Here is a 144,179-nt window from a genome sequence, read left to right on the forward strand (position 1 = left end):
CCATATCTAGTTGAAATTTATACATCAGGGTCATAGAGACTTTCACCCACACAGTAAGAAATTACGATGACATAAAAATAGTGAAGTATAAACAAAATATAATAGGGATGAAATTATTCCTCTAGCTCTTAAAAAAAAAAATTTAAGTTTATCATGTATGTGTTAAAGTGGTGAGCATTTCATACCATAATTTAACTCCTTTGAACTAAAATGGGATTAAACATTGTAAAGAGATTAGTGTGCATTCAAATTTTCACGTTAGATTTAACCACTCAGCATTTTAGGGGGTTGTAGCAAAAAGAAAGACCTTCTTTTCTTTAGGATAAGACTGTATAAAATTATACCGTTCAAATATTTCTTTAATCCATTTCATATGACCTACTAAAAATAAATCCCAAAGGAATACTGCAATAAATGATGTTGCATCCAACTTTTGCAAACCACAAACTGTCACTGTAATGTCACATTTCATTTTAACCCAATTTCAAGAATATAACCCTCCAATTCTTCAAGGTAATTTAAGCTGTATTCAACCCTAAAAGGTTTCAACTTTAGTTAATGCCATCTTCTTTGTTGCTTGAACATCACATACCTAAAATATTAGAAACAAATTAATGCAGTAAAGCAATGAGAGGTATTGTTATAAATGAAAGAGACATTTTCTCGTGCGACTCCTGGAAAACAAGGTTTTTGACTTTATAGAGATACCATTATGTATTGTTTTAATGAGCATCAAGAAATTACCAACTTAATGCCTGTAAAAACAAGTTAAAGCCTCTTTATAACAAATATTGAACGAGACTGTACATAGTACACATACAAATTTTCAAAACACTCATACTACCTACCATTTAAACAGCTCATGTGATTGAGTATTGTGAGCAAAGGAATTTTATCCATTGTTTCTAATACAATTTCAAATGGAATCATTTGAAACCTTGATTAAAAATGTATACTCGTATGGCAGGTAAAGTATTACGGAACAGAAATATGCTTTTTAAGACCCATTATACAAGTTTTGTTATTTGAGGAACAGAAAGGAACAAAATAACACATAGGTTTTAAAATAACATAAAGGTTTCTACAACGCCCATTCTTAATTTTCTCCTACCAAAAGGTTATATAAAGAAATAAAATTATCAAATGGAAGAACACACAGAGGCATCCATCAGCATTGTAAAAATCAGTTTAAGAAGTGCAACTGCAGTTGTCTTTCCTGGGTTTTTAATTATGTGTTTGTTTGCCATGGTGGCCTAATTTAGTCAAGAAGATGAGCCAACATTAAAAGCTGGTAGGAGAGGTAAGTAATCCCCAGGGTGGGCTGCTTGTGCTCAAGAGTTTAAAAGCTACATGTACAGAGGCAGAAGCCAAGGCACATTTGAGAAGGGGGTCCACATGACAAACAGTGAAAGGCAAGCAAATCAAATTTTTCACAATTAGTTGAACAACAACTGTGACAGGTTTAGCGCTTAGCATTTTCATTTGTGTGCTCAAATTTGGTTATCTGTCCTCTTTTATGCAAATGCGATGTGACAGGAGAAGCTGGGAGCGCTGGAGCAGGCCAATCACTCACAACAGGGGCTAGGGCAGCTCGGCTGAGAGGCCGGGATTAAATGGACTGGATGCTGATGGATGAATGACAGGAAGCGCGCTGAAAGCCTCATGAACTGATTTAAAACTTCTAAGGGAGGATGCCAAGAATATAATAATGCTTTATGCCCCAGCCTAAACTGTCAAAAATAAAAAGATAAAAGAAGAATATAAATTGTACCAAATGAATATTATCAGCATTCATAATTTAACTAAACCCAACATGTTTATCCTACATTGGAAAATAGATAAGATTGGAAAGTTGTGTTCTTGTACCACAGGCTTTAGGACTGAAGCAAAGTTTAAAATTTTTAAAGCGAAGCACAATGGAAAGAAATCCGAGACATCACAGCTTTTCTCTTAACAGGCTTCCATCTCCAAGGCAGAGGTCCTTTCTGTAGTTAATATAGTCAGTTCATCTTCAAGTGTGTCTCTGCAAAGAGGTTCAGGTTCAGGGTGGCACCTCCTTTGTGCTCAGAACCTTGGAGAACAATCACCAGCAACCAGGAGATTCTGAGGGACAATTTCCATGAATGTGAGGGTGTTTGACCTCTGTCCCAACCAGCACAAACAGTCTATGATTCTATGAAGCCAGAAGGGTTAAAAAACACTAGAGCTTGTTACCTAGTTTGCTTCGCTGAGGCTTTATAATTCTGTAGTCTCTAAAAGTTCTCAATAAAATGCTTTACAACACCAAATTTCTCAGAGGGTAGTGTCTGCTATCTGAAAACAGGAATATGAACTATTATCCTCAGCTCCTTTTAATATCTGATTTTACAATTTCTCTAATTATCACTACACACACACACACACACACACACACACACACACCTTTCTGGGAAGACATCACTGATTTTAGACAAAAAGACAGAAAACGGAGGACCTCCCTGGTGCCACAGTGGTTAAGAATCCGCCTGCAGGGGACATGGGTTCGATCCCTGGTCTGGGAAGATCCCACATGCCGCAGAGCAACTAAGCCTGTGCACCACAACTACTGAGCCTGCACTCTAGAGCCCACGTGCTGCAACTACTGAGCCAGCATGCCGCAACTACTGAAGCCCAGGTGCCTAGAGCCCATCCTCCGCAACAAGAGAAGCCATCGCAATGAGAAGCCTGCACACCACAATGAAGAGTAGCCCCCGCTCGCCACAACTAGAGAAAGCCCGCGCACAGCAACGAAGACCCAATGCAGCCAAAAAAAAAAAAAAAAGACAGAAAACACCCACACATATGTACTTTATGGCTAAATATATATATATATATTTATTAAAATATATATATAAAGGGGCAATGTAATCTTAAATCTTTTTATAAAAAGGGAGGATACCAAACAATACTTTATGAAGAGATGCAGAAAGTAAAGATAGTAACAAAGGCAAACCATGTTTAAATGAATTACATAGCATGTGTTACATAGACAAAGGATTAATCTCCAAAATTTACAAGCAGCTCATGCAGCTCAGTATCATAAAAACAAGCAACCCAATCCAAAAATGGGCAGAAGACCTAAGTAGACATTTATCCAAAGAAGATACACAGATTGCCAACAAACAAATGAAAGGATGCTCAACATCACTAATCATTAGAAAATTGCAAATCAAAACTACAATGAGATATTGCCTCACACCAGTCAGAATGGCCATCATCAAAAAATCTACAAACAATAAATGCTGGAGTGAGCATTTATTTGCCCTGTTGGTGAGAATGTAAATTGATACAGCCACTATGGAGAGCAGTATGGAGGTTCCTTAAAAAACTCAAAATAGAACTACCATATGATCCAGCAATCCCTCTACTGGACATATACCCTGAGAAAACCATAATTCAAAAGGAGACATGAACCACAATGTTCACTGCAGCTCTCTTTGCAATAGCCAGGACATGGAAGCAACCTAAGTGTCCATCAGATGAATGGATAATGAAGATGTGGCACATATATAAAATGGGATATTACTCAGCCATAAAAACAAACAAAATTGAGTTATTTGTAGTGAGGTGGATGGACCTAGAGACTGTCATACGGAGTGAAGTAAGTCAGAAAGAGAAAAACAAATACCGTATGCTAACACATAAATAGGGAACCTAAAAAAAAAGTGGTTCTGAAGAACCTAGGGGCAGGACAGGAATAAAGACGCAGCCTTGAGGACATGGGGACAGGGAAGGGGAAGCTGGGACGAAGTGAGAGACTGGCATGGACATATATACATGACCAAATGTAAAATAGATAGCTAGTGGGAAGCAGCCGCATAGCACAGGGAGATCAGCTTGGTGCTTTGTGACCACCTAGAGGGGTGGGATAGGGAGGGTGGGAAGGAGACACAAGAGGGAGGGGATATGGGGATATATGTATATGTATAGCTGATTCACTTTGTTACAAAGCAGAAACACACCACTGTAAAGCAATTATACTCCAATAAAGATGTTAAAAAAAAAAGAAAACGCCCACATGTATGTACTTTATGGATATATATATATATAGGGGCTATATATATATATATATATATATATAAAGGGGCAATGTAATCTTAAATTCTTTTTATAAAAAGGGAGGATACCAAACAATACAATACTTTATGAAGAGATGCAGAAAGTAAAGATAGTAACAAAGGCAAACCATGTTTAAATGAGTTACATAGTACTCATATTCAAGTAAATAAATACACAAATGTTAAAATATACTTTGTTACAGGCAACTGATACTATTAGCTAATAGATATCTTTGGCTCTGCAAGAAACTTTGACATAATTTGCTACCTTAGTCCATCTCTTAAAATCATCATTGCTTACCGCAGGATTAACTACTACAGAGAATGTCATAAAATTCAGAAAATACTAACTGGTACACACATGTATTTAATGAAAAATCAAAATAAAAATACTGATTCCTGTGCAAAATACTTGAGCCTACTATGCTAATGAGAAAGAAATCTTTAAACCTAACTTTACAAGGCTAGAATATTACAAATGTAAATGCTTGTTACTAAAGCCCGTTTAAATTTTTTATAGAAGTAAAAATACATATACAGAAAAGTGCACAAATCATAAGTGTATATATCAATGACATTTAACAAAGTAAACACACCTGTGTAACCACCATTCAGATTAAAAAAAAATGCAGCATTAACAATGCCGCATAAGCCCCCGATATGCCTCTTCTCAGTGATTAACCCCTTCAAATATAACCACTCTTCCGAATGTCGTCAGCATAGCTCGGTTTTGCCTGTTTTTGAAACTCATATAAATTGAATCTTACAAAGTCTACTTTTTGTGGTCTGGCTTCTTTTTTGGGGAGGTGGGAGTGCCTGACTACTTTACTCAATATTGTTTGTGGCATTTATCTGTGTTGTGTAACAGTAGTTTATACTTTCTCATTGCATAGTATTCTGTTGTATGCACAGCATATTCTTACCGTTGGATTGCTGCTGGGAACATTCTTGTACATTTGCTTTGGTGCACATGTATTTTAATTTCTATGGAGTCTAATACCTAGAAGCAGGATTCCTGGGTCACTGGGTGTACACATATATTTGAATACGACTCTTCAGCTTTAGTAGATCCTGCCTAACAGTCTTCTAAAGCAGAACAAAGCCCTTTTTATATAGTAAGGAAATTTCACTATGTCCTATGAAATTTTCTTTTAGGTTACCAAAAAAAAAAAAAAAACCCAAGAAAAAGAAATTGACTAAAATTAAATACACATGCCACACATGTAATTCTCAGCCAGAAAATAACGTGCCTGAGTTGAAATCTGAATGTTAATATTTGCTAACCCTGCCAATATCGTATATGACTTGCTGTGAAAAGAAAGAGTGGCAGTCCAAGCTGCAACTCTGATGCCGTCTGCTTAAGGAGTTCATTAAATGGACTGGAAGCTGATCAGTTTGTTGAGTGACTTCCCAAAAGTGTGCTACGCAACTAAAGTTAGATATAGCTGCCCACAAATCCCAATTCTATGCTGCAGACACAGGACCCACTTTATTTCATTCAGAACATGAGCTACATTTTTTTGTTTTTATTTTTGGCTGCACTGGGTCTTAGGTGCTGCGTGCGGGCTTTCTCTAGTTGCAGCGAGTGGGGGCGACTCTTCGTTGCTGTGGGTGGGCTTCTCATTGCAGTGGCTTCTCTTGTTGCGGAACACGGGCTCCAGGTGCACAGGCTCAGTAGTTGTAGCTCGAGGGATCTAGAGTGCAGGCTCAGTAGTTGTGGCGCACGGGCTTAGTTGCTCTGCGGCATGTGGGATCTTCCCGGACCAGGGATCGAACCCGTGTCCCTTGCACTGGCAGGTGGATTCTTAACCACTGCGCCACCAGGGAAGTCCATGAGCCACGTTTTTATTCATCTAACACATCTGATTTTATCCTTTTAAAACAACAAAAGACCTGTTGCACTTTCAATCTATAAACGTGCTTTTTCAGTGGGTAAATGGACAGAGTCCTCACAGTTCAGTGTCACAGCTCGTCTTGCACAGGAGAGGGCCTGGATAGTACTATTAGCCAATCATTGCACGAGTAAGGCTCATCTGCTGCCCAAATGCGTACATGCAGCTTAAAAAGCAAATCCAATTGCTAACTCTACTTACCAGGCGTGCCAACACATAGTCACAACTCAGAGCATCAGCAACCAAACCCTCTGAGCAACATTTAAGTCTATTTCGGGGAAATTTACAGTCTGGTCCACTCTCACTTCTCCCCAACAGTTTTCAATAGCTCCAAGGGAGAGGGAGCTGAGATCTCGAACTACTCCCTCTAAGGAAGCACCTGGTCTGAGAATTTCCCCACTTTACCCTGGAAACCATCACAGTCTACAGAGTAAATTTTTTCTATCGTTTTTTGCAAGTATTAAAAATGAAGGCTTTGGGCTTCCCTGGTGGCGCAGTGGTTGAGAGTACGCCTGCCAGTGGACAGGGGACATGGGTTCGTGCCCCGGTCCGGGAAGATCCAAAATGCCGCGGAGCGGCTGTACCCGTAAGCCATGGCCGCTGAGCCTGTGCGTCCGGAGCCTGTGCTCTGCAACGGGAGAGGCCACAGCAGTGAGGGGCCCGCGTACCGCAAAAAAAATAAAATAAAATAAAAAATGAAGGCTTCACCAACTAATACACAGTCAGCATGTCCCTCCATGGGTTCTACATAACCTTTCTTCTGGTGACTGAGTTCTCTTGTTCACCTGACTTTTGATGGTCATTCTCATAACTTAATACTTTATTTCACTGTCATATTCCAGCATGAGATACTGCTTCCATCTCTGTATTCCTGGAGATGCTAAGTCCTTTCCTGGGAGGCCCTTGGTTTAGGACAACCCCTTTCCAAATCCTTACACAAATTCCCTGATGAACTCCTCCAACCCCCAAGCCCCTTCTCATCGAGTGTGCCCTCTACCCTTCTCTCTGAGTCTCCAGTTTTGATCAGAATGGTTCTGTCATCTCTCCTTCCAAATTGTTCCCTGCGGTTGTCATCCAGAGATATTTAAACTTCCACCTAAATGCTTCATCCCTATTCTCCCAGGCAGCCCAAATTGCATTTCCAGGCCTACATGATTTGACAATATTTTCTTAAACAAGCAAGAATAATCACTAACAATTACAGTTCAATTTTCTAGACTCTAACTTAACCAAAAAAAAACCCCCAAAATACAAATAATTTGTGGGAAGGAATTCTTTTTCAACAGTGCCAAAATACCTAAGCTACCCTGCTCCACCAGACAGATTTTTATTCGCCCTTTAACATTCAGCTCAGATGTCATCTTCTGTGTGGAACCTGCAGGAACTCCTTCAGAAAAAGTTGGTCATTTCATTTTTTAAGCTTCACAAAACCATTATAGCATTTAACATATTGTATTGGAATTACCTGCTAGGATGTCTGCCTTCCCCACTGGGCCATGAACTCTACAAGAGCAAAGGCTGTGTCTATTCATCTTTCTATCCCCCAATTCAATTCAATTCAGCAAATATTCAACACCCACACTGTGACAATTTCAAAGTTGGTACTTAATATTTCATGCGATAATGAAAGCGTGAAGGGAGATAAGTTTACATTATTTTAAAACGCTTTCAAAAAAGTTCTGGCAGAAACTTCCTTTTTTATTTCTACTTCCAAAAGGAAAAATTGTGTTTTTCCAAAATCCATGTTTAGGTCAGGAAACCTCAAGATTTGTTTTTCCAGTTTGCTTTATGTTTGTAAATTAAATTTAAATGATGAATAACTTGAATTATATGGCATAGCACAAGTGGCCTTGGAGGTAAGCTAGTCTAGGGAGACAGCTAGTATCTGGCACTTACATTGCCGCTCTCCATATCCTGCACTCACAGCAGACAGCACTAATCGATCGTGGCACTCCTCATTAAGCCCAGACTCAGCCTTAGAATTTTCAACTCAGCTCTTAACAGGCTACTTTCTGGAGTTGGTGGTCAGGATGTATCCTGCTTATTCCTAGTCTGATTCATTTTCTTTTATCACAGATAAGCAAAGTCAGGTCCAGAGAGGTTAAATGACTGCCTAGGTCACAGAGTTAATTAGTAGTAGAGCCTGAACTGGAATGGAACCCTGGTCACCAAAGGCTCTTTCCACTAGAATACACGTTTTATTGTTATAGTCAGTTAATAAAAATGAACACTTCATAGAACATGTTAGTTTTGCTCATTTTATGCACATGTGCATGTTATGTATGATACGTACTAGTTTAGAACCTTCACTTATTACTTCTTAGCCGATGGTGTTATTAGTAAACCAATGTATCATAAAGACTTCCTTGGGATGTTATATCAAGACAGTCTTCCCTTAAAGCCATAGAGGCATAATTTTTCAAAAACTGACTGCAGCTAGGTCTAGCTCTCTGAGACAAATATTCCATTTTTTAAGTCAAAAAGTGAGGTACCTCTAAAAGTTTCCATAAAAAGTTATAAAGCACAAAATGATGCAATGAAAAAGAAGCACTCATCAGTTTAACTGTTTGGTATCCTTCTTATAGCTTCTTAGCATATCAAAGATGTATTTGAAAAAAATAGCTATGAAAATTAGAATATAAGCAAGACTTGTCATCTATAGTTCATTTAGTAATTTTCATTAACTTTCTCTGTATATTCACATTATCCTCTTCCATCCTGGTGTCACTGCCACCAGTACAAGCAGGTATCAGGTAGGATCCCAGAACTGTCTTAACAGTATTTTTAAACCGCTCAAATGCTGTGGTTATCCATCTTTATCACACACAAATGCTTATGTGTAAATGAATGTATGTAAAAGAAAACAAGAAATATATTAAGAAGTATGTGCAAGTCTCTGTTTTCGTTTCCAGAGCATAAGCTCAAAATTCTCCAAAGGCATAGATTTGTTTCTTCCCAGTGGGTCAGGAGGGGTATAACAAAGAAACAAAGAAAGTTGAAATGAATTAAAATCTCAGATTCCTTAGCCTCTTTTTCTTTGAGTACCATACTGAAAAATCCTCTCAAAGAATGAACACCCAGGATACCTCATTACCAGAAATAGAGAGGCAAATGAGAAAGGGTGTAAAGAAAAAGCAAACCCACAGCCTGAGAATAGATAAAAGGCGGCCAGCAAAGTTCTTGGACATGGAATCACACAAAGGTTAGCCATTTGAGGATCAGAAATGAAAGGAACTATTACCAAAAACAATGATAGCCTTTGGGAAAAAGTGTCTGATTTTTGTAGACCAGGAAAAAGTAGTTGTAACTGACCTCTGGTTGATATTTGGGCAAAAAGTGTCCATTTATTTCAATGCATGACTTACAAGTGCTGCAAACATGTGACAGTGGCCCTGTGGACATGCCTCTTCAAAGATCTGAGGTGTCAAAGCAAGGCATTAGCAATCCTATTTTTCCAACAATCCCTGGGAGAAATGGTGATGGCAGCTATGCTGTTATTTACCTACTGCCTCTCAGACTCAATCCAACCCCTCTATACTTGGCTTTGTAACGCTGGGTGTCTGCGAGCTACATTTCCCAGACTAACTGCCAATGGGAGGCACTACTGGGAGACTACCAGGGAAAGAAAGGAAGAAAAGAAGCTCCCACTTCCAGCTCTTGTGTGTATCCTTCCAGCATCTTTTATCACTTTCAGAATCAGCCGTGTATGAACTCCTCAGAAGTCCAAGCAGCCCCTGTGAGCCAGCCCCTCTTCCATGACAGTTAACTGTCCCCTTCTATTCTTCACTCTTGAGAGAGCAACGACCCTCTCCGCCACTTTAAAACTGCTGTAACTAGCACTTCATTACCCATTTTTGTAAACTGTTTCATGAGTCTATCACTGGGAGACAAGAAGGCAACACAACTACATGCTAATATACTGTGATAACTGATTTTTGAATCATGGCATTTGGGGACTGGCACTATTTAAGTAAACTGTGATAACGGAAATTTGTCCACATCTTTTAACCTTGAATAATTTTGGAATTCCTCACCAAACTCTCAAGCCAGTTTCCCCCAAGACACAGAGCTCATAGGGAGTACCTGAAGCAGCCTTAATTCCTTGCAATACGAAAAGCTCAGCTATCACTATTCCACAGGCTCCATGCCCCTTTAATTTAGGGCTCCAGAGTATTTAGAAGCAGCTGGAGTAAAGAAGGGGAAATACCGAGACTTTTCCCAGGATTCCCTACAACTAAACCAGAGCAGATGAGAAGGTAAATCCAATTCACCTTCCCAGATGAGGCACTGGGAGTGGATGATGGAACTATCCTGCATCCATTTTCATTGACCTTCCTCTGGGCCTTCCTTTCCCCCAGACAGGGAGCTCATAGGCGGTGTTTTCCAACCCCCAAGTCTTTATAAACAATTACTAATCCATTGAGTCATTGCTATGCCCCAAATAAATCCTTACTTTTTGCGGTTTCATCAGATTTTCTCAATAGTTCAGTGAGAAAGGTGCTGTTTTTAGCTCCACTTTCCATATGAGGAGACAGATCTTTACTCCAATCATTTGCTGGAGGTCACACAATTACTAAACCCAGGTGCTTCCTCTCTCTACTTACCTTACGTTACTCATTTCTAGGAAGCAGTAGCAGGAGCCAAAGTTAACAACTCTTGCCCTGGGAAGATTTTCATTACTCCAGGCACCAAGACACAGCTTGAAAGAAATAAACAGTTCAGAGTTAAAAAAAAAAAAAAGAAAGAAAGAAAAGAAAAGAAAAATCCAAAATTTTCTTTTATTCCTGGAAAGCATAGACAAACACATTTTTCTTACACAGGGTCTTTTTTAATTCTGGCGCCAGGCTTTGTTATTTCATCTTTCTTCCCTTGGTATTTTCCCTCTCCTCACTACCCCTTCCTACACGTTTATTATTAATAATTTCCCTTCTCTCTTTTCCAGAAAAGTCCAGAGCAGCCTAATCCATTTGGATGCTTATTATGAGCAAAGTACTTACATTTTGTAATGGACAATTACAATATTCCAGTTGTGTTTAGATTTGTGGGGATTGGTTGCAAATGACAACCAGCATCCCCCAGCACCTGACACCTGCCTCAGTAATGACCAAAAGCACTATCAAAACTGATTTAAAATACAGAATTTGGCTAGTTCCATGCATTTCTCTCTGCCACATTCCACTTGGGCCTTGGCGACCACATTCTAGCATACTCTCGTCACTCTTCTCACAACTGCTCTGTCATCCCTTTCCACGGTGTACCCTGAAACACCTTATCAATTATAAACAAATTCCCTTACATTCTTAATCTCTTCCTTCCATTGACTCTTTTCCTTCAGTCTATAAAATGAGCTCATGTTTCTGCCATTCTAAAAAGAATCAACCACCACCTTTCCTTTACCCAGCAAGCTACCACACTGAATTTTGCCTTCCACTTTGAGTTTCCTACATTGTCTCCACCTAGCATCCCAGTTACTCTTCGTTCCACATCAGCATGTCTTTTCCTTCCATTAAGCTACGTACAGACTTATGAATTGTCAATCCATCTTGACCTTATTTGACTTATTTGATTAAGCCCCCATTTGTGAAGTTCTCTCCTTCACTGGCTTTTGTGACATCACTTCAGTTTGGTCTTCTTCTAGCAACTTTTTTCATCTACTTCATGGTTACCTCCTCCTCCAGTCCTTGCAAATAATGGAGTTCACCATCCTGTCTTCCCTCTTTGAATGCTATGTGTCCTTCACTGGGAAATCTCATTCTTATATATGGTTCCCAGCCCTGTATCTGCATCCCAGACTTCTCTCCTGGGCTTCAGATAGCAGACATCTGCCCACAGGTTATTTCCATTTTGATATGCTACAGGCCCTGAAGCTCAACATGTCAGAAATGAATTCAACTTCTTTCCTTTTTTACAAGCCAGTTCCCAATCCCACAACCAGGCAGCTTTACTGCTCAGCCCAGAAACCTGGGGTTTCTCTGCCCTTGTTATGCTCACTGTCCTCCCTGCCTCCAATTCACCCTCCTTACCACTGCAAAAATGATCTTTCAAAACTGCAAATATAATCATTTAACACTACCCTGCCCTCATCCCTGTCTTCCTTTCATTCCATCACCTTCTTTCTTATAAACTTTCAAACCTTTCAGTGGCAACACCACAGTATGAAGTTCAAAGTTCTTACCATGCTCTAAACCTTGTTTCTTTTCAGACTCCTTCTATCCTTCTATTTTCCTTAAAACCCTTTACATTCTAATTACTTCATGCTTTTGCCACTCCTCTGACCGCTTATTTTCATTAATTGATATTTATGAAAACTACTTTTTCGCCTAAATATAAAAAAAGAGAGTAGAAAGGGCAAAAAAAGGATTCTGAGATAGCAAGATGTTTGTTTACCCACTGGCATGAGAGGTTTAGGGCAGGAAATAGAAGAGCTGTGTTCAAGAGAGACAGGCTCTGAGCAGATGCTATACACTGGATCCCAGGAACAAAGACTGACAGAGTTGGAGAAGGGTCATTGACTTTCTCACAGCTCAGTGCAGCTCTGGTGTCCTGGGTAGGGGAGAAGGACACTATGAGGGTTACCAGTAAAGCAGTGTTTTAACAGAGGCCACATAGTGATAGAGGCCTTCGTGAAGAGTCCAGATGATTCTGGTAAGGAAGAATGTGAGGGGACTAGTTAAGACTAGATATTTAGGAGATTCTCAGGTATAACTGAGAAAGATGGTAAAAGGGGGATGCTATACAGCAGTTACACAGGTGAGGGCTATGTAGCAAATGATATTCCTACTTGTAAAGAAAACTGAAGTCATTTGATGGGAACTCCTTTAATTCCATTACCAAACCTAAAATCATAATGAAATTTTCTTTCTCTCCTTGTCTCCAGTTAGTCCTCCAGTGGACGACTTGTGTGTATTACTACCTAGGAGCAGTCCTTCTAATTGTGCTTTGGATCTTTTCTCATCCCATCTTTTGGGCACCGTAAACTATCATTATTGTCTACTCTGTCTTCTAATTGGGACTCCTTTCTGCAGTGATTTAAACATGATTAGGCCTCTGGCCTCCCTTTATCTCATCTGCCTTGCAAACTACTAATCTCTCTTCTACCCTTAAAAATCTTCTCAAAAAACTTGTCTATACTCTGTCTCCATATCCTTACCCTCATTTCACTCCTTAGCCTATACATTTTGTCTCCGATATCCATCATTAAAAAGCAAATAAGCAAAACAAAAAAAGACAAAAACACATTCCAGGGTTATCAATGACTTCCTTATCCTAAAATCCAATGGACATTTTCACATTTCATCTTACTTTACCTTGCAACATTTAAAACTGTTGATCATTTCCTTATAAAGCAAAGTGGGCTTTTTTTATTTTGGCCTCTATAACTCTCATTCCTGGGTTTTTTTCTACCTCTGTCATTGCCCCTTCTAATTTTCCTTTGCAGAATCTGTCCACATTATCTGGATTAAATGTAGAGTTCCTCACTCTATACTTGACCTCTAGGAATTTCATGCTGACAGATTAAGATTTCTGTAATAAGTAATTCTCAAATTGTGTATCTCTGCCTTGTAGCCACACTGGGTTTCTCTCATTCTTCAAATGCACATCTGGTCCCTCTATAGTACTTCTGTACAAAACTGTTCACTCCCTCAAGAATATGCTCCCCCATAGTAGACTGCTTAGCTCTCATCTCAAATGAAAGATCACTTGTTACGGGAAGCCTTTCCTAAGTCAGATCCATTTGCTTTATACTTTCATGAAACTCTGTTCCTTCAGAGCATTTAAAATTTTGCTTTTGTTCTGTTTCCTTCCCCTTTTGGATGATTTCAACCCTCCTGAACTATGGTAAAGGGCAGGAAGAGTGAGATAAGAATCAATTGTTTTACTCCTCACCCACCTTTTCATAGGTAGGTGAGCTGTGCCATTTCTCAGTCTGAAGTCCCTTTCAGGCAGCAATGCTGATGGGAAGAATTAACACGCAACATATATATAGAACTACTTCATTTACTGGCACTGGCTGTGGTGTAACCAGTGAGAGAAATAAGTCTGCAGTAATTCCAAAAGTTCTCAAGTGTGCAAACTCAATTCATTGCTTTTGTACACCTCAAATACTTGTTCTCAAGACCTTTTTCTTTTCTTTTGGCTGCGCCACACGGCATGCGGGATCTTAGTTCCCCGACCAGGGGACCTGTGCCCCCTGCAATGGAAGTGCGGAGTCCTAACCATTGGACCACCAGGGAATTCCCAAAACCTCATTCTTTATGGGGGGCACACATCCAAGGCATTTCCCTAGATTGCACCCTAAAATGGGACTAGTTAGATGTTATTCTGCCTTTACTGTTTTTAAAATTAAACTTTTGATTTCGAGATAATTAAAATTCACATGCAGCTGTAAGAAATAACACAGAGGTCCCATTACCCTTTACCAAATTTCTGCTAATCCAATGGTAGTATCTTGCAAAACTATAGTACAATTATCACAACCAGTATGCTTACATTGATAGATGAGAACAGTTTCCATCACCATAAGGATCCCTCGTTTCCCTTTCACAGCCACATCTGCTTTCCTCCTACCGCCACCACCTCCATAATCCCTGGCAACCACTAGTCTGTTCATCTCTATAATTTTGTCATTTCAAGAATACTATATAAATGGAATTCACACAGTAGCTTTTTGGGGCTGGCTTATTTCATTCAGTGTAATCTCTGGAGATTCATCCCGGAGTGGCATGTATCAATAGTTTTTTTTTTTTTTTTTACTGCTGAGTAGTATTTTCATGGAATGGATGTTATCAGTAACCATTCACCCATTGAATGCTGTGGATTATTTCCAGTTTTTTACTATTATGAATAAAGCTTCTATGAGAATGTGTACAGGTATTTGCGTGAAAATAAGTTAAATGCCCAGGAGTATAACTGCTAGTTCATATGATAGTTGTATGTTGGGCTATTTAAGAAACTGCCACACTGTTTTCCAGAGTTGCTATCCAATTCTCACCAGCAATGTACTGAGTATTTGTGATCCAGTTTCTCTGCATCCTTGACAGCATTTAGTGTTGTCACTGTTTTACTTTGGCCATTCTGATAGGTATGTAGTGATGTCACATTGTGGTTTTAATTTTCTCATTTCCCTAATGGCAAAGAATGTTGAATATCTTTTCACAAGCTTATTTGTCATCTGAATGTCATCTTTGAGGAAATGTCTCTATGTCTTTTGCCTATATTCTAATTGGATTGCTGGCTTTTTCATTGTTTTGCTTTGAGTTAATGATACAATCTAGATACCAATCCTGACACATACTAGAAATGTGGTTTGCAAGTACTTTCTTCCACTTTGTAGCTTATCTCTTTGTCCTTTTAACAGATTCTTTCACAGAGCAGAAGTTTTAAATTTTGATGAAGTTCAATCTATCATACTTCTATGGATTAAGCTTTTGGTATCTAGTCTTAAGAACTTTTTTGCCTAGCCCTAGGTTCCAAAGATTTTTCCGGATGCTTTGTTCTTACTAAAAGTTATAGCTTTATATTTAAGTCCATGATCCATTTTGAGTTGAGTAAGGTGTGAGATTTAGGTCAGGGTTCATTTTGTTTTTGCCGAGGGATGACCAATCGTTCCAGGATTGTTTGTTGAAAAGGCAATTATTTCCTCCATTCAACTGTTTTTGCACCTTGCTAAAAATCAGTTGGGCACACTCATGTGGGTCTACTTCTGTGATCTCTATATGTCTATCCCTCCCATCAAGAACACAGTCCTGATTACTATAGTTATAAGTCTTGAAATTGGATAATTTCACCCACTTGATTCTTCTTTTAAAAAAATCATTTTAGTTATTCTAGTTCTTTTTGGCCTTTCCATATAAATTCTTGTATGATCTTGTATCTACCAAAAAGAAAATTACTTATGTCAAACCTGTGTATCAGTCTGGGGAGAAGTGACACACTTACTACATTGGGTTCTCCGACCCATGAGTCTCTCCATTTACTTAGGTCTCCTTTTCTTTTTTCTTTAATCAGCATTTTGTAGTTTTCAGCATACAAGTCCTGTACACAGTTTTTTAGATTTACACACAAGTATGTCACTTTTTCGCTTATTATAATTGGCACTGTATTTTTAATTTCAGCCTCCAGGTGTTCAGAGCTAGTATATAGAAATGCAATTGATTTTTCTAAGTTTATAGTTTGCAGTATGCCATAGTTGGGACTGCACACAGGAAGGCCCTAATTGTTCACATTTGGAATGTTCCCAGGTCCAAGTGGGTAAGGGCAGTCACAGGTAGGTTACATACATAGCAGTAAAAATCTTGGGACATTGAGTCTGGACATTAGGTCTGAGTGGCGTGGCTTACGGCTTTATGTGATAAGTTGTGCTGAGGTGCTCTTGTGGCAGATAAGAGGGAGTTATTGGGGTGGGGGGCAATGTAACTCGCTCAGGTTGCTATCATCATCCCTTCCTTAAGTGGATCCCCATGAGAAACACAAGCAGGACCTTGAATAGATGTGCCCTGGATACATGTTTTTCTATGAAATTTTCATGTCTTTTGATGCTCCATAAAGCTTATCAGTCGAGGAGAAAAATAAAAATAAAAAAGTACTACTTGCTTCCAGGCTGCTTCAGTCAGAATTTTCACAAATGCAGGACTAAATCTATAATCCATCCTCCTCTTCCCATCCTTGGCACCTTATATGGCTCTATTCTTTTGTGAGCACTCCCAATCTGGGGATTCTCTCTTTTTTCACTGGAAACCTTGACAAAACAAAATTTTAACGACCTACTCCTTTTAGGTTGACCAAAAAATGGTTGGTTAGGATTATATTACATTAGTATATGCAGTTTTCATCCATTTAATATTATAAATATGATGTATGTGAGGGCTGTCATGACTAATAATCAGCTCAGTATTCAATATTTTTGTCAGAGTTACCTGTTTGGTTTCTATGTAAATTCTTACCTCATTCAGACATGACAATTGTTAAATGCCAGAGATCTTCCTTTTTATCATCATTCTTTAATTTCTGTTAACTCTGAATATCAACTTGATAAGAAAAAAAATATGAAGTTGGCATATTATCCAGTTATTTATCCCCCAAAAAACCCTAAACAACAACAAATACTGCATTAAACTTAGTACAAATTTGAAAGCTATCCAACTCCAAACTTGCAGACGGCTATAACTTCTAAGTATTTCTTCCTAACACTGACTTCTAATAAAAAAATACAGGATTGTCTATGAAGTTTTAAATCACAGATGTTATTTTTTTTAAATAATGGGTTGGTAATGTCCCTGAAAATTCTGATTTAAATGAGATCTTAGGGACAAATGTCATTTTAAGATTAAAACACGGTTCAAAATGTGAAAGACTTTAAAGGTTTACATTTTTGTGTGTAATTTGTACTATATATAGGTATATATCTCTATATATAATTCTTTTTAATAATTTTACCAAGTATCATTATTTATTAACCAAAGTCCTCTATTTTAAGCCAGAGACTTCTACTATTTCATAACCAGATCTCTTTAACTAGATTTTTATCAAAACTTATATACTGAGATGATAATGTATTTTCTTGTAGAAGCAGTGGAAGACAGGTTATTACCAAACTTATTTAACCCAAGTTATAGATGATGGAAGGGATATCTGCAATGAAAAACAAACACAAAAAACAAATATTGCAATATTTATCATTCAATAAAAATAAATATGAAATGAACATGCTGAATGCTGGAAAAGTATATCAAATTAGATCAGGAGAAGAAATGTTCAGATGAAAACTGAAAATTATGGAGGGAAGTTCCAAAAACTTTCATTGGCCTTGGAAGTTGACAGTATAAGCACTTTATGTTTCTACTTGTGCAGTGCCCAAGGGCTGCAAGTTTTCCTTTCTATTCTATGTTACTATAATTGATGCAAAATGCAAGACAATTTTAAAAAGTTAACAACTGCTTTTAGTAAGACTATTTTATTTTAAAATTTTTCAAAATATAAAAATAATAAACATTATGGATATTTAACAAACAAAACATAATTCAACTATAAATAATAAAAATGTTGACAACCTCACATAAACACGTAATACTATAAACATTCTAAGCATACAAGAGTAGTTTTCTAGTTCAAGTTTTACCATTTTCAGTTCAAGTTTTATTATCACTTTAAAAAATAAACAAAAAAGCTGCTACAGCTTAACCAATTACTTTCGCTCCACTCAAAGAGCAGGGAATTTTTCCCCCATGCCAACACACATTCGTGAAATGGGATACTTATGGGCACAGGTATTAAAAACTGGAACAATCCAGTCTCCAGACAAGAAAGAACTCCTTTGGTGTTTTTCGGTTCAACAATCCACAGAAATTGAGTTAGACTAAACCACTATTAAAGGAAATCTTGTGCCAGACATGTTGTGAAGTAACATCATACCCAAAACAGGTTCAGGATTCTGAGAATCAAAAGTAAACATCTATGAATGCTTTGCTGATACTTAAAAATTGTATCTTAAGAACATTCACTAAGGTGCTGGAATGAAGTCTTGCAGATGTAGAAAACAATCTGCACATCAACACAAAACTTGTACAATGTAAATAATACATCTCTTTAGAACTTATCAAATGTTCTATAAATATTTAAGAATTACCCTGCCTCCTGTTGAGTAAAAGACAGATGGGAATTTAAAGCAGAACAGGATTACACCATATTTTAGGACTAGAAAAGTTTTCCATTTGAAATGTGGGAAAACTGAGCCATGCTGAATGTATCATTTTCTTTATTCTAGTCATATTAACACACCACTCCTTTTATCAAAAGAGTTAATGAAAAACTGAAGAAACTATTTTCTTTTGGGGAAGCTGGACACAAATTAGTATAATGTCATTCTCCATCTTATCTTTAAATTATGGGATGTTTCTAATTGGCTGGGCTCTTTACCCGACTCACCGCAGACCACTTTTATAATTATGCTGCTAGATTAGATTAAGTTATAAGCAATCATAGATTTAAGCCTAGCAAAGTCTAGATAACAGGTTGAAAATGATATTGAAAGGTTTTGTAGCACCAATGACTTTTTCCTAAGACACTTGAGGGGCTGCATCACTTTAAAGTATTATTTATCTTGTAAACAAGACCAAAAATATTCAATTGATCTGTATTTTGAGCACAAATATTTATAAACTCTATTAAAAAAAAACAAATATAGCATGACTAGGGCAGCTGATAGTGTAAAATCTAAGTATATTGAAAAATATAAAGATATATAAAAGGCTTCCATAATGCAATCATGCAGAGGTAAACTGCTTCACTCAATTACACAAAAGTGATTCTGTACAGTTATCTACACATAGCTCCGTAAGAATCCTCTTCAGGAAAATGAAATAATGAAAATCCCTATTTTTAATTAATAAACATATGGGAACTCAAATATGTACCTGACCTACCAGATCTCACAGCAATTTTCAGAAAGTACAATGATCTCAATGAGAATTAAATCATCTCGACTTCTGATTCCCAATGGCATGTTCAATTTAGTTTGTTTTTAATTTAAAAGCAAGGGGGGGGGAGGAAGATGACAAAATAAAATTGAGAGAGGTGGGATATGATCCACATCTATTAACCAACCAAAACTGTTAACAGCAAGTATGGTCCCTTCAGAGAATGTTTTTTGGGTTTTTAGCCCAGCAGGTTAGAACTATTCTATTACACAGGCAGAGAATCTTTCCTTAAAAAGAAAAAACTACTGAACTAATCTGGGAAAATATTTGTGAACTCCCAGCAACTATATGTTTGTTCATAAATGTGAACTAAAAGAGAAGTCCAATTTTTAAAATGCCCTGTAGGCTATAAGGTCATAATTATGTTAACAAGACCTTCCTTTAAACCAAGCCTACATTAACCATGCTGTCTCCAACTAACGTGGATCAAAATAGATAACTTACATTATGTCTGACGGGTTCATTCTTTTTTTCATGAAGACAAATGCAATGCATACTCAAGAAAAAGTGCTTGCAGAATAGTTAACTTTGCACAAAAAGGTGAAAATATGAGCATGGCTGAATGAAACTAAAAAAAAAACACAAAAAACAAGGGAGAAAAGAATCAAGTAAAATTTGGACTTTTCTAAAGGAGTTGCTATCAAGTGTAACTTCCGACTTCTCAAATGCTAATGAGAATCTATGAAGGAATACTAAGAAATTAGTTTTCTGAAAACTTTATGGTGCCCATTATAAAGAGGGTATTTTGGGTGAATATTTAGAATAAAATATAATCACACTCTTTATAAATAATTCCAAGCCATATTGCTTATAAATAAATGATACGGACATACACCTTTTAAGGCAGGGAAACTATAGTTTTAACAATGCTAGACACACAACACTATTTCCCCTTGCTTTTAAAATTGTCTTTGATATCTTGGTTGCAACTGAGGAAAATAAGGAAAAACTGTGTAAATTAGACATTTAATAGATATTTCTCAATATCTACAATCCACAGATCATTTTATACTACTTTAAAAGAAAGAAAGTTATTTTCCTTGTTTACTTTGAAGAGTTAAGAGTTTTTTAAAAATTATTTGGGTAAGTGGCCTTGGCAGTGACTTCAATAAGTATATTTAGAAGAAACAGGCAAGTTATCACCATGTGAAAAAAGTATTTTACTAATTGTTCAAAATTGTTTTAAGTGACTATCCTAACTCCAGAAATGTATCCTAAAAACCCAGGAAAATTAAAGCCAAACCAAGGTTTAACTTTTTAATCATTTTCATCATTCTAAGTTGTTCATGCTAATGAACATAGTATCATGGCTTTACAGACTTCCTAGACACAATTTCAATTTGGCTGAGACTGAAAACTTATCTCAGGTTAGGAAAACCAAGAGGATTTTCTTTTTTTTCCTTCTTAGACTGTTTAAAAATAAATGGCTATAAAGGGGAGAAAACATTTAAGAATAAGGTCAGACAAAGCACACAATCAGATTTACTTCTGGACTCAGATGTACCCTCAAAGAACTGTAAAGATAAAATGCTAATTATGGTACATGTAAACATCTATTCAAAATGATAAAGGGCAAACATAAAACGATAGTATCATATTATTATAACAGTCGTCTCCAGACAGGAACAGGTCTTGCTGTTGTAGTCACAAAGCTAAATTCAGGCAATGATGATCTCTCTCTGCTGGAAAAAGAGAAGACTATTAAAAAAAACTGTGAAAACAGTAAATAAATCTAAAAACTGAATCATACCATACACTGAACTCTAATTTTTTTTAACATTAAATAAAATCTGAGAAAGGAATCAAAATGAAAGTTCCAGACAAATTTCACAAAGATCAGCCTTGGGTTAAAATGATTTAACAAAACTTCTCTGCATCATGCTTCACTGAAACATTAAGCTGCAAAGATCACAGCTCTGCAACATGGTTACGATCTAAGATTTTTGATTAGGAAATGTCATAACTGACCACATAGTAAATTTTTATCAGTGTGGGTTGGCAAAGTAGTAATTTTAAGAAATCACGAACAAATTCCAAAATATTGATATAAAATAAAAGCAAGAACAATTGTCTTAAGTTTCCCAAGGACTTCATTTCCTTAAACTCCATGTGATAACCATTTCATTCTTCAATCACACTATATGACATAAAATACTATACTAAGCATAATGATTAACAACAAAAGTAAATAAAAAGGAACATATCAAAATGAGACACTGCTTCGTATACAAAGGAAGACTAACTTGGATGATTGGGAAGATGAGAGGATGGATGAAGTAAAGTGACAGGGAGGGAGGGATGAGGAAGAAGCAAATATAATAAATTGATACAAAAAAGTAAAATAAAAATGCTTTTAATTATACTAAGTAATGAGTACATAATACTGATAAACTGTAAGAAAGTTATTAACCAAATTAGGAATTTTTCTACTGAACAAGTATGAAATTTTTCTTTGAACAAGTTTTCATTAGAAATTACTGAGTATGTCAGTCATGTTCACCAAGGTTTCTTCCTTTCTTAGGTCTTTTAGATAGCTATTTTGGAAGATAATCTGCTGTCATCTGATAGGTATACAATGATCAGAGAGAAAAAATCTACTCTTCTCTAAAAGCCTGTATGCTGTATACATACCTCGGAGCAACTAGCCAGTTCAAGAAGTTAACAAGAACAAGGTAGTTCCTGAGATCTGGGAAAAGGAAATTTTCTTTCTGCCTTACAGATACTGTATGCTGACAATTTATTCCTAGATTACATTTCTGCTTTAATTATATGGTTTTGGAAGAATGAGAAAAGCCCTGCAAAAGACCAAAAGGTGAACTAACCTAATAAGCCAGAATTTTATGCAGGACATTTTTGTTTTAAAAGGCTAAAAGACTTCTTGTAAGGGAAGAAAAAAGAAAATCTTACAAATATTTACATAAATTCTGGAAGGACTAAAACTGATTTTCTATAATTAGTTCACACTATAGGTAAGGGGAAAAAAGAAAGAAAATATAGACTGATAAAGTTTGTATAATATTCTACAATAGCCATTGATATTTCAACATACCAAACAAGCAACTGTTTGCCTTCTTTTTGTAACCCTTAGAGCCAGTGATTAGTGTTCCAAGTAAGACTGAAAATACAGTCCCCATAAAACAGTTCTAGTAACAAGAAATTTCCTTCAATTAAGCTCAGCCATACTTTCTACAGGCAATCAGCTAAAACAGTGAAGTCTTATCTTTATAGTAAACTACTGTTTGATACATTTGATTATATTACAAAATAAAACAAGAGCTATGGAATACTCTCCCATTCATGCAACATGATTTCATTAAATGCTTGAGTACTGGTTAAATACTAAAATTAATTTTTAAATGTTACAATTATCCAATAACAGTTAAAGCAACACTGCTTACGTAGAGACATAAAATATTGAGTGAAGTATGTAAAATGACAACTCAACCATCCCTTGAGGTAATCCTAATCAATCTTTTAAACCAATGATACATAATTTCCTTCAATTTTTTCCTGGAAAAAGTAGCTACCTACGTCTCAATCCCTTTTTCACTCCCACCTCAGCCCAGATCTATACTACAGCAAAGAACTTGTTAGAACTGCAAAATTTAAAAGCGTGTATCAAGTTTTAGGTAGCATACTGTAATAAGAAAGAGTTTTAAACTTTAAGTTTGGAAGTGAAAGCAAAGTTACAAGCAAGAAGAAAAAGTGTGAATACAGAAGTTAATCTACACTTCCCAGGTTAAAAGGAATTTGGGTAGCAAAGGCAAACATTTGGGAACACTATATACAAAACTGTACCAAGACACACTGTATGAATTATCATAACCAAATCTAAGTTGTTTCCACTGATAAGATGATAGAAACAGCAACAGCAACAACAGGTAGGGAGAATTGATATAGATATGTTAAATTGTTTTAGATCAAACACTAATATACTACCAGGGAAACTAAAGACGTGGAACGGACCTCAGAGATCATCTAGTCCAACCCCTTTCATTTTACAGACAAGGAAACAACCCTGGATAAGTTAAGAGACTTGTCTAAGGCCAGAGAGTCAAATCACAGAGCTAGGGACCAAAAGCTAAATCTCTTAACCCTTGTCCAGTACTCTACACTAGCTCATCTTTGGATATAAAAAATTAACCGGGATGGACTAGATTAGTGGCTCTTGACATTTCTATTCTTACACACTGATAGAAACCAAAAGGCGATTTTACTCCTGAATGGACAACATTTAAAACTCCAAAATTTTAATAGCCTACTAATTGTTATGGAAATTCCACTAAGACTACTTGTATATTCCTCCATCAGTATTTGTAACCCCCACTGGTGCAATACTTAACAGTATCAATTGTTTACTAAGACGGTCCCAATGACTGAGAAGACCTTCAAGAGAGATTTTTAGAAAATTGATAAGAATTAACAAGGGAGGTAATTGTCACTCCATTGTTGGAGATTTAAATATGCATTCATCCATTAATTCATCCAACAAACAACTGAATGCCCACTATGAGCCAGGCTTTATGATAATAACTAGAGATAAAAAGATGAATAAGACATGGTCCCCTTCCTAGAGGAGCTTGTAATCTAGTGGGGAAGACAGACATATAAACCAGATAAATTATATTACAACATAAGTACTGTAACAGAGATATGAACAAAGTGCTGTGTTAAAAGGGATGGTTAAGGTATGAACTGGCTAATGACCAAGAAGTCTACTAATTTTGTGTAACAACTACCACATTTATTGTGAACACAATCTCATGCCCAATCAATAATTAGGAAGGAGGTAGCAACGTAGAGGTTTAAAAAAAAGTTGGCACTGAAATCAGAATGCCTGCAATTCAAATTTAGTCCTTCTACTTACTAGCTGTCACTTTGGGCAAGTCATTTCATCTTTATTAGCCTAAGTTTCCTTATCTGTAAAATGGGAATTAACAACTACTTCAAAGGGATATTTTAAGTTTTAAATGAGAACACATGAAAGTACATGTAGAGTACTAGTATTTATAAACATATGCATTAATTTGAAAAAATCCAATAGCAATTTCATACTACGTAATATTTATAATTAAAATCATATTAATGATAATAAAAATATAATTATGGACCTAATGATTGTTGCTAATATTTAATCCCCATACTGCAGGACCCTATCAAAACATACTTGTCTTCTGATTCATTCAAAGCAACATGGTGTAAAACCTTTTAATTTTAGGTTACTACAGAATTTAAGATTAGGGAAAGTGATTAGCTATTTATGGGTTTAAGTAAATAGTATGTGATTTCAGTTACATTATAAGGGAATTTTACAATAATTGCAAAACATCATGCTAAAATTTACTAATCATATTATAAAGCCAAAAATCAGCATGGAGATTTAACTGGCCTTTGCAAGATTTTCTTTCTTTATAATACCTGTTTGGTGTAAAGAGAAGAAACGTGAGCCTCTGCCAATTTGGCATCTTTCACGACTACTAAAAAGAAAAGAAAACAAACTTACCTAATGAATCAGAATAGCACATAGTCAACATACAAGAGACTACATCAAAATATATCACAGCTCTAAGTAGAGTAAAGAAGTTTCAAGTAAAGTCACTATTTTGACAAAAGAAATCTGATAGTGAAATTTTAAATATAAACATGTGCATCAACTGCAAGCCAAAACATTCCTATGAAATATAATACCATCAAGAATATATATACAACTTTAACCCTAAGTGTGGGAAGAAAAGGAAAAGAGGAATAGCACCCACTAGCTATCCACTGGCAAAAGACCATGGTGGTGAAATTACAGTCTGTGATTGTGAGGACCCCAGTATGGGAAGAAAGTAATTTTTTTTATGTGACTTTTAATATAATCACTATATTCTCAGGAGGGGTAGAAACACTTGCAACCAAAAGGATAAACTGTAAAAGATAAATATGTAATCTTCCACCCTCCATTCTACAAAGAATGCATTTATTTCCTGGAAACTGCTGTATCAACTTTCAATGATCATGTTCACTTGTCAGAGAAAGCCACTTAAAAATCACAATATTGTTGCAAATGTCAAAGATTTTTTATACAAGTATAGGAAATGCACACTTAAAATATCAGACTGGAACACTTACCAAACAGTGTTTTCCTAAAGTAGTATCTATAGTACATTTCTTTATTCATACATCTTCAAATGGTCAAGTTTTCTTTCATACATCCAAAATGTAATGTGATGTTTTCTTATTCACCAAATGTTAGCTCTACTTGAAGTCTGGTTCCAAACTAATCAGCCTGCTTTTAATTTAAGACATCTGTTGAAAGTTTATAGGATCAAACCAAACTGAAGTGGTATAAATTTTAAACAATGGATTGAACATTATTGTAAAGGTACTGGTAACCATTATTATTATTATTAAGAATAAGTTAGTGATTATAGCTCCTTTTGTGATAATTGGGGGGAAGGGTAGATCACCATCTGGAATGGTCTATTTATTTTAACTTTTTTTTCTTTTTTTTTTTTTTCTTTTTTTAAATCAAGGAACATTGTCTTTTTTTTTGTCATTGCTTTTTTCTTTTCTTTTCTTTTCAAGAGACCATTCCACTTTATTTTTAACATCTGAATGCATAAGGACTCAAATGCAAAGCAGTCATACACCGTTATCATTAAAACCCATATTGTAAAATACATACACAAGTCCAACAAAAGGCTAATACATAGTAAAGCCTAAGCATACTACTATGTAATATTATGAATACATAACTTGGAGACTTTAGTTAGAGTACTATGTTACCTACTCATTTTTGAAAACATTCATTAAGATCTTAAATGCAAATGCATTCCTTATTTGGAATAAAACAAAATCCTCTAAGTTATAACAAGTATTGGTCATTAAGTCTTCAGACCTATTCATTAAATTACAAAGAACCCAAAGAATTCTGTAATGTTCAGTAGAAGTATGTAATAAAAACATTGCATATGTTTCTAGTGTGATGTCTTTACCAATTGTTTACTGAAATAAAACTCAAACATCAATCTTTCAAAATACAGGATTCAGAAGGTAGTTTTCTTCTCTTTTGTCTATTTGTGAAATCCATCTTCATCACATTTTACCAAAAATTGTTTTTACAAATATGTAAAAGTACATTAGATAATACTAATGAAACACAGGTAGAGTTCTATCATATGCAGATCAATGATCAGTCAAATCATCTTCTCCAAGAGCGAGATTCATTGTCCTCTTCTTCTTCATCATCATCTTGAAGTAATGAGTCATCCACCAAAGACTCTTCCTGAAACTTTAGGTTAAAATGCATTTAGGAATTTACCCAAAAAAAAAAAAAGAAAAGAAAAAAGGTGACACTTTTAAACACTGATTACTCTCAACAGAGTTGAATACAAAAGGTATTTCTATAGCTAGAACATTCAAGAAACAAAGAAAAGCAATCTTTACTCAATGGTTTCTCAATACTATCTATTCTATTGCTTGCATCGAATAGACACTAAAAAAATATCAAAGTAAGCCTTTGTACATGCCGTTTCTCCTGCCTCTCTTTATCAAATTATGCCATCTTCTATACCTACAAAACATTGCTCCACACCTTTTTTTTGTTTTAAAGAAAACATCAATAAGTCTTCTCTGACACTAAATCAACCAACAACTTGAATAAAGTTTATCAATATTTATATTTCTTTTCTGCTATATGTAACAAACATTTTCTTTTATAGCATTCTTTTCTTTTCCCCATTCCCTTCATAAAAGCTTCTCAGTCTACTTTTCAAACTTTTCAAAATACCTAATACCAGGAGCTCTCCTGCTTTTCTCCCCATTCAATTCAAACTCATGGAAGGACAAAGGTATAATCTAAAATATAAAATGACAAATCATGTATATGAGTTTCAAAACACACATTTTATTCTTGCATTTGACTATGGATATGTATAACAGCCTTGAATGCTCTTCAAACAAAATGAAGTGCCATTATGAAAATCTAACCAATGTAAAACATGGAACCATTTAGTTTCCCCACCTTACCTTTCATTCCTTAACTTCCTCAACTTTTTCCTACAGCTTATTTCATGATTAAACAAAACAGAGTTGCTTATCTTTAGGTTTTTGGTTTCAAAGGGCTCTCCACTTCACTGTTCTTCATGCTCTCACCTCTCAGCCATCAGACTACCTGCTGTTACCCAAGAAAAAATATACTCTTCCACACCTATACTTCTGCCATTTAAAATGCCTCTCTCAACTATACTCCCAGTCCCAGCTCTTGGTTATGAAAAGTTTTTTTTATCACTCAGGGTTCAGCTCCACTGCCACCACCTCCTTCAAGATTCTTCTGGAAAGAAACAATCACTCCTTCCTCTGGGTTCCCACAGCATATTGTTCAAATCTTTATTTACCATATCAGTCTGCCTTTTATTATAATTAGTTTCTTATGTGTCTGTCACCACCCCCTCTTCCATATTATAAGCTCCTTGATAACAGGGACCGTGTCTTATTCATTTTTGTGCCTATCACAGTATCTACCATATAGCAGGCATTCATTCTAATGAACTAAAATGGTATGAATTAAAATGAAACCTGAAATGTTAATAAAGCAACTGAATAGAGTATATACTCTAAAACTTAAAATATCACAAGATTTCCTGTGGATAAAAATCTAATGAATAATTAATGTTTTCTAAGAGTAAATGAAAACTGAGTATATATATGATTTTCATATATTCTTTTTGGATTAGCAATCCACAGTTCTCATTAATACATAAAATTTAAAGTTGTCTGCATTTATCTGATATCCCCTGCCTGGAAGATGGCTCAGGAATAAAAGTTTTATGTTAAAATCACAGCCATAAAATCACATTTTATATAAAAACGTAAACACTTAAGGGTAAAAACAAGTGGAAAAAAAACATACTTCCTCTTCATCAGGTTCAACTTCTTCTGTTTCAACAGCTGAAATATTAGTTATTGGTTTATTCCAAGCCAGTTTTAGATCCTGCCCTTTGAAACGAGCTCCATGAACTGCAGCCTAAAACAATTAAGAACATTGGAATATAGAATATTAATAATTTGTGAAGAAAAAAATGAAATGTTATAGTACCTAATATTTAAACTAAATTAGCTAAACACAAGTGAAAGACAGTTGTGTATTTTTGCTTTGTGGTTTACTTCTTTATTTACTATTTATTATTGCAATTTATAATGTACTTTATACTGTTATTTACTTCTAAAATCAGCTTAGTGATTGTAAATTCCTTTATAAAAAGAAAACAGGAACAATTTCTCATAATCCAGTAGAGCTATTTCACTACTGGCCAATATCTGACTAGAAGAACTATGTCTCCATGTCTACAGTAAAAGGATAACTGCTACTTAAGGCAACAATCTCAAAGCACTTCAAGATTCTGGCTGTAGATCTTAATTCTTGTTAATTCACAAATGGCTCATATAATAACTATAAACTAGAAACCTTTAACAAATATAAGAATAATTTTGCATGTGTATTTATTTTTAAATTACATCAAAAAAATCAAAAAATACCATAAAATGTCTGACGTATCACTATTACAAAATATAAATATCTCAATGAAGAAGAAAAAAACAAACAAAAACCCTGAACTTTTCTATTGAAAACTAAAGCACTTCCCTACAAAGCTTTCAGACCTGCATATGGTAAAACTGAGTAAACAGTCAAGTCTAAGTACTTGTTACATTAAATGGCTGGTTTAGAAAGAATGCTTTCAAATTAAAGTAATGTGAACTAACATAAATCAATGTTAGCAACATACCAAAATAACTCATAGTCACAAAAGATTTATAGCACAATCTCAAAGTACAGCATAATGTGATATGTAGAAACAATTACATGTTCAATGACATCTGACTATGAATTGTGTGATATTAAAGTCCCCAGGTATAAATTTTAAACCTGCACATATAAATTTATGATAAATTTAAAATATTTCATGCCTATTAAAATGCAGCTCAGGAGTTTTTAGTCCATGACCCCATCATGTCATATAACTAAAAAATTTTAAGTACTTATATATAATATTTAAGGCCAGAAACAAACTGTAATCTTTTTGAAGCTATAACTATTACATAAAAATATATTCCTGTAAGGAATTCCAATTGTCTCATGCAAAATGGCTACTCATAAAACTCATGTTTTCATCCAGCTAAAAAAGGCAAAAAATGTTAAGTGATGTTTTTTTATAGTAAGTTCTTCAAAAATTTCTTATGGGAACTTCCCTGGTGGTGCAGTGGTTAAGAATCCGCCTGACAATGCAGGGGACACGGGTTCGAGCCCTGGTCCGGGAAGAACCGACATGCCGCGGAGCAACGAACCCCATGCGCCACAACTACTGAGCCTGTGCTCTAGAGCCCCCGAGCCACAGCTACTGAAGCCTGCGCACCTAGAGCCATGCTCTGCAACAAGAGAAGCCACCATAATGATAAGCCTGTGCACCACAACAAAGAGTAGCCCCTGCTCGCCGCAACTAGAGAAAGCCCGCGTACAGAAACAAAGACCCAACACAGCCATACATATATAAATTTATTTAATTTATTAAAAATTTCTTATGACCTAATTTTGTAAATCTCTATATTTAGCACATACTTCAAATTTGTAAGGTGAATCTACAACTCTCTAAAGTTTTAATTTTAAAATTATTTACTGGATGCTATCATCCAGGCTCTGTTGTTCCGTTTACAGAGCACAGGCAGAGTAGATTTAGCATAAATCTAAGGGTCCTAGGATTTTCAGAATGCTAAATGAGCTCTGGTTTCAACTTCAAGTCATCTGCTACATTAGCTCCTCACAAGAGAGTCAGCCTGACCTTTGAAGCTTTGAAACCAGGCATTGACTTCTCCTCTCTAGCTATGAATGTCCTAGATGGCACCTTCTTCCAATATAAGGCTGTTTCATCTACACTGAAAATCTGTTGTTTACAGTAGCCACCTTCATTATCTTAGCAAGATCTTCTGGATAACGCACTGCAGCTTCTATATCGGCACTTCCATTTTTATATTATGGTGACAGCTTCTTTCCTTAAACCTCATGAACCAACCTCTGCTAGCTTCAAACTTTTCCTCTGAAGCTTCCTCATCTCTCTCAGCCTTCACAAAATTGAAGAGAGTTAAGGCTCTGCTCTGGATTAGACTTTGGCTTAAGGGGATGTTGTGGTTGGTTTGATATTCTATCCAGACCACTAAAATTTTCTCCATATCAGCAATAAGGCTATTTCATATTCTTATCATTCATGTGTTCACTGGAGTAGCACTTTCAATTTCCTGCAAGAACTTTTCCTTTGCTTTCACAACTTGAATAACTGGTGCAAGAGGCCTAGCTTTCATCCTATCTTGGCTTTTGACATGCCTTCCTCACTAAGCTTAATCATTTCTAACTTTTGATTTAAAGTGAGAGATGTGTGACTCTTCCTTTCACTTGAACGCTTAGAGGCCACTGCAGGGTTATCAACTGGCCTCATTTCAATGTTGTTTTGTCTCAGGGAATAAGGAGGCCTGAGGAGAGGGAGAGAGATGGGGAATGACTGGTCAGTGGGAGCAGTTAGAACACACATTTATTGATTAAATTTGCTGTCTTACATGGGCATGGTTTGATGGTGCCCCTAAATAACCACAGATCACCAGAACAAATATAATGAAGAAGCAAGTTTGGAATACTGCAAAAATTACCAAAATGTGATACATACAGTGAGCAAATGCTATTGGAAAAATGGCGCTGACAGACTTGCATAATGCAGGGCTGCCACAAACCTTCAATTTGTTAAAACAAACAAACAATATCTGCAAATTGCAGTAAAGCAAAGCACAATAAAACAAGGTATACCTGTATACGTGTGTGTATAAAAACCATATAGTACAGAATTAAATGGGAAATATCAGTAGGATATGTATGTATATGTACACGTGTCTATATGAACATATGCATTTTTTTCCCCACTCCCAGCTCTTACCACTGAAAAAGATTAGTTATAGTAACAAACTCAGTAGTAATGAGCATCCCTAGTACTCAGATTGTGGTCTTTAAATACCTTTCCCAGTAAAAAGAATCAGAGCTCCTTAGAGAAATGGCCAGTTCCTAGTCTGGAAGAGAAAATTTATAAGATGAACCTAGAACACCTTTTCATACCAGAAAGCAGAGAAAGTATCATAACCCACTAGAGTCCTGTCAAAAGAACTCAGGAACAAACCTATATACTAGCCACTAGCCAAAGATGGGACATCAATAACTGAGGACAATGGATCAATGCCCATGAAATGTTTAAATCTATGAATTTATAATTCCACAATACCAATCAAGTTAAATCAAAATATGAATCTTATTCTGAATCCTTAAAGGAAGTAAGTAAAATATTTATAAGCAAACCAGAGAAATGTAAACGCTGGTATTTGGTAATACTTAAGAAATATTAATCATTTTTAGGTACGATAATAGTATTGTTTTATTTTTTTAAGGCTCTAATATCGAGAGAACAGGTTCAGTATAAACACTGAAAGGTTTACAGCTGAAATGATATGATGACTGGGAATGGTTCCAAAATAAGGAGGCAGAGGGTTGTTAGTGGGTGGAATACAGACAAAATAAGATTGGCCATAAGTAGATAATTGCTAAAGCTTGATGATGAGTGTGTAGAAGTTCATTTTACAATTTTCTCTCATTTCTATGCTTTGAAGTGTAAATAAAAAGTATGTTTAAAAGCTGAAGCATTTTATTCATAGGCTTGCTTTAGACATTTGCCTATTTAGTCTTGCATAGTCATTCAAAGTTTGCACCATATTAGGACGTAAGGAAAGCAGGCACACCCAGTGACAGAAGAAAAAATTTTAAAAAAGGCTTTGAAGACCTGACAAATGAAGGAAGAAAAAAAAGTATGAAAAGTAGTTATGAGGTAGGTTCCATATCTTACATGGAAAATGATTCTGGAAACAATTAACATCTGGAAAAGGCTGGATTAAGCAAAATTAAACAGGTGTGTTTGCCTTTTCAAGTCATTGAGATTATAATTCTAAATTGAATATACAAAATGCAGCTCTTCACAAATTTACTGACAAGAGAATCCTTTGCTAGAGGAGCTCCTATAGAACCAGTGTTCTGTAAAAACAATGTGGGGAAATCTGACCTAAGGCCAGAAGAGCTAAAGCTGCAAGCCTAGTGTACCTAACTTTTTTTTAGTAACCATATCGATAAAGCTATCTATAAAAGAAGGTTAAAACCAAGCTTATTAATGTTTGTAATAACCACAGTATACAATGTTTAGGCAGAAGTTACATTAAAGGACCACAAAAACATGTAAATTCTGATTTTTAGAATTTATAGGGAAAGACTACATGGCCACTGTCTCACAAGCTTCCGACTTAGATTTACTAATTCTCATAGCACAGTGCCCATCACATAGCAACACTTAATAACTATTGAGTAAATCAGCAAGAACACACACACAAAGACTGTGAGATACATGATTTGATTTCTCTTGAATGAATCCACTTATACATTTACTTCTTGCTATAAATTTACTATTTACTCAGTCAGCCCCATCAACTTCTACTCTTCATGCTGCACTATCCTCTATGAATCCAATTTTGTGCTTCTATCTTCAGGTCTAAAGAATGAGAGTTTTGAAATCACTCTATCTTGTTTGTATTCAGTTTCACTGATTTACCAATCAATTCTCATTCTTAAACATACACACACACACAAATATTAAAAATAGCTAACATTAAGAGGGTTTACTATGTTCCAGGCACTGTTCTAAGTATACCTTACAAGTTCTGAGTCAGTGAATCCACACAACTACTGGGAATTGAGGCATGGGTGTCAAAAACGCACCAGTAGAACAAGATTCTCTTTCTTTGTGATATAAAAAGCTATATATCTTCTTTGAGTTTGGGACTGTAGAGTTTCATCTTTGGGACTGATTCTTATAAAACAGGAACTTAACTATTCCTATTCTAAAACTGGATCCTGGCTTCTTACAAAAGTATAGGAACAATTCAGAGTAGGAAAACTAACATTCTAACCAGTCATGGGAAGAGGTTACTTTTTTCTGTCCTGTTTGGGTACTTATGCACCTTTAGTACATTAGGGGTGGTGACAGACAAATTGGGAAACAGAAAATAAAGCAGTAGGATCCATCTTCTAACTAACCAGAATCAAACCTTAGCCATCTTAACCTAAAGCTAAAATGGTTCTGTTTATATTATTACTCCTTAAAATACTTCAATCTCTTTTCTGAGGAAAATTTCTTACTTTTCAGTCATATTTGAATGTCTTGATTATCTTATTCCTGTACTTTCCTTTGAAATATTATGCATCTATTGACTTAAGGAAATAGACATACATTCAGCCATCTAATACAATGATTCAGAAATTATGAACAATGAAATATTTGGAAATAAACATTAGCAAAGGTTTACAATTTTCTTTTCTTGGGAAGTACTATCCTTTACCTTGAGTTTATATCCACCTACATTTGGTATTAAATTTTTCTTTATTTTATATAATGATGGTACAATTTTTTTTGTACTTTTTAAGCATTCTTCCTTGACAAAATTAAACACTGGAAACCTAATGTCAAACACACTAGTTTTTAAATTCCTAAACCTCACTGTTCCCTAAAATCCAGAAGTTTGAAAAACACTATTTTAGCCTATATTCTGCTTGTATAAGATTAGCTTCAACTTAATTTTCTATCCTCTTCTAAAATAGAATGTTACAAAATTTTAAGAAATTTTTTTGGCTTAAGGAAATGTTTAACAACTTCTATAACCTAATTCCAAATGTTTATCATAGCAATGGTAGTTGTTCCTTTTAGTCTGTTACGTAAATCCAACTAAAATGGTATTTACCCTGAAAAGCTAACTCTCATCAGATCTAACTTAAGCTAAGTTATTCTGCCACTTATTCAACCTTCATATAATTCACTGTTAAAATCCTTCTTTATACATTAATCCCAGGTCTTTGAAATAACTGCTATTCATTTGGAAGATATACACATAGTATAAAAATATATATTAGAATTTATATCTGAGATAGAAAAAAGCAAAACCCAAGAAGATATATGTCAACAGGTCCTACTTACCAAAAGCAAAACATCCAAAAATTATTTAAGAGGCAGGAGCGTTTTTGTTTTTTTTTTCTCAGCCACATAAGTAAACAGGGACAAGTAGTAATATATATTTTTAAAGTAGTTACTAAATTCACAAACTTGGTAATACTGTAACCATTTGAACATAACAATTACCATTGTTTTATAATAAGACTACTTCCTAGAAAGTAAATAGAACATAAAAAGATGGTACTCAAGCAACGTATCCAACATTACACTGAAAACTGTCACTGAAGCTGTCATTTAAAGGAGGCTCATTCTTAACTTATATTTAATAATACCTCTCAGAGAAAACTTGATCAAAAATCTACTTTTTCAATATAACACATATACATATAAGCTTATAAGAAAGTTTTAAACTCTCATCAATTATAAATTACCTTTTATTTTCACAAAAGACCTTTAAATAGAAGATTTCTTAAAACTTAATAAAACTCTAGGATGAGGAATTCCTGTTCTATAAAACTATCCACTACCCACCCGCCTAACCCTGAAACTATGTTATTCTAGGGCCCAGTTAAACACTTTTCTGAGACTTATCAGACCAACAGTCTTTTTTATAGGCTGCAATGTGCCAAGAGCAACTCCTACCAGGTAAGTTCCCAGCAATGTACCAGCAGGGAGTATCACTACAAAGAGAATAAATCAATTTAGAAGATTTTCAAAACTTATTTAGACCACAATCATCTTAAAACTTCTGAAAACCATCCTACTCTTTCATTCACATTAGGTTAACTGTTTGGAACGCTTACCACGTTTTTCCAAGGTCAAAATGGTACATCTATTTCTCTACAACCTTGAAGAATACTAAAAATGTTCCGATGAACCCGTTACACCTCGCACTCATTTTCCTTTTTTAAATCTTTTAAACCCAGAAGAAAGACAAGGCTGCATATACTTCTGGTCATTCTTTACAAAGATAATTCAAGATACACATTTTAAGACAACTATACTAAAAGGACCCTAAAAGCTAGCGCTATATATTCCTGTCTTGGGCAAAAAGTTGTAGAGGCCTAGTTGTGGCTATGCTGAGCTACGGACACTGTAGGGTTCAGCCAACTGGGACTAGGAAGTAGCAGATGAGGGATGGTTAAGAAGAGCAGCCATCAGGATTCTATCTCCGCTTGTATCTTACCCCTCACCACTCATTCTGCCAAAGCAGACTTGTTCTGGGCCAGCTGAGAAAGGGATAATGGAAAGTGGAGTGGCCCTATCTCCTGTGAAAGAGAATGGAAGAATTCCTGATGTCTCAAGAGAGTACAACTTGACATTCAACTTGGTGATTAACTATATATTCTAAATATTCATGTTATATATAAAACTGCCTAACTGCTTTAGGACATTCTTTGTAGCCATGAATTCCACTTCCTATGGTCTATCTACTGTCACAGTGTAGTTCTTTAGTAAGTCAAAAAAAATTCATTTACATTAAAACTTAGAGGCAATATTTATAGAACATTTAAATCTGAATTTTAATAAATTAGAATATTTATAATACTTACTGCTTCAGCTTCTGCTCGTGTCTTGAATGTAATTACTGCATGAAGTGAAGAGTCATCAATCTGACAATCTTCAATTTCACCATATTGCTTTAAATTAAAAAAAAGTATTTCCTCCAAATAAATATTTTGAAACATCCAAAATCCTAATGGTTTTTAAAATATTAAGACACCAATAAATATAACCCAGAATGCATAACAATTCAGGGTGATTAGCAGAAAGAAATTATGAATAATTCATTTTAGGACGTAATATTGTATGATAAAGGGTGTTCCTATTTTCCAATATTATTTACAATTCTATACTTTCTAGAACCAGGGTAACTTACACTTGATTGAACTACTCTTTAAATAGGGAAACAATGGTGAAAGATTGAGCTTCCTTATTGCCATTCCTTCTATACTCGTTATTCCAATTCCAGAGTATGTTAAATTCTTTCTAAAGCAGAATATTTAATCCTCAGAATATTGTGTGAGCTTTTTGTATCATTCCCAATTTAAAGATGGGGGGGGAGGTTCAGAGAATTTAAGTAATTTTTCCAAAGTAACTAACTTAATTACCAGGATGAGAGTCCAGTTTTTCATTCAAAAGTTTTCTATTCAAAACTTTAATTGACCCTGCTTTTACTCTTACTTTACCCTCCTCTAGAACACACTCTTTTAGGACATTTAAAAGCTAAACATATTAAATTATGCTTGTTTTGGGTGTGCTGGATTTTATTTTTCCCTGTGTAGGAAGATTTTTCTGCAAACAGCAGAAAACAGCACCTTTATCACATAAAACTTTAGTCCTTTATATATCATTACTAATACCTCCTTATTTCTTACCCCCAAATAAAATTATAACCACAATCTCATTAAATACACACACTCCACACAGAAAAATTCTGTAGGGCGTAGTAAAGAAAACGACCACAGAATCAGTCAGATCCCAGCTCTGTTAGTACTAGCTGTGTAAACTTGAACAAGTTACTTAATCTCTTCATGCTTCATTTTCCCGATCTCTAAAATAAGAATAAAGGTACCTACCTCATAGAGTTGTCAAAATAACTCATAATATGGTGAGTTATATAAAAAGCATTCAGAAAAATACCTGCCACAAAATAAGTGCTCTGTAAGTTTTAGCTGTAATGTTTATTACTGCTACTGGTTCCAATGGATAAATTAAAGAAAGCATTTTGTTAATCACAATTTGTAACCGTCAATGATCCTTTAGTAATGTAGATTTTTTTTCTCTGATACCTGTCATATGTTCAAATCACGGGTTGAGATAGAGAAGCTATCTTATTTAAAGACTGGCAATTTTTTAAATGTGCATTACCACTACTAACTTTGAGAAGAGTTCGAATCTCCAAATACATCCAAGAATATCCATTTAGAGGCTCTGACTGTTTCTAAAACCAAAACCATTTCAGTCTCATCAAAACACATTCCTAAACTCACCTTGTTTGTCTGGATTATTTGAGCATATCCTCTGATAATTTCCTGATTAGCTGTATAACGATATGTAGTACACCTAAGTTATCTGGATCTTCTTCCCCTTGGGAAGGTGCAGAAACAGGGTGTGTAGTAGGGAAGAATCGAGCTACAGTTATTTCCAAGCTAGAAAGCTGATTCCTTATTTTCTCCCTTTGAAGCCATAAAGCAGACTTTCCAGACTCACCATCCTTAAATAGTAATCATTTTAGTTATTTCTTAAACATATACTATTTCTTTCAATACCTCTCTATGTCCTGAAAAAGTACAGTTTTACATTTGTAACTGCAGTTAACAGTCTGGAATATAACTGTCAAATATTTAAATCTGAATATTCAAAACGTTAAATTATTTGTGTACCTATCTATAAGCTTACCTATCCCTCAAGACCCAAGCTCCAGCTTTACTACCTCTTGAAACTTTCCTCTACTGTTCTTTCACCATCATATGTCTGTGTGAAAAATACTTCTCTAAGTTACTGAAGTATTTATAGTTTTTAATAAATTTAACTTGATTTTAAATTATTTGTAGTTTAACTGGTTTGTGTTAAACCATTATATGTAAAATCCTTGAGGGTAAAGAACTGGTTATTTACTTTTTATCTCCAGAGCAATTACTCTAATGCTGCAGGCAAGACCAATGGTTAGTAACTAACCTTTGGGATAGCACTAAGAATCATAACATTTAAGTTTTAAGGGCTTTAGGCAGATATGATCTCCATTCTGCACATGAACCCAACAGATCCCAGGAAATCCAAGTAAAATAATGGATTAGCAGGGACTAGAATCTTATTCTCCTTCCTCATAGAAGGAAGTCCATTGCAATTAGACTGACTCCCTTTAATTATACCCTGGCACCAAATAAGGCAATGTCAAGATCGTATTCCAAAATTGTGTCTTGTGTCATTTCTAGGTTGGCTAGGTCAAGAATACAGTATTAACAAATAAAATTCCATCTTAATTTTTAAAAATCTGGATGGCCCATGCAATATGCTAAATTTTTCCTAAAAGTAAATATCAAATGAAACTAAACGATAGGACTTCCCTCTCTGAAACAATAAGGTCTAAATCATTCCTTTCATAAGCTGAAGGCCTACTAAGTGTAAGAATAGTAACATTTCTTCCAGACAATGATTAAACAAAAAACCACTAGAGCTTGTTTTTTAAGTAATTAACAAAGGATTATTATAGATTAATCAAAACCTTTGGTGAGATTAATGGGCTTATTCATTTCATTTTCATACTTTCCCTTTAATATCCATTATCCCCAACAATGATTATCAGTATTTGTTTTGTTGGACAGTAAGAAAGTACCGCAAAATGAGGAAGAAGATCTTCTCTATCACTCTCTGTAAATGCAGAAATCTCCAATGCCCTGGGACGGTGATCCACCACAGCATGACCAGGCACACCTCGACCTCGACCTCGACCCCTGCCTCGGCCGTGAGCTGCCCCTCGACCTCTTGAATGAATTCCTCTACCACGACCAGATGAGAGAATCCCCCGTTTCGCAGCCTAGAAGAGATTAGACAAATAGGTTAAACATCACAATTACTAACACGAGCCAAGTGTTATACTCAGTCAGATGAGTCATACAATCTGACATGAGTTATACAATTTGATACATATTTACATATTCAAATAATGCCCTACAAAAGGATTTCATAATTTAAGTTAGGGTTTTAGTTTCTAAAGTGAAAAAAAATTTAGACAGCTAATGAATTTAGAAAACAAAGTAACATTAATTTAAGCAATGTTTTGAAATTAATAAATGTGCCTTATCTACTAAGACATCAAACTATATCACAAAAAGACCAGCAATTCTTGAGTTCCAAATAAGGCCCAGAGCTGAATGTTACTTCAAAAGTTAGTATAGGGACTTCCCTGGTGGTGCAGTGGTTAAGAAACCTCCTGCTAATGCAGGGGACACAGGTGCGAGCCCTGGTCCGGGAAGATCCTACATGCCACGGAGCAACTAAGCCCGTGCACCACAACTACTGAGCCTGCGCTCTAGAGCCCACGAGCAACAACTACTGAGCCCGTGTGCCAAAACTACTGAAGCCCACATGCCTACAGCCTGTGCTCCACAACAAGAGAAGCCACCGCAATGAGAAGCCCGTGCACCACAACAAAGAGTAGCCCCTGCTCGCCGCAACTAGAGAAAGCCCGGGCGCAGCAACAAAGACCCAACGCAGCCAAAAATAAACAAATAAATAAATCTATTTAAAAAAAAAGAAAAGAAGTTAACATAATGTAGACATACAAGATACCTATATATATAAGTGTATTTTTTCTAGTTATGGCTTTCAAATACAGTGTTTCCATTTGTTTGCCCGTTGACTTCAATATGTACAGTTATTTCAAATTCATCATTTTGATCATTTACACTAACACCATCATACAACCAAAGCAGCACAGTAACACATTCCACTTTATCGCTCTATATGAATAGCACACCATTCCTTCATTCCACAAATATTTAATGAGCACTTCCTGTGGTCTAGTCTTTACCCTCATGAAGCTCAAATCCTAGAAGGGTAGAGACATTAAGCAATCTAGTTATTTGATTATATTAATGAGAAGTGATTCAAAAAATGAGGAAATGCTCTACTTAAAGATTTGAATAGAATATTAAAGATCTGCAATGAATAAACTACTAGAATAAAAGTTCCATGAGGAATATTTTTCCTTGTTTTACTCTCTACTTTATCCCCAGCACCTAAAATAGCAGCTAGCAGATTGTAGAAACTTAATTATTTGTTCAATGCATCAAAGAAGGTACAAAGAACAAGCAAGGCAAGGGTGAGGGGTGGGGATTAGAGCATGAACAAAGGAACCAAGGCTGAAAGGAACTTGGTACTTCTAAGAAGGAATAAAATCCAGTACAGCTGGACCACATGTGATGAAGAGATGAGGCTAGAGAGACAGGCAGAGCCAGATAATGAACAACTTTAAGAACCACGTTAAAGATTTTGATTTTATCCCAAGAGCCATGAAAATCAATTAAAACATCTAAAGTTCAGATGTAGGGTGATGTAATCAAATCAGTGTTTAAAATATTATTCTGGTAAAAGGAAAAGAGAACAAGCTGGGAAACCAGTCAGGCTACTACAATAGTGCCAACAACTGAAGATAGAAGCTTAGTCTACAATGGTGGCCATGGAGATAGAGAGAAGTAAAATAAACACTTTTAAGACATACTGAGGAGGCTTCCCTGGTGGCACAGTGGTTAAGAATCCACCTGCCAGTGCAGGGGACATGGGTTCAAGCCCTGGTCTGGGAAGAATCCACATGCCGCGGAGCAACTAAGCCCGTGTACCACAGCTACTGAGCCTGTGCTCTAGAGCCTGTGAGGCACAACTAATCAGCCTACGAGCCACAACTACTGAAGCCCGCGTGCCTAGAGCCCGTGCTCTGCAACAAGAGAAGCCACTGAAATGAGAAGCCCGCACACTGCAATGAAGAGTAGCCCCTGGTCACCGCAATTAGAGAAAGCCCGCGCATAGCAACGAAGACCCAATGCAGCCAAAAATTAATTAATTGATTAACTAAGGAAAAAAAGATACACTGGGGAGTAATATGTATAAAACTTGGTAATTAAATGTGTATGAATACTGAAGGAAAGGGAGAAATCAATGATGACTCCCAGATTTCTGGTTTGGGTAATTGTGTAGATGAGTTTAGGGACAAAATAAGCACAATTTTGAACATGTTGAGCCTGAGGATGTGAGACATCCAAGTGAAAATGTCAAGCAGGCACCACTGCCAAAATCTCTGCAAGTATAAATATTTTAGTTTATTCATCTCAAGACAGTTAATTTTAACATTAGCTAAAGTAATCATCTAAAATCCAAATAACAAACTTCAAAGGTCAAGGATTAATGTCAATAACAGCACAGCATATACAAAAGTATACTCTTAGGAACTTCAAAATGCTCCTTAAAAAAGGGGTCCCTGGACAAGTAAGTTTGAGCAATACTGAGTATTTAAACATGTGTTTCTGGAGATTCACAGATTACAAGCCTCTAGAAAACCATATACAAAACACATGTTTATAGATACACTGCCAAATGTAAAATAGATAGCTAGTGGGAAGCAGCTGCATAGCACAGGGAGATCAGCTCGGTGCTTTGTGTCCACCTAGAGGGGTGGGATAGGGAGGGTAGAAGGGAGACGCAAGAGGGAGGAGATATGGGGATGTATGTATACGTATAGCTGATTCACTTCGTTATACAGCAGAAACTAACACACCACTGTAAAGCAATTATACTCCAATAAAGATGTTAAAAAAAATAAAAAATAGAATGTGGGGAAAAAAAAAAACACACGTTTACTATAACCTCTTCCAAACTTATTTGGCCTCAAAAGCTTTTTTCACTAATACCTATTAACAAAATATGGAATTGATGTGGTGAATGAACACACTCTGGCAAACACTGCATTACTGCATATACTAATATTAATTGCAAACTAAAGTTTGGCCATCATAAAAGAAAAACAGAAGATGTCATTCAGTGTTTAGCTATATCATGATAAGAATGAAAACATGGACCAATAATATAAAGGATATTAGTAATACTATTATTTATTTGCTAAAATTATGGGCCAAAATTTTAAAAATGATAATGTATTTTTTTAAAGTCGCATGAACACAGGCACGAAATCTCCAGAATGGTGAAAACACAATTTCTATATTAACATAAAAGGAACCTATCTTTTCCAAAACTTGTTATCTTAGGCAGGACACACAGACAACCATATCAGTTTTCCAGAGAACGCAAAATATATGCAGGTTTAATATACCATCCTATGGCTTCCTATGACAGACAAGACAAGAGCCTTAAGACAAGAACAATGGCTGCTAAATGTTAAAGTCTTTAATAGCTGGATACCAGTACTCAATACAGATTTCTACTATGTTAGAAAAAGAAAATCAAGTTGCTAACGAATTTGGAAAAAAAGCATTATTTTCAGATTAAGCAAAAGGAATAAGCTAAAATACAAAAAATTAAATTGTGGCAACGATAAATATAGGCAAGTACCAACTACACTAATGACATAAATGTCCCTGTACTTCAAAATGTAATTCTGATTCTTAAACATCTTTTTGCTAAATGTTAAAAATTCTCATGTATAGAGATCAATTTTACTAGATTTTTCTTATATAATCATATAACTAAATTATAAGAAGTTAGTTTTTTTCTCTTTAACATCCACAGCACCATCTATAGGCAAAACTTAAGTAAGCATGTTCTTCAATATAATTCTACCACTAAAAGTCTGATCCTTATAGGAACTCAATGTAACATGCCTATACATGCACAGAATATCTCCCTAAGAATAAATGAAAAGCCTTTAATAGATTTTGGTCCTAAGAAGAAAAACAAACCGAAAATAGAAAAGGAACAAAATTCACTAGAAGTAGAGGGACTTGTGTATAAAAGTAGAATGGCTATCACCCCTCATTAAATACTAAGAGATTTTCTATTAGCTCTGAAAGATTTGCTAACCTCTTCCCTCTTTTCTACATCAACTCCCAACATGCCAACGACTGCTGACCAGAATGAGAGGAATGTATTTTCAAATAAACCATCAAGACTGTAACTACTCCTCTTTAGCGTACTGTGTGGCTATCATGAAACATACCTCCAGCTGTAATTCGGTATACTTTCTCCTAAGTTCAGTGACTTCTTCTCCAGCTTGCATCTTCTTATATAAATCCAGTTCTGTGTCAAGTAATTCTTTCTGCATCTAGAAAATAGTAATAAATATTTTAGGTGATGACAATCAATATCCTGCATTTATACCAAACTTCTTACAAAGAATTTTTTACACATTCTCATTTAATCCGTACATTTCTTCTCTATCTCCAGTCCTACCATCCTAGTTCAAGCCACCAGTCACCTCTGGTCTACACTACTGCAACAGCTTTCTAACTTGTTCCTACTTCCACTGATTTCCCTATAATTCATTTTCCAGACAGAAGCCAGAGTGAGATTTCTACGGACTGATATGGAGTAATTTTCAGGAAATAACTGAAAAGAAAAGCAAAACACCAAGGTGTTAATGAGGAATATACAGTACGCTTTTATGTAAGAAAGAATACATACACACACACCAAGAGGGAGGGAAGAGTGGGGAACAGAGTGTCAGGGCTCAAAGGGGAATGGTTGTTTATATAAACCTTTTTATATAGTATAACTTTTGAATCATGTTAATGTTTTACTTATTCAAAAAATAAAATTAAATCAGCAAGAATGACAGGGAGAGCGATCCAAAACTGAATACAGACAGAAATAAACCTAACTTTATCAAATTAATAACATAACCACACGAACGGAAAAACACATGATCCTACACCACGGGTCTGACTCTATACTCTTAGTGGAGTATATTATGAGGTTGTAAAGAATGCAAACAAATTCTTAATTTTATATTTAGTTAGTTGTTGGAAGTGGTATTGTTTTAGCAATTCTGGAACTATTCGAATGGATTACAGGACTGTGCAAACGCATACTGTATTGATGTTAGTGGGAACCAAGTTGTCATCATGGGAACAGGGAGATAGGGCATAAGAGAAAGAAAAGAAGAACGCTGTGGTATTAGATTAGAATGAGAAATATCAATATAAACTCATAATTTTATATATATACATATATATATACACACACACGTATATACATACACACACACACAACAAATACACACATACACACACACTAAGTATAAGTATTGTACAACTCCACGGGTTTTTTTTAAATCACTTATTGTCATCTGAAATTAACTTGCTCACTTTTTTGTATCTAATCAGTTAATCTACCTGAATTTTCTCCCTTTCAATCATTCATTCTGGAGACTTCACTGGTGGCACAGTGGTTAAAGAATCTGCCTGCCAATGCAGGGGACATGGGTTCGGGACATGGTCCGGGAAGATCCCACATGCCGCATAGCAATGAAGCCCATGTGCCACAACTACTGAGCCTGTGCTCTAGAGCCCGCGAGCCACAACTACTGAGCCCGTGTGCCACAACTACTGAAGCCTGTGCACCTAGAGCCCGTGCTCTGCAACAAGAGAAGCCACTGCAACGAGAAGCCCGCGCACCACAACGAAGAGTATCTCCCGCTCGCTGCAACTAGAGAAAGCCCGTGTGCAGCAATGAAGACCCAATGCAGCCAAAAAATAAAAATAAATAAATAAATTTATTAAAAGAAAATACCATTCATTCTGTACAGTGACATCAGATTGGTACTTCTCTGTTCATTAATATTTTATACCACCAATTACTTACAAAATAAATCTCAAACTCCTCAGTCAAGCATTCCAGTACCTATATTGTTTTGTCCTCTAGCTACCTTTTTAAGATTATCCATAACTATTTGTCTAATTACTGACTTTCTAACTAAAATTGACTTTCTAACTACAATGTGCAGGGTTCAAAAGATGAGTAGAGTTTGCTTGTTTGTGTTTATTTACTTATTAATTACTAGAGAAGGAGAAGAATGGTAGTATATAATGATCAAATTTTGAGCAAAGAATATTAGCTAAAGGAAAACTGAATCTTAAATAATGTAGTGTTTTAATGTTCTTTTAACAAGTAGTAATATGAATAACAATACAAATTGAAATACCTGAGTCTTGGTTTTTATACTTTTTGGAAGACAGCGTCCAGGAGAAGCAGCTTTGACCTCATCTTTCAACTTGGTAATATTTTTTGTCAAAATCTCTAAAGTTTTCATTATTTCTGCTTTATCTTCAGACTTCATTGCTTTGTTTTTCTCCAGTTTCGAAATTAACATCTGGCAAATTTTTAAAAACAAATATATGATACATTCCTACTATTATTTAAAAAGCAAACATGGCAAAGTAAATATAAATAACTGCTACTTTTAGTTTATGTATTCACGACAAGGCTTACAATCACTGAGATAGCAGAAGAGCAGATTGGTGATGCTAACTATCTCAATTCAAGTCTTAATCTTGGTTTACGTTGTGAAGAACTATATTACTACTTAAGTCTCTTAGAACATAAGTTCAAAGCATACAACCACAAGAAATTTAATTCAATCCCTGAAAAGTTGTCATTTTGAAATAGCAACAATCTTACTTTCTAATCCACTTGCTGATATTACTGATCCTAAGTATTCCCACTCCAAACATAGTCCGTAACCCAGAAAGAATCAGAGGAAAAGTTTTACGGTTTCCCTCCATATGAGATATTAGAAAAATGGCATATTTAGTTACCTACTTTCTTTGTCAGAGGGAACAGTAACTGGCTAGGCTAAGAACAATATGCCCAACATAGATAGGAAGTAAGAAGATAAACATGGTAATATGGAGAAGACATCACAAAGTATTATAGGTTCTCTGAGTCAAGATGGTTTCAGTTTTGAGTGTAAAGCATTGTGATGTCTCTTTATCAAGTACATACAAATTTAAATTAGAAAAGACATACATTTTAAACCAAAAGGTAAAAAGTTTGTGTATTTTCAATATTTTCAAGTGTCATAACTTTTATTACCAGACATAATCAAGAACTGACACTAATTAAATGCCATAACTAGAGCAACACTGTACAAAAGAAATACTGCAAGCCACATAATTTTTAATTTTCTAGCAGCCACCTTACAAAGATAAAAGAGATACATTAAAGTTAATTAAATACATATTCTATTTAACTCATTTTATCAAAAGTAACATTTCAACAAAAACTACTGGTATGTTTTACCATTTTTCTTCATACTACGTGCTTGAAATCTGGTATGTATTTTACACTTACAGCACATCTCAATTTGGATTAGACACATTTCAAGTACCTGATAGTCAGATGTGGCTCTTAGCTGCTGTACCAGACAACATAGGACTAGAGGATCACAAGCCAATTAAAGAAAGGTACATATGTCAACAATGAGAAAAAGGTTCCATTTACTATCTATTGAACTACTGTGCAGCAACATACCTGGATAAATATTCCTTATTTTCATTTCAAGTTGATAGTCATAGCTCCATTTAAACTAATCCATTTCCCAGTCCACTGTGCAATGTATATTACACAATGTAATACACTTCATCACCAACATTTTATCAATTAATATATACATTACTATTGATAAATATTTCAGTTTTACCATTATCAATTACAGTAAATATGTTTCTCAGGACTATCTATAGAGTGTAAGATTAAATTCACTAAAAATTATGACACTTATAAATATATTTTGCCAAATCTAACTTTAATATTTTACCTTCTGTGTTTCAATGTGCTTTTCTAAAATTTCTTGTTTTCTTTTCCTTACATCCTGCTGAAGTTTCAGTGCCTCCTAGAGAAGGGATCAAAAATATTATTAGAATATTTACCATGTACCTTTCCAATAAATGAAATTACCCAAGAAGACAGAACTGGTTGTAATTGAAGAAGCTTGGCAACAAAAATGAAATGCAAAGTTTTCCTATGTAAAGCTTAAATAAGTACACAAGTTTCAAAAATCAATCAGGAGAGCCTTTCATTCCAAGATGAAAATTAATATTTACTAATATACTAGGGAAAATAAAAGTTCAGTGGCAGCCAACATATACCTTTCTTTTAGCTCTATTTTATGATAAGCACTGAAAAAACACATACATGCAGAAAAGCTTCCCGACCTGCAAATTCTGTACACTACTATACTTACCTGTTTTTTTTTCTGTGCTTCATTATTATCAACTGCAGAGGTGGAAACAAGTAAGGTTTTTTGTGCAGCCTTCAAAGCAGCTGGATTATACACCGTTTTTGTTAGGCCAGTAGATGTAGACAACACCTACCAATACAAATTCAATTTCTCAAAAAATGTATCAAGCATTCATGATTTCCTGAGTACTATTTCCTTCAAAACTCTAAAGCACTCCTGTCAAAATCTACCACACTGAACTAAAAGTATTATATATTTGCAATAACTAAGTCACATTAGTGATTTGAAAGAAAGGGTATGAGTGAGGGATAAACTATGAAGTAAAAAAATTTTTAATTAACACCATATACCTTTAGAAGAAAAGCAAAAAGCAAACATACAGAAACTTCAAATCAATAAAAAACACTGCCATTACTGTATCACTGAGAAAATATTAGTTGTTGAATACATTACTAGTATTCCTAGTGACTAAAGCAAAAACTGTACACAAGAACACAGCACAGGAGGAAATCAGACACTGTCCTGCAAACAATTTAAAATGACCATTTGTAATATACATTTCTGAAATTAACCTTATTGCTTTCTATCTCCATTCCTTTGCTAGCACTGCTCCTACTTTAAGTGACCTTATTCCCTTAAACTCAGCTCAGGTTCAGCACAACCACTCCAGACCTCCACAAAGCCCTAATCATTTATTTCTTCTACCTAGGTCCTTTGATGAAATATTATTCCTATTAAAATATTTAGTAAAAATGACCTGATGACATATTAATTTATTTTATATCTCTCTCCCTATCTTCACTGTAAGAGCCCTGAAACAAAAATAACATGTCTTTCTCCTCTTTGTGCTTCTTCTAGTACCTAAACCTTACTACCAACTAATTATGAGACAATGGGTAAATTCAGGTACCTTCTTGGGCCTCAGTTTGCTCATTAAATAAGAAGTTCAACCTGATGGTGCCTAATGTCCTCACAAACCCAAAAATTCATTCCATGAGGGTAGGGATTTTTTTGCTTGGTTCACTGCTTTACCTTCAGGGCCTAGAACAGCACCGGGGCACACAGCAAATACTCAATAAACACTTTTGCACCAAGTTAAAATGAAATGATGGTAGATCAGAGTGGATAATATTTTCCACACAAAGGTCAATTTAAGAAAATTAAAGTGTATAGGCTGCCTTTTTTATCCTCCGAAAGCAGAAAGTTGTAGGTTCCAAAGAGTGGTTGGTTACTGGTTCTTGGAAAGGAGTTTAGAGATCCCTTCAAAGAGAGCTATGAATGCTATAAAATCTAAACATGAAACCATGTGTGTGAAGAGTGTAACTTCCCAGAGGAAAAAACATAGTTTCCAAAGTCTTAAAGGAGTTCATGACCTAAAAGAGGTTAGAAGAACTACATAAATAGAAGAGTATCAATGAGAAAAAGAGCCCTACTTTCTCGGTACTAAAATGTAAATAACTGGGTATATCAGAGAAGTAGCAATCTGGACAATACTTTCTAATCTTTTATCATGAAATTAGATTAGGGAACATCACAAAGCTTAGGCAACTCATCACTATTCTAAGTATCCAAGAATGTCTTAGCCTCTAAATGAAATAAAAACCTAGAATACTGTAATTACACTAGTTCCATATAGCACAGCTGACGTTTAAAAATAAAGGTTCTTTACAACAGTTGATGTGTATCAAACTTTGATAATTTTCTTCAATAATGAAAATACTTAAGATATCACTAACAAGTATGAAATGGTTGCATTCAGTAAAATATAAAGTAGACACAGATTTAGTTCATAGTCTAACTTGTCACATTCTCTGTAACTCTAGAGGAAAAGTTATTCCATGCTACCTTACCACACCATACAATGTCAAACTGTATGATTATATAGGGTGAGATAATAACTTTATAAAGGGAGAAACGTAAGATAATCTGCATAAGAAAGTGACTGAGTGTTTATAAACTGTTTTCGTCATGATGGTTCCATAACAAGTTGAATAGTTGTGACCAAAACAGGATTTCTATACTCAAATAAAGTTGGAAACAATATCATAACCCTACTTTCTAGTTTCAAAATGTATATTATCGTAAGAGCTGTGAGAAAGCCAGAAGTAAAGAAACCTATATAATTTGTTTAATTCAGCATTTCTCCAATTTCAGTGAGTAGGGAACACTCCCTTTCCAAGTACTGTTATTAACACCAGATATCACACTAAGGATTGCTGTTGCAAGGTGAATAAAAGTATATGATAGGGCTTCCCTGGTGGCGCAGTGGTTGAGAGTCCGCCTGCCGATGCAGGGGACACGGGTTCGTGCCCCAGTCCAGGAAGATCCCACGTGCCGCGGGGTGGCTAGGCCCGTGAGCCATGGCCGCTGGGCCGGCGCGTCCGGAGCCTGTGCTCCGCAATGGGAAGGGCCACGGCGGTGAGAGGCCCACATACCGCAAAAAAAAAAAAAAAAAAAAAAGTATATGATAACAGTAAGAAGACTCCTTTATTGCTACAAGCATCTTACTTCCTTGTTTTTTCCAGGAACTTCCTTCTGTAAAAACATCAGCTAATATATTTCACTGAGCTTAAGATATCACTGCCTAGGAGACACACTGTCATTTAATATAACCCTACTAAAGGAAAAGGCTGCCAATTATAATCATAAATACCAACAACTATAAGATGTAGCCCAATTTCAGAGGTGTAAAAATGTGAAAATAAAATGTCTTAGAAACAGTGAACTATATGATTACAAATATTGCTCACTATCTGAATCTATTAGGTTCCAGAGTTTAGACAGTAAGAGTTTGAATAACAAGAAATATCTGTATTTTTCGAAAGATGAGGATAGAGTTGTCACAAAAGAGAAGAATGTAATGAACCCAAAAGAAAAGATGATGCTACGATTCTAAGAATATAATAAAAACATAGTGGTCTTTCTAAACAACCACACCTCTGTTTTCCAAAATGGCTTCTGCATGTGCTGTATTTTTACATATTGACCTTATTTCCAGTGACCTTACTGTATTCACTTATTAATTCCAATCGCCTGTGAATTCTTTTGGATTTTCTACATATACAATCATATATCATCTGTGAGTAAACACAGTTCTGTTTCTCCCTTTCCAATGTTTATGCCATTTATTTTATTTTATTTCCTTATTGTAGTGGTTAGGCCCTATACTACTGGAAAAAAGTGACAAGAGTGGACATCGTTTGCTGTTCCTGATCTCAGGGGGAAAGTATTCAATATTTCACCACTGAATATGTTAACTGTAGGGGTTTGTTATTTTGCAAATATACTTTGTCAAAATTAAGGAAGTTTTTTTCTATTCCTAGTTTGCAGAATGCTTAATGTGACTAAATAATTTTACCACATTTCTTTTCTACTGAGATAATCACATGGGGTCCTTCTCCCTCCCTCCAACATCTACCACATACCTCCTCCCAACCCTTTATTTTGTTAATATGGTGAAATAAATGATTTTCAAATGTTAAATCAACCTTGCATTTCTGGAATAAACTCTACCTGGTCAGGATGTATTATCTTTCTCATATCACTGTACATTTGCTAACATTTTACTTAGGATTTTTGCGTTTATGTTCATGAGATACTGGCTTGTAATTTTCATTTCTTGTAGTACACTTGTCAGGTCGGGTATCAAAGCTCTCTTCAATTCGTAAGATGAGCTGAAAAGTATCACACGCTTTGTTGTTAAAATATGCATCACTAATACCTCTTACTTCCCAAGATAAAAGCCAATTCTCCAATAAAATAGAGGTTATAATCCATTAACACCTCCTTATCTTACTTCCTATATAAAATATTACAAGCCATGACTATTATTAGTACTTGTAAAAAAAAAAGAAAAATAGATGTTTCTCACGGATAAAAATGGAATAAAAGAAGTATTTTGTAAAAATTACCTACTGCAAAAGAAGGTTATTACAAATTAAGTCATCCAAGTATCATTTTTTAATAACCAGTGCCCAAGTTAAAATCAAATACAAAAGAAACATAGTTAGGATGCCCCAAAGCAACACTCCCAATAAGCTAGTTCTCACAGGTGTCTAAAGCAGAAGTGCCTTGCTTAAATGCAATAAAAAGACAGTATTCTGGCTTCCCTGGTGGCGCAGTGGTTGAGAGTCCGCCTGCCGATGCAGGGGACGCAGGTTCGTGCCCTGGTCCGGGAAGATTCCACATGCCGCGGAGTGGCTAGGCCCGTGAGCCGTGGCCACTGAGCCTGCGCGTCCGGAGCCTGTGCTCCGCAACGGGAGAGGCCACAACAGTGAGAGGCCCACGTACCACAAAAAAAAAGACAGTATTCTGAGGAGTTATGTGTAGGAAACTTATTAATATATAATTACCATATAGTCAACTTTTATATTAAGTAAATAATCAGCCTTTCAATAAATCTCAATGTTCACTTATGACATTCCCTTAAAGCAGCATACAGATGTGTTTTCTGTAGCAAAACTTAACTGGGAATTCCAGTGAGGACGACAGGAGTTTACTTTAAAATTAAGTTTATCAATTTTCAGGAATTAACGATTTTATTTCTTACAAGAATACCAAGTAGCTTAAAAGAGACAAAGGGATTGAAGATCTTGCAGAGAAATATCTTAACATCAAAGAAAAACATGTTTAAGTCAGTAATCAATTTTTGCTACAACAGCTCGGTTCCCAGAAAATTCAGCATAGCAAATAATTTTATATAAATCATATTTCTCTGTAAGAAAAATAATCCTGGTAATAATACTGACTGAGTAATCCACAGAATAATCCTGACAGAGGCCAATCCATTTTTTAAAATTAAAATTAGTCAATAACAGTTATGAAAAGAAATGATCATACATTTCCTTAATCTTTATAATAACATAGCAAAATTACACAACAAATACAAATTTTAAAAATCAAAGGGTTACTTAAATGACTGTATTTTATCGTTAAGGAAACAGAGAAAGTAAGACTTATCCAGGATCATCCAGAATGTCAGCTGCTAAAACCTAACAGCCAAATTCTCTATATGACATGCAATGTTCCTTCAATTATGCCACACAATTTCCCTTTTAAAAGTTCCATGGTACAGATGTCAGCTTATCATCATGCAAGGGGACCAGGATATATTTTTAGATTACCAAAAAAAAACCCTGCTAAGGAACAATAACATCCTGTACCATAAGTATGATATACCTAAAACTGATATAAGAACATTAAATATTCAACTGATTAGTCAGTTTACCTTCTTAGAATTTAGAAGAGCTTTACAGGGATAATTTGGACAGTCTAAACCTTTTTTAAAAAACTAACCAGGATGGACTTCCCTGGTGGTGCAGTGGTTAAGAATCTGCCTGCCAATGCAGGGGACACGGGTTCGATCCCTGGTCTGGGAAGATCCCACATGCTGCAGAGCAACTAAGCCCGTGCGCCGCAATACTCTGAGCCTGTGCTCTAGAGCCTGCAAGTCACAACTATTGAGCTTGCATGCCACAACTACTGAAGCCTGTGCGCCTAAAGCCCATGCTCCACAACAAGAGAAGCCACCGCAATGAGAAGCCCGTGCACCACAATGAGAGTAGCCCCCGCTGGCCACAACTAGAGAAAGCCCGCGTGCAGCAAGAAAGACCCAATGCAGCCAAAAATAAATAAATAAATAAATTTATTTTTTTAAAAAAACAAAACTAACCAGGATGGTATATGCAGGTGCCACCTTTATTCTTCATAAATCTCTCTAGAGTAAGCTGAGGCACTCAAACATCATTTTACTGATCACTCTACTCAAACAATACCTATTTAATAGCTATTACAGTATCTTAATATTTAGCAGTAAAAATTAGGTTTTAAGTTTCCTCTTTCTTAGCCCTCTCACATGCAATCTTAGAATAACAAAGAATCACTAGAGAGTTTAGTGGGTGCTATTTACAGGAAGGGGATAAAATTTTACATTTGTGTACTTGTTTGCTTTAACAATGACAAAAGGGCTTCCCCGGTGGCACAGTGGTTGAGAGTCCCCCTGCCGATGCAGGGGACACGGGTTCGCGCCCCAGTCCAGGAAGATCCCACATGCCACGGAGCGGCTGCGCCCGTAAGCCATGGCCGCTGAGCCTGCGCGTCCGGAGCCTGTGCTCCGCAACGGGAGAGGCCACAACAGTGAGAGGCCCGCGTACCGCAAAAACAATGACAAAAGGTATTGTTTGGATGCAAGGTTTGAGTTTTTCCCAGCCTTCAATTTAAAAAAAAATTGAAATAGCATTTGATGATGGGGAACATTCTCCTACTCTTCCTAAGACTTCTCTGAATCACTGAGCTCTAAGGATTATGCAGTAAAAACCCCTATGGACTAGGGGAACAGAAATAACCAAGAATAAGCAAAAACAAAATGCTATTCTGTAAACACGTTCACTGAAGATGACAGGAAGTTACATACTTGTAAATAATTGCTTTCCTTAGAAGATTCTTTACAATATTTACTGAGTAGGTTTTTTTTCATAAATAGCCCACTACCATTAGTGATTTTTCACAAATATACTTAATGCTAACTATATTAGCAAATTTATACTATCAATTCCAAATTTGGACACCTTTCATCTAAAGCTATATAAAACACGTTAAAAAATAATAATAAGAACAAGTAGCAAAACACGCTAGAAAAGTTTTGTAAAAGCTATAATTAGTACACTTCAATTTCAGAATCCAAATCTTGACATAAACAGATCCTACACATAATCAGGGTTGTAGACCTCACCAGAATTGCTCAGCACTATACTAAGTAACAGCCCTTATATTGTTATTTTATTCCTTAGTTATTTATTATCAAGGAGGATAAAAATAATCAAAGTAAATATTTAGATGCTGCTAAATTTAGTGGCATAGACTAAGCCACACAAATTCGGGAGGGGGGCATATATGGAAAACTCTGGAGGTTTCATAGTAGAGGTTAGAGAGATTTTCAATCTTTAAAAGAATGACTAGAAATCCGTTAGGCAGAAGGAAATTACTCCAGAAAAACCACCATCAAAAAAAAAAAAAAAAAAAGAGGCAGGAAATAGCAAGAGACAATGAACAGAAAAGGGCTCATTAGGGTAGAAAGGAACAACTAAAGCAGAGGTAACAGAACCACAATAATTGAGGTATGATGAGTTATGAATCAAGCAAATTCAGCTGAGGAAATGAAAGTTTCTGTACGAAGTTAACATTAAAATAAGTCTGGGGCTTCCCTGGTGGCGCAGTGGTTGAGAGTCCGCCTGCTGATGCAGGGGACGTGGGTTCTGTGCCCCGGTGTGGGAAGATCCCACATGCCGCGGAGCGGCTGGGCCTGTGAGCCATGGCCGCGAAGCCTGCGTGTCCAGAGCCTGTGCTCCGCAGCGGTAGAGGCCACAACAGTGAGGGGCCCACGTACCACAAAAAAAAAAAAGTCTGAGAGTAGAATGGTGGCAGTGTAAACTAGAGGAGGGGGATGCCAGTCCAGAGGCCAGGGAACTGAAGGAGACAAATGGACTACAAACACAAGTGAATGACTCTAAGGCTTCTAGACTGCACAAGGAAAATGGTGGCATCACTTCCAGAGGTGGGTGGCTAGGAGGAGAAATTACTTTATAGGGGAAATAATGAATCATTTTAGGCATTTTATGCCTAAAGTAATGCTGAGGTACCCAAGAAGAAAATGTGATATACAAAATGAGATTCATACTCAAATTTCTAGAATTGCCAAAGTTTAACACAGTAAATAGGAAAATAATATACTGAAGAACCAGTGAAGAGAGCAGGTCAGCTATTTCATGGGATGCTCTAATTAACTATAATGTCAATTTCCCACGTAATCTTCATAATGGAAGGAGCCATGGACTAGAAAGAAATCAAAGACCCAGATTCCAGTCCTAGCTCAGTAACTCATAGTGTATAGGTCAATCATAAAACTATTTGGGGGTTACCTTCCTTAAGGTGAGGATAAAGAAATGAGAAAGATCATCTAATTCTAATATTCTGTGATTCGACATACCTCAAAAAAGACTAAAGATCAGGGCCATTCACTCATACCTAAACAGAAAAAAATAACACATCTACACAGAACTATAAGACAGGACCAAAAATGTTCTCAATTTAATCAGCATTTGCTCCCCTCATTTAAAAAAAGAAATAACTAACTACATTGTCAGGCTATACACAATAGCTGTTTGTAATAAATAAAAAACTTATTTATATCATTCTAATTTACAAAATACTCTTTAAATAATTGATTTTATTTAATCATCATAAAACCCCATAAGACGAATATTACCATCACCATTTTACTGATGAGGAAAAGGGTTCAGAAAGGTTAAGAGCACTGCCCAAAGTCATGCAGTTAGTAAGTGAAGAGCCAGAGCTCAAACTCAGGTAAAATTCCTAATTCATGGCCCTCTCTATAAGGTTGTCAGAGTTTTCAAATTAAAATGTATGATATCTCTAAAGAAAAAATAGTAAATAAAAACAAAAAGAATGGAGCATAAGGAAATACAGTGAGCAGCAAGTATTAAAATGCTGATGCAAAAAGCAAAAAGAGGTAGGCAAATATTTTTCTTTTTCAGCAAATGGAAAGCAAAAAGGTAGGAATAAAAGATACAATTAAGAAGCAAGAGTTTGGAACTATGAAAAAAATTAAAAAATTAAGATGCCACCTGAAAACATTTATGAAGCCAAGACACACACATCATGCTATTCTTCTTACCTTTTCAGTTGCTGAAACAGATGGCTTTGATACAAAACCCAACCTGTCCTTCACAGATAACTTAGTTACATTCTAAAAAAATTAAAATGGACATATTCAGTGTTTCCCCAAACATATATAAGTCTGTAGGGATTTTGAACATTCTGATTTTACTAACATATACTGACTCTGTAAGTATACTGATGTTAATAACAAAACCTTGGGCCTTCTGCAAAGACAGAGACAGAAAGAAAATGTTTGGAAAAACGAACAGTATACAGTATTACTCAATCATGGAAAATTATGATGTAAAATAAGAGATTTGAACCAGGTGGTTGCTAAAGTCCCCTCCAGTGATACAGAACCATACATTCTTAGAATCCTATGTTGACAAGTAGAAAGTTTGTACATTCTAAATATTAGATCTGAGTAGTTAAAATACATGCCTGCTTTGTGAGCTTAAAACAAATGCCATTCTTTCCTAAATTACGTTTGTTTTATAGCCAAATACACTGTATTTGGTGATGATTTGGGATAGCAGGATTGGAGGAGTTTTTTTTTAGTACCTAATAATTTACTAATTTACATTCTGCATGTTTTTGTAAAATCTCAATATCTTACTCTTCAGGAATTATCTACAAAGACTTATTTTAACAAGGTGGCATCCATTAGCTAAGTAGGATACGACATCCTAACTATTTCACACAGCAAATATTGAAACATAAGAGACTGAGGGTGCAGAAACAAGAAAGTGCCACTCAAGTGTGGAAGGGAGGGAAGGGAATGGCATATGGAGAAGAGAATTTGAGAGTCAGGAATAAGTGATGCAAAGTTCTGAGAGAGCTGCATAAGTAACTTCAAGGTTTAAGCCTTCCCTTTCCAAAAGCTTTCAGTTTAGTCTACTGCATAATTATCTCTGGAACAACATTCTAGTTAAGTAAAAGATGATGGGAAAAATAAGATTTAATGTACTAAAACTTTACATTTTAGACAGTTTTGCTGGAAAATGTCTCCTCTACAAAGTGAAAAAGTATTTATTCTCATAAATAAGTATTAGCTATACGAAAGAATTTAAGATTCAAATACTATAGGAAAAGTAGACTGTGAAAACGTTATGGTAATGGTTAAAAAAAAATTTTACAAGTGGTGTTCAAATACGAATAGACAATCATATTTCTGCATAAAACGTATATATAATACATATATATATATATACAGACACACAATTAATTATAATTCAAATCACCAAGGGAAACTAATTGACTGAGAACCTATTACAGGACAGGCACAGTAAGACTTTTTATTTACCTGAGGAAGTTCTGAACTGGCACTCTGGGCTTCTGCTGGTTCAACAGTACTTGAAGGTACCGGACCCAACCGCTCTTTGACTGACTGCTTCACAACAGGCAAAATGGGCTGCTGGACTAAAGGCTGCATTACCTCAGAACAAGAAAAACATGTTAAACAAGTTGATTAGTTCATGAGCATGGAAGGTAACCTCTGTTATTTTGTTACTAAGTTGCCCATGCAGAGAAAGTTTTAAAAGTGCAGCTTATAATCAAAACCTAACCACCTCCCAAATTCCTTCATGCATGTATACAGATGCATAAAATATTTACAAAGTAGAGGAAAAAAATCAAAATCTGACCTTCACTATCTTGTCTCTTTTTTTAGTTAACAGAAGAAAGATAAACAGAAAAACAAACTGCTGTAGTACACATCTGCAAACAATTAAACTTTACATATTCATTGGCTCACTGATTGAAAGAGAGAAAAAGAGAGCGAAGGAAGGATTTCCAATATGAACCCACAGTCTGAGTTTCTAGAATACACACAGCTACCATGTACTGGAGTATCTCCCATGTAACAGGGACTGTTCTATAGGCTTTACACATATCATCTTATAATTATCTAAACTAGGGATTAATGTCATAATAAAATGAGAGAACAGGTTAGAGAAGTTGCTTTTAAAAAACACTGTGCCAAGGGCTTCCCTGGTGGCGCGGTGGTTGAGAGTCCGCCTGCCGATGCAGGGGACACGGGTTCATGCCCCGGTCCGGGAGGATCCCACATGCCGCAGAGCGGCTGGGCCCGTGAGACATGGCCGCTGAGCCTGCGCGTCTGGAGCCTGTGCTCCGCAGCGGGAGAGGCCACAACAGTGAGAGGCCTGCGTACCGCAAAAAAACAAAAACAAAAAACAAAAAAAAACACTGTGCCAAGAGCATTCCAAGAAAAGCATTTAATTTCACACAAATTTCTCTCTTACTTTTGGAGAAGTAGTTTGTAACTGCTGGGTGCTTCCTTCTCTGTGCCAATAAACCTTAATAAAGCGATTATTTAGCACTGCTTCTGTACTTGATATTGCTTTCTTTGCTTCTTCATATGTTGCAAATTGGATAAGGGCACCTTCAGGATCACCATTATAGGCAACCTAAAATTTAAAATATTAAGCACAGTGAATTTGTGAATGAATCTATTGCTTTATACAGTAAAATTCCCCAAGAAATGAAATATTGGTCCTCCAAGTAAGAGTCTACCTTTACACTTCCTTATATCTAGATTATTACCGTAGCCTACTTTCACTCCAGAAGAAATGGTAACTGAGGACCGTTCAGAGTGGAATCAGAGGCTCCTCTATATAACACTTAGTAGAGAATGCTCACTGCACAAATGTTAAATACAAGCATTAGAATGTTTCACTTTTTACCCCCAATATTAAGGCTATGAGAAATAATCCTTATGTCACTGAGTGACATGACTTAGATCCCCAGAGTCAGAAAAAGTCAGTAAACTACTTTGAAAGGAGTGATCTCTAATTGAAAATCACAGAAAAATCCATCTGTAAAATTTTCCAAATTGGTAACCCTCACAAAAATATTTCCAAGAGCGTAAGAAAATTTAAGGTGGGCAGGGGGAGTAAGATCTACAAAACAATAGCAACAATCACATTTTACACATAAGGAAACTAAGATTCAAAGAGTGCGTGATTCTGTAGATCCATACAATGAGTAAGTAGTAGATCCAGGGCTTTTTAGTGTTCAATTTCCTGTTCTTTCAATAATACCAGTACTTTCCGAAGTATGTTATATAAACTACTGGTGATGCAAAGCAATACAAAATAAGGATTAAGCACACAGACCCTGAATCAAGTAACCTCGCTCCAGATAACAATACCCACTCAGTAGTTGTTAAGAATTAAATAGTAATTCATGTAAAACGGGGGGGGGGCAGTTATATTAGGATAAAGCTGAAGGGTTTTTTTAAACTAACTTTCAAATATATGTATTTTATAAATAATAATGCAGGTAGTATACAGATACAGCAGTAGGACCTGTACAGAGATAAGATACCAATCTCACCAGTAACTGAGGAAATACAAGTTGAAACAATGGTGAGATACCATGTTTTAACCCTCAGCTTTAAACTTCTTTAAATTTAATATTACTAATGTAGTTAACTGTGTAAGGAAAAGAACTTTTTAAAGTCTAGATCTAAACGTGCTAGATAAATCGAATTGCCATAAAAAGATATTTAGAGATATTCAAGATGCAGTAAATAACTACAGGGTAATATGTATACTAGAGACCCACATACTTTTAAATATGTACATATTTTTAAGTTTGCATACTGATTTATAGGTAGATACATACTCACAGAAATACAAAACAAAAAATCCAAAATAACACATGGTAAATTGTTACCAATAAAGTAATAATATTATGGGTATATATGAGAAGAAGAATGGAAGAGACAGAGAGCTGAACACATTTTCTTTAAATTCTATGTAAATCTCTACTGCCCCACCCTTTTTTGTTGAACTTTCTTTTCATTTTAGGGATTGACTGACTGACTGATTTGGCTGCGTTGGGTTTTCGTTGCTGCCTGAGGGCTTTCTCTAGCTGCGGCGAGCGAGGGCTACTTTTCGTTGCAGTGCGCAGGCTTCTCATTGCGGTGGCTTCTCTTGTTGCGGAGCACGTGCTCTAGGCACGTGGGCTCAGTAGTTGTGGCTCGTGGGCTCTAGAGCGCAGGCTCAGTAGTTGTGGCACACGGGCTTAGTTGCTCCGCGGCATGTGGGATCTTCCTGGACCAGGGATCAAACCCGTGTCCTATGCATTGGCAGGTGGATTCTTAAACCACTGCACCACCAGAGAAGTCCCTCATCTATTACTTTTATAATATTATTTTTTAAATGGAAAGAAAACAAATTTTTCCAAATATCAACTTAAGCTGTACTCTCTAACATTTATTCTTATCCAATTATGGGAAATAATTTAGTTCAAAAGAATGCTGCACAAACTGGAGAAGAAGCCCAACATTATTTGAACTTTCAACATATTACATAATGTAAACTCAATACTAAATAACCTCACAAGTAACATATAGCTAAGCCAAGGTCTAATTTTAAGGGAAATCAAATACAAATTACACTGATATTTATCTTAAAAGATGTTCAAAAGTGGAAGAGTAAAAAGTAAATGTTTAAACTGATTATGGATTACCTGGTATCTGGGCCCCCAAAGTATCTATTAAATGTGTCCCACCATAGCGGCAGCAAAAATAAATCTGACTGAAGCATTCTGCTAATGTGAAACTAAGGAAATGAAAACTACTTTAAGATTAGATTTTACCACTGTGGTTATTTAACTTTGCTGTAATTTTATGATAATCTCTATTAGGTAAAAAGTGTATAATAAGATCAATCAAGTCTCCTGCCTTTTGAAAGTAAATAGTTATTCAAAATCACATTTTCCTAAAATAAAAAGTTTCACTTCATATCCAATTTTCTAAACTTAGAATATTACCAAAGTTTCCATAATATTTTCTTATAAAACTATTTTTCTTACTATATTAAGATTCCCTCTCTAGATAATTAAGCAGAGACAACAGAATCACTTCAAAGCTCTTACCTGTAAGTTAACCAAGGTTCCAAATCGACTAAAATGCTCATTAAGTTTGCTGATATTATTTAATTCTGGAGGAACTTTTCTAAGTTCAAGTTTGGTATTTTCATTTCCAAACTGAACCTTTTTCTGGAAGCCTGGGCTGTTTGTTCTATTAAAATTTGGCCTGTAACAAAAATCAAGTTAATTAATACATTCATTTATAAATCTTGATCCCTATCAAGTACAAAGGAATAAAGTTTTGCAACTTAAGTTCAATTTTTTTTTCAAAATTGAAATTGCTAGTTGATAAAGGGAATTTTTTTTTCCCTCAAAAAATGAAGTTTCCAAATGAGTAGTGTTCATTATCTTTCATGGAAGCCAAATGAGAAGGTTTCTTCCTCATCATTTGTTCCTTTTCACTTCTATTCCACTCCTACTTAAAATTCTTAGCAGAAAAGTTCTTAGCACCCTCTTTCAGTCAATTTGCCTATATAACCTTTGCCATTTCTGCAAAGGCTAACTTATTGAGATATTTCCTACTTCAAAACATTGATTAAAAGCAAGAAATGACTGTCTCGACCTCCTTCCAATTAAAAAAAAAAGTCAGAATTGTAGACCATACGTTTGACACTTGAAGAAAGGGGGTCAAAACTGTGGCCCAGGGAGGTTACATTGCTTGCCCTAAATCACAGAATTAAAGGCAGAAACAGAACTAGAAATTATCGATTATTAAACATATGTTAAAGCTCTAAAAGTGTGATCCCAGTCTTTCCTCAAACATGCAAATGAATCATCAAACACACAGCCTCCCCTACCCCCACAAAGGCTGCTTTCTAACTCCTAACAGGAACTGCCCACATGTAAAGTCTCCTCTCATACCTAACCCTTCCTTCCTTCCCTAAGAGTAGGCTCATGACTATCCTTTAAACAGCTAGTATTCAACAACATTGCTAAATTAAGGGGTGGGTTGTTGTTGTTTTTGTGAAGGTAGGGGGAGGTACAAATAGGAAAAATAATGTGCTCAACCACCACACCATTTCTATAAGAAAGTACCTTCCAAGTACCAGACTACTAACTTACATATTTTTAGAAAACAAATACTATACACTTTAGTTGGGGACTGCCTACAGAATAAATTTTATTTTGAAAGAGACCACTATACTGTCACAATAATACTGCAACGATCCTAAAGATCACTGCATAATAAAATTCCTCAATTTCCCCTGCCAGCTTACTTATCAAACCAAGTCTTCTTTGTAGGAACTCCAGGCTCCCCAGAACCAATGGTTCTTTTCCTTGACTCTGAATCCACTACTATCCTCATACTGCTTTTATTAGGAGGCTTTTCTGTTTGAAACAAAAGAAAAGAAAGCATAGATTAATATTTTCTGTTAATCGTAGCCACCTCCTTAAATCTGCATTAAAAACAAAGTTCTGGATTTTTGTCCAAATATACATTTTAGAAGAAATAGAAATATAAGTACATCTAAATACAGTCATCTAAGGGATTTTAACTTATTTTGAATTCCTTTCACGCTTAACTGAACAATAATCAGTAATTCTCATATGTCAAATTAATAATAAATAAATCATCTTGGGGCTGAGTTTATAGTTTTGAAATTAAATGCACAATCTACAAGATTTAAAATTTAACACTAGTCTAGTAATCCTAAGACTCAATAACTTGGAGTTGTGACTGAAATGAGTTGCTTATTTAAACATCAGCATATTAACAAAATAAAATCATGTTAAATTAAAAAAGGTAAATATTCAACATTGAAATGCAGTGCAAAAGAGCTGTAAGTATGTGCTACTTTCAACATTTTACATACACTTAGATGGAGTTTGACAAACACAAAACTACATTTAACCTGTTATTCCCAAATGACGCCAAAGCTTAAAACATGCTAACATTAGTCCACACGGAAAAAATATATTTTAAAACTCCTTTCTTAAAAGATGGATAAATTGGTTATATAACTCCTATTCTGAGTATTTCTAAACATATAACTAACCAAAAGAACTTAGGATCTGTTTCAGCACAATCTCTCTTATGGCTACCACTATAGTCTCCATGCAGGAGATCCTCCTACCAAATCTGTTCTTCCTCTCAATGAATGATATTATCATCTGCCCAATTATCCAAAACAGAAACCTGGTGTCTTTCATTTCACCTTCTCCATTACCCCCATTCTAAGTCCCCAAATTCAATAAATTAAAGGTGTTGTCAACTCTTTCCACTAAACTTAAATCTCTTACTTCCCACTGTTACTACCCTAGTCTAGCTACTTATCATCTCTTTTCTAGAATTTTTCAAACGCCTTTAATTGGCCTCCTACCTCCCCGTTCCCATATCCCTTACTCCCTCTGTTCCTAATCAAAAAGATCTTCCAGTTTCACAAAAGTAGCACAGGATATATGTGCTTTATTGACCCCCTTTTTCCGGCTAACTCTGACTTATCCCACATCTCTACAGCAGATCAGGTGGAAACATCCAGTATCTGGCATTGCTGGCATTCACAGTGCAAGTTGTAGTTTCTTTGCCGAGTGGTATCTTCACAGGACCAGTTCTGCAACAGAATTTCTGGCCTATTCCTGCCTCCCAAACATGTTCACTAGCCCTTTTAAAGAGTCTTTGAGCTATCCAATATCCTTTTGTACTTTAATATATTCTTTATCTGAAGGTTCACCAAGAAAGGCAGTGATGTGTTTGCTCCAACTCATCTGTATTCTCTCACTCATATTCTCTTTCACTGTTATTTATTTAAAAGGAGTGCTAAACACACAGAAGCAAGTTCCTCTTGATATACAATTAGTAAATGTGTCTATTAGTTTTATTTACTGTGTTTTCCCCTGATATCTTTTTAATAAATTGTTTTTCTGCTTAACGTTTTCAGCACTGGTTTTGTTGATGGCAAATGAAAAACCACTTAGCCCTTCTTCCTACCTATCTATATCCAGTCAAGGGAGTGTCTATCAAGTTCTCCACTGCCTTAGAAATCTAGAAAGTACAATTATCACTTTTTTGATTCCAAGGCATCAAAAGGCCTAAAGTTTTTTCATTTGTTTAATAACAATAATTTCCTATAAAGTTGAAAGTATGAAGCATAAAAATATAGTTATCACATAATAGTCTGTGACAAATGTAAATGAGGCCATCTATAGGCTATTAGAAATGTATAATAATTATATAATGAACAATATTATAAACTTTTAATTATGTATATGTCCCAATCCAGGCCAGTAAATTTCAAACCAAATGGGCAATAGATGAGAACATTTTGAGGGGAGGAGGACTGAAAAAAGATAAGGCAACCAGAAGTATAGGTAATCCTCAATTTAAATGGTTTGCTAAATCAGTTGTCTGGTACATAAAAACAATGTTATTAATGGAAAATATATTCCTAAACCAGCTTACAGAAATAGTACATGATGTACCTAAAGAAATTTAAAAAGTAATAAAATAATCATTATGTATAATGATTCTATAAGAAAAGGCATTCAAATTTCTAAGTAGGCATACCAGACATTTATATCTCAATAGAGCCATTTCCTATAACTTGTAACTACATGCATGTGGAGCTGAAATTACCACAATTCCAACTTCTATATGGTAAGATTTATGTGCAAGGGGTTTGATCCTTCTGTCTTCTCTCAATCACCAGCAAAAAACTGTCCTAGATTTGGGATGGATCTAATAAATGTTGATCTATAGTGGCATACATTTATGCCACTCCAAAGCAGCAAGGTAAGAATGAGATGATTTGATGGTTCCAGCAAGAGCAAGGAATACTGGTATAATGAAAAGAAAATGAGTGCTAAGTAGTGACCCAAAGAAGGAAGGGTTTTTCTCTGAACTAGTCAGGTAGGAGACACTCAAGGGATGAGTAAATACCATGAACAGCCATAATCTTAAGTGGCTACTTTTCAATTACAAACAATCTTATTTCCCTTACATAAAAATTGTTAAGAAACCTTTTTTCTATTGCTGTTATTAATGAAAGTCATTAGAATGCCTCAAAGAGACTTTAAAAGGTGTGGGGGGAAAGGGACACCCACATGAAATGTTGTCCTGTGATCTCACAGGATAGAAATTAAAATGTTCCTCAGTCCTCCACCACAGAAAGTTCTCTGAACACTCAAAGTAGATGCTCAGAATCTGACAGTTTCTAATGAACAAACAAAAAAAGTGCAAAGTGTAAGTAAACACAAGTTTACTAAACCACATTAGGTACAGACTGTTACTTATTTAAACAAGTTGGACTTTTATTCACAACTGACAATGCATGACTTTTTTTTTTTTTTTTACTAGAAATAAAAGATGGCAAGGAAAGATTGGAAAGAAAATGGGATTTAAAAGTTAGTTGAAGTAGTTAGGAAAAAAGATATATTTTTATTGGCCTGTATAATATTTTCTATAATGTCTGACAACATTGCTCCATCTTTCAAATTAATGTGAACTCTCCCTCCTCTGAACCTTTGTATCAGTTTGCACCTCTGTATAGCACTTTTCCTGCCCTGGCTTGTGGACCAGTCTAAATTCTATATTCTTCTCCCATTTAGAAATTATACCAAAAAGTCTGTCTCCTCTAAGAAAATTTTAAAAGCTAACAAGTCACTTTCTAAAATATAATTCTTTTTGCTTAAAGTATTATAAGCAAACCAGTATCAAATTCTAACATGTCAAAAGCAAACAAAAATAAAATATGTATCAAGCATTAAATTTGTACAGCTAATTTCATGATCTAAACTACAAAAGAATTTATCTTTAGGAATTAAAGCATTATTCTTAAAGAGTTTAAATGAACCAATTAAGACTGCAAATGATAGCATATACCCCCAAAAAGCTAGAAAATAAGGACTTTGGGGAAATTCCTTTCCCCTTGGATGGCAGAATAAAATGTCACCAACACCATAAATAGGGTACCACACATTACCTTCTCTCTCATGTGAGACCAAAGGATCCAAGGAACAAACATAAGCATCATCCCTTACTCAACTCCAATAAACACAGGACCGACTGTTCTTTTCAAATGCTTTGCCACTCTTGATATTATGAAAATGATAAGAAGAAAAGATTCATCATAGTACCTCTGGGTGGCAAATCCATATCCCCTGATGTTAGTCCTATCAAGTTAGGCCTTTGTGCATGCACTCTGTGTCGATACATTGGTCTGGAAGTGTTTGTTATGCTTGGGGCTTCAGGATTGTAGCCATCTGTGTCATATGTATCTGGTAATACAAAAACTGCAATTAAAAAACAATTATAAAACTCCTCTTGGTAATTTTTTTATACTGATAATAGAAAAAGTCAACTACGTAACGTATTACTAATTCATAACTAACATGCATATGTATTTTTAAAAATAGCCTTATAAAAATTAAATGTTATTAAAAACTTAGTTTTTTAAAAAGTGTAATTGAGAACTTATATTTAATGTGCATTCACCATGTCTACATTTTATTCCATATAATTTTAGTAAGAAAAACAGACTTGATAGAGCAATTCACTCTCTAGACATTTTTAAATTCCTCACCTAAAACTCTTCTCTAAACTATACTACATTATTAATACAGAGAGGGCCAAAACCGCACCTGCAGTAAAAAGAGAGGGTGGAGCAGGAGGAGGCTGGTGATGGATGCCAGTTGTTACCACAGTAGGAACAGAGCTGGTCGCAGAGTTTGGGGGAGCATCCATGCCAGATGGTTGCAAAGGAGGAAGTGGAGGTGGTGGTCCTGTCAAAACCAAAGAATAAGAAATATCATCTGAAAGCAAACAAATAAAATAAGTTATTGTATATCCAAACGTGATATTCTCCTTTAGCAAATTATAATATCTACAAACACCAAGCTCTTACAACTATATGAGTTTTTCAGGGTAAAATATTCATTTAATGTATTCCAAAACAGGTTTGTCTTAAGCTATAAAGGACTACAGATAGCTGGGATTCATCAGTAACATGCATAATTCAGGGCCACCCTAAACCACAGTAAACCATAGGTTTGGCACAGCATGAAAAATAAGGAGTATATTCCAGATGGGAGCATCTTACTCTTAGTTCCTAACAGGCATCTATAGGATTACTTTAGATACTTTTAACAAAATCAAGCATCAAACTATCAACTTTTATAAAAGACTATGAATGGATAGATAATAAGCATAGGCAAACATATTTACTTACCTGTGACAGGTGGTAGACTGGGTGGTAATGGGCCTGGCGGTGGCACTGGGGGTCTCAGATTCACAGGTGGGGGTGTAAGAATTGGTGGTGGTGGAGGGAGTCCAGGAGGAGGTGGTCCTTCAACAACAGGAGGCTGTGCTGGGAAAGGCAGCATACCAGGAAGATTGACATCTTCTACAACTACCGGGTCACTTCCATGATCAAAAGGGCACATGTCTCCTCTCATACAGAAACCCTTTTCTGTGAGGAAGAACAATTAGAAAGAAATATGAAAACCGCTGGACATATACATTTTCTCTAAGTTAAAAAAAGTGGAGATATTTAAAAATAGGAATATTTTTAATACTGGGCAAATATAAGTAACCATATCACAAGAGCTACCTACTCATTTCCAGTAATATAAAATATATATTAAGTGAAAATATAGCTAACATACCCACTAAAAAATATTACCAAATTAAAATGAGTATACCCAGCTAGCAACATGATACAGCTTTAATACAGTTTACAAAACTTTTACAGTAAAATCTTAAAGAGTCTTCAATTCATTTATAAAATGCTTATATAGGTGATATTCACATTTCTAGGTTTTACTAACATTCTAATAACCACTGATTTCTAAAGAAGTAAGTTTTGTCAAGAATGTTTCAGTAGCCAATTCCCTGGTAGGTTACTCAGTAGATATTACTCTTGTTTGGCAAATTCCAAAAATATGTTAAGACTTGGTGCAAATAAACACTATTTAAATTAATATTCAATAGTCAGTGGTGACTAATGAAGACTTCAGTAATATACTGAGGAATTCATGAAGTGCTTAAAACTAATTTCCCACTATTTCCAATAGGTTAAGTCTTTGAGCGTGTATAACTTAAATTTACAGAAGTTACTCAGCTGGAAATATTAATTCGATACCTCATGAAATAGTTGACAGGCTTACCATCATAGTCTCTACACCGTTTCTTTGGCATTGGTGGTCTTACATACGAGTTATGGTCCACTTGGTCTTCATGAAATTCAGACCAACTTTCGGTAGTATTATTACCATGATGAGTAGGAGCAATTACTGTAATAGTGCTGCTCAAAGTAGGTACAGGGTAGTGGCCAGATGAAATATTAGGTACCGAAGAGACTGGAGTATAATTGTTTTCTAATGCATCTGCTCTATCCAGGTCATATTTAGGTTTTACCAGATCCCTTTCTGCAATAAAATATAAATGACTTATAAAACTACACTCTATTAAACAAAAAAACAAAAAACACACATGTCCCCAAGCTAAGAAATAGATACTAGGTTCGCCAAAAGGTTCGTTTGGGTTTTTCCATAAGACGTTATGGAAAAACCCAAATGAACTTTTTGGCCAACCCAATATTTTTGCTAAACATAGAGAAAAAGTTCAAATTTTACACAATCCTCCTTTTAAAAACTATTCAATGTATATACAATGTTCCAAGATAAGCAATTTCTTTTCAATATGACCTAAACTAAAAAACCACACATAAACTTGTTGTACCTAATGAGATTTTTCTTTGAGCTTTACTTAGCAGAGAATTTTTAAATTTTCTTCATTGCAATCTTAGTATGCATAACTTTAGCCAACAAAACAAAATATACAAGTATGGTTATTTTTTCTGTGGTGAATATTTAGTTGTCATCCATTCAAAGGTCCTAGCATGGCTTTATACACTGAACACTATTTGTTGAAGATGAGAATGGATGTGTAAAGAGGAAGAAAAAGGAGTACATAATAAACACAAAGAAATTAACTGGGCCAAGAAAAGAAAATTTACCAAGGAAAGAGAAAAGACATTAAGGAGATCAGTTAAGTGAAGCAATGTGCAGAAAGGCCTAATACACCTAGATCACGGGGCGGGGAAAAACTCTAAGAGTAACAGAGAAATACAGGGCTTATACAAAAGCCATAAATATTATTTCCTAAAGACTAAAAGTAACTATACAATAAAGGTCGCAAGGGTAGTAAAAATCTAAGTTGAGTAAAGGTGTTTTACTCTTAAGGTGTTTAGTTGTTCTACTGCCTGCAATATATCCCTTTCAATAATACACATTGAAAGAAAAATATGCATGTTGGAAATGAGACACTCCTGTAAACTCACACATCTGAAATGAAAATTTTTAACTGTTTTCATAGTTTTGAGGTCTGATATATGATAAACTGAACATACTTAAAATGTACAATTTAATGAATTTTGATCGATGTATACACCTGTGAAACCAAACATCACAATCAAAATAAGGTATATACTGTACATACTCATCACCCCCCAAAAGTATCCTTGTTCCCTTTTATGATCCATCTCTCCTTTACTTTATCCCAGGCAACCACTGAGTTGTTTTCTGTCATCATAGATTAGTCTGCATTTTCTAAAATTCTATGTCTGTCTGTCTGTCTGTCTGTCTGTCTGTCTGTCTCTCTCTCTCTCTCTCTCTCTCACACACACACACTTTTTTGTGTGGCTTCTTTCAATCAGCATAATTATTTTGAGATTCATGCATTTTCCTGCATGTATCAATAGTTCTTTCCTTTTTATCCATTCTATGGATATACCATAATTTGTTCATCTATTCACCTGTTGATGGACGTTTGGATTGTTTCTAGCTTTTGGCTATAACAAATGAAGCTGCCATGACCATCTGTGTATGTCTTTGTGTGGAAATACACTTTCATTTCTTTTAAGTAAAGACCTAGGAGTGGAATGACTGACTGGATCATTTGGTAGGTACAGGCTTAACATTTTTAAGATACTGTTCAAGTGTTTTCCAAAGAGTTCCAGCTTATCTCCATCCTCACCAACACTGGGTAAAGCAAGTCTTTTTAATTTCAATCATTCTGATGGGTGTACAGTGGTAATTCATTGTAGCTTTAATTTGTATAAAATAAAAATTTTTTAAGAAATTTTTAAAAAGTATTCACTTGGACCCACAAAATACATCAAAATAGAAAAAAATAAAGATAACACTGACAAAATTAAAACAATTTTTAAAACCCTCAAATACAGAATTTTTTTCACAATGAAAGTGCCAACCAAAATACACATATATGTGGATTATTTACCCCTGCTTCGGGTCCTGCTTCTGCTTCTAGTCCTGCTTCTATCTCTATCCCTGTCACGAAGCCTCTCTTTACTCCAACTTCGACTCCGACTCCTGCTGTAACTGCGACTTCGCCCTCGTCTTCTATTGTACCGGTCTCTGTATGAATCTCTTCGAGGAGGGTTTCGATCATAATCTCTTTTGCGAGAACGATCATCTTTTTTCCTCTCATCACGACTTCTAAAGAAATATATGATCACTTTTATGAAAATATTTAAGTGGATACAGGAAAAACTCTAATTAAATGCAAAAGTTCTATTTTATTCTTGTACCATGATTCTTTATCCCATCATCAGAATACAAACATAGGAAACTCAAAAAACTGAAAACCTGAACATGACCTGCTAAAGTACTCTAAAACCTCTAAGGAAAAAAAGAACTCTTTTGAAGTCTTCATTTTATACACAAATGCATCTATACATTAAGGGATCTGTACATATGTCCTGTAGTATATATTGTCTTGTACACAGTCTCATACTTATAGGTATATATTACATGCACTGCACTCTAAATGCTTTTGAAGCCTTAATGGGAAAAATAATGTATTTACTCTAAAGGGAAACTTTGGGCAAAAAAGGTCTCACATTAAGACTTCACTGGAATTTGCAGTTAGGAATAAAAATAATAACAATAACCAACATATGCCAAGCACTGTTCTAAATCTCACTTCCAGGACCAACAAATCACACCTAGATATTCTTGGTAGAAAAGGAGTGAGTTATCACTTTCCTAGACCAATAAAAGAGTAGATATTACTTACCCCTATGTAAAAGAAAATCAAGTCTAAATATTCATATAAAATAAAAGTAATGTCTAAACATTGAACATGGTTCAAAGAATCAATCACCTATTTTCTCTGTATCGGGAGCTTGACTGAGGAGGACTGTGATTTAGCCTTCTAGAAAACTTCTTCTCTCGCTCTTCCTCTTTTGTGATCTGATACACAAAGAAAAATGTGTGCAAATTTAACAACAGTTATTCCTTGCCATGTTACTGTTTCAATGACTTAACTGATATTAAAATATGAGCAATAGAGTCTTCTTGTGAAAGCATTAAACAAAATAAATTTGTCTTCTAAGTACAATCATTTAATTTAACAATAAAAGACAGGCTTGCTGAAAGTTAAAGTGAATGGTAAAGAAATTCATAAATGTTTATCGTAGATAACAGTAGCAAGAAAAACATTTTAAGCAAGTGTCCTCATTTTACACATCATTAATGGAAAGCCAATTTTATTCCTTCTTTCAAAAGTCCATTCAAGTTTTGGTTTCATGGATTTGATCTGGCACCAAACACATTAGGGACTAAAGGAGAATGCATTAGAACTAACCAAGTCATAGAAAAAGAAAACATTTGAGGAAAAAATACCTGTGAAAATAAACAAGTGAAAACAGTTCTCTAGTTTCTCACAGCAGTATGACAGCTATACATTCCTCTTTCCTACAATTCATATTATATAATTAATATAATGCAGCCCTGAAAAACATTCCCTTGATCAGTGCTACTTTCTCTAGACCAGTTTTCCATGCTGCCCAAAAAACTGGTTCCACAGGACATTAAGAGGTGTTATTAGAGAAAAAAGGATTCAGAGCATAAACAAATTCAGAAAATATTGAACATGAGCTTCTGTAAATATGATAGGGCTCAAGATTTTGCATGTTTAATAAAAACCCTAAGATATTCTTATGCACATAGTCTACAGATAGCATAAATATGTCCCAGTTTATGCCAGCTGTTTCAGCATTCCTTTGGGTAAAAGCCTCTCACTGTCAAGTGTCTCACACTGGATGATAAATTAAATGGAAATCCTATCAACAGACCAAACTCTGAGAAATAATACTTAAAAGCCTTCTTTTAACAGTTTGCCTTTTTCTTTCTTGTAAGTACTTTTTTTGTTCTACTCTTCCTATCCATTTCAACCTTCCCCCCTGCAAAAACAAAACAAAACAAAAAACCCTCCTGATGCACTTTTTCCCTTCAGTTTGCTTCCATGCACTCTTGTAAGTAAGTTAGGTTGACAGACTGTCACATTCCATGGTACCTGCCCAACTGTGAACTTTCACAACACCCACAGCATTTAAAATCCAGACTGCCATCTGACATTTCGGTTCTGAAAGATGAGGGATAAATATCCTTCACAACTGCTCAAGACAACTGTGGTGAAATATTATTATATCAACAGATGTAAGACTAAGGCTTACTGCTTCTCAAACAAAGAGCCCATGATTTACTCAAGATTTCCAAGAATTAAAATATAATTTGCAATTATCTGGAAAAAATTCTGGAACCAATCCAGACTTCCATCAATGGGTAAAATTTAAATAAATTATTGTATATCTCTATGTTGCATAAGCAGTTGCCAAGACAATATCCACTATCCCATTCTTCCTTACTAACAGACCCCCTATACCGTTAGGTACAAAACATGCAGTTATAAAATTATTTCTGGTCTTCCTCTGAAGACAGAAGTGATGGGGTGTCTTATGTATATGTGCATGTAACTCTATATATATATATATACACATGTGTGCAAATATGTTCAGATATACAGAGACAAAAATACATTTGAGAATTATGTAATACATATGTAAATACATATGTAAATTACAATACATATCATACATATGTAAATATTATTATATAACACATATGTAAACATAACGAACATATATTACTTATATAATCTGGAAAAAGATTATCAGGTGAAAAAAAACCAAGGGCCACAACCACACCCAACACACAACAATGTCTCAACAATAATAGCAACTATCATTTACTGAGAACCTACTTTGTGCCACACACTCTGCCAAGTGCTTCACAGACCTTATTTTACTATTCCTCACAACAGTCCTATAATATTTCCATTTCACGGCTGAGTAAACTAAGGGTTGGAAAAGTAATAATTTCAAGGTCACAAAACGGTGGTAAAATTTTTTTTAATTAATTTTATTTATTTTTATTTTTGGCTGCATTGGGTCTTTGTTGCTGTGCACAGGCTTTTCTCTAGTTGCGGCGAGCAGAGGCTACTCTTCGTTGCAGTGCGCAGGCTTCTCATTGGCTGGCTTCTCTTGTTGCAAAGCATGGGCTCTAGGCGTGCGGGCTTCAGCAGTGTGGCACTCAGGCTCAGTAGTTGTGGCTCGTGGGCTCTAGAGCACAGGCTCAGTAGTTGTGGCACATGGGCTTCATTGCTCCGCGGCATGTGGGATCCTCCCGGACCAGGGCTTGAACCAATGTCCCCTGCATTGGCAGGCGGACTCTCAACCACTGCGCCACCAGGGAAGCCCCAAACAGTGGTAAAAATTTAACCAAGATTTGTTTGACCTAAAACTAGGCTAACCATGGATATATTATATTAATAGCTTAATTGTCAATGATTATTTTTGTTAAAATTACAATCTTTAAACATCAAACTGAGGAAATTTGAACTATTATATGATTATTAAACAAGAGGGTAATCTTGTATGAAAGGTAAACACCTCTTAAAGTATGAAGTCATTTACATTGCCCTGTGAAGGTCCTTTTATTTGACTACCTTAAAAATAGTCCCCTACAGGGCTTCCCTGGTGGCGCAGTGGTTAAGAATCTGCCTGCCAATGCAGGGGACATGGGTTCGAGCCCTGGTCTGGGAAGATCCCACGTGCCGTGGAGCAACTAAGCCCATGTGCCACAACTACTGAAGCCTGCGCACCGCAACAAGAGAAGCCACTGCAATGAGAAGCCCGTGCACTGCAACGAAGAGCAGCCCCCGCTCACCACAACTAGAGAATGCCCGTGTGCAACAAGGAAGACCCAACACAGCCAAAAATAAATAATAAATAAATAAATCTATTAAAAAAAAAAAGTCCCCTACAAAATGCATGTAGGCAGAAGCAAACCGATCTACTGACAATCTAACTATTTTCATAGAACACAGATAATAAGAGTCCATACCTATAAATACTGTGCAGAAAAGAATTAAAAGCACTCCTGAGACTGTTATATTTAGAAAGACCTGCTGATAAGGTAAGCCCTTAGCTGGCATCTGCAAACAACAATTTCTGGAAGGTTCACATCATTCCCTGATAACAATAGCTCACTATGCCTAAACTGTCTGGATAAACAATATGGTCTATGCTGAACATCTGCTTTCCTCCTCAGAGTCTGGAATTTTGGTACATATGAGGCTGAAGATGCCTATGTAACCAGCGCTAAATAAAAACCCTGGGCACTGTGTCTCTAATGAGCGCCCCTGGTTCACACATGTTGTCACTACTTGTTAAGTGCATCTGCTTTGACTCCACTGGAAGAAACCTCTGGAAATCTGTTCCTCTTTTTCCCCAGATTTTGCACCATATACGTTTTTCCCTTTGCTGATTTTGCTTTGTATCCTTTCACTGTAAGAAATCATAGCCATGAGTATGACTATACACTCTGAGTTCTGTGAGTACTCCTAGTGAAATAATCAAACCTGGAGGTGGTCTTGAGGACTCCCAACACAGATAAAAATAAACAAAACTAAAAATAAATTAAAAAAAATAAAACTCAGTTTAATCACTCCAAATATGTTTTTAAAGAACATGTAAAGTTTAACACAAATTCTTACCTCTTCTTTTTTTATATCTTTTTCTTGGTGCTGAAAAAATTCTACCTTTAAGCTTCCTGATGATGGCTGCTCTGGAGGAGGTAGATAACTCTTTGTATTCACAGCATCAAAAAGTTTTTCCACAAATATCTGTGTCTCTAAAAATAAAACCAAAACCAGCATAGATTAAAAATCATTTGCTAAGATATTTATTCTCTACTTCTCCACATCAGTATGATGAAATATGCCTTGATTTTTATAAATCTAAAAATTATACTAAGACCAACAGCTTCCCAACCAGTGTACTATGGCACAAGTCCCATGGTAATACTGATCCATTCAATTCTCAGGATGCTGAGGGCTAGAATGGCTAGAGCCTCTGGGTCAGTCGCTCCCAGCCATCACTAGTCTCCATGTATCCTGCCTAGTGTGCCAAACAGAAATATTATCATTACTTAAATGCTGGCAAGGTGAAAAAATTTGAGAAGCACTGTGCTAGACAACATCCAAAGTAGGTTCCTAAGCAGTACTATCTTTCAGTCATTTTCTTAATCTCTCAAGAAAAAAATAACAGCATTCTTTAAGAATAAGCATATGGACGTTAATGAAAGAAAAGATTTCCATTATAAATAAGCTATGGATATAATCAGTAATAATACTATTTGTTCAACTTTGTTACAGTTAGAGTCTGTCTCTTACTGAATTCCTTTAACACTCTCTGAATCTTATTTTAAATAACTTTTTAAATTAGTATTTTTAAACCAAAGATCTTACCTTTTTGAAGAAATACATCCAGTTGATCAATACATAACGCCTTTAATTCTTTTTCACTTTTGTCTTTCTTTACCAAAGCGAGAACATATTTTGCCAGGGCTGATGGATCTGCATCACAGCTGAAGAAAAAAGCAATGTTGAAGGAAATTTAACCATAAACAATTGCACATTCTACGAATTCCAGTTACAAACTAATAGCATGATAGTTAAATGAGTTAATATATGTAAAAAAGCATCTGGTTCATAGAAAGCAATGAAGAAATATAAGTTTCTCTCCCTTATCTTAATATGCTTTACGTGGTATATGTAGTCATCATTCAGTATTCTGCCAAATACACACTAATACATGTATTAAAGATTCAGTAGGCTCTATTATTAAAAAAAGAAGTTATGACAAATTATAAACAACACCAAAACATCAAAAACTAATAATTAGTGTGGTACCTATAAAAATACCAAGAGGCGGGCTTCCCTGGTGGCACAGTGGTTGAGAGTCCGCCTGCTGATGCAGAGGACACGGGTTTGTGCCCCGATCCGGGAAGATCCCACATGCCGCAGAGCAGCTGGGCCCATGAGCCATGGCCGCTGAGCCTGCGCGTCCGGAGCCCGTGCACAACGGGAGAGGCCACAACAGTGAGAGGCCCGCATACCGCAAAAAAAAAACAAAAACAAAAACAAAAAAAACCAAGAGCCTATTCTCCCCCAGAACAAGGTAAATAATGGTCAGAAAAACCCTGAAGAAGAGGACAATAAAGGGAAACTTGAAAACATACCACACAATACAGAATTTTAACGAAAGAAAAGCAAATTTAGAAATAGACCCAAATATATATAGAAACATAAATTTTATAAAGGTGACATCCAAGTCAAGGAAGAAGGGATGAACTACAAAATAAATGGTACTGAGAAAACTTGGCAGCTGTCTTTCTAAAAAATTAAGTTGGACCCATAACTTATTCCATATACCACAGTAAAAACATGAAACCATTAAAGTATTAGAAGAAAACAAGAAAAAGTTATTTTACAACTCTGGAGTAATGAAGACCTTTTGAATTATGAGAGAAAATCCATATATTGCACAAGAGTAATTTGATTATACAAAAGAAGCAAAAACTTAAGAATGTAAAAAAGACTTAAAAGTCAAATGAAATACTAAACAGAAAAAGAAATAAAAATGATTCTTAAATATGAGTAAAAATATAACATCATCCATAAGAGAAATTCAAACTTAAGCTATACTGAAATATCATTTTTCTGTTATAAAGTTGATAAAATCTAAATATATGGAAACATATTCTGGAGGCAAGACAGAAACAATCAGTTTTCATACATTATTGCTGCTGAGAGTAAACTGGTAGCTCCTAGGGTATGGCAGTAAAAAGATCACAAATACAACTGACCCAGCAATTCTACTTCAATGAATTAACTTTACAGATATACTTACATGTTCAAAATGACATGTGTACAAGTCATTCAGTGTCACACTGATTGTAAAATCAAAAATCTGCAACTGTCCATTTACAGAGGACTGGAAAAAGAAAGTATACTAAATCTACACAAGGGAATGGGATACAGCAAAAGGACAAAAAAGAATGAGGAAGTTTTCATATCATGGAGAAATTTTCCTATCAATTTGTTAAGTTTAAAAAGCGAGATAGAGAAAAAACTTGTATAGCGTATTACCATTTGTGTGGGAAGAAAAGGAGATTATATATTTGGGTTGGCTTATGTCTGAATAATGAATAGCTATAAGTATAAACAAGTAACTATGGTTATTTGTTGATGGGGGTAGGGAGTAGGAAGTGAAAAAGAAACAGGGTCAGGAGGGAAGAGGGAAAGTTTTTGATGCCCAAACCATGCCCATCCAATTGCTAAAAAGCAGATAATTGTTTTTCAACTAAGCTAAAGTTGCTACCTATTTAATTAAAGATCATTTTACAAGTTAGGGTAAATAATAATAAAATAATAGCAATAGCTAAGCACTAACATTTACTGAACCCTCATTTGCGCCATGAACAGTGCTCCACACTTTACATTCTATATTTAGTTCTCATTTTACTGATGAAACTGAGGCTCAGGAAAAAGTTAAGCAAACTGCCCAAGACTACATGTAAATTAGTAACAGAACCAAGATTTAAACCTAAATTTCTTACTCTGAAGTCTGCTCTCTTAACCACTACACCAAATTGCTCTTACAACAAGCTACCCAAAAACCAGACCTCCAATTTACTTACTGCTACAAACATCTAGTTACAGCCACCAACTCCCTATCCATCCTAGTAAAAGCCCCCTACAATACCTCCCTTAGTTGCTGTCCAAGGCACAGTTCCTCTAATTTACTTCCTCTTGTACTCTCCCCTCAGAGTCCACTATTTCAAACAACCTCTAAATTCCTCAGCCACGTTTGTCTCACTTTCTTTCTACTCTTCTTCTATGCCACCAACTTGGCAAAATCCCAAGTTAGAATCCACCCCCAGCTTAGATTTAACTTCCTAGCTTCTCTTAGTTTCATGCCAGTAACATAAATAATGCTCAGTAAATTAAATTTTCAAAGGACACTGATGACACAAAAAGACTTACCAATTACAGTTTTTAAAAAAAGACAAATACATTAGGGAATTACAGTAGGGAGAGATGACTACAAATGAGGGGGAGAGACAGGATAACCTAATAGTTCATTTGAGGAAAAACAGATACATACATGATACATGACATCCTTCAATTCATTTTTATCGCTCTTTATTGTAACAACTATTAGCAATTTTAACTCTAACAATACTAAACACAAAATAGAAATTCCACATGTTCTACCAAAAGTTCAAATGCTAGAATATTAATAAGGAACTTATACACATTAAAGCTAGAAAATACTTTAATACATATACCAAAAAGTCTTAATTCCTATACATATCTGGAATGTAACAGTTTTACAGAATTATAGCAGTAACATGTCACTGAATCAAAAAGTACATCTTAAAGACACTGGACAGCTTTGGCTGCACAGGCTGCACCTATGGAAAATCTGACTGCAAGTGAATCAACAGGTCTAATACAACCATCTGCATTTTGCTTTGTTTGTTTTATAAGGGCTGTACAGATAAGTCTGATACAGTATCAGAGTTGAGAATTACTCTATTAAGGAACTAGTACAGCATTTATTATATAATGTTAAGACTCCTTAGTGTACATCTTTGTGGTGACTGTGACTTCAAACTCTTCAATCTTCCCTTCAAAAGGCAGAGCCCAATTCCCCATTCTTTGAGAGTAGGCTCAATTTAGTGCCTTGCTTCTAAAGAAACAGAATATGGCAGAAGTGATGGTATCTGATGTTTATGGTCAGACACCATCTAGGTCATTTGCAATTATATATATATTCTAGAGAAATCAGCTGCTATGTTTCAAGGACACTCAAGCAGCCTTACAGAGAGCACCATGTGGCTATGAAATGAGGGCTCCAGGGAGGACTAAGGTCTCTTGCCAAGACCCATACATGAATGAACATGGAAGCCAATTCTACAGACCCAGTGGAACCTTGAAACGACTGCAGCACTGACCAAAAGCTTGACCACAATCTCATGAAAGACTCAGAGCCAGAAATACCTAACTAACCTGCTCCAAATTTCTGACCCACAGGAATGATATATGTCATGAGATGATAAAGGTCTGCTGTGCTACTAAGTTAAGTTTCAGGGTAATCTGTTAGTAATTATATATCAACTTTTCTCATAGATCTATTTCCATTTATTTACAAAGACTTGAAGTGGGTTATAACCTAAACAGGAAAAAAAAAAAATCATTTCAATGGTACATGAGATTTTTAAACACTTTCTCTTTGAAATTTATTTCAATATATTTATTTATACCAACAATTTTTTAAATGCAGACAAAGTGATTTGTGGTAAGTTAATTTTTTCATGTTTATCACAATGAGCATTATTAAATAATGCTAATATTAATAATGCTAACGTTAATATTGTGCATTAATATTAAATGCACAATATTAAAGATAATATTCATGTTGGTAATTTTGTGAGAAAAATTTTAGAGCCTGCTTTTCACTTAATTGCTAGTGAAGGTGATGATATGACTCCAGAGACAATGGGCCATGAATTTTCCCATTTTTCTGAAACACCAATTAAACAAGGAATTTCCTTTAGCAAAAAGTCCACAGATAAGGATATAGGAAAGAGCTGGACAACGAATTCAAAGAAACTGGAGAGGCTGGGGTCAGCCTCTGTGATGAAATAAGCATGAAGAAATGGGACAATAACCTCATGATGTATCTATAGATACACTTATATCTGGCAATCTGATAACACTGCATGAGAGACCATGAAACAGTACTTTCTCATGTTAGGTAACCTGAATAAGCACAATCAACTAAACATTAACCTAACTAGACACCAAGCTGAACATACTTCAGTTTACTGGAAATCACTGTGATACATAATACTATCACTGTGTTATACAGTTTTATTGCAACTGTTAATGAACAAATTCAGAATCTCTACATTGAGTCCAAATGCTATAGTCTGATTGAGTATTGGTTTGATTGTTGTAGTGAATTTTCAACTTAATAACAGCCTTTCTAATAACTGTCACTTTACATTTCTCTTAGCGAAACACCAAATCTATTCCATTCCCTCCATTATTTTTTAAACAGGACACTTTAAAAGTGAATTAAAATGTTAGCAGCTAAAAATGTGGAGAAAGACTTTTGCGATTTTTAAAAAATTATTGTGGCCTAGAATACAGTTTTATAAAACAGCAAGATAAACTCCTGAACAATCTTTGCTCAACATCTTCTATTAGAAGCAATTCAAACCAAATCAAGAACCAAAAAAAGCCACAACAATCATAATGAATTAACTACCATACAAAAAAATGTTAAATACTTAAAACAGTCTGAAAGGTAGATTACTTTTTAAAATTTGTTAGACTGCAAATTACATAGTAGAAGCAAGGTTTACAATTTCACATTTAACAACAGAACAGGTAAATATGCATTTGGGAGGTAATTTTTCTTAAGTCCTATAGGAAGCCACTTCATTTTTATTTTAATAACTTTTGAAAACAAAAAAAGGTATGTAGTTACAAATTATAGCTAAGTAAAAAATAATTTGAACCACAGAAGTTTAATAATATACCAAAATGTTATGGATCAGGGACAAAAGGCAAACTGTGTGTTCTCTTTTCTATTTATCTTAATTAAAAGTACCAATGCTACTTCATCTGAACATCTAGCGATAATAATCTGCTATGCAAAATTAATGAAGTAAAAATGTTTAAATTACTGAATCAAAAGAAAACTATATTCTGATAGTAAGGGGTTACTTTTAAAAACTGTCTCCATGGTAAGCAAGATTGTTCACGAGGTACTTTACTATACCAGTTGGTACTGCTGATGATAGGTTTGTGATTTGAATGACACATTATCTTGTCAAAGCTAGTCTTTACCCTCTGCTACACTGCCAGCATTCTAGAAACATGTGAAAGAAAAGTGGGGCTGAAATCTTCTTTCAGATCAGGGAAAGAGAAAAAAAGAATCAGATTTTGAAAATGTTAAGGACAAAAAAATAATACTGAAACAGTGACAAACTTCACTCCTACCTTAGAAAACAGGCTGAATTCCCACTAAGTCTCTGTTCCATAAGTACTTCTAAGCCCAGCAAAAACATAATCTGCCAATAAAGTACAATTCTGACCACAGAGTGCTCCAACTTCAATTACCCTTCTGTGTGTGTGTTGGGGGTAGGAGGGTGGAAGCAGTGAGGGGATAGAAGGAGGGGAGCAGGGAAAACACAACAAAAACCAGAAACTACAAAATAAAGAAGACATGGCTTACCAATAGCACTGTGGAAGGTGGGGTGAAGGGGAAGCAACTAAGTATTTCAACTTACAAAAGTCAAATGAGATAAAGCATTAAAATGGAGGAAAACAAATCATAACCAGAGAGGAAACAGTGCAGCTCTCCCATGCAGTAGGGAGTGCCACTGCTTTCACTTCTAGGTGCCACCTTTTATAAATATATAAACAAAGTCAAACATTCTTAGAAAATGACCAGAATGGTAAATGGATATCATTATCAGATAACTTGCTAGGGATTCTTGTGTAGCCAGACAATACACACACAGAAGGCATTCTCATATAAACAAGTGCTCCGAAGAGAAAAAAAATGCCAGGTAATGGGATAAAGTATAGAAGAAGAGGAATGAAGGGAAAAAAAGAGGAAGAAAGAAAACGGAGGGAGGAGAAGGAATGAATGAGGAGATCCTAGATAAGATTATCAGGTAAGGATATTTAAACAGGGTCAGAATTTAAATAGGGAACAGAATGTAGTGCAAGCAAGCTTTTTGGCTTTCTGGAAAAAGGTCAGCCCAGGCAGAGGGAACCAACAGGAAAGGGCTGAGGTGGGTATCTACTGATACTTGACTCATGAGGGATAGGAGTCCAGTGCTCCATTCCATCCAAATGTGTCATGCACATTTGGATTTCTAATCTCTCACCTTTGTTAAGGATTTAAAATTTACATCAGATCACTATGAAGTCATTCAAACCAATGATTTTAAAGGCATAAAAATAAAATTGTATCAATCTCTGAATATATTCAGTTAAGGATACAACTAATAATAATACCCCTGAAAAGCATGGGTGAATATCTAAGAGGGTCTTTCTCCTCCAGCTGTATCTGGGAAGGAGAGCACATGCACTAAATAAGTTAGAAAAGCCAAAGCAATGCAGAAAATCAAATGTTTTAATAAAATCTCCAAAAAGAACTTAATTTTCTTAAGAAAGACTTCAAAAAACATGAATCAAATAACTGAGTCACTTTGCTGTACAGCAGAGATCAGCACAACACTGTAAATCAACTATACCTCAATTAAAAAAAGAATCACCCCTAGATATAAAGGTTCTAATTAATCTTCCTAACACACTCATCATATTAGTTTTTACTTTTTAATTTAGTACTTTCAAAATAGTAACGAGACAGTGAAGCAAAAAACAAAAAGCTAACACACCAGTACAATATTTCAAAAAGAAGTTTGTTTTGTTTTGCCCAAGTTTTTTGGAGGCCTTAGAAATTCAGTGGAAGATAACTGATGAAATTTTACCCAAGCTTCCATTTTCAGTAATCTTGAGAAGGAGGAGCTGGAGGTGGCAGTGGGAATTAAAAATTAAATTTAAATATGTTAACTCAGTCACTTTAGAACACGGATATACACCCACGTCTGTTCCTACCAAATTTTCACTTTATATTCAAGAAAAATATCTAATTTACATCAAAGTCATGCAATTATATTCTGTACACAGAATTACTCTTTTAAAAACCCAAATTCCATTGCAACAAACATACTATATACATTGAAAAATTCAATTACCATAGTTTATTATACGGTTTCATCCAATTCAAAAAAAGAGTAAAACATAGATTATTTGTATGTAGTAATTAGTTACAGCAAAGGTTACTCATAAAGAATTATTACATACCCACTTTATTCTACAAAATAAAATGACCACCACAAAATAAGCATATGTAAACGTGATACATCCATGAGCATCACATGAACCACTTATCACTGCACAAACTTAGTACAAAACATGTAATTATAATGCTGAATACTATTCAGTTAGTTCCTTCATTCCCTTATATTACCCCCAAGAAATGGCAGGAATTCCTCCTTACCTTGAGAGCAGTGGTTCTCAAACTTTTTGGTCTCAGAATCTTTTTACACTTTAAAAATGACAGAGGACCCGGAAAAGCTTTTATTTAAAAGCCAGTATTTACCATATTAAAATTTAAAAATGAGAAAATTCTAAATTATTTAGTTTAAAATAACTAAATAAATCCATTATGATTTAACTATAAATACCTGGGGGTGGGGGGTAGGAGGAGTAATCAAAAGGAGGAACTTATTGATATAAATAAATGGGAAGTCCAAGAGTAGGATTGACCTTAGGCAGAGCTGGATCCAGGAGTTCAAATGATGTTACCAGGACACTCCCTTTCTATTCTGCTTTCCTTTGAACTTGCTTTATTTTGAGGCAGGCACATGTGGCAACAAAAATAGCCCTGAGCAGTTCTGGGCTTACATTATTCTGACAGCTAGTGAAGCCAGAGAAAATAGCCTCCCCTCTCTCCCAGAGCATCATATTGGTCCTTGAAAATGACTGACCTTCTCCCAGTTTGAGCTATACCCCCACTGCAATGCAGGGATGGGCAGAGCTCGATAACTAATAGCCTCACCTGAAACTAAACACAGGAATCCCCTGCTTTTCAAAAGTTTGCTTTATGCCCCTTTGTGAAGCTTTTACAGAAGACCTACATTCGTAACTACTAACCACAAGAAATTCAGAAAGAATTTTCACTTTTATGAGAAAAGGTGAAAAATATAAATAGTGTCCAGCATTTGTTTTGCAGCAAGTTGTATAGAGGTAGCCCGTATCGTAAGCAGCCAGAGTGGCACTGCCCAGATCCTTCCCCAAGAACTACACTGGGCATCTCAGCATCAAGCTGCCATAGCTTTGAACTGTATCTGTGAGCAGCTATGTTTTCTCTCAATTTATTTTGTGCATCCATTGACAAGATGTGTCCTAAAGTAACTACTTCTTCACTTTACGCCATTTCAGCTTACGAAAAGTTTCACAGGAACACTCTATTTCAGATATCAGGGGAAACCTGTACCCTATATTTTTTTGTGAATAAAGTTACATTCCCACACCAAAATAAAAATTTAGTAAGAAGATTGACAATGGTTCTTTTTTTTTCTTTTTTTTTGCAAATACTATTAATGTCTGCCTTAAATAATAGACTGATACTTACATCTACTTTTATATTCAATCTGTTGTGATACCCTGTTTTGGTTGAAATATAAAATCTGGCCTCACACAGGTATACAGCTGGGAAAGTGGGGACCTCACAGACTCCATGAAAGGGTCTCAGGAAGCTCTAGGAGTCCTCACACCACATTTGAGAATCGCTGCTTTAGAAGTGATTCAGAAAGTATGTGTTAAGCGTCTAATTCAAAGACAAAGTCAGTCTTCACACTCCCAAAGACCCAATAATCAGACTGTATACTGCTCAGTGCAAAAAGCAGTAGCCCAAAGAGCAAATTGAGCACAGATAGGTGTGGTTATAGAATCATGTCACAGAATTCTCTCTTAAAAGAAAAGTGGAACTGCAGATGAAATGCTGATATGGCAGCCCACAACAAAACTCCATTATTTCTTGTACGTTTTACATTCTAATGCACAGCTGAGGAAGAATCAAATTCTCTGGGAAAGGGCTCTGGGGCTTCCAAAGGCCACCCCTTCAGTTACTTATATGTGGATTCACATTTACCTAGTTACAAAACAGATTTGAAGCGCTTATTCCCTTCAGTTACTAAGAGACAGGAGAGGCTAAGGAACATTTTCTCTCTTGACCAAGAAGGGGCAGAATTATCCAAAAGAAATAGCACTAAGACTAGAAATGTGAAAAACCTAGTTGTCATTCTGTTTTCAACTAAATTCTTACAAACTGTTTCCTCATATATTAAAAAAAAAAAAAAATTCGGGCTAATGCTGTGTGGCTGTATGGTATACTTCTGGATTTTTTCCAATATTGCCACAACAGTTTTCTAATACTGCTATCAAATCACGCGAAATTTTTTCATTAAAAAGGGGATACTTTTCACCTCACAAATCTCAGGACTAAAGAAACTAAGCTTCAGTTTCCTTATCTGAGAGAACAGCTGCTCTGCCAAATTAGAAATAATTACAAATAAATATGACTGCAAATAAGAAAGCATTTTATTAACCTGCCAAACACCGGAACAAATGGACCACTAAAGAATGAAATAAAATAAAAATTTGAAGTAATAAGGTGCCTATTATTGCCACCCCCTTAGAATAGGTGTTAAAATCTAGCTACTATATTTTAAGCACTATTCCCTTTCAAATCTATGTTGTCTTCTAAGCCAAACTAACAGCTTTTCCTTGAAGCAGTCTGGTATTATAAAAAAAAAAAAAAAAGCACAGAAATGAACTCCAAAAGCCCAGGGGTTTTCAGATTTCTAGTCTGATATCATCTTACTTTATTCATTAGTTATATAATTCTGGGTTAGCATTTTATTTCTCTAGGCTTCAGTTTTCTCATTTTTAAAACAAAGGTGCTGAACCATACAATCTGACAAAGTGGGGCATTTTTTAGGAATAAGATGCAAAGCTTTCATCGTCATTGCACTCCCCTACTCTCATTCCCAGGAACTTTAACTGAACTTAAAAATAATTCAGTATGTAATCTGAAAAAAAATTTTTTTCCTCTAGGTCTTTTTCAAAAGCCATATAATTCCCTTTTCTGAACACTCATGAGCAAAGTTTGAGCCTCTGGGAAGGATAAAGAATAACTAAATTCTACTAGGTAGAAACACTTTACATAATTTTTCTGAATTGCCAGACCTTAAGATCTGCACATATTTCTACCACTGTTCAAATGTTACTACTGGTGTGCTCGTCTGTTTCAGACTAGGTAACTATGTCTACCTTTTCCCTAGAACCAATCACACTGGTTGACAAGTATCTACTAATTATCACAGTATGTAATAGCATACTAAGTCAGGGGCATATCAACCAAAACTCACACAAAAAAATTCTCAGTTTAGGTCAAACCCAATTATTACAAATACAAAGGTATGCCAACAGTTTAAAAAGCTGTCACAGATACCAAAAAAGGTCAATAAAAAAGCTCACAAGCATTCTGACAAGTCCTTCCTAGTTGCTTTTTCTTCCATATTCTGACTGCTTCAATGGCCCTCATATATATCCAGTACATATGTTCTAAGTATATTACCTCTCTCTTCCTACCTCCTGCCAAAGCCCAAATTTAGGCATTTTACAACTCACTCTTAAAACTAGAATTAAAAAACGATTTAATCTTCCTTGTCTCCAAAATGTTACAACTTAATCAAATCTCTAAACACCATAGTTTCATTCTTAAAAAGAGATGTGACCAAGTTACTCTGCTACTTTAATTAACCTTCCCAGTATCCCATAATCTAGTCCCCAAAATGTCCAAACACTTCAACATGGTAATAAAATCTTTTTAATTTGAAACCAACAAAGGCTAGCTGGAGTCAAAAACCTTTTCCTACCCATAATGAACGGTCATAATTCCTCATAGAACATAACTATTCATCCAATTTGGGGCACTCAATGTCATCAGGAGCTTCAAAACTTTAACACAGGGACTTCCCCGGTGGCACAGTGGTTAAGAATTCACCTGCCAATGCAGGGGACACAGGTTCAAGCCCTGGTCTGGGAAGATCCCACATGCCGCGGAGCAACTAAGCCCGTGCGCCACAACTACTGAGCCTGTGCTCTAGAGCCCGCGAGCCACAACTACTGAGCCCATGTGCCACAACTACTGAAACCCATGCGCCTAGAGCCCATGCTCCGCAACAAGAGAAGCCACTGCAATAAGAAGCCCTCACACCTCAGCGAAGAGTAGCCCCCACTCAATTAGAGGAAGCCCACCCCCAGCAACAAAGACCCAACACAGTCATAAATTAATTAATTAATTAAAAAAAAAAAACTTTAACACAATCCAATTTGAGAAAGTTCTTGAAAAACTTTCACAGCCTGGTAAGTACAAGTTTATAAAACAGTTTTCAAAATAAGATATATCTCTTTCACAGTCTGTTATTATAAAAAATTAAACGTTTTGAAAATGTAAAATAAGTACTTCAGCTATCATTAAAGAAAATATATAAAAATAACAAGAGTCACACTGATAATTTCTTTTTAAAATGCCCTAAAAAGGTTAAGTTATAGGTTTCAAAATACTTCTTGCACTTAAACTGTATTAAAAAGAGCAACAAATGATCTGCTGAACTGCTATTAGTGCTTATATGCAGGACTTGACATCATTCAAATGTTTTTTATTTATAATAACTGACTTCAAGATTTGGGGTTTTTTTTTCCGTATCAACTTTTAAACTGCCAGTAAGCAGTGGAAAATTAATAAATGGAGAATATAGGCAAAGCAGTTGTTTTGTTGCTCCTTCCCTTTTCTTTTGTAGGGTAACCACCCAATTCTCTGTGAAGGCCTGGAATGCCTAAGAGGAGTTTTGCTCAGCCCTCCTGTTCTACTCTCAGACTTTGCTAGCTGAAAGCTGGGAGTGCCTTGGTAGATCTCTTCTACTTCTCCTTCCTTGCTTGCAGAACTACTCTTGTGTTTTTAGTTGGTAAGTGTTGAGTGGTTGTACACTTAGTTGTTTTATGATATTGTTCTATTGCCACTGTCCTCCAATGATTATGAAGAGAAATTAGCGACCATTTAAGTCTTTGTTTTCCTGTATCTGTCTTTTTTTCTCCCTTTGGCTACTTTTAAGATTCTTTTTATTTGGTCAGCAGTTTGACTACAATATGCTTAAGGCTGTGTGTGTGTGTGTGTGTGTGTGTGTGTGTGTGTGTGTGTGTATTTTATCCTGTTTGGTTTTGCCAATTTGGATCTATGTTCTGATGTCTTTCATCAGTTTTGGAAAGTCCTTGGTCATTATGTCTTCCAACATTTTTTCTGCCTCATTTTTCTTTCCTTTTTCTAAGACTTCAGTAACTTGTATTTTAGATTACTTGATACTATCCTACAGATCTCAGATGTATCTTAAAATTACTTTTGTCCCTTTGTTTCCGGTTTGGATATTTTCTATTTTCCTACATTCAAGTTCACTGCTGTTTTTTTCCTCTATGGTGTCCAGTCTGTTGCAAAGCAGAATTCTTTATTTCTGTTACAGTTTTCATTTCTAGGTTTTTCCATTAAGCTCTTTTTAATAGCTTCCGTGTATTAGCTGAAGTTCCCCATATCTTTATGCATGCTGTCCACATGTTCAAATAAATTCTTTAGCATTTTTATCATAGTTATTTTAAAGTCCTTGACTAATAATTCTATTATTTGAGTCATCTCTGGGTATGTTTCCATTGACTATTTCTTCTCATGTGGATCTTATTTTCTTACTATTTTGTGTTCCTTGTTATTTGATCTTATGTTGAACGTTTTGTGTAAAAGAACACTGAGGTGAATGGAGACTGAAGTAAATAAGATTTACCTTCAGTAAATGCCATGCCCTTTCGTCAGGCCACTAGAGTGGAGTCACTTGTTCTGTAATTGACATGGTTTGGGCTTTGTAAGAAGCTTTAGTTTGATTCAGTTCACCACTGGCTTCAAATGTTTTGAGGGCATGATCAGGATTTTGCCTTTCATAAAAACTGGAATCTCAGCATTAACAAGATTCTGGATACTTGCCTGTGCTTTACCTCCAGGCTCCAAGCTTTTGAAACTAAAAGAAAAATATAAAACCAATGACATAAAGAGGGAAAGGCCAGCAAACTAAATTCAAAGTAGGAAAAAAGGAAATAATAAAAATATAATATTGAAACAGAAAACAATCAACAAAGCTAATACTGTTCTTGGAAATGATGAATAAAATTGATAAACTTAGCAAAACTGGTCAATAAAAGAGTAATATTACCAACGTCAGGTATAATTTTTAAAAGGGGAGGGAGAGCATCACAATAGATTCTAGTCATTATATGAATAGTAAGGCAACAACAGAAACAACTCTATGTCAATAAATCTGGCAACTTAAAAGGAAAATCCTTGAAAAACATAAATTACCAAAAGTGACACAAGAAGAAACAGAATACCTAAACAGACCTATACCTATTAAAGAAACTGATTTCATAATAAAAAGTCCATTTCACAACAAAATCTTCAGTTTCAGATGGCTTCATCAGTGAAGTCTACCAAACATTTTAAAGAAAAAATAAAATGCAGATAGCCCTCATAAACAAAACCAAAACCTCTTAACAAAATATTAGCAAATCAAATCCGGTAATATGTATGAAAACGATAATACATCACGACCAAGCAGGGTTTATCTCCCGAATGCAAGGCTGGCTTAACATTTGAAAACCAATCCATGTAATACACGATATTAACAGAAAAAGAGAGAAAACCCCTATGATCATCTCAATAAATGTAGACAAAAGAATTTGACAAATTCAATACCTTTTCATGACAAAAACACTCTACAAAGTAAGAATAAAAGAGAATTTCCTCAATCTGGTATTTAAAAGGCAGTTATAAAAAACATCTAGGGATTCCCTGCTGGCGCTGTGGTTGAAGAGTCCACCTGCCAATGCAAGGGACACGGGTTCGTGCCCCGGTCCGGGAAGATCCCACATGCCGCGGAGCGGCTAGGCCCGTAAGCCATGCCCGCTAAGCCTGCGCGTCCGGAGCCTGTGCTCCGCAACGGAAGAGGCCACAACAGTGAGAGGCCTGCGTACCGCAAAAAAAAAAAAAAAAAAAAAATCTAGCACTGAGGACTTCCCTGGTAGTCCAGTGGTAAAGAATCTGCCTTCCAATGCAGGGGACACAGGTTCGATCCCTGGTCGGGGAACTAAGACCCCACATGCTGCAGGGCAACTAAGCCCGCACACCACAACGACTGAGCTCGCACGCCACAACTAAAGAGCCCATGCGCCCTAGAGCCCGCACAACACAACTAGAGAGAGAAAACCTGCAGGCCACAACTAGAGAGAAGCCTGCACGCCAAAACAAAAGATCCCGCATGCCTCAACAAAGATCCCGCGTGCTGCAACTAAGACCTGACACGGCCAAAAAAAACAATCTAGCACTAACATCAGTTAATACTGAAACATTAAGTCTCTCTCCCCAAAGACTGAGACAAAACAAGAATGTCCACTCTTACCACATCAATTTAACTTGTACTGTCTGTCGTTCCTAACCAGTTCAGTAAGAAATGAAGGCATAAAAAATCAGAAAATAAAACTGTCATTAATCACAGATGACATGACTGGTAAAAGAAATTCCAAAGAATCTATAAAATAGCTACTATAACTAATAAGTGTACTTAGAAAGTTGCAGAATAAGGTCAATATGCAAAAATCAATCATATTTCTATAAATAACAAAGAAAATTGAAAAATTAAATTTTAAAATGATTTTATAAAACATCACATACCCAGCGAAAAAAAATCTAACAAAAGATTTACAAGGACTCCACACGGAGAGCTACAAAACATTGCCAGGAGAAATTAAGCTTGAATAAATGGAGAGATTACCACATTCATCAACTGGAAGACTAAATATTATGAAGATGTTCTTTCTTCTAAAATTGATCTCTACATTCAACACATCCCTATCAACAATCACACAGGCTTTCTTGCAGAAACTGAAAGGCTGATTCTCATCTTTATAGGGAAATGCCAAGAAGCCAGCATAACTCAATCTTTTAAAAGGACAAACTAGGAGGACTTATATAACCTGATTTTAAAACTTATTATAAAGGCAGTTGGTTTTAGACAGTGTGGTATAAGCATCATAATAAATAAATATCACTGGACGAAGACAGAGTCCAGAAATAGACTCATATATAGTTAATCATCAACCAACATGCCAAATATCATTGGACCAAGACAGAATCCAGAAATAGACTTATACATAACTTAATTATCAACCAACGTGCCAAGTCACCCAATGGGAAAAGGAATGTCTTTTTAGGAACCATTTCTGGAAAACTTAATATACTTATTAAAGAAAAAAAAGGAGCCATTTAGCCCTATCTCATTCCACATCCATTTTTGTTTGTTTGTTTTTCGTTTCTCGACTCCAAACAGCCTTGAGCCAGGGCAGCCAGTGCTTGTCTGGGAGTCCTTCTGAGTGCCTCTGAACGAAATGAGCTTTGGCAGCTGCTGGGGACTCAGGGAAGAGGCTGCTCCTGGCCAGGGTCAACCTGCCACAGGAATAGACTACTGGGCTGGCTCACCAAAACTGATACCAAACGCAAGTTCGTTTGCCTGAGAGACACACAGTTAGGCCAAACAAACCAAAATGTCAGAGTCTGGCACTGAGAAACGATTACTGCAGGGCCAAGTAAGAACAGGTGGCTTGTGCTCAAAAAACCCAAACTCCTCCATATGCATTTTTTTTAATTCATTTGAGATGAACAGACCTAAACATAAAACCAAGAGGCAGAAAATTTCTAGAACATAGAATATCTTTATGATGTTGGGGGAGATAAAGCCTTCTTAGACACAAAGGGCACTAACCATAAAAGAAAAATAAATTGGACTTAATAAAAATTAAAAATTTCTGCTCACGAAATGACATCATTATACAATAGTCCCCCCTTATCCATGGGGGAAATATGTTTCAAGACACCCACTGGGAGGGGGGGTGTGAAACCAGTGAAACCACAAATATACCCTATATACACTACATTTTTTCCCACACAGATATACCTATGATAAAGTTTAATATGTAAATTAGTCACAGTAAGAGATTAACAACAATAATAAAATAGAACAATTATAACAATATACTGGAATAAAAGTTATGTAAGTGTAGTCTCTCTCTCCTCCTTTCAAAATACTTTAGTACAAATTGAATGCCTTTTCCATCTTAAGCATTTATCACACACTGTTGCTGCAACTTTTTTGCAGTTTGAAGTGTGACAGCAAAACCAGAAAGAATTTTTTTCCTTCTTCACAATTTCACAGAAGATTCATTCTTACTGTAAATCTCAGTAACTTCAGTACTGAATTTTTTCTTTCCTTATCAAGTCGAGAATTTTCACCTTTTCGCTTAAAGGAAGCACGTTATGGCTTCTCTTTGGTATATCCACACTGCCAGCGTCGCTGCTCTCGCGTGTTGTGGTCATTGTTAAGTAAAATAAGGGTTACTTGAGCACAAGCGCTGCAATACCATGAGAGCTGACCTGATAACCAGGACAGCTACTAAGTGACTAACAGGTGGGATATGCTGGACAAAGGATTAATTCACATCTCGGGCAGGACAGTGCAAGATTTCATCATGCTACTCAGAACAGCATGCAATTTAAAACTTATAAATTGTTTACTTCTGGAATTTTCCATTTAATATTTTCAAACAGCAGCTCATCACAGGTAACTGAAACCACAGAAAGCAAAAGCACAGGTAAGGGGGGACTACTGTATAAAAGTCACAGAGTGGGGAAAAAATCTGCAGTACATGTATTGTATATGAATAAAGAGCTCCTATAAGTCAACAATAAAAGACAGCCCAATTTTAAAAATAAGCAAGACTTAGATACTTTACAAAAGATATGACAGTCAATAAGCACATGGAAAGGTCCTCTATAGCATTAGTCATCAGGAAAATGCAAATTAAAACCATAAAGAGAATTAAACTGTCAGTCCAAAAAAGGAAAGATGCCATTTTATACTCACTCTAAAGGTTTAAAAACAAACAACAAAAAAAAAACCCTTGACAATACTAAATATTGCTGCGGATATGGAGCAACTGGAACTCTCATAAATCACAGGTAGCAACAATTAGGCAGTTTCTTATAATAGAAAACATACATCTATCTACCCTATGATCTAGCAAATATCCTCCTAGGTATTTACCCAAAAAAAATATTTCCACAAAGACTTGAATAAGAATATTCATAGCAGCCACATTCATAATGCCAAAGTTAGAAAGTAGATGCCTTTGTTGGAGAGGGAAAGAAAAACCCAGAAAGAGGCACAAGAGAATGTTCCAGAGAATGTTCTAGATCCTGTTTTATACGGTGATTACATAGGCATATATAACTGTCAAAACTTATGCAACTGAGCTTCCCTGGTGGTGCAGTGGTTGAGAATCTGCCTGCCAATGCAGGGGACACAGGTTCGAGCCCTGGTCTGGGAAGATGCCACATGCCGCGGAGCAACTAGGCCCATGAGCCACAACTACTGAGCCTGCACGTCTGGCGCCTGTGCTCCCAACAAGAGAGGCCGCGATAGTGAGAGGCCCAAGCATTGCGATGAAGAGTGGCCCCTGCTTGCCGCAACTAGAGAAAGCCCTTGCACAGAAACGAAGATCCAACACAGCCAAAAATAAATAAAATTAATAAATAAATTAAAATTTTAAAAAATAAAAAAGAATCTGCCAAAAAAAAACCTTATGCAACTAATGTTTATGTTAAGTATAAATTGACACATGATAGATATATACACCATAGTACTATTTTTTCAGTAAATCAATAAAGGCTGGTTAAATAAATTATGGTACACACGTTACATTAAAATGCCATGCAACCGTTAAAAAGGGGGCAAGTCTCTTATGTATTATATTGAATGACCTCCAAGTATGAAACCAGTTATATAAAAAAAGAGAAAAATATATATAAACATATTTGCTTGTACATAAGCAAAATATCGCAGTGAGAACCAATGAGTAACATATCTCCAACATACTCCATTGTTTCATATACACACAAAATACTAAATATAACCCTAAGTTAAAAATAAACTTTTACCTATTTCAGAAGTTACAATCTGTAAACTGAAAAGGATTTTCCCACAGAAACAAGGTGGTAGGAGGGTAGTGAGTAAGTCTAGTAGGAAGCATTTACCATCCACTCGTTTCACTCATTCTCTATTCTCTGGGACTAAGGAAGCAGGAGGAAGAAAAAAAATTCCTAGAAGCCTACATTTAGCTCAAGTTTGAGTTATTCATTCTCAATATGTACACACCAAACACTGTAATATCTTATTTTCCATTTTGTTCATAATACTATCCCTATATCTTGATTTATGCATGTAAAATAATTCATTTGAAAAGAACTGTAAGCCAAAGAAAAGGAATTGCTAAAATAGACAGAAAATGCTAAATGCATTTTAACTACTCATCACTCAGATGGAAAACCCAACTAAGGTTGCAGCAGTAAAATGTGGTAATGAAGGTCATGAAAAATATTTTAGCCAATAAAAACTCTTCTTACAGAAAAACTCTTCTACCAGCTGTAAAATTCATCAGACTAGAATTACCATACATAATTTTTTGTGCAGCTCCATGGAGGTGCGCAATCTAGCATACAGCAGCATTCACTAATACTTTAATGAGTAAATGTTAATACTCTTCAGTGTCCTTTCCCCCTTAAAAAAATCACTTAAGCTTTAGTAAATTTGAAACCGCTGAAAGGTAAAAATAAAGCAAAACAGGCCCTGAGATTAGTAAATCTTCAAATTGCTCACTTATCTGCTTCTCTGAAATAAAAGTTTTACAGAAATGCCTCTTCTCTCTTAAGTCATGGGTGCACAAAATAGAAATTTCAACTAATGCATTTGAAACTCAGATGCACACCCCACACATGGCATTGTGCTGGGTGCTCACACAGAACAGGAGAACACTTAACCTTAAGATTTGGAGTTTATTTTCAAGGACCTTAGACTCTTAACAGTACCCTTAAAACAAGTAAGAATTAACTACTGAACAAGTTTGCAAGTGATGAGTACAAACTAGAGCTAGGAGAGGAGAGTCATGGAGGAGAGTCACTGCTTCCAACTGGATAGATGATAAATGGCTTTCTGGAAGAACTGGAATCACACTTGACCTTTGATTTCAACATATAAAAAAGAAACGGAGAAAGGCAGTACATGATAATGCACAACAAAGCTCTGGAATATAAGTGTCTTGTTTTTAATCCTGTCTCTATCATTTATAAGCTATGAATGAAGTGTATTACTTAATCTTCCTAAGAGTCAACTTCTTCATCCTTAAAATTGGTATAACAGAACCTAGCTCACATACAATGAATGCACAAGCATTAGCAAATAGCACTCAATGAAGCAGAAGCACTTATCTTCTACTTAAAGTTGAGGGGAAAAGGACAGTATGACCAATGTGATAAAGAATCAGAATGTAAAGTTCAGTTTTGCTGAAATTAAGACTTACATAAAAAGTAGGAAGATATAAACTGGAAAGATAATTTGAAACAGACACTAGAGTCCTGAAAACCAAGTTAAAAAGTATGCAATTAATTACTTAGGAGTCCTGAAGATTTTGATCTAACAATAGGATATAAACAAGTTGGGCATCCAGGCCAGAAGAACTGGAAGAGAGAAAAAGACTGGAGATAGGGAGGTCTGTTAGGAAACAAACTGCAATGGTTTAGATAAGGAGTGAAGAGTCCCCTACTGAGCACTGTCATTAGTAAGCATTATTAAAAGAAAGAGACAGAACCCAATGACCAACTCAAATGGGAGAAAAGAAATGAAGGGAGGAGAAGCCAAAAAAATGAAACTTCAAGCCCAGATAATTTGGAGAAATGAAATGGAAATAAGTGAACTTTTTATTTTCAGAAACATACAATAGTTTGAAGTTCAGATGAGAGGATCAGGTACAGAGCTAGCAATCGGAGTTAAGAGCTTAAAACTTTGAAGTGGTTAAGCCTAAACATAATTGTGTGAAAAATAAATGCATACAGGTATGTGTTGGAAAAGCTCTAAAATTCAAATGCAAATGTGTATATGCAATATCCTGGGGAAAACAGTCTTTAATCAAACTTTCAAAGCATCTACAACACACACACAAAGTTTTTAAAAACCACAGGCACGTATTACAATGGAAACCATCCATAGGAATGAATGTGAATGAGGGAGCAGGAGTAGAATGATTAAGAAAAAAAAGTCTTGGGAACAGAACTAAGAATAATACAATTCAAAGGCAAGAAAAAGAACTTAAGGAGATAGGAATGATTTGAGAAGAGAACCAAAATATTATGGATCCAAGGCATGAGAAGTTTAAAAAAAAGAAAAAGGCAGCTATCAACACTGTCTAATGTTATATACAGAGGTCAAAGAATTAAAATTTATACAAAATATTTACATTTAATAAACAAATTCATTGGTAACATTGAGGTAAGCAATTTTGGTTGAATACAAGTAGCAAGAAACTATATTACAGGCATTAAGAAGTAAATGGCTGGGGCAAATGAGTGAAAAATTAAAGGCTGACTACTGTTTCAAGATTTAACACTGACAGGAAAAGAAAGCTAGCAAAGTGACTAGAAGTATGATTTAACTTTTTGTTTTATTTTTTGCTATTGTTGCTAAGCTTTTCTTCCTTAAGGAATGGGAGACTGACTCTGTGCCCAAAGGAGTCTGTAGAAAAAAAAAGATCAAGGGAGGGAAACAGGTATAAAGTTCAGAAATAACAAGATCACCTTTCAGCTCTTCTTGTAAAACTGGAACAAAAATAAATTTTAATGTGGTAAGAAAGGTTTAATAACAAGCGTGGGTGCAGAGGAAAAGACTACAAAAACTCTAGGTTTCTTTCTTAAACTTTAAAGCACTGATAACCATGATGCTTTAGAACTTTGTTCCTTTACAATAGCAGCTACTACTCCAAAAATGTAATAGTAAAAAAGTGTATAGGGCTTCCCTGGTGGCGCAGTAGTTGAGAGTCTGCCTGCCGATGCAGGGGACACGCGTTCGTGCCCCGGTCCGGGAGGATCCCACATGCCGCGGAGCGGCTGCGCCCGTGAGCCACGGCCACTGAGCCTGCGCGCCCGGAGCCTGTGCTCCGCAACGGGAGAGGCCACAGCAGTGAGAGGCCCACGTACCGCAAAAAAAAAAAAAAAAAAAAGTGTATATACACACACACAGAGTAATAGGAAACAATACATTGTATTGTGTTGTAGTAAATTAAGAACAAGGCTCCAGAGTCAAAAACTTGAGTTTAAATCACTGTTTAGTCACATGTAAAAGCTGTGACTCTGGGCAAGTATCTCAACTTCATGCTCTAGTGCCTCGGGGTCATCACTTGCAAAATGGAGGTACAGTATTTACCTCACAGAACTTGAAATACAAAACTTTAACAATGTGTTCAAATGTTAATGGTAGCAATAATAGTAATGTAACCTATTTGTGTTTAATCAATCCGGTATTTAAGAATGGAGGGAAGGGCTAGGCTCTTTAAAATGTCTCATTTAATCCTTTCAACTACAGAAAGAAACAAGTATAATTCTCCCTATCACACCAACAAGGAAAAGGGAGGTTCATTTGCCTAGATTACTCAGTTAATAAGTGGCAGAGCTGAGATGTGAACACTGGTCTATGTGGACACAAAAATGTTTTCTTTCCACTACACAATGCTACCTCCACAGCACTACATAGTAGCAGGAGCACAAAACTAGGCGTTTTGTTCTTTACTACTAAACTCAACAAAATCTGGGCACATCATTAAGTCCATCTGTCTCAATTTTATTTTCTGAAAAATTAAGGGGTTTGACTAGATTTTGAGGTTTCCCCTAAACTAAAAATAATCCATGATTTTATTAAATCACCACATTCAGTGATGTGTAAACTCAGAAAAAGTTTTAAAATACAGCAGAAAACCTCTTCTGTTTAAAAAAACAAAAAAAACATCGAAAGAAGATAGCTTAATTCTTTTCCAGGACTGCACATTATGAAAAAGAAATCAATGTAAAAAGGAAGACCAACATCTAATTTTATTATTAGCATGCATGACTAAGCAAATGTTTGGGAGAACAAAAACATCAAGTATTTCAAGATGACAATTTTAACACCTATATTTTCAATAAATTATGAAAAAAACTCAGAATCTTGATATACCTACAGACCTTATAATCAAATAAAATACAGATTTACCAACTTTTATTTCATGTTGAAACTGCAACCAGGTTGACTTTTTTTTTTCCTTAATGTCCGTATGAAAACTTTCCTCCCCTAAAACCCTTCACTGGCTTCCCACTACCCTTCAATGACATCCCAAATCCTTAAAATGACTCAAGAGTCTCGTGCGATCTGGCTCCTCTCTCTGGAGCTATCCACTGGCTCTTTTTTCAGTTTCTTTCAATTCCTCCAAGACACCTCTTTTTCCCTTTATTTTAGGGCCTTCATACCATCTGTCCTCTAAAACCTTGCTGTCACAGCTCTCCATTCCCATCCTTTTGCCCCAGCAAACTGCTCTTCATCCATCCCAGTTGAGATGAAATATTATCATGCCAGGAAAGCCTTTCTTGACCTCCCAGACATATACTTTGACAGCATTCTGGATTTATAACACTCACTAGTCTTATGGTTACTTGTTCACCATCGGTCTTTCGTGCTAAGCGGTAAACAATATGAAGATGGTCATTTCATGTCATGTTTCCTACTATTTCCCCAATATCTAACACAGTGCTTAGCACAGAGTAGATTAAGTGCTCAATAAATATGTGCTGAATTAATACATTTAAACTACGAGGCAAGTCCAAAACCATCAGATACTTTACTAGCACAAATAGCTAAAAAAGTTCTATACACGTTTCGAGTTCTGTTTTATCCTTTGTGTTTCATATGCTCCCGCCTCAAATAGGTGCTATATGGCAATTACGAAGTAAAGCAAAAAAATCTCTTTAGATAACAAATACATCTTCAAGTTTCACAAAACCAAGGTTAGAAACCATAGATCTTAAATAACTGTAATCAGCGTTAAAAGTCATCTAAAAGAATGCACCTGAGGGGCTTCCCTGGTGGCGCAGTGATTGAGAGTCTGCCTGCTAATGCAGGGGACACAGGTTTGAGCCCTGGTCTGGGAGGATCCCACATGCCGTGGAGCAACTGGGCCCGTGAGCCACAACTACTGAGCCTGCGTGTTCGGAGCCTGTGCTCCGCAACAAAAGAGGCCGCGATAGTGAGAGGCCCAAGCACTGTGATGAATAGTGGCCCCCACTTGCCGCAACTAGAGAAAGCCCTTGCACAGAAACGAAGACCCAACACAGCAAAAATAAATAAATTAACGTCAGATGCAGGCTTGTTAAAAAAAAAAAAAAAGTATTCACCTGAAATGCAATTAAAGGGACAGGAACTTGGATAAGGGCTCATTTTTACCACAGTAGTGTACATTATAAAAGGACCAATCCCAGCTCCTATCACTGTCTAGGTTCTACAAGTAGTGCTTTATTCCAGCAGTAATGACTGCACTGCTACAGTCATCTGAGTAGGCTATATGATACCCGAAGATGCTTTATTAAAACTCAAGAAAAATTACAAGCAAAGTAGCTATAATCTTCAATTAGTGAAAAAAAAAGGAAATGGTAATAAAGCTGATAAGTAATTTGAGAATTGAATGCTTAAAAAAGGGAATGCTAATTTTTTTTTTTTTTTTTTTTTGCGGTACGCGGGCCTCTCACTGTTGTGGCCTCTCCCACTGCGGAGCACAGGCTCCAGACGCGCAGGCTCAGCGGCCATGGCTCATGGGCCCAGCCGCTCCACGGCATGTGGGATCTTCCCGGACCGGGGCATGACCCCGTGTCCCCTGCATCGGCAGGCGGACTCTCAACCACTGCGCCACCAGGGAAGCCCCGGGAATGCTATTTTAACTCAAAACATTCTTCTAAGTTTTCTGTTCACCGAACACTTATTGAGTGCTAATTACAAACCAGGCAGTGTTCAAAGATTTTCTTAACACATACTCATTATTTTCCCCATTTTAGACATGAGGAAGGAGGCACTGAGCTAAGTAACTTACCTAGTATCATACAGCTGGTTAAGTGGCAGAGGCAGAATTCAAATGCAGCCACTCTGGCTCCAGGGTTCTCCCTCTCAACCACTATTAATTACTACACTCCTGCCTACTCCCTCTCTCCAATCCACTTAAACAAGGCTTCTATCCATACCACCCTACTCCAGTGAAACTTTTCACTTAGTTCACCAATGACTTCTACCTTTACAAACCTAAGGGCCACTAATCTGCCTCCACCTTTTTCATCCATTATGCAGTATCACATCAAGTTGACAACCCTCCTCTTTTGTCATACATTTGTTTCATTAGTGACATGTATCCCAATTTTCTTCCTACCTCAGACCTGGACTCTCTTCGCTTCCCTATCTACACATTCTTCCTCAGAAACTTCCCAGTCTCACGGCTTTAAACACTATCTGCATGACTCCAAATATTTCTAGTCCTGGCCTGAGTTCTAGACTCATAACCAACTACTTATTTGACATCTCACTTAGGTATATAATACCTTACACTTAATGATCAAAACCAACCAACCTACTCTTCTCCCCTCAACCTGTTCTCTCCAACACGGATTCAGTTGCTTAGGCTAACTTCTTAGTTATCACCCTTGACTTCCCTTTCCCTTATCTCTCACACCCAATCGATCAGCAAGTTCTACCAGATCTATTCATTAAACATATTTAGTTCTGTCTCCACTATCACTCTAATGCAAACTATCTACAGCTCTGCCTACAACGTCCTTCAGAATGGTCTCCTTACTTCTCTTCTTGACCCCTTAACCTCCACGAAGCAGGCAGAGTTAAAACAAAATCAAATCAATCCCTGCCTGCTTTAAATCATCTAATGTCTTCCCATTATAGTTTAAATTAAATCCTAGCTCTTGACCACAGCCTAGAAGATCCTACATGATTTGGCCCCTGCATACTTCTCAAACTTCACAACCTTCCATCCTCTCCCCCATCACAAGGTTCCCTGCAGCCACAACTGCCTGCTTTCTCTTCCCAGATCACACCGTGATCATTTCCACTACAGAGGCTTTGCACTCGCTGTTCCTTCTGTAAGGAGCATTCTCTCTCCAGACTTTTACACAGATAGTTCCTTCTGTTCCTTAGGTGTTGCTCAAATGTCACCTCCTCTGAGAGGCCTTCTGATCACTCTTTTACATGATTCTCTACTGTTACAATCATCATTACTCTTATTACCTGAAATTACCTTATTTACTTGTTTATTATGTCTTACTGATTTTGGAATTTAAAAACTTTAGCCCTGACCCTCCCACAGTACATAGAAGGAGCCTAATAAATTTATTAAATGAATAGATATTCCCCATTGTATTTTAAGCTGTTTATTGTAAATCAACCAATTTTGATAAAACACTTGGCCCATATTTTGCGTGTATTAAAAGATAAATCCTTAAAACACTCAATTTTTCCAATCTAATGCATTTCAGCACTCTGAACCCCCTCAAACACACACATGCACAGAGTCCACCTATAGAAACCTACTTAAAACTGCTAAATAGTCCATATGGATAGATTGCATTTTCTTCCTCCAACCTAAGAAACGTGTAGGTGGGAAAGGGGAATTTTACTGGGCACCTTAGCACCTGTTACATCTTCAGTTAACAGAGGTGCTGATGAGCCAGACAGCACATGGGAGACATGGCCTTTCTTTCAGGGATTGTATGTAGGTAAAACGTGAGTGGCTGAGACAAGAACTGTTCTAATCCGTAATAAGGGCTATTCACCTCATTTAAAGAAACAAAAGTAGTCTAGTGAACAGCGGATTATGCTCGGATTCACCAGAAGAAATTGATCTGGGGGCCCTGGGCAAATACGAGTTGTGTGTGTAGGTTGTTGGGGTCGGTCTACAAATAACGGGAAAACAAGAGGAAGAGACATTGGTTTAAGAACCAACTCAGCGATAAGGTAAAGGTCAGCTCAGGCTCCCAGGCGTATTCTGAACCTGGGAACGAGGGTGGTAGAGGACGAGAAAACACAGAGCCCTGGGACCTGCGTTCACCGCTTCGGCCTCCACGGAAGGCACTTGAGGCAACCGTGAGGCCACCTATCTCCCACTTCCACCCCTGCAAGGAAATAGCCCCCGGATACTCACATGGGCTCGAGAGTCTTGCTGAGCCAGGACTTGAGGGCCTCGAAGTTTTCAATGATCATTTTAGAAACCATCCACAGCGGCCCAGAGGCCCGTCACACTAGTCCGCCCGCCCAGGTCGCGGTCGCTACAGCCGCCGCTGCCCCCGCCCCCTCCTCCGCGCGCCGCCCGCGTGGGCCGCGGTGGGAGGCGCCGGTGGCAGGCTCCCGCGAGCCCCGATGGGCCAACAGCTCCGGGGGGACGGCCGCAGGCCGCGAGTCCACGGGGTGCCAGGAACTTCCCCTCCCCGGACCCCGGACCCGGCTGAGGCAGCGACTGTTTGCCCGGGCCCTCCCCCTTCTCTCCACCCCAGCGAATCTTCCTGGACCGGAGCGCGACACGCTCCTAGACCCGGGCTTTCTCTCAGCTTTGAGACCAGGTGCTGGCTGGCAACGCAGAAGAGGCAAAAGTGAAAAAAGCGAAGACGAAGGGCAGCTGAATGGGAACGGTTCGGGGGGTCTTCCCGGCTCCCAGCACCCCCAAGAAGATGGCTGCCGATAAATCTCGCGAGAATTGTTGAAGTGTCGCGGTGACTCCCGGAGCCTGCTGGGAAGAGACGTAAGATCTGCGGAGAGCGCGCTAGGCAAGTTCGGCGAGTTTTGCGTCTTTGCGTGGTTTGTGGGCCCTTTGCTTTTTCGCGCCTTGATTCTCTTAAGAAATAAAGGCTTTTTTTTTTTGCAAGGAGGGAAAGGCCGCTGATTTCAGAATCAGCGGGAACCCCAGCCCGTCCTCTGTAACTGACGGCGTGGCGCATCGGCTGGAACGACCGACGGGAGCGCTCCTCTGAGAGCGTCCACTCGGATGTGGCGGGATGCAGGCGACCTGGGGATTACAGGTGTGCTGCGCTGTGCTGCCTCCTCCGTTTACCTCAGGGTCCTGCAGTACTATATTCTGCATGTGCTGTGGACAAGATTGGGAAGAACGGGCTGGTCTAATATAACGCACTGAGACTGCCAGAGGCTTAGTTAAGTCTTGTCCAGAATTACTCGACTTCATGCATGGGCAGAGCACTAATGACCTAGGGATTCCTTCAACCCTTGACAGTTCTGAAATAGTTTCCAAACATCTGAAACTTTCGGACTTTTCCCCAGCCAGAAAGGAGATGAGTGTTTGTGGTTTTGGGGGGGGGGGGGTTGTGTTTTTTTAGTGTTAGTGTTTTTAATTCCCTCCGTTTAGAGCCGATTCAGCCCCAGATAGGGAAATTACATAATATCAAAAGAGAGCCTTCATATCAGCATCCTAAATAAAGTAACTTCCTTTTTCCTGGGTGGTCAAATAAGTTTGATTCCTGCCTCAGTTGTTCTATTTGCTATTATTTACTTCCATTAAGGTACTAGGTGGAATTTTACAAAAAGTCTAGTGCCTGTTAACTGTAATGAAAATAATTCACAATATAGACATTTAAAGTAGAACAATAAAAAGCTTTTTATGGCAGACACAGTGGTAGACTAAATTGTTAAGAACTCTGAGTTTATAATTTGCTAGAGTGAAGTGTCCTTAAGCACTAAGTGGAAAAGATTTGATAAAGTCAGAAAAGCTTGACATTTGTTTTAAAATATAGCATATAAAGTAGTATGCAAATTAGAAGGCTGCTACTGATTAACCAGGTGTTAATTAACAAGTGATTTAGCTAAGTGAAATAAGCTGGATGCAAAAGGGCAGCTATTCTGTGTTTCCACTTACGTGAGGTACCTAGAGTGGCCAAACCCCTAGAGACAGAAAAATAGAATTTTTATCAACTTGTTATCACTTAGTTGCCAGGGGCAAGAGGGGTAGGGGAGAATGGGGAGCTATTTTTTAATGAGTAAAGAATTTCAGTTTGGGATGATGAGAAAGTTCTAGAGATAGGCGGTGTTGATGGTTGCACAATAATGTGAGTGTTGTGAACTGTACACTTAAAAATGGTTAAAGTGAGGGCTTCCCTGGTGGCTCAGTGGTTGAGAGTCCGCCTGCCGATGCAGGGGACACGGGTTTGTGCCCCAGTCCGGGAAGATCCCACATGCCGCGGAGCGGCTGGGCCCGTGAGCCATGGCCGCTGGGCCTGCGCGTCCGGAGCCTGTGCTCCGCAACAGGAGAGGCCGCAACAGTGAGAGGCCCGTGTACCGCAAAAAAAAAAAAAAAAAAAAAAGGTTAAAATGGTAAATTTTTGTATATTTTGCCACAATAAAAAAATGATTTATAAATTTAATATTGCTAGGGAAAATGTAAAATCCTAATTGTTTAGCCTGCCTGTTTAATAGCCTTGCCGCGGACTGACTCCACCAGTTTTCAACCTCATCACCAACTGTTGGGTAACTCTGGCTCTGCACTCCAGCTAATCATCATTCTTCTGTTAAATGCTATATAATCCACGGAAACAGATTTGCTCACCTTTCCCTCCTCCAAACATTTATTCACATCATTTCCACAGGGAATGCTTCCACTTACTTCTTTCTCTGGCTATTCAAACCTTGCCCATCCTTCTCTCTCAGTACCACTACTACTGTATTTTTGAATCCTTCCTTATTTTTCCTAAACAATAGTAACAGGCTTTTAATTTCTCTGCCTCTTAGCTGCTTTCTTATCAGTTCATCTTCAGTTGCCTTCATCATCATTGCCTTTAATAGCAGTTATTGTAAAATTTGGATCTAATCATGTTAGTTCCCTGCTTAAAATCTTCATCAACTTCCACGTTGTCTTCAGGATAAAAAATCTACATTCTTTAACATCTGTAAAGGACCTTTTAAAATCAAACTCTTCCTATATGCCTTAGAAACTTCTTTCACTGCCTTTCAGCCTTCGCTTCAGCCACCCTGAACTATTTCATGCTCCTTGAAAGAGGTGTGTTCTCTCACTAAACTGATCCATTGCAAAATGTGTTTCCCTCCCTTACACTTGAATCCTACCCGTCCATTAAATTCAGTGCATACAGCATCACCTTTAGAAAACCATCCTTGACTTCCCTGCTCTAAAGCAGGAGTCCCTCTGAGGTTTTATGACATCAGCCTGTGCTTGCATCTATTGTAACACTCATTGCTTTATTTTTGCAATTATCTGATTATCTGCTCATTAGTAGACTATGGTTTTGAATCTCCTGTTCCATGCACAGCCCCTGATATATACAGTCATTTCTCAATTTTTTGAATGATCAAATGAAGCCCTGCCACTTCCAGGAAATCTTCCCTGAACAATGTAGCTGATAGCAATCTCTTCCACCTCTAAATCCTTAGTTACAGTGCTTGTTATCACTCCACGACTAGTCATCAGTGCTTCCTAGCATGATTCTCTTTCTTAACTATTATCATTTATCCCTCATCACTTCAGTGCTTCATCTTCTTTGGCTTTGTCTTCAGAGGTGATAATTAGCTAATGTGATAAGCAGTACAACTAAGAAAAGACTAAAACAACCCCCATAGACTACTTTATGTATTCAGTAACAAACATTTCAGAATGTCCATTATTAGGTTACCTCCTTAACATTTTCCAACATACCATGTTCCTTCAAAGCCCTGTGACTTTGTTAGCGCTGTTCCTTTTGCCTGGAATGACTTTCCTTATAGCTCAAATACCAGATGCCCTAGGCAAAGGTTGTTGCCTCTTGGTTCTTACCTGTAGAATAGGAGTTAAAACGTCTTATTTAGTTTTTCATCTGTCTGTCTAACTAGATTATGAGCTCTTTAAGGACTAGGACTCAAGTTGATTCCTGTTTGTTCTTTCTGCATGTAGCACAGTGTGTGGAACTCAGAAATGTTTGTTGAAGGATATAAGAAGGAAGTAGAGACAGGGGAAATATTTTCGATAGGCAAGTCATAATGATATACCTCCCAGTAGGCCTACATCTCCTTATAGTTTACTTAGCTGCCCTGATCCTAGGAATATTCTCTAGAGTATACTTAACTCCTCCTTAGGTTCTTCCAGTTCTCTCACCTAGCTGGTGGAGACAGTCTTATTACTCTCAGTGGTGCTTTGGGGGTCTTGATTAAACACTTAGCCTGTATTTCAACATCACAAACATATTCTGTATTTTTTCTTCTATTGTATAGTCAGTACTCTGTCCCGAGAATCACGTTTAGGTCTATATTCTCTCTGGAATACATGCCTTTATTTGGTGTAAGGTGGGGATCTAGCCTATTTTTTCTCCAAACAGCAAGCCAATTCTTCTCTATAATTCTACTGAACAGTCTCTCCCTTCCCTATTGATTTTCAATGCCACCTTTATCATATATTCATATTTCCATTTATGTATGGCTCTGGTTCTGACCTCTTTTTCAGTTGGTCTCTTTGTCCATGATGACGCCAGTACCATGTTGTTTTTATTTACCATTGTCTTATAGACTGTCTTAATATGTAATAGTGAAAAATCCCTCCCCTTTGCTCTTGTCTTTCAAATTTGACTTAGCTAACTGTGAACCCTTGGTCTACTAAATACTTCCTAGAACAAGATTGTTGAGCTTAGCAAAAAAACAAAGGATCCTTTATTGAATTTATAGATTAATTTGGGTTGAATTGGCATCCTGTGTCGCAGTCACAGGTACTTTGCTCAGATCTACTTTTGAGAAAGGACTCACTGCCGAAGGCATGTAGTTAGCTGACAGCCTTCAGTCATTAACTTCTTCTGGGTTCACCTCAGCTTCCAAGCTGAAGTTACACTATTTTCAGGGCTACCCCTCTCTCCCATGCCCATCCTCAACTAAAGATTGAGTAAGGCATAGTATAAGGACCTAATGTCAACGTTAGGATGACAGAGGCTTTTTCAGGCCTGCATGGCAGTCTGATGCCTCCCCCTGCCTAATCCTACTTTCTCCCTTTCTCTTTCACAAATGCTATCCTCCAGTAAACCTTTTGTACTTCTAACTCCACCTCAACATCTACTTCCTAGAGAACCTAACCTATGACACAAGTCATCTGATTCATTCTATTTTTATAAATATTTTTTAAATTATAGTTAATAAAATCTAACCGTCCCTTCTGGCCCAATTACTTCTTTGAAACCATCCTTAGCCACCTTCATTTAATATGATGTCTCTCAGGACATACATTCTAACAAACCTTTGACTTTCTATGGCCATCATTGATTTAGCCCCTATCGTTTTATTTTTTAATGCACATATACTTTATCCCCTGTGGCCTCTTTAGTACCTTGTTTCATCAGTTACTTCCTTTTCTCATGTTTGCAACTCTTGTACTCTGTTGGGTCTTTCCAATTTATCACTCAACGAATGTTTACTGAAGGTCGGCTCTGTTTCAGATATACTACTACTTGCTGAGAATACAGTATGGACAAACAAGGCATGGTGTCTGCCCTATGGAGCTTATAGCCTAATTTAGAAAGGGAGACATTTAACGGAAAATCATATAGGAAAATTTTTTTTAATTTTTGTAATTAAATTTTAATACAAATTATATTAGGTATTATGAAAGAAAATAGAAATATGAACCATTATAACAATTTAGACTGGAAAGACTCAAGCATGGCTTCTCTTAGAATATAGTGTTTAAATGGTTAAGAAAGGGAGTAATGAGTAGAAGTTAGCCATGTGAAACAAAATAGAGACAGGAATATTCAAGGCAGACATAATAGCTTGTGGGGTGTTCCAGAGGTAAGGAAGAGCTAGGCTCTTAAAGAAAGCCAGAGAGGTAGGAGGGTATCAAGTTAGGGGGAAACATGGCTGTAGGTCAAATTAGGTAAACAAGAGGCACATTAAGATTTTTGAACTAGATTTTATTTAAAATATGATACACAACCATTGAAAAGTTTTTCAGTATGACAGGATGAATTGAAAACATGAACATATGTACATACTTCTTTTAAAAGAAAAAGCTTAATTAAATTTGGGAATTTTTAAATAAAAACAGAAGGGAGGCAAATCACTTTTAACATAATAATGCCAGGATTTTTATTTCGCTAGAAGTGAATCAAGAGCTGGACTTCCCTGGTGGCGCTGTGGTTAAGAATCCGCCCACCAATGCAGGGGACATGGATTCGAGCCCTGGTCTGGGAAGATCCGACATGCCCCAGAGCGACTAAGCCCGTGCACTACAACTACTGAGGCTGCGCTCTAGAGCCCGTGAGCCACAAGGAGAAGCATGCACACTGCAACGGAGAGTAGCCTCCGCTTGCCGCAGCTAGAGAAAGCCCGCGCGCAGCAAAGAAGACCCAAAGCAGCCAAAAGTAAATAAATTTATTTAAAAAAAAAAAGTGAATCAAGAGCATGTTAATAAAGGGAATACAGTTTTCTCATCTGAGACTAGGCACTGATGACTTGGAAAGAAAAATAATGCTTGCTGTGGTAAGGTATATCTTTAGGTAATTTAAGAGGAAACACTTCAGCAATTGCTGATAGTGTAAATTGGGATCAGAGGACATTCTATCATTTCCCCCTTAATAAGTTCAGAGCACTTCTAGTAAAAAAAGAGTTTGTGGGACAATCACCAGTTCTTCAGTGGGCACTCCATTTATACCTATAATTGCTTATAACGACTCCTATAGCAGTACTTTTATAGAAGGGACCCAAAACAGTACAGAGAAAGAAGACTAGGAGTTGTGCTATTAATACCCTGAGCTCTTTATTTTATTCCACGTAAGGAGAGGAAAATTACTAAACAAACAAAAATGCTGTGCAATAAAAATATAGTGTGAGCCACATATGTAATTTTAAGTTTTCTAGTGGTTACTTTTTCAAAAAGTAAAAAAAAGTGAAATTACTTTTAATGATATATTTTCTGTAACTTATCCACAATATTTTCACTTCACTGTGCAATTAATATAAAAATAATTGAGATATTTTACTATGTTGTTGTTACTAAGTCTTTGAAATCTGGCGTGTATTTTTACACTTACAGGTCATCTCAATTCAGACAAGCTGCATCACAAATGCTCAGTAGCCACACATTGCTAGTGGCTATGGTACTGAACAGTGCAGCTTTAAAACTTTAGAGGGTGCCTCATGTGGGCATTTAATTGTACTTGATGTCTGTTGTTTCAGTGTTATTGGTCGTTTTCCTCTGCTCAGTTTCTGCCCCCCATAAGAGTGGGCTTGAATTTCAAAAACCCTAATTAAGGTTCTACATCATTACTTTTATAATAGACAGTTTTGTCCTAAGGCTACTAAGGAAATAAGAACAAAATGTAGAGATGAACCTTCTTCAAAAGACTGTTTATTCCTTCCGTGTCTTCTATTAGCCATAGTAGTATTAGCCATAAGAGAGGGAAGGAGAGGATAGGGTATACATAGTTTTCTTCTAATTCTTGGCTTGAAGACAAGACAAAGACATCTCCACAATAAATATTTGTTTTTTAAAAAGCAATGGCATGGAATGATATGACAGAGTCCCCAGAGAAGCTTTCTAGGGATCAAATGCATATTACCATTGTAAATACCTACTTCTCATGGAATACCAAAGTGAAGTTTGTGAATCTGCTCTGCTCTCTCTTGGGATGGTTTTCTCGAGCTCTTTTTCCTTACAGTAGCTAGGGAGATATCATATGTAGCATAAAAGATGATCCCCAGGAATCTTGGCTCTCAGTCTAAGCTGTCAGACTCACTTAGGTTATGGTTTTTGTTCTCCAGCGTTCATTCCTTCAACAAATACACACTGAGAGCCTACTGTGTGGGTATGAACTGCTCTAGGCCCTGGAGATACAGATGTAAACAAGACGGGCAAGGTCTTTGCCTTCATGGAACTTGTATTCTAGCCAGTCTATTAGGCCCCCCAGGGATCTTTTTGTTTTCTGGGTCTCCCTACCTTAGTATATTTTTTAAAATGTTTTTTGTTATGGAAAAAATTTTAATGTATCCAAAAGCAGAAAAAAGTATAATCTTTCCTGTCATCCAGGTTTTGCTTTTGTTTTTGTTTTTGTTTTTTGCGGTACGCGGGCCTCACTGTTGTGGCCTCTCCCGTGGCGGAGCACAGGCTTTGGACGCACAGGCTCAGCGGCCATGGCTCACCGGCCCAACCGCTCCACGGCATGTGGGATCTTCCCGGACCGGGGCACGACCCCGTGTCCCCTGCATCGGCAGGCAGACTCTCAACCACTGCCCCACCATGGAAGTCCTGTCATCCAGTTTTAACAGTAATCAACTCCTGGTCAATTTTATTTCATTGACACTCCATCTTCTCTCCTTAGCCCATTTTAAATTATTTTGACAGATTATCACATCATTTCACTGACAGATGATTTTAATAATGTTACATATTTGATTCTTCTGGAAACTGAGATTTACACCTATCATCATCTGTGGCAGTTTATATAGGAGACTTTGTAAATATGTGTGTATGTATAAATATGTAATATATGTATACATGCAACATATAGATATATGCATATATATCTTCAAACTCCATCCAATCATTATTTTTTTTATAACTATTTATTTGTTTGTTTTTGGCTGCATTGGGTGTTCGTTGCTGCACGTGGGCTTTCTCTGGTTGCGGCGAGCGGGAGCTACTTTTCATTGCGGTGTGCGGGCTTCTCATTACAGTGGCTTCTCTTGTTGTGGAGCACCGGCTCTAGGCACGCGGGCTTCAGTAGCTGTGGCACGTGGGCTCAGTAGTTGTGGCTCGGGGGCTCTAGAGCTCAGGCTCAGTAGTTGTGGCGCACGGGCTTAGTTGCTCTGCGGCATGTGGGATCTCCCAGGACCAGGGCTCGAACGTGTGTCCCCTGCATTGACAGGCAGATTCTTAACCACTGCGCCACCAGGGAAGCCCCATTATTATTTGAGTCTTCCTCTTAAGTACACCTAGAATCTACTCATTGTCATTCAACCTAGACTATACACTGCAGCAAAGAAATCCATAAAATCCCATTCTAATCATCTCACTACTTAAAACTTTTTATTGACTCCCCATTTCTCAGGCTGAAGAACAAATTTATTTAAAAAAATACCGAACTGAAATTTAGTGTGTTTTATATTAAGCACTGTGCTAAGCACTTTATATTTATTATGTTAATCATCACAGCTTAGCATTTCCATTTTACTGCTGAGGAAATTAAGGCTTTGAGTTGCCCAGTCATATACAGTGAGTGCCCAAGCATGGCAGAGAGTGAACCCAGGTCAGTAGACAACAAAGACCACATCTTTTAACTACATCTTTACTAGATCTATCATTAACTGGTGCTTGCCTAGTTCTCCAGCTTTATCTCTTACCTTTCACACTCTACAGTGCTGCCACACTAAAGTATTTGTAGTTCCCTAAAGAAACAGTAGTGCATGATGCAATAGACAAACTCATATATGCTGAAGTGCCAAAGCAGGAACATGAGTATATTTTTCAGAGAATTCAAGATTTCTTTTAAAGTATTAAACTACACATGATGAGAAAAACCAGAAGGACTTTCCTACATGTATTTTATTTATTTATTTATTTATTTTTAAAACATCTTTATTGGAGTACAATTGCTTTACAATGGTGTGTTAGTTTCTGCTTTATATCAAAGTGAATCAGCTATACATACACATATATCCCCATATCTCCTCCCTCTTGCATCTCCCTCCCACCCTCCCTATCCCACCCCTCTAGGTGGACACAAAGTACCAAACTGATCTCCCTGTGCTATATGGCTGCTTCCCACTATCTACCTATTTTACATTTGATAGTGTATATATGTCCATGCCACTCCCTCACTTCGTCCCAGCTTACCCTTCCAACTCCCCGTGTCCTCAAGTCCATTCTCTACGTCTGTATCTTTATTCCTGTCCTGCCCCTAGGTTTTTCAGAGGCATTTTTTCTTTTAGATTCCATATATATGTGTCAGCATATGGTATATGCATTTTTCTTTCTGACTTATTTCACTCTGTATGACACACTCTATGTCCATCCACCTCACTACAAATAACTCAATTTTGTTTCTTTTTATGGCTGAGTAATATTCCATTGTATATATGTACCACATCTTCTTTATCCATTCATCTGTCGATGGACACTTAGGGTGCTTCCGTGTCCTGGCTATTGTAAATAGTGCTGCAATGAACATTGGGGTGCATGTAGCTTTTTAAATAATGGTTTTCTCAGAAAATATGCCCAGGAGTGGGACAGCTAGGTGGTATGGTAGGTCTATTTTTAGTTTTTTAAAGACCTCCATACTGTTCTCCATAGTGGATGTATCAATTTACATTCCACCAACAGTGCAAGAGGATTCCCTTTTCTCCACACCCTCTCCAGCATTTATTGTTTGTAGATTTTTTGATGATGGCCATTCTGACCAGTGTGAGGGGATACCTCATTAGTTTTGATTTGCATTTCTCTAATGATTAGTGAAGTTGCGCATTCTTTCATGTGTTTGTTGGCAATCTGTATATCTTCTTTGGAGAAATGTCTGTGTAGGTCTGCCCATTTTTGGATTGGGTGTTTTGTTTTTTTGATATTGAGCTGCATGAGCTGCTTGTAAATTTTGGAGATTAATCCTTTGTCAGTTGCTTTGTTTGCAAATATTTTCTCCCATTCTGAGGGTTGTCTTTTAGTCTTGTTTATGGTTTCCTTTGCTTTGCAAAAGCTTTTAAGTTTCACTAGATCCCATTTGTTTATTTTTGTTTTTATTTCCATTTCTCTAGTAGGTGGGTCAAAAAGGACCTTGCTGTGATTTATGTCATAGAGGGTTCTGCCTATGTTTTCCTCTAAGAATTTTATAGTGTCTGGCCTTACATTTAGGTCTTTAATCCATCTTGAGTTTATTTTTTCTATGGTGTTAGGGAGTGTTCTAATTTCATCCTTTTACATGTAGCTGTCCACTTTTCCCAGCATCACTTATTGAACAGGCTCTCTTTTCTCCATTGTATATTCTTGCCTCCTTTATCAAAGATAAGGTGACCATATGTGTGTAGGTTTATCTCTGGGCTTTATATTCTGTCCCATTGATCTATATTTCTATTTTTGTTCCAATACCATACTGTCTTGATTACTGTATCATCATAGTATTGAAGTCCGGGAACCTGATTCCTCCAGCTCTGTTTTTCTTTCTCAAGATTGCTTTGGCTATCAGGGTCTTTTGTGTTTCCATACAAATTGTGAAATTTTTTGTTCTAGTTCTGCGAAAAATGCCATTGGTAGTTTCATAGGGATTGCATTGAATCTGTAGATTGCTTTGGGTAGCATGGTCATTTTCACAATGTTGATTCTTCCAATCCAAGAACATGGTATATCTCTCCATCTGTTTGTATCATCTTTAATTTCTTTCAACAGTGTCTTATAGTTTTCTGCATACAGGTCTTTTGTCTCCTTAGGTAGGTTTATTCCTAGATATTTTATTCTTTCTGTTGCAATGGTAAATGGGAGTGTTTCCTTAATTTCTGTGTCAGATTTTTCATCATTAGTGTATAGGAATGCAAGAGATTTCTGTGCATTAATTTTGTATCCTGCTACTTTACCAAATTCATTGATTAACTCTAGTAGTTTTCTGGTAGCATCTTTAGGATTCTCTATGTATAGTATCATGTCATCTGCAAACAGTGACAGCTTTACTTCTTCTTTTCTGATTTGGATTCCTTTTACTTCTTTTTCTTCTCTGATTGCTGTGACTAAAACTTCCAAAACTGTGTTGAATAATAGTGGTGAGAGTGGGCAACTTTGTCTTATTCCTGATCTTAGAGGAAATGGTTTCAGTTTTTCACCATTGAGAATGATGTTGGCTGTGGGTTTGTCATATATGGCCTTTATTATGTTGAGGTAGGTTCCCTCTACGCCTACTTTCTGGAGGGTTTTTATCATAAATGGGTGTTGAATTTTGTCAGAAGCTTTCTCTGCATCTATTGAGATGACCATATGGTTTTTCTCCTTCAATTTGTTAATATGGTGTATCACATTGATTGATTTGCGTATATTGAAGAATCCTTGCATCCCTGGGATAAACCCCACTTGATCATGGTGTATGATCCTTTTAATGTGCTGTTGGATTCTGTTTGCTAGTATTTTGTTGAGGATGTTTGCATCTATGTTTATCAGTGATATTGGCCTGTAGTTTTCTTTCTTTGTGACATCTTTGTCTGGTTTTGGTATCAGTGTGATGGTGGCCTCATAGAATAAGTTTGGGAGTGTTCCTCCCTCTGCTATATTTTGGAAGAGTTTGAGAAGGAAAGGTGTTAGCTCGTCTCAAAATGTTTGATAGAATTTACCTGTGAAGCCATCTGGTCCTGGGTTTTTGTTTGTTGGAAGAATTTTAGTCAGTGTTTCAATTTCAGTGCTTGTGATGGTCTGTCTCTATTTTCTGTTTCTTCCTGGTTCAGTCTCAGAAGGTTGTGCTTTTCTAAGAATTTGTCCATTTCTTCCAGGTTGTCCATTTTACTGGTATAGAGTTGCTTGTAGTAATCTCTCATGTTCTTTTGTATTTCTGCAGTGTCAGTTGTAACTTCTCCTGTTTCATTTCTAATTCTATTGATCTGAGTCTTCTCCGTTTTTTTTTTTTTTTTTCTTTTTTTTTTTTTTTTTGCAGTACACGGGCCTCTCACTGTTGTGGTCTCTCCCGTTGTGGAGCACAGGCTCCGGACGCGCAGGCTCAGCGGCCATGGCTCACGGGCCTAGTCGCTCTGCGGCATGTGGGATCTTCCCAGATCGGGGCACGAACCCGTGTCCCCTGCATCGGCAGGCGGACTCTCAACCACTGCGCCACCAGGGAAGCCCCTCCCTTTTTTTCTTGATAAGTCTGGCTAATGGTTTATTGATTTTGTTTATCTTCTCAAAGAACCAGCTTTTAGTTTTATTGATCTTTGCTATTGTTTCCCTCATTTCTTTTTCATTTATTTGTGATCTGATCTTTATGATTTCTTTCCTTCTGCTAACTTTGGGGTTTTTTTGTTCTTTTTTCTCTAATTGCTTTATGTGTAAGGTTAGGTTATTTAGTTGAGATGTTTCTTGTTTCTTGGGGTAGGATTGTATTGCTATAAACTTCCCTCATAGAACTGCTTTTGCTGCATCCCATAGGTTTTGAATAATTGTGTTTTCATTGTCATTTGTTTCTAGGTATTTTTTGATTTCCTCTTTGATTTCTTCAGTGATCACTTCGTTATTAAGTAGTGTATTGTTTAGCCTCCCTGTGTTTTTATTTTTTACAGATTTCTTCCTGTAATTGATATCTAGTCTCGTAGCGTTGTGGTCGGAAAAGATACTTGATACAATTTCAATTTTCTTAAATTTACCAAGGCTTGAGTTGTGATCCAAGATATGATCTATCCTGGAGAATGTTCCATGAGCATTTGAGAAGAAAGTGTATTCTGTTGTTTTTGGATGCAGTGTTCTATAAATATCAATTAAGTCCATCTTGTTTAATGTATCATTTATAGCTTGTGTTTCCTTATTTATTTTCATTTTGGATGCTCTGTCCATTGGTGAAAGTGGGGTGTTGAAGTCCCCTACTATGAATGTGTTACTGTCGATTTCCCCTTTTATGGCTGTTAGCATTTGCCTTATGTATTGAGGTGCTCCTCTGTTGGGTGCATAAATATTTACAATTGTTATATCTTCTTCTTGGATTGATCCACCACCCCATTATGTGGTGTCCTTCTTTGTCTCTTCTTATAGTCTTTATTTTAAAGTCCATTTTGTCTGATATGAGAATTGGTACTCCAGCTTTCTTTTGATTTCCATTTGCATGGAATATCTTTTTCCATCCCCTCACCTTCAGTCTGTATGTGTCCCTAGGTCTGAAGTGGGTCTCTTGTAGACAGCATATACAAGGGTCTTGTTTTTGTATACATTCAGCCAGTCTGTGTCTTTTTGGCTGGAACATTTAATCCTTTTACATTTAAGGTAGTTATCAATATGTATGTTCCTATTACCATTTTCTTAATTGTTTTCGGTTTGTTGTTGTAGGTCTTTTCCTTCTCTTGTGTTTCCTGCCTAGAGAAGTTCCTTTAGCAGTTGTTGTAAAGCTGGTTTGGTGGTGCTGAACTCTCTCAGCTTTTGCTTGTCTGTAAAGGTTTTAATTTCTCCATCAAATCTGAATGAGATCCTTGCTGGGTAGAGTAATCTTGGTTGTAGGTTTTTCCCTTTCATCACTTTAAATATGTCCTGCCACTCTCTTCTGGCTTGTAGGGTTTCTGCTGAGAGATCAGTGTTAACCTTATGGGGATTCCTTTGTATGTTATTTGTTGTTTTTCCCTTGCTGCTTTTAATATTTTTTCTTTGTATTTAATTTTTGATAGTTTGATTAATATGTGTGTTGGCGTGTTTCTCCTTGCATTTATCCTGTATGGGACTCTCTGTGCTTCCTGGACTTGATTGACTATATCCTTTCCCATATTAGGGAAGTTTTCAACTGTAATCTCTTCAAATATTTTCTCAGTCCCTTTCTTTTTCTCTTCTTCTTCTGGAACCCCTATAATTCGAATGTTGGTGCGTTTAATGTTGTCCCAGAGGTCTCTGAGACTGTCCTCAGTTCTTTTCATTCTTTTTTCTTTATTCTGCTCTGTGGTAGTTATTTCCACTATTTTATCTTCCAGATCACTTATCCGTTCTTCTGCCTCAGTTATTCTGCTTTTGATTCCTTCTAGAGAATTTTAATTTTCATTTATTGTGTTGTTCATCATTATTTGTTTGCTCTTTAATTCTTCTAGGTCCTTGTTAAACATTTCTTGTATTTTCTCCATTCTATTTCCAAGATTTGGGGTCATCTTTACTATCATTACCCTGAAATCTTTTTCAGGTAGACTGCCTATTTCCTCTTCATCTGTTTGGTCTGCTGGGTTTTTACCTTGCTCCTTCATCTGTTGCATATTTCTCTGTCTTCCCATTTTGCTTAATTTACTCAGTTTGGGGTCTCCTTTTCGCCAGCTGCAGGTTCATAGTTCCCGTTGTTTTTGGTGTCTGCCCCCAGGGGCTAAGGTTGGTTCAGTGGGTTGGGTAGCCTTCCTGGTGGAGGGAACTGGTGCCTGTGTTCTGGTGGATGACGCTGAATCTTTTCTTTCTGGTGGGCAGGGCTGTGTCTGGTGTATTTTGAGGTGTCTGTGAACTTAGAATGATTTTAGGCAGCCTCTCTGCTAATGGGTAGGGTTGAGTTCCTGTTGCTAGTTGTTTGGCATAGGGCGTCCAGCACTGTAGCTTGCTGGTCATCGAGTGGAGCTGGGTCTTAGCGTTGAGATGGAGATCTCTGGGAGAGCTTTCGCTGTTTGATATTAAGCAGAGCCAGGAGGTCTCTGGTGGACCAATATCCTGAACTCAGCTCTCCCACCTCAGAGGCACAGGCCTGACACCCGACGGGAGCACCAAGACCCTGTCAGCCACACGGCTCTGATATTTTAAGTGCCAGAAGCCTCTTACCAGTGGTCTCAGCCACAGAGTATCCTCTTACTGACATTCTTTGCACCTTTGTAGGAGCTGCGACCCCCCGCCTGGCTGCGTGCTCTTCCAGCTCTGCACTGACCCTCCTTCCTCCAAGTGCCTGGAGGTGGTGCCCTGGGTCTTGTGTGCCTTTTTCCCTGCATGTGTTTTATAATTAGCATTAATTTTTATTTTGAATTTCAAATGGAAGAATTTAGCAGTATTCTTGATGCATGGGGCCTATAAAGTCCTTAATCTATTCCTAGCTGTCCTTTATTCTATTCCAAGCATGCTGTCCTTTATTCTCTTCTTCGAACAAGGAGCCCTTGCTGTTTAGAATGTTTACCATGCCCAACCCTATTCTTTACCTAACTCCTAATCACCCTTCAGGATTTATCCTAAAAATCACTTCCTCCAGAAAGACTTCCCTGACTAGGCCAAGTGTTCACAGTGCTTACCTTGCTTATAATTATATCACACTGTATTGTTAATATTTGTCTGTTACCACATTAAAAGATTAGGTTCCTTGAAGGCAAAAGCTTTTTCCATTCACGGTTTTATTCCCAGTGTCCAGCGTACAATAGGTAGTATTTTTTTTTTTCAAACAAAGGTTTATTAGCTTGCTGCAGCAAGGAGGTGCACACATAATGGAGAGTTCAACATTTTAACAGGTGGAAGTTAAGGAAGATTATCTACAGAGTTTGCAGGACTCTAGTTAGTCATTGGATGGCCTTGGCAGAGACAGGTCAGAATTTGTAAACTAGGAAGTTGTTGGAATAATCAGCGGTCTTATCTTTAGAAGACATGCCTTTGTGTGGAGTTATTGTTAGGTTAGTTTGTTGTCTTATTTAGAACACCATGAGATGTCGTTAAGGGTCTGAACTTAGTTTGTCTTGCATATCATGGTTTTGTACAGTTTTTCTATTTTGTGACTCATTATATAGTTTTGCAAGTTGTGGTTTCTGTTTCAGTTCCCCCCTCACATCCTAGTTGCCAGCTGAACTGGTTTTCCCTTTACCAGAAGATTAATGACAAACTTCCTGTCCTCAAGGAGTTCCCAGTCTAGGCTATTACAATATAATCTGATATGTGCTGTAATAGATATATGAGTAAGGCGTTACAGAGTTCAGGAAAAATAACTAACTTTTTTTTAAAACTACCATTTTGTTTAAATCCTGCCATATGCAAAGATCTATATACAATTATGTAGTAGGCAAGTTACATATATTATTTTATTTAATCCTCAACAATCCTATGAAATTGGTGCTATTTTTCTTATCCTCATTTTAAAGTCAAGAAATTGAGATACAGAAAGGTTAATTAAACCATTGAAGGTCACCCAGCTAAGAAGTGATAGATTGAGGACTTTATTAGACAAACATTTGGAGGGTAGTATTCTAGGTGCTTTATCTCATCTCCAAAATAGACTTTTGAAGTAACCACCATTCTTTATCTTATTTAACTATTGAGGAAACTGAGACATGGGGACATAAAGTAACTCATCTAAGATCACAGAGCTCATGACCACATTGTAGAGGCAGGATTCAGACCCAGGCAGCCTGGCTTCGTGGTCCATGCACATCACCACCTTTTCTGATGCTTCTCCTGAGCACTGTTATTGGGCTCTTACATTTGTTCTTAACTGCTGTGCCATTATGCCTCCCTGGCAGAGAAGAAGCTTTACAGAAGGGTTGAGTGGGCTGGTGTGGTGGATAAGTAGGATATTTCTGAATGGGTCAGAGAAACAAGGCTGTGCCGTTCTATTCGGAGGAGGAACCCTGTGAGAAGCCCTGGGAGCAGGAAAGTCTCTGCTCACTTGGGGAATGGTGAGGTTTGAGGAACTCTGAATGCATAGGATGGGGAGTGGTGACAGCTGATAGACTTGTGTATTGGGACCAGATTTGGACTTCACAGTCACCTCTCACATTTGACTAAAAGGATGCTCCTCTTCTCAGTACCACTGTTGGCTCTGAAAAACAGTTCTGGTCATAATGCATCCCCAAAGGAAAGAGATATGTCATTACCAAAGGTACTCATGCTGGAGGCAGTTACAAAAGAGAAGGTCTAGAAGTGTGTTAAGCAGAGACCTTTAGGGGAAAAGTACTACTTAGAGATATTCTTATGTCACCGCTTTCAGTCAATCCAGATTCTTGAATAGTAGCTTTTATTTATGGAGTTCTGGGATCTGACATGCATTTACTCTTTACGTCAATCCCATAAGGTAGGTATCGTTCATGACCCAACTGTATAGATGAGAGAACTGAGGCTCAGAGGACTCAGGAGTTTGGGCAGGTCACATAGTGGGAGCTGGTAGAGCCAAGATTTCAACCTGGTTTGTCTGATTCCAGAGCCTGTTCTGCCATACAGCCCCAAGAAGTGTGTGTTCTTTTAGCTTGTGAAAGTGCAGAATATTCCAAACACAGCAGGCAGTCAAATGCCATGGAGAGCTAGTAGTCAGGAGAGGCAAGAGCAGTGGTGGGACCAAGAGGAGGGGACTTGTTGGACCTTAATCCATGCACATTCTGTATCAGACCCACCCCTCTTTGCATACATCATTGGCATTTACTGGTATTGATTAAGTAGTGTCCAGTAAAATAGTAACCCAGTGTTACTCCTTGGACAGCAAGAAATAGTCCAAAAAACTAAGGCATAAAATTCTGATCCCCCTTGGGCAATGGAGCTTCCCTCAGATTTTCTGGGACATGGGCTCATTAGACAATTAGCAGATGTGTTAGTGTTGACCTTTCTGTTACCAATCTAGTGATTTTCTTATTTGACTAATGACAGGTAGCCTCATTAGGAGCTGTGGGCACAGAGAAATCTTCATTGTCTCTGGACAAGTGATGATCTTTGTTAATTTGGGGTATGGCATTCTACTTCTTCACAGCGTCGGGGAAAAGGTAATGGCAGCAGCTAGTGAGCCCTAACTGTACATTCTGGAAATGAAGGAAATTATTTATTATTATTTTTTTCTGTAGAGTATGCTCGTGGATTAATTGCATTAACTGGTTAACTTAACCTAAGATTGACTTGTTCCTTTGGCCCTGTGGTTGTCCCTACCAGGGGCAATGGTAGGCATGTGGCGAGCCTAAGCTGTAGTTAGGCCAGCAGGGTCTGAATCCTGATGCCTTGATTTATCTTGGACAAGTCATTTAAACTTTCTGCACATTAATTTTTTCATTTCTAAAATGGGAATAATAAGATAATACATTGTTTTTAAATTGTCATTTGTCATTGGCGGGGGGGGGGGGCGGTTCTGTATAGTAATTGTGATGGTATTGTGCTCATGATGGTAATTGACACTTGGTCTATCTCTCAGGGTACCAGAAAGTGAAACATTAGTCACAAGAGAGATTGTTGTTTTTTTTTTAATGGCCTTTCTTTGATATTTGTCATTCTCCCAGAGAAAGGGGAAAAAATAAAATGAACTGGTTTAAAAAAGAATTAACAAAGGTTTTTTGGGTTTGTCTTCTATTTTAAGGAGCTAGAAAGTCAAAGGAGTTTAAAGGCTATCTCTACTCATACTTTCAAGCCCATGGTAAATTACTACAGTAATGGCCCTGCAATTTGTTCACACTTTCCATATCCACTTTCACAGTTTCCTCCCACAGCAATTTTGGACTTGGCCATGTGATTTGCTTTGACTAAATGAGATTAAAGCAAATATGCTGAGATAAATGTGATACAAGTCAATAACTTGAAAAGTACTTGCACATCCTTTTGAACCCTGAGAACCCCAGACCACCATGTGAAGAAGTCCCAACTAGATCCAGCCTGTGAACCACCAGACGTGTGAGAAAGACCATCCTAAACCACTCAGCTTCTGCCCAGCCAGCCCAAACTATAATGTCCCAGCAACTCACAGAATGATAAGAAATAATAAATGCTTTTAAGCCATTAACTTGAGGTGGTTAGTTATGTAGTGAACACTAACTGACACAGAGCCCAACAAACACATGCTCAGGCTCGTGGTCTCTATCAACATGTATTTTTCTTATGACACAGCTCTAACTTTCCTTCTATCATTCATTCAGCCAATATTCGTAGCTGATTTACTTTTATAAAAGGGGATTCAGGGCTTCCCTGGTGGCACAGTGGTTGAGAGTCTGCCTGCCGATGCAGGGGACACGGGTTCGTGCCCCGGTCCGGGAAGATCCCACATGCCGCGGAGCGGCTGGGCCCGTGAGCCACGGCCACTGAGCCTGCGCGCCTGGAGCCTGTGCTCCACAACGGGAGAGGCCACAGCAGTGAGAGGCCCGCTTACTGAAAAAAAAAAAAAAGGAGATTCATGTTTTGAATGAAATTAAGGTAACTTATGGCATCAAAGAGTGCTGAACAGCAAGCCTAGGCAATAGGAACCAGCACACCTCTAAGAATCAGAGCAGCCAATATTTGTTCCTTCATGGACTTTTTCTATAGGGTGCTCCTGCATTCCAATGACACAATAGCAACCACCTACCCTGGGCTTCTCTGTTCAAGATACAAATGATCAGGATAAAGAAGCTAATCGATTGAGCTTGAGTCTATGTCTGTCTCTTCACCAAGGAAGAGGGATTTATTACCAGCGTAAATTGGAGGACAGGGCATGTAATCACAGATAACACTTTAACAGGAATCAAATTCTGATTCTTTTTCTTCAATAATTACCTTATTTGCATGTAATTTTCCAGAAGATGGATATTAATTTAATTTGGGAATTGTATGTCCAAAAGGCAAATTCAAATCACAAGTAAAACACACAAGCACCCGTATAGGCCAAACAAAACCAGTGGAAATTATCATTGTGAAAGACTTACTGGGAATTGAAGAAACAATAATGATCTATGAGCGCTTCTTAGCTGAGAGGTTCTGGATCAGGGTCTCTCGTGAAGTTGCAGTAAAGATGTCTGCTGGGGCCACAGTCTTCGAAGATTTGTCTGGGGCTAGAGAATCTTCTTCCAAAATAGCTGTTGGCAGGAGTCCTTTGTTCCACACCATGTGGGCCTCTTCATGAGGATGTTTGTGCCTCATGACATTGCAGCTGGCATCCCCCAAAGCAAGCAATCCAAGAGAGAGCAAGTAGGAAACCACAATATCTTTTATGAATTAGCTTTGGAAGTCTAATACTTTCAATTTCACCACATTTTACTCATTAGAGTCAAATACAGCCCACATTCAAGGGGGAAGGAATTAGTACTCACCTTTAGAAATGAGATGTATGAAAGAATTTGTGGACGTATTTTAAAGCTATGGCACTACCCTTGAGGCTGGGTGAATACCACATCAGTGATTCCTTCAGCAGCCTCAGCAGAGAATTGGCTGTTTGCCTGCCTATACTACCTTGTGGGATAGAGACTTTAATGATATGTTGGTTAATGTTTATCAACTGCCTTTCTAGAAAACAAAATGTATAGATACATATGTATGTATATAAGTTGTACTGATATAAAAGATGTGTAGCACACAATTTACAAATAATGAAATATACAATACTCTTTATTATAAATTCCATACAACAAATTGGTTCTCACAAAATGTTTTAGTTGATTTTTGCCAAGTGCTTATATGTGTAACATTTTCTGCATCACTTTCTTACATCTAGACAATCAACAAAACAATAAATCAAGCCCAGCTCTGTAGCACTTGCCATTTCCAAATGCTCCCACCATAGCCAATTTCAAGTTACTGACATGATGTCACTGAATGCAGAGTTGGAAAGAAATTTGCAGTAACACACCATTATACAGTATTTTCACTATACATATACAATAGATGTAAATAACCTGAGTGGCATAAATAATAATAAAATAAAGTAGAATAATTAGGAAATCAGTTTTGAGTACTTTTTTGCCTTTTTAATAGAATTAATGTTATTTTAAGTTTAGATAATTTCATTTTTAATAGAAGCTGTTTTTAACAACTAGCTTGCAAAATTCTTGAAAAATTAACAGTCACGTTTCATAAGCTGCTAACAGCTGACATCAGCACACCATTGACTAGAAACACCTTTATCTTCCACCACATGGGGAATTCCCAATATTTCAACAATCAGAATTGAACCCATGAACCAACCACCAAAAACAACATCTTACGTAAGAAGCATGAGTAATTTGAAAGAGGAATGTCAGTAGAACAAACAACTGGAAAATACAACTGATAAAACAGAAAGATGAAAACCTGAATTGCTTTTTAAGGCATCGTTAAAGAAATTTAAGTAAAGCAGAAAATAATTAAATAATTTAGTAGATAAATAGAAGGATAAGTTGGTCACCACTGAGACACTAATCAATGGTCTGGAATATAGAAATAAAAAGAGAAGAGAAGTAGCTAGTAGTTTTGCATGGCACATCGTAATCATAGATTATGCTATCATGACAAAGAACAAAACAATATTTACAGTTACTCTAAATTGTCATGTTAATCATTGTTTATGCAAATATTTTATATTCCTTCTAACTTCAAACTATGCATATATTTTAAATCAATTAAATGTTAATATTGCTAACCCAACAGGTAGGTTTTATGATTACTGTAGCTTGAAAGCCATAATAAATTTAAAAACTAAAGTTCTCTTTTACGTATTGTGGTGTATGTAGAATTCATTCCTGTACAACCCAATTATGTGGTACCATATTTAAGGATGTATTAAAGGCACATACTGAATAACGTTTTAAGATTTGTATTGAAATGCTCATCTTACTTGGCAATATTAGTGACATATTAGCAAAACTTAACATTTATAAAATTTTGGAAAACACAGTTTAGAATTACTCCCTTAAATATTGGCAAATGAATTAATGGCATTAATCATGTGCAAGTTTGTTTCTAAATAAAACCAAAATTTACTCTGATATGCTACTACAGATCCAGCAGAGGGAGCTCAAACATTTTTGTTTTGTTTTTTAACTAAAGAAACTTATTTTCTCTTTTAAAAGCTGCTGGATTCTGAAAAATGATATAGTTATTATTTAAATAATATAAATGTATTACTAAAAAGAATACCCTATTTCTTGTTAAAATAATAAATATATTCCCAAACAAAAAGAGATATCATTATCATTTATTTTACTTAGAAATGGCAGGCAATTAAAATTAATTCTGTCCATTTATTTTTCCAATAGCCTTTACTTAAAAAAATTTTTTTTCATACCAAGATTTATGGTTCTGGTAAGGTAGACTGAACTAAAATGAAAACCTTCCAGTTGCAAATATAGAACATGATAGGTAAAATATGACACATTTTATTTTTTTTTTTCTCTATTTTTCTTGACCAATATGGATAGAGGCTTATCAATTGTATTTTTTTTTAATTTCACAGTTTTTATTTAATCTTTTCTAAATATGGCGCTGGATAAATCCAGAACAAAATAACAAGATTTCCCAGCAAAGGAGCCAGGTTGGTATTAGCACTATCCCCTTTTGGCTACCTCCCCAACCTTTTGGGTTTTATTCTTTGAAATATGACACATTTTAAATGTAATTCTTTCATATGTAATAAAACATAAACATGTTTCCCTCAGCTCAATGCTCAGCCCCTCCACATTCATGGGTAAACATTCATTATTAATTTCTTATATATCCTTCCAGAATTTCTTTATGAATATACAGATATATATGTGTCTTATTCTAATCTATTTTTTTTCTTATGCAAAAAGCACCATATCATATACCCTATTCTGTATCTTGCTTTTATTACTAATATATCTTGGAAATCTTTCCATAAATCTATTGTAGATTACTCCTTTTTTTCTTCGACATTTGTATAGTAGATAGCAAGTGCCTTTTAGGAATATATCACAATTTATTTACCAGTCCCCAGTTGATAAACTTTTGAGTTGTTTTCAGTCTTTTTCTATTGCAAATAATGCTTCAATAATAATCTTGTATACATGTGCCATGTTATACATGTGAAAATTATGTCTGAAGGATAAAGTCCCAAAAGTGGGATTGCTAGGTAAAAGGACATGTGAGTGTGTAATGTTGATGGATGTTGACATCATGAAGGTTATACCAATTTATATTCCCTCAGGAGCAATGGAGCCATTTTGTTATAGTATTGCCAACTGAGTGTTACCAAACTTTTGAATTTTGCCAATCTAATAGATGAAAAATGTATCTAGTTGCAGATGTATTATATATTTCTCTTATTATGAGTGAGCTATCACTGTCGGAGTTATTTGCATTTCCTTTCCATGAGCTTACTGTTCATAATCCTTTGCTCGTTTTCTTTTGAGTTGTCAGTCCTTTTCTTATTAATTTTGTAGGCTGTCTCTCTTAATTAGGGAAATTAACCCTTTGTGATGTGTGTCACCACTTAGTTGTCTTTGGACTTATGGTATTTATTTGGCATGCGGAAAGATACAAACTTCCAGTTATAAAGTAAGTAAGTCATGCGGATGTAATGTATAGATGTAATACTGTATTACATGTTTGGGAGTTGCTAAGAAAGTGCATGGTAAAAGTTCTCATCACAAGAAAGAAACTTCTTTAACTATGTATGGTGGTGGATGTCAGCTAGACTAATTGTGGTGATAATTTCACAATACAAAGATTGAATCACCTGAAACTAATATAATGTATGTCAATTTCGTCAATTAAAAAAAAAAGATCAGTTGACTATATTTATGTGGGTCTATTTCTGGGCTCTCTGTTCTGTTCCACTGATCTATTTGTCTAGTCTTTTACCAATACCACACTGTCTTTTTTTTTTTTTTTTTTACCATTTAGTCTTTTTTTTTTTTTTTTTTTTTTTGTCGCACTGGTGGCATGCAAGATCTTAGTTCCCCGACCAAGGACTGAACCCCCAGAGTCTTAACCACTGGACCACCAGGGAAGTCCCTACTCATTTATCTTTTATTTATTTATTTTTTTGGCCACGAGGCATGTGGGATCTTAGTTCCCTGACCAGGGATCGAACCCGAGCCCCCTCTGCCGTGGAAGCACAGAGTCCTAACCACTGGAACGCCAGGGAAGTCCCAATACCACACTGTCTTAATTACTGTAATTTTATAGTAAGTCTCGAAGCATATCAGGTAGTGTCAGTTCTCCAACTTTGTTCATTTTTTTCAGTGTTGAATTGGTTATTTTGGGGCTTAGTCTATATAAACGTTAGAATCACAAAATAACTTGCTAGGATTTTGATTGGGATTGCACTGAATCTATAGATCAAAGTGGTAAGAAATGGCATTTTGATGATGTTGAGTCTTCCTACTCATGAATATTGAATACCTCTCTATTCATGTTGTTCTTCTTTATGTCTTTCCTCAGAGTTTGGAGTTTTCCTTATATAGCTCTTGTACATATTTCGTTAGATTTATACATAAGTATTTCATTAAGGGGTATGCTAATGTAAATGATACTGTGATTTTAATTTCAAATTCCACTTGTTCATTGCCAGTATATAGGCAATTGACTTTTGTATATTAACCTTGTATCCTGCAACCTTGATATAACAACTTATTAATTGCAGGTTATTTTTTTGTTGTTGATTTGTTTGGGTTTTCTACATGGACAATCATGTCATCTGCAAGCAACAACAGTTTCATTTCTTCCTTTCCAATCTGTATAACTTTTATTTCCTTTTCTTGTCTTACTACATTAGCTAGGATTTCCAGTATGATGTTGAAAAGCAGTGGTGAGGAGGGATATCCTTGCCTGGTATCTGATGTTATCAGGAAAGCTTTAAGTTTCTCACCATATTAGCTGTAGGTTCTTTATCAAGTTGAAGAATTTTCTCTCTATTCCTAGTTTTCTAATAGTGGTGTTTGCTCGTTTGTTTTTTAATATGTAGTTAACATAGCTGGACTCACACTCCAAAATCTGTTTTCCCCGTAGAGGGCAGCAGCTAAATTTCTGTTCAAATCTTTTGGCCTTATCTGGGCCCCTTTAATCTGTCATGTGCAAGTAGAGTTCAGGTTTCAACTATGATCTGAGCAGAGAATTTGGAACTCTCCCTTTCTGGATCTCTCTTTTAAGAGATTTTTTCTCTTTCTTTCCAGCTGCAGTGATCACCCTAAACTTGGTGCTTTGTTTCTTGTTTCTTTAAGCCAGTATGACTGTGGGTTTCCATCCAAGTTTTAGCTCCTTTACTGGAGACTGCCTGTTAAAAATCACCTGATAAAATAACCTGTTACTATCTCCTTCAAGTTCTGACTTCTCTCCAGCTTCTACCTGACTTTTGTCACTCTCCAGCTTATTTAGGTCGTTGTTTTTTTTAAGCAGTTTTTAAAATCATGATGTATATTTGAATGATAACGTTGATGCTAGTGCAGAGAATTGGGCTTAGCAAACAAAAGATTGGATGCAGGAAGCCCCAAGTAACAGACTGATGATTTCCTGAAATGGGACAATAATCATAAGAATGGAGAAGGCCAAAAAAATGAGAACATCTACAAGCTCATATTGGCGAGCTTTGTGACTCTGAGCTACCACATTTGACCCATCTAAAATTTTCTTCGTTGTATAGAAAGGATCAGAAAAGAGGTTGAAGAAGTAGCAGCCATTATTATTAATTGCTTGTCACCTAACATTCATAAGTGATGCAAAAGTAAAGAGAATTACCTGTAACTTTAAGCAAAAATACTCTTGTCTCGTTTCTCTTCATTTCACAGAAAATAAATTCAGGCATCTCCTGAAGTACCATTGATGTTCAATTGCAGAGTTGTATTATATCAAGTAGGAATTTTATCAGCTACTGGCAATAAAAGCCTGACTACAGTGGCTTAAATACCTAAGAGTTTATCATTTTACGTGTAAGAAACACAAAAGTGGGCTATCCACACTGGTACGAAGTTCTACAACGACAACGGGAATCCTTTCTTAATACATGGTTTCCATCCTCAAGAGCACAAGATGGCCACTAGAATTGCAACTGTCATATGTTATTAATTCAGGAAGGAATAAGTAGAAGGGCGAGGAGCAGAAAAACTCATCCAAGCTTTCTGTTAATAAGTCTTCTAATAAATCCCAGCCTATGACTTCTGCCTATATCTCTTTGACCAGTTACATGGTCATTCCTACCTATAAAGGAGGCTGGGAAGTACTTTTTTTTAAAGCTAGGACAATTGGTACCCTGAATCAAATTGAGATTATGTTACTAAGGATAAAGAGGAAAGTGGATATTGAATAAGCAACCAGCTGTCTCTGCCACATGTACAAAATGATTTTGTTGGAGCTCTCTCAACCAACTTAAGTCAAAAAACAAAAAAAAAAAAGCATTGACCCAGATTAGCAAACTGTTATCTCTGTACAGGCATACCCAATCTAGGTACTCAAATGATCTTTGGGAAATTTTACTTCCTTTTACCTCTCACTTTTGCTTTTATCTGGATTGGAAACAGGCTTAGATGTGCTCTCCCCTCATAATGACAAGATAGCCACTAGAAAGACTAAGCTTACATTTTCTCAGTTAAGCAATCCCAGATGAAGGAGATCACCTGTTTCTTAATAATTTTAGAATGAGTCATAAGAGGGACTCGTGGTCCTTGGTATCACTTGCCTATTCCTACAATCATTGTAGACAGGGCGTGTGCTCTCTGATTGGCCAGATCTGCATCAAGGACCCCATCTTCCTGGGTCAGTCCCGACTAAACCATATGAACTGAGTTGGAGGAGGCATGTTTCCCTAACCTAAACTCAATACCAGCGAAAAGGTGATTGGGTACCATGCAAGCAAATACAGCAGTCCTTGTGCAGAGGGCAAAAACTTTGAAGGAAAAAATTAATTTATGCACTTCCAGTCTAGAAATGAAAAGATAAAATAGGCAAAACAATGGTAATCTATAAATCCCTTGCATAATTCCTATTGTCTTCAATAATATTCAATAATACAATGTCTATAGGATGAAAGTTTACCACAAGCCAAGGCTGGTAATATTTTGAGCATTATGAAAAGCTTTTATAATTCTAAAGCAACTATGAAAATACCAAGGAGAAGGTTTTCATAAGTATGCTATTTATAGGAATATTTAATTGTGGTAACTCCCTTAATACCTAAATCATGGAGATTCAAAGTGATGTACAATCATAAATTAATCCTTTCAACACTCCATAATGAAAAAGATTATGAGGAGAATAAGGCACAAAGGAATGACGGGTTTTTTCCCAAGTTCACGAATTGAATCAGCAGCCAACCAAAGCTGCTGACTCGCAAAATATATGACTCATTCTGCTCAACATTTCCACACCTTATTTTAGCTTATCACAACTATTGGTCTTTAGGGGCATTTGTTTGTAAGTGATTGGCAGAAAATGAAAATGGCCATATGTTTGCAGCTTAGCATCATCTGCCCTAGGGAAATAATAAACAAAAGAGGAGAGCACGAATACTCAAATGAAAAAAGCAAATAGGGCACAGCGAAAAATCTATGGACAAAATTTGCCAGTAGCTAAAAATAACTGAGTGGAGTATAAATTGGGGTATCAGAACTCTCAGTATTTGGTATGACAGTGAGTACACTTAGAAAGGTTTTTTATTTTGTTTTCTTTTAACATAATATCATACTTATAGAAAAGTTTCAAAAGTAGTACAGAGAATTCTGGAATACACGCCACCCAGATTCCTCAAATGTTAACTTTTATTGTACTCACAACCTTCTTCATTCTCTCTCTCTCTCTCTCTCTCTCTCTCTCTCTCTGTCTCTCGTGTGTGTGCACGCGTGCATCCAAGCATGCTTGCACATACCCACCCACAACCATACCCCCAACACACAAACCTCTGAATCCTTTAAGAGTAAGTTTCAGATACAATGCTTCTTTCCTGCTATATACTTCAGTGTGTATTTCCTAAAACCAAGAACATCTTATATAGCCACAGTACAATTTTCAAAACTAGGAAATTAATACTGATATAACACTATTATTTACTATACACTCCATATTCAGATTTCACTAATTGTCCAGTAATGTCAATTATAGCAAAAGAAATTTAAGATCATGCATCACATTCAGTTGTCATATCTTTTTACTTTCCTTCAGCATGGAAGTCCCGAGATGTTCTTTATATTTTATGAAGCAGATATTTTTGAAGAGTACAGGACAAGGATTTTGTAGAGTGCCCTTCAAATTAAGGTTTGTCTGATGTTTTCTCATGATTAGATTCAAGTTATGCACTTTTGGTAGGAATATCATAGAAATGAGGCTGTGTTCCTCTCAGTGTACCACATTAGGAGGCATATGCTGTTTATTTGTCCCATTATTGTTGAAGTTAACATTGATCATTTGGCTAAGGTGGTATCTTTCATGTTTCTCCACTGTAACATTATTATCTCTTATAATTAATAAATGCTTTATGGAAACATACTTTGAGATTATGTAACTATCTTAATACTCCTCAAAAATTTACACACCTGTGTTAGCATCTATTGATGACTACTGCCTGAATTAATTAGAATGAATATCTTTTCATTAAACCTGTTTTTAAAATGTATACCAGTCATGCCATGCTAAGTGTTAACATAGTCATAGGACTTTCATTATAGGTGAATTCTTATAATCTAGAAAACACTATAATCAATGAGGAGGAGGTGAGATACAATTTCAATATGCCTAATAATGATCTAAGAACCATCAATAACCATGAGTGATCTTCCTAGGGGGATGAAAATGTTCTAAAACTGACTCAATAAAGCTACTAATTGCATGACTGAATTATACACCTGAAATGAGCAATTTTATGGTATGTGAAATATATCTCATTAAAGGTAAAAAATATAGGAAGAAATATGAGTTAAGGAAATAATAAAAATGATTTAAATCAGAACACAGAAGCGAAGGCCAGTGAGAGCAACCATTCAGAGTCATGATTTGCATAAATAACAACTTGCACCTAAATCAAAGGTTCTTAACCTTCTTTTATAACATGGACCCCTTTGGCAGTCTGATAAAGCCTATGGATTCCTACTAGTAATAATGTTTTTAAATTCAAATGTAGTCAGCACTTCTTATATAGTTTGCATTTTTTAATTGTAAAATCCATTCCCCCTTTAATCTGATATGTTACTCTGTGTCTAACTAGGCATGAATAAGTGCCGGTGTGTAGCCAAGTAGGACCATTAAAGCTGCCCTGATGTTAAGAACCTAGGTGAGCTTAAGAGCAATTCAAGGGACAACAGTGTTTGAAAAAAATTGATTGATTGATTTTCATCTTTGTGGTTATGTGGACATTTGTATTAGTACTAAATAAGTCATGCATGTTAAAAATTTATTGCTGTTATATATGAGATAGATATACTCATCATGTGGTCCCTAGCAATGTCTGGCTTGTTACGTTTCTATAAATATTTTTTTATTAAATGAAAATAAATGGTTTGAATATATAGGATTACAAAGAAAATCATTGAAAAAATGTTGAAAATTTTTTCAATATTTCAAAATATTTTAAAATTTTTCAATATTTCAAAATATTGAAAAACTTAATATTATTTTTGTACTATAAAAATATATGAGCTTTAAAAAATACACTAAATAACAATAGATTTAAAATATAGGCAACTCAAATTTAAATTTTATTTTTCCCAACTCTTAGTGTGAAGGCTGTTGTTGCTTAAAATGAATAAGAATGATAAACTTTCTTTGACAGAGCAATATACATGTCGTATGACATCCAGTTGACTTCCACTTTTTATTTTTTGGCTTCAAGTGCTGACAATCCAGATTCTCAAAAACATATTATCGTAAATTTAATTAAAGTTTCCATAGCTTGCTTAACAAGGAATGAGTAGATTCTCTCAAGGAATATCAAAAATCTCTAAAGCTATTTGAGTTAAATTTCTATTATGAGGTTATATAGCTTCACCATATGGAGGCCCAGAGTTGCTCTGCATTTGGCCAGCTCCACTGCAAGGGTGTCTGTGGACAGGGAGGCTGAGAGCTAACACTGCAGTACTTTTGAGGGAGTGATGAGCATAAGTGGTATTTTTAGAGATATTCAACAACTTCACTGTGATTTGAAAGTCTCGGTGATTCCTATTGGTTTATAAGGTCACAGAGACTAAGATTTTTGCCAACATTCATACTTGGAGGACTTTCTAAATTTCAGTTAAATATTACTGAAAATAAAGATGTAAATGTTTTTACCCATCAAGTTCAACTACCCACTGAATTCTATCCATAGACAGTTTGGGCATCCAAGGACTCCAGGTTAAGAACTCCTGATATAAACAAATACAGTAAATAGAATTTATAATCCTCACATTTTGACTATTTGGTACAGTTACATAACTCCTAAAGACAGCATAAATATATATATAAAGCCAAGATGTTTTAAGAGAAAAGGAAAATTCCTGGTTTTGTCAAGTGTAAAGACTCAAAAATAGAATCCTAACTCGCAGTTTCTTTCAAGATTCTTCCTCATAAAATGTGATCAAAATACTTAGCTCTGTTAAAAAAAAAAAAAAATCCGGTGATGAGGCATCTCTTTCTGCTTTTTATTTCTAGCATTATTCCAGCCTGGGGTTTTTCTGCCTCATCACTTGTGATAGGAAGAAATTGATTTTTGTCTCTTATTTTTATTGCCAGTTTGGGGCTGCCTTTTTATTTTTTTGTTCTCATCTAAATTTAGATGTTGAATTCTTAAACTCATTGCAAGGAGAAGTCCAGTAATTTGACCTTGAGCAGTTAATTCTTTCCCATTACAAAATTAATTTTGTCCCAAAATATGTTATCAAGTCCTTTTGCTCTCTGAAAGAAAAAGATTAGAGGTGAGTTTTCTGCTACCTATATACTAATCAAAAGAAAAATTTCTGGAATTAGGAATTGGGATATAATAAAAGTTAAATTGCTGGAAGTCGGATTTGTGCTTTAATCCGTATTATGCCAAATCGGGCGCTTCTAAGACTGTCTTTGAACCTCGGTTCTCCTTATATGGAAAACGAGTGGTAATTTGTTATGTAATCTCTAAGGTACTTTCTACCTCTAAATTTTCAAAAATTTAAAAATTTAACAAGTCAGTACCGTATCTGCTGGACTATTTTAGTGCCCACCCTGCTTGATCGGGCTGCTCTGTCCATCCCCTAGCACTTATGAGTATCTCTTGTTAGCAACTCACAGCTGTCCCTAACCCAGGAGAACTGCTCTCTTCCCTTCAGCGGAACGGGAGACTGGAGCAGCCACACCCTGAGGGATATAGCCCCCATCAAATAATTGACTGACAAGAGACACAAAAGCTGGCTGCCTTCCCGCAAGATAAGAAAAGAATTTCCCATGGGACTGGACTGAAGCTAGCATCCCAGTGAGATTACATCCCTGCTGGGGCTTCCCTGGTGGCGCAGTGGTTGAGAGTCCGCCTGCCGATGCAGGGGACACGGGGTCCCCGGTCCGGGAGGATCCCACGTGCCGCGGAGCGGCTGGGCCCGTGAGCCATGGCTGCTGAGCCTAAGCGTCTGGAAAAAAAAAAAAAGATTACATCCCTGCTAAGCTTTTATCCCCTGTACTAACCTGCCTCTCTCACCCCCATTCTCCTGAGATCACACTCTCAACTAAGAAACGAGAATCTCCATCTCAGGCTTTGCTTCTAGGGAACTTGACATAAGATAGCATCTTATAGTAGGCATTCAGCAAATCTCTGTGGACTGACTGAATGAATGGAATTAATCTGTTTAATATTGATCATAAAAGTTATAGACCAAGCCTAAGAAAGCTTCATATAGTTTTTAGCAATAACTATGTGTTGAAAATCTTTCCTAGCAAGTACTATGAACATGTCTGTCTGTGAATTTGCCTCTGCCCCTTTCTGATAAAATTAATTCATTTCCAGAAGGAGCTTCCCCCAAATACTGATTCAATGTTCAGCAGTATGAGCTATCCTTAACCCTAACCACTGGCCCAAGTGATCAAAGTAATGAACTCAATATTAGTGAGGAAAGGAAAGCTGACAGCTCATATTCCCAGAGTTCAGTGCCTTTGATTATTCATTTCTAATCCAAGGGGGTACATTATCAACTTATTAGCAATACAGTATTAAGAATGTATGAGAAGACAATGCAGTAAGTGCCTAAATGCAAGGCTAACTTTCAATTATTCAGTGATAGAGTTGAGTAATGTAGATGTGTGGGATGGGAATGGATTATACAGCTTGTACCAAACCACAGAGAACAGACAACACTCTCATTTATCAACATATCTTCTTTTAACTAATAGCACAGTTGTTGTTGTTGTTGTTGTTTTTTCAGTGCAAAAAGCAGTGTGTAAGTTTTGAAACTTTTTACTGGAAAGAAATTTCCTGTAATTACTCCTCGGAACAATCACAAATACAAGAGTAGCTCCTGTTTTGTAAGAAGAGTAAAATCCTAGATACAACTGTTTGGATTCTAGCTCCATTGGTGCATGGACCCTGTCTCTACTCAGCTCTAGTTGTCAGTCCCCTGGCCTCAGATTGTTATCTTTCAGTGGGTATTCAGTGTTAATGAGCATCTGTTTGGAGATCCTAAATACATTCTTAGTTAAATGTAGTATAAAGTTTACTATTTGCACTTGTACTTCTTGTGAAAGTGCAGTTGAGCAGAAAAAAATGCTCTTCGTTAATAATTTGTCCATGATTAAACTGCATTTACATGTTATTATGGGGCTTTATATATTACAGTGCAAGAAAACAAAAAACACTCTAGGATTTGTTTTATCCATCATGAAGAGAAAACTCAGCGTTCTGTTTACTTTTAAAGGCTATAAGAGAATGTATATATGTATATATATATGTGTATATATATATATATATATATATATATATCTTTCTGCTTATTACAGAATATAAGATCTGCCACAGTCTTCAACCCACTTAAGTCTGAATATTCTAAACTTCTTGAGTGAAACAACTGTTTCTTAAAATGTTTGTATTCCCCACGGAGCCTAGCATACTGCAGACATTTTTCAACACGTGGGAAAAAATATTGAATATCCTTGCGTCCATTTGCTAGGGCTGTTGTAACAAAGTAACACGGTCTCAGTGGCTTAAACAACAGAAATTTATTTCTCACAGTTCTGGAGGCTAGGAAGCCCAAGATCAAGTTGTCAGCCAGTTTGGTTTCTTCGGAGGCCCCTCTCCTTGCCTTGCAGATATCCACCTTCCCACTGTGTCCTCACATGGTCTTTCCTCTGTTACTATGTCTATGTCCTAATCTCTTCTTATAAGGACACCAGTCATGTTGGATCAGTGCCCACCCATATGACCTCATTGTACCTTAATGACCTCTTTGAAAGGCACTATCTCCAAATATTCTATGGTACTGGAGGTTAGAACTTCAACATAAGAATTTGGGGGGGACACAATTCAGCCTATAACACTCCTTTATATCGGTCTTATAAATTTATAATTCTAGTTTATATACTAAGAGAAAGCAAAAATAAGTACTTAAATTATTTTAAAATAAGAGTTATGAATTATAGAATCACTCTTTTTCTAGCCATTTGTTTGGAAAATTATGTGTACTAATTAACGTTTAGTAGTTGTCATAAGCTATATTAACATTCCATCTGAGCAGAAGCAACTATTAATGAAGCTGATGAGATAAGTTGTTTCCATTCCCCAAACTAGAATATAGAGCTCTAGTTCTACATAAATAGAATATAGAATATAGAACTCATAGAAATAGAACTCACTGATTATAATAAACATGGGCCTTTTCATTGATACACTTTTTCTAAAGGGAACATTTAACAATGTTTGAAGCAGGCATTTGGAATTGCAATACGTCATCATGTGTTGTGTTTCGTAAACAAGATAATTATATTGCCTTTCACCATACAAACTAAGTTATAAAATTACTTTGAATGTCAGTTAAGTGAGGAAAAACCTGGGGGTGTTTTTCAGCAGGATTACTTTTCTTTGTTCTAACTATAATTAAATCCATTTTATTTATATGGAGGAACTTCTGTCTTGTAAAAAATAAAATATTAAAACAAACTGCACTTTGGAATTCTGGCTTTTTTTAACCAAAATAGGTTGGGATCATCAGAAGATAATGTTATAATATCCTGGGAAAATGGAAAGAAGGGAAAGATTTCTTTATGTTTTCAAGTAACTGTTCTTTTCATCTTATGTGCATAAGAGTTATTAAATTTGTGTGCATAGAGTTGTTCATCATATTTGCTTATTATCCTTTTATTGGCTGTGGGGTCTGTAGTGATATCCCCTCTTCTATTCCTGAATTAGTATTTTGTACCACTCTCTCTCTTTTTTATCAGTCTTGCTAGAGGTTTATCAATTTTACTTTTTTTCCCAAAGAACCAGCTTTTTTTTTCATTGACTTTCTGTATTGTTTTTCTGTTTTCAATTTGATTGATTTCTGATTAATGTTTATTATTTCCTTCATTCTTCTTGCTTTAGTTTTATTTTTTCTCTTCTTTTGCTAGTTCCTAAATTGAAAACTTACATTATTGATCTGAGACTTTTCTTCCTTTCTAATATAAATATTTAATGCCACAAATATCCTAGTAAGCACTGCTTTAGCTACTGTCCCTCAATTTTAAGAGTAGTTGCATATTAAGATTATTAGCACTTTGTATTATGTATCATCAACATTTCTCCCAGTTTGTCAATTATACTTTGTCTTAGTTTATGTTTTCTTTTTCTAATATATTTATTTATTTATTTTTGGCTGCGTTGGGTCTTTATTGCTGCGTGCAGGCTTTCTCTAGTTGCAGCAAACGGGGTACTCTTTGTTGAGGTGCGTGGGCTTCTCATTGCAGTGGCTTCTCTTTCTTGTCGAGCATGGGTTCTAGGTGCATGGGCTTCAGTAGTTGTAGCACACAGGCCCAGTAGTTGTGGCTTGCGGGCTCTAGATCGTAGATTCAGTAGTTGTGGTGCACGGGCTTATTTGCTCCACGGCACGTGGAATCTGCCTGGACCAGAGCTCGAACCCATGTCCCCTGCATTGGCAGGTGGATTCTTAACCACTGCGCCACCAGGGAAGTAAGTCCTATGGTTTTCTTGTGCAAAATTTTTTAATTTATTATGTAGTCAAATTTATTATTTTCTTATTGCTTCTGGATTTTGAGTCATGATTAGAAAGTCTTTCATTACATGGAGGTTGAGGAGGAATTCATCTATTTTTCCTTTGGTACTTGTATGATGTTTTTAAATTTACATGTAGATACTTAATCCACTTGGAGTTTATTTTTGTGTATGGTGTGAGATATTAATCTAATTTTATCTTTCTACAAATGGCTACCCAGTTGTCACAGCACCATGTACTAAAAAGTCTATCTTTAACCCAGTGATTTGTGTAGTCACCTTTCTCATGTACTAAATTTCCATAAATATTTGGATCTAATTCTATCTAGTCTATTATATTCCACTGGCCTGTTTGTCTATTCATGTGCCAGTACCACACTATTTTAATTATGGAGGATTTATATATACTATGTTTTAATACCTGGTAGGGCTAGTTCCCTGGTAGTGTTTCCTTTTTTCAGTGTTTTCCTGGCTACTCTTGCCTGTTTGTTTTTTTATATGAACTTTAGTATCAAGTTGTATAACTCCATAAGAGCTTATTAGTATTTGTATTGATTCTATGTTAAATTTAATCTTGTTAAATTAAGTCCCAAATTTAAGGTCTAAGGATTTTAATATCCTAACTCATTCAATTTATTCTATATCCCTTCTAATTTTATTTTATCATAGATTTGAAGGGTATGCCCTCAACATCAATCATATCATGATCCATGCCATTTATCACAGTGTGATACATTACTGGGCCAAGAATACTCTTCTGTATTGATATACTAGACATGTCCCTCTCAGGTGACATTGACCTGTGAATCTTTTGGGAATGGGTGTTCCACTCTTTTCTAATCCAAGCCATCCATTCAATCCATATTTCCCTAAATGGTTTATAAGTATATCATGATCCATTTGTCATATATTCTACTATGGTTCAAGTCACACTAGATCTAAGCCATTTTTACTATCTGCCCTAAAAACAAACATAAAAGTCCTATCTTTTAGAAAAATGTATGAAGCCAGAGACTTAGAAGCAGTTGGCCTAATTGATTAGTAAATGTAAAAACTCGATTACAGTTCCAGTTTGGGAGAAAAAAATACCCTGAAGCCAAGGAGTCTGTCTTACAGAATACATTTATACACTTTGAGTCAGAGACTTGTATGGTACTCTCTACCCCTAATGTATGGTAGTAGGAATCAAGGGGTAGAAGTAGCAGTGGCTTCTCTTACTACTAGGCCTAGCAACCCACTTATAGAATCTTTGCTTCCTGTCCTAGCAGTTTTGAGCTCCACTGGTTTGAAGGTCTTAGTTCTCAGGAGGGAATGCTTCCACCAGAAGACAAAATAATGGTTCTATCGAATTGCAAGATAAGATTACCACCTTGTCATTTGAAGGTGACAGGAAAAAAAGTTACTCTACTGGCTGGTATAACTGATCCCAGTTACTAAGGGGAAGTTGTGTTGCTACCACACATAGAGGCAAAGAATAGTATGTCTGGAACCCAGGAAATTCTTTGAGATGCATTAAGGGAATATTAGACTTGCCAGTAGGGGGCACTGGTGTGACCCTCTAGGCAATAGCCTCAGTAAGACACTTGCCTTCCAGATTCCAGTCCTTAGATATGATTATTCAAAGCAGGAAATTAGTAGTCTACTATGCAGAAGAGCTCCAATCATATCTTGAGGCCATGATCTCCCTACCAGATGCCTGAACAGCTCTGGCCTGCCTTCACCGTCTGACAAATAGTGTATCACTTCCAGCCCACTCACCACTTCCTCCAGCAATGGTGGGCTTCTTCCACAGACCTGTGCCAGCTTATACTCTGGCAACTTCTTGGGCTACTGGCAGGCTGTGTTACTATGGTAGCTGCTTTCTTTCTGAAGAGGTCCAAATCTTAGTCTGGGGTAGGGGTCGGGGTAGGGGAAGCCTTCTCTTGGTACTGTACTTAGTTCCTTTATTGTCTGTATTCACAGCCTACAAATAGTAGCTGTTTTTTGGGGTTTTCTGCACCTGACATTTCTGGACTCCTTTTACTCATTTCGGTAGATGACCACCTTCTACTATCTAACAATTCTTTATATTGAACTTTTCCTGTTTGAATAATTGGTTTGGTTTCTGTCTCCTGACTGGACCCTGACTCATAAACCCTTTGAGAAGAAAATCATTTATTTTTTCATCAAGTAAATTGTCTTTTGCTCACTGGATTTAGTAGGATAGGAATAAATGTCCTAAATCAGATTACATTTTGTTTTACAGTGTACTTTCTGTTCTCTAAGCTCCTGTCCCCAAAAGGAAGAGGATGTGCTATGGAACCTGATTTTATCTGTTATGAAATACACAATAGGAACCTTTGTGCTTGAGTAAGTGTTAAAATTTTGTGAAGCATTGTTGTAAATAATTGCCTAAAGTCATGATATAATAGCTAGAGTGAAAATTGATGATGGTTCATAAATTTTATCAGTTGGTACAAATGAATCAGCGGCAAGTTCACTAAGTTTTCTCTTTTTTTAGGTCTTTTATTTTCAGTGCTATAAAAAGCTCATTGTAACTCTCAGTGGTTAGAAAAAAATGCCATTCTTCTCTGCAGCAGACTTTTTAACAAAACAATTTGTGACTGATCCCTGAAATCTAAACACAATGCAAAAATTTGGGGTAGCTTTTTAAAAATAGAAACCTTTAGCATATAACAATCAAGATAGAAACTGGCCCTTGGAGTTAAACTGAGTTCCCTACTCCCATTAAAGCAAGCTGCAAACTCTAGCTGATATTCTAGGGAAGTGTTTCTGAAACTTTAGTTGTGCCAGAATCACCTGATGGGCTTGTTAAAACACAGATTGCTGGATTCCAGTCAGAGCTGCTGATTCGGTAGGTCTGGGGCAGGGCCTGGGGATCTGCATTTCTAACAGATTCTCATGTGATGCTCATCTGGTGCTTCACGACTTAAAAACCAATGTTTTAGATATGGGAACATATGTATATGCGTAACTGATTCACTTTGTTATACAGCAGAAACTGACACACCATTGTAAAGCAATTATACTCCAATAAAGATGTTAAAACAAACAAACAAACCAATGTTTTAGGGCAACCACTCAGGACTTACTTCCTGTCTTCTCCTATTTTTCTCCCTTTCCTCTGATTTAATGCCAGACTGTTGGCACTTGCTATTATTATCCTGAGATTCATATTTTTGGCATGATATTCTGCCTTGAATTCCTGTAACTTTTTTCCTAACGTTTTTGAAACTTGGCACATTTTTTTTTTCTTTGGCTTTCCTCAATCATCTGGCCTTAACATCTCCTATTGCATAGCCTTCCATTGCCTGCTTTAATCCCCAGGGTCATGCTATACTAACTTGCATTGCAGCCCCTCAGCCAATGCCCCCTTTCCTCCTCTCCCCCTCTTTTAAGCACTCAGACACATTCCTTTACTGCCCGTAATGAATGGTATGTGTGGGATTTGGAGAGGCGAGGTTAGGATGTATTGATCTTTTCAAGTTAATCCATGCTGGAAGCTAGAAGGTCATGAAGCATTCTTTAGTAATCCAATTTAAAATCCTCCTTGGGATCAACCATTTTAGAAATTTGTAGCATAATCTTCTTACCTCTTTTGAATGTTGTATAATCTTTGTTTTACTCCTGCTCTGAATCCATCTTTCACAGCCCCTCAAGCATCACTGATACCCGTACACGTTCTTTTTTTTTTTCTTTTATAAATTTATTTATTTTATTTATTTATCTTTGGCTGTGTTGGGTCTTCATTGCTGTGCGCGGGCTTTCTCTAGTTGTGGCGAGCGGGGGCTACTCTTCGTTGCGGTGCATGGTCTTCTCATTGCAGTGGCTTCTCTTGTTAGAAGCACACAGAGCACAGGCTCTAGAGCGCAGGCTTAGTAGTTGTGGCTCACGGGCTTAGTTGCTCCGTGGCCTGTGGGATCTTCCCGGACCAGGACTCGAACCCCTGTCCCCTGCATTGGCAGGTGGATTCTCAACCACTGCGCCACCAGGGAAGCCCCCCATCCCGTGCAAGTTCTTGTTCACACTACTTAGTCTTCCTTACCCTGCCTTGTCCACCTGTAATGTTCTGTTCATCTCTGAGATTCATCTCAAGCATTGCCTTTTCTGAGAATCCTTCTAGATGCCTCCTCCCCATAGGCATAGCTAATATGTAACTATACTTTATATCCCACAACTGACATGGAATTTACCTAAGTTAGGAGACTTCATCTCATGTAGTTTATTGACATGTTCTTTGCAACCTCTTCTTTAATCATAGGTTTCTATTTTTTTACTAATATTCATTTCATGATTGTCCACCAAAAAGTTGTTCTCCCTTGAGAGAAAATATTAGAACAGCATAGAAAATGAGAAGTAGGCTTTCTTTATATTATTAGTACACCATTGGTTCTCACTTTGGACCCATCCTGTCAAGCTTGTGTTTGTATCATGTGGTTAGCCCCAGTTAAGAACAGGGTTGCAACATTTCCTGTGTTTAGACTTGATACCACTTTCTGACCACCATCGTTCCGGACGTTTGTCCTCACTTCCTGCTTATGACCTCATCTTTGCCTCTTGGCCCTAATGATTTATATTAGTCCTCTGATAACCAGAAGATCATATCTGCCTAGATGTGTCCACTCTGAGTAAGCCTTTTCTGGGATCATAGTCTAAAGTGATGACTCAGTCTTGTAGAAACTGGCTTTAAAGAGTAGTAGAGGGCTTCCCTGGTGGCGCAGTGGTTGAGAGTCCGCCTGCCGATGCACGGGACACAGGTTCGTGCCCCGGTCCGGGAAGATCCCACATGCCGCGGAGCGGCTGGGCCCATGAACCATGGCCGCTGAGCGTGCGCGTCCAGGCCTCTCCACAGCCTGCTCCACAATGGGAGAGGCCACAACAGTGAGAGGCCCGCGTACGCAAAAAAAAATAAAAAATAAAATAAAATAAAGAGTAGTAGAAGTGGTCACTCTGACAAATATATCGTACAAGTTTTATTGTGTAGCTTCCAGTGATACATTTGCAGCAAAGAATACCAGAAGATATGAAGCTAGCGTAGTCTTTCTCAACTAGTTCCCGGAGCAAATTAGGCCATAATTGCACTAAGGCATCCCTTGTATGCAACAAATTAACTTATCTCCTATGCATCTAGAGTAGTTCTAGTTATGTAACCATTTGGGGAGAATTGAGAAAATTGTCACTCAAATCATTTTTCCATGTTCTTTTGCTCAGGTGGGCAGAGAATGTGGCTTCTTGAGTCCTACAAAGTACATGTGTTTGGGTGGTGGAAATGGTTTTGTGATTGTCCAGGATGAGGTCCTGCCACATCAAAGAAAGTCCCTTATTGAAGCAAAGGCAGATTAAAGCTTAAGCTTTAGGGTCCCTTGCTTGCATGAGTCCTTCCCAAGGCCTTGGGAAAGACCATAGAAATTTTGAATTTGTTAGTTTTTATTTTGTCTTAAATAGGGCCCTTCTCCCAAACTGAATACATTTCAGACCTCATAAAACCTAGATTTGCTGCTGCTCTTCTTACATAAATCATGCTCACCTGAAACTCCAGGATAATTAAATTTTATGGTTTCTAAAACTGTCTTAAGCAAACTATATTACGTGTGTCTCATCCAGGTTCTAGGTACAGTTTTTTTCTCTGTCATAGACACCATCTTGCTACCTGGTCCATAGGTTATATAAAAATTGCTAGGCCTTCTTTGTGTACAATGGCACTACAATCATGTCTCATCGGCACTGGGCAGCAATGACCAACCTGCAAACACGCATGAGGCTTGGCAGGCCTGGCTGGGACCCACCACATGCAGGTGCCAGCCCCTGGAGCCAGAACTTGGTCTTCTTTCTTTCTCTTTCTCCCTTCCTCCTTTCCTTCTTTCCTTCTTTTCTCTCTCTCTTTCTCTCTCTCTCTCTCTCTGTCCTTTCTTCCTTCCTCTCCCTCTCTCTTTCTTTCTTCTTATATAACCAAAAAAAGAAGGAAGAAGTGAAGGGTGGGAGGGAGGGAAGCAAGCAGAAAGGAAAAAAAAGAAATAGCTTGCTATGTATGGTATTTAAAAATAATCTGTTTATTCTTTAGGCATATTTCTATCATTTGACATTGTCCATAGTTATATGCTTCTTATTTCCACTACATAGACATACACACATGCATCTGCGTGTGTGTAATATCACACGTATACAAATTCATATACAAAAATTTTATATATAAAAATAAATATCTATATACATAAATTTAAATGGAGTTTACAAAAAAATTCAGTGTGAATCTCATTGTTTCTTTTGATATCTCCTCCTTCACCTACTCGCGAATATACTAACCAATAACACTTCTCAATGTGATTACTAGTGCCATTTGAGTTATATAGTGAGAAATGTATTTCTGGAGTTTTAAACCTTCTTGAACTATATAGGAGACTTATACTTTTTTTCTCTAAATTTTTTGAAATATATAATTTCTTAAATTTAGGAGAATTCATCTAAATTAGATTTTAGAGTTCCTAAAATTAGATTATGCCCAGCCTTTCTCTCCAGACCTACGACAGACTCTAAAATAACAAAATTCAAGCTCTTTAACACTATCTCTCCTACATCATCTCCTGCTATTCCCACCTTCACACCTTATGTTCCAACAAAATTGGGCTGCTTAAAATTCTCTAATCCAGTCGGCTCCAGGGCTAGTGATGGGAGTTAAGTACATACACAAAGACATCTTCCATAGCCCATCCACATGGGTTTCTCCACTTTATGGGAGGTTAAAATGCTAATAAGCATGCCAAGAACTCTAACATAAAATATTGGTAAGGAGGTTTTATTAAAGGTGAGGATATTTAGTTATGATAACAGTTTTAAATTATAACAATAAAATAAAACAAAGATACTGGAGTTAAGATTTTTTTTTTTAATTACCTGACATTGCAGCATAATACAAAAATCAAATGCTGCAATTTTGCTTGCACTGGCAATCCTTGTCATTTGAGGAGAGATCTTGTATGTAAAGTTATGAATAAACAGAACCTAAATAGAATGCCTAGGATTGCAGTTCTATACCTTATTTAGGACAATTACTGAGAGCATTTAATGGGAAATATCATCCACTGTCCCATAGGAAATAAGATCCTCCTGCCCTTTTTCCCCCAATGGAAAGAAAATATTTTATCTAGGAAGCAGAATAGAAAGCCAATTTTA

General features: G+C 36.5%; 1 protein-coding gene across 8 annotated transcripts; it reads right to left on the minus strand.

Annotated features, from left to right (window-relative positions):
* Positions 1-25,852: 25,852 nt before the first annotated feature.
* Positions 25,853-102,337, minus strand: RBM26 (RNA binding motif protein 26). Of its 8 annotated transcripts, none has more exons than XM_059995671.1 (22): positions 101,822-102,337; positions 75,377-75,495; positions 74,624-74,760; positions 70,889-70,977; positions 70,004-70,221; positions 67,870-68,130; positions 66,933-67,172; positions 66,346-66,516; positions 65,842-65,982; positions 61,986-62,097; positions 60,775-60,934; positions 58,134-58,298; positions 57,176-57,298; positions 55,889-55,960; positions 47,200-47,325; positions 46,774-46,848; positions 45,160-45,327; positions 43,177-43,281; positions 38,845-39,045; positions 36,059-36,145; positions 28,340-28,453; positions 25,853-26,719 (listed from the first exon to the last, which is right to left on the minus strand). In XM_059995671.1, exons 1-22 carry the CDS (start codon positions 101,890-101,892, stop codon positions 26,630-26,632), a joined length of 3,045 nt encoding a protein of 1,014 aa, XP_059851654.1. In that variant the 5' UTR covers positions 101,893-102,337; the 3' UTR covers positions 25,853-26,629. The 8 variants fall into 8 exon arrangements, with proteins under 8 accessions (XP_059851654.1, XP_059851661.1, XP_059851653.1 ...); XM_059995678.1 differs by having other exon boundaries at positions 66,346-66,486; positions 101,822-102,120; XM_059995670.1 differs by having other exon boundaries at positions 57,176-57,307; positions 101,822-102,120.
* Positions 102,338-144,179: the final 41,842 nt, after the last annotated feature.

This window comes from Delphinus delphis, chromosome 18 (assembly GCF_949987515.2).
Source record: "Delphinus delphis chromosome 18, mDelDel1.2, whole genome shotgun sequence".
NCBI lineage: Eukaryota > Metazoa > Chordata > Mammalia > Artiodactyla > Delphinidae > Delphinus > Delphinus delphis.

Coding starts and splice junctions, on each gene's coding strand:
- RBM26 (XM_059995670.1), bottom strand. CDS start 101,892: ATGGTTTCTAAAATGATCATTGAAAACTTCGAGGCCCTCAAGTCCTGG. Junction 70,978..74,623: donor AAGATATAAAAAAAGAAGAG/GTAAGAATTTGT, acceptor TTTGTGTATCAG/ATCACAAAAGAGGAAGAGCG. Junction 57,308..58,133: donor TACAAACTACTTCTCCAAAA/GTAAGAGAGAAA, acceptor TCTTGTTCTGAG/GTAATGCAGCCTTTAGTCCA.